We start from the raw sequence: 110,025 nt of genomic DNA, 5'->3' as shown, positions 1-110,025 counted from the left end.
GGAAAAGCAGATCTGTGGTCAGGGGAAAAAAAATGAAAAAAGATTATAGTAAATAGCAAGAAAACAAAAATCAAGAACCCACAAAAACAAAAACAGGAAAACCCTTTGCTTCTAAAAATAATAACAACAAATATAAAAAGTGATTCAGGGAAATGCTCCAAGCATTATTAATGCTTTCCTACGTGTAATCTTGAAATCAGCCTGAAAAGCTTTTCAAGCAAGACTGTAGATTTGTCACAGGCAAAAATAAATAAATAAAGTAAGCAGGTCAGTATTTCATTCCTTCCAAAACCTGACAGAGCCTTTCTCCTCCTGCTTTACTTAGGTAGTTCATATCTCATGGGTGTTTTCCATGCACACCTCAGATACAGACAGGAGGAGGCAGATGCTTTGAACTTGTCTTGGTGGTGATGCTGGCTTTAACAGAGCGCTCACGGAGAAGTGAGTCAATCGTCCATAGGCTGACACAGCCAAAAACCGATTTGTCCACTTTCCAAAAGGTGCCTTCAGCAAAGAGCTGAAAGCCGGTGTAGATGTTCTCTTTGCAGCAGAAGCACGAGTGCTGCATAGGAAAATTGGCAGGGTCATTCACAGGATCAGGAAGCAAGAGCGCACAACTTTTTGATGGTATGGTTAGGACAGATATTGGGAGAACAGCAAGCCGAAGTCATGGTCTCTGCACTGAAAACTGAGTGGATGTGTCATAACTAGAGTTTGTGGTGTCTGCATCTCAAATTGCTGTGTTGTAATAGCTGATACTGAGTCTATTCAGTTCTTTCAAAGAATAGGTGCCTACCAGAAGTCCTGAAGCACAACTTGTGCTTGGTTTTTCTAAAGAATATGTTCTAGGGGTAAATTAAACAACTTCTTTCACTCTTCCCATGAAGAAAATGAAGCTGTGCAGAAAAAAAGTGCTCTTTGTTATCACTCTTTTATTAATTATTATTATTTTGTTTTTCTTTTCCCTGAAGGCTTCGTTATCTCTTTCCAGAGAAGGAAAGATGTTTGATACTCTTGGACTCATTTGCATGATTTGGTGGTGTATGACACTATTTCATCCCTTGCATGCTGACCTCCAGTGTATGGAGCGTAAGTATGATTTTGCAGACATAGTCTGAGAAACAGGGTTTACTTCCTCATTTATTAGAGATATTTATAATTAAGCTGGCAATAGTCATCTTAGGCTTGACAGATACTATCCTCTCTACTCAATAATAACAGCATGTCCTTACTGAAACCTGTTCTTTAACCCTTTCAGCAGAGACACAAGAATCACCTATCACAAGCATGACATGGAATTGGGGAAGAATGGAGCTGTCCTGGGAGAGCAGCAAGAATTTCCCTCATTATATTTGTACGATGACCAGCGGTGACGAACGTAGAAGGATGCCGGTACACTTGCTATTCGTTGAGACAAAAAAATTGCACCTTTTACTTTACCTCTTATAGACTACATTTACCTTTAAAAAATGGATCAGTTGGAGGTAAAATCTGATAAGTGACTGTTTGCAGTCTACGGCTTGACCTGTCAAGAGCTATGGAAAGCCACCACTGACACCAGGGCATATTCATTGGGAGAAAAGCACCTTGTGCACACTACAGAACCAAAGTTCTGTCACCAAAGTGGATAGGAGATGATAGCCTGAACTGCAGCTACTATGAAGTATGAGAAGGAATGTAGATGCTGAAAAAAGGGGTTGAGAGACTAAGTGAGGTGCCTAGATAATTTAGAGAGAAAAATATTCTTCAGATGAAAAGTGAGTTCCCCGAATACTATATTGATGTTCAACATCTAAAGGTCTTCACCTGTTTCTCAGTAAACTGGATCTTGCCTCTAGGACATGTTGTTATAAGCTCACATTCTCCCAGCAGAAAAGGTGATTGGGTGGAGGGGGAGGAGGAGAGAGGGAGGGCTTATTTAGCACAGAAAAGGAGATGCTTAATTGGAAATATGTACTACAATAACACCACAATATTATTGAAGACTATAAGCTTAATGCCATAGACACCTTTCTTAACCCCTGGCGAGACTAGCTGAGGACTTTTATTTAACCATGATCCTCTGGTTAAATTCTATTTTGGTTTCCCAGTTTAGTCACCATCTTCTCGTATGGGGTAATATTAGCCTTCTCTAATAGTCACACACTAGTATAGAAAGCTTTTTGTGTACTTACGCGTTCAATGACAGCTTCATTCTCCATTACCCTCAAGTGTTAAAAGAGGAAGTTAGCTCCTGAGACTGAAATATGCACAGATATATATACACACTAGATTTTAGCCATAGGACTTGTTGCTGACTATCACTTTCAGAGCCAGTGCCATCTAACACAGCAGAGGAAAAACAGACAAATAAGGTATCAACTTGTTGCTTTTCAGGTGGAGAACAGAAAATGCAGGTTTTCAATAGAAGATAGTCTACCTTTGCACAGAGGGATAAACTTTACCATTGGAGTACCAGACATGAACATCTTAAAACATTGCCAATTTATCCCTGAAGGTAATGCTTATGATCTGGGTAAGGTTTTCTCCTTTTGCATTCTTTTAAAGGTAAACAGTGCCATAGAAAACAATTCCTTACATAGTAATTAACTAATCTTTAGTATTAAAAAAAATGTTTGTTTCTTTGTTTCTTTTCAAATCTGTTAAAATTATTTGCTCTCTAATGACTGTTCTGCACTTCTGCAAGCGAGTTATTACTAAAAATGTATCGGTAACTGCATTATTATTTTTCTTGCTAGGGCTTCAAAATGCCACCATATTACAGTGTTTTTAGGACTGGATTCAAGTGACTGTTCTGGCTGTTATGAGTTTGAATCGTCGTGCCTGCATCTTTATTAAATGTTTTTCTGCTGGACTGTGTTGGGTTTGTCAGAAGCCAAACCACAGTGCTAGCAAAAGGCACAGTCTAGAGATCAGTGAAACCCATAAAATGGGAGGAGGAGAGGAAAGGAAATGCTGGTGATAAGCAGATGGGGGCAAACTGAACATAGTAATCTAATCTGGCCCTGGCTCACACACACGGTAGGGTTCCCGCAGCTGGCATGCACCCATTGTGCTAAGGCAACTGTTCACAAGTGGAAATATTCTGCATCTGTCCCATCTGTGAGTTAATCAAAGTGCGATTTAGGCAGATCCAAGATTCACAAATCCAAACCTGGAGTCTTTATGGCCCATTTTCCCCTTCCTTCTGAACTTGGTTTTCTCCATTAAAATCGTGCAGTCACCAGTGCTTCTGCAGCTGTGTGTAGCTGGGATACTTCAGATCTGACAGAGAGGATGCAATTAGCAGCCTGCTCATATCTGAGCGGAGAAGGCACTGCCCTGTTCATCTTTTCCTGGGGACTCCACAGAGGAAACTTTCTCATGGTGCCGGTCAGAGTGAAGACAGGACTCTGCCTTTTAAAACCTCTTGCTCTTGGTGCTCTTCCTCACATCCACATGTGCAGGTTCCCCAAGGGAATCCCCACTGCTTCCTGAGGCGCCCTCAACATGGGGCACTGGAAGGGGTCGGAAGCAGAAGTGGAGGAAGGCCCCACCCTTTTGCTGAAGTTGGGGCACACCGCAGAAGCAAGCAGACAATTGGCTGAAGGAGAAGGGAGAAGGAGGCCGAGCATGCCTGCACAGTGCAGCCATGAGGGAGCCTCCAAAGAAACGAGATCCCCGCTTGAAAGTGCTCCACGAAAGGGACAAAGTTGCTCTCTCCAACGTCAAGGTGGAAAGCTCTAGTGAGTGGGCAGTTTGATCAGGAGGCACCTCAGGAGAGGGTTCCCGAGTGTTGGTCACAGAATGAGAAATACTTCTCTCTGTAGCACCAAGGATGGTGTTAAAAGCCAATGTGCTTTGCTTTACCAATGTGAATGCTCTCCTCTCCCAAGTCTCACAGTTCAGAGGTAGGCAAAATACAGTGAGAGTCCAGTTTTCTCTCAACTGTCACTGCTAACCTAAGCAATAATTGACTGGAGATGCAGGTGTAACTAGCACATCCAAGCATGTGCCAAGACAGAACAGAACAGAACAGTTCAGATGGAAGTGACCTTGAAAGATGATCAAGTCCAACTGCCTGACCACTTTGAAGCTAACCAAAAGTTAAAGCACATTACTGAGGACATTGTCCAAATGCCTCTTGAACACTGACAGGCACGGGGCGGCAACCACCTCTCTAGGAAACCTGTTCCAGGGTTTGACCACCCTCATGGTAAAGAGGTTTCCCTAATCCCAGCCTGACCCCCCAGCACAGCTCTGTGCCGTTCCCGTGTGCCCAGGGAGCAGAGACCGGCACCTCCCTCTGCGCTTCCTCTCCTCAGGACGCTGCAGAGAGCGCTGAGGTCGCCTCTCGGCCTCCTTTCTCCAGGCTGGGCAGCCAGGTGTCCTCAGCCTCTCCCCACGAGACGTGCCTTCCAACCCTTCTACTAGCTTTGCTGCCCTCCTCTGGATGTTTTCATAGAATCATTAGGGTTGGAAAAGACCTCCAAGACCATCTGGTCCAACCATCCCCCTATCACCAATGTCACCCACTAAACCATGTCCCTAAGCACCACATCCAACCTTTCCTTAAACACCCCCAGGGACGGTGACTCCATCACCTTCCCGGGCAACGTATTTCAATGCCTGACTGCTCTTTCTGAGAAGAAATGTCTCCTGATTTCCAACCTGAACCTCCCCTTGCACAACTTGAGGCCATTCCCTCCAGCCCTATCGCTAGTTATCTGCGAGAAGAGGCCAACCCCCAGCTATCCACACCTTCCTTTCAGGTAGTTGTAGAGAGCAATTAGGTCTCTTGAAACATATAATATAAATACTTGAATTTATAATATATATGTTAATATATATATTATAAAATATATAATATAAATACTTGGAATATAATAACATCTCAAGTTCCTTAACAGCCTTTATATATTGTGGAGCCGAGAGCTGCACGCACTACTCAAGGTGAGGCCGCACCACCACTAAATCCAGTAGGAGAACCACCACTTTTGACCAGCTGGCTATGCTGTGTTTAATGCACCCCAAAATGTGGTTTGCCATCTGGCTGCCAGGGCACACTGCTGGTTTGTGCTGAGCCTGCTGTCACCAGCACCCCCAGGGCCCTTTCTGCTGAGCTGCTCCTCAGCCATTCGGCTCCCAGTCTGTGCCTGTGTCTGGCATTACTCCATCCCTGGTGCAGCACCAAACATTTACCTTTGTTGAACTACATGCTGTTGCTGGTCACCCAATGCTCCAACCTATCTACATCCTTCTGCAAGGCCTCTCATCCCTCCAGAGAGATAACACTTCCCAGTTTAGCATCACCAGCAAACTTGCTGAGGATGCATTCCACTCCTGCATCCAGATCATGGATATAAATGTTGAACAAAACCAGCCCTAGAACTGAGGGAACACCACTAATGGCTGTCGACCAGCCAGATGTAGCCCCATTCACTGCAACCCTTTGAGCTCTGACATTGGGTCAGTTCATCACCCAGTGCAGCATGAACCTGTTCAACTCACAGCTGGACAATTTATCCAGAAGGATGCCGAGAAGGATGGTAGCAAAGGTCTTACTAAAATCTAGAAAGATTACATCCACTGCTATGTGGATACATCCCTCTGTCTTGGAGCAGTCATACAGTTCTTGCTCCTAACAGAGATTGCTGTGTTTGCAGGCATGAAGGGGTCAGCCATTGAAAACTTCTCCTGTGTGATTTATAATGTTTCTCTCATGAACTGCACTTGGCAGCCAGGCAGGAATGCTCCAGAAGATACCCAATATTTTCTCTACTGGAAGAATTCAAGGTAAGTAAGCCTGCTTGAGTCTTGGGAAGTCTGAATTCTCACTCAACACATCACTCTGCCCACCTTTTTCTCAAATACCTTGTCATATACAGTGATGAGAACAAGACAGAATGTGAGCTTTACATTAAAGGTGAAAATGGCATGCACATAGGATGCAGATTCCAAAATGTGATGATTAAAGACGAAACTGCTTATTTCCTGGTGAATGGGTCTAGCAAAGATTCCCAGATCCAGTTCTATGATGACTACATAAAACTGTATACAATTGGTAAGTACACAGACAACTTTATTTTATTATATTACTGCTGTATTAAAAAAAAAAAAAAGAAAGAAAAAAAGGGGGGGGGATTTCTCTCTGTAGAGAAAAAAAAGAAGAAGAAAACAAAAGTGCACAACTACTACAGGTTTCTACACAGTGGTACAAACTTGGTTCTTGAGAGCTGACAAGATATATTTCCAAAATTTACTAAACTGAACAGACATAGAGACTACAATAGCAGCTTTGAGAACAGTGCGAACAAATCCATGGGATCCAAGTGATGAAATGCAATGGTTAACAACTTTCAAAGTCAGCTTTCTGGTGGGCTCATTTCACCATCCCAATAATGCACACTTCTCTGAGAGCTGCAAGAGCAATATGTCCTAAAGCCAGAGGGAGGATTCAAATGGCATGTTAAGACTGTATTAGTTAAATGTGACTACCTACATGCAAGCTAGGTGGTCAAGCTCCAATAAAGATTGGCGACAAGATTCAGTTCTCTAAAACCTGCTTCTGGTTCCACACAAGACACCTTCAGACATCCACAAGGCTTGCAGTTGTGCTCAGGACTTGTGAGAGACCAGGGTCTTTCTGGGTGTTCTGTGTGGTCTGAAATCCACAGCACAGGACAGTTCAAGCAACTGACTCCTGCCTGCAGTCAGTGCAGGCTGGAAAGCCAGAGCTGTTCAGCTGAGCACGCCTGCTCCACAGGGGGCCTTGCAGGCACTGTGGGCACTACTGATGAGGTCTCTGCTGACTGTAGCAGTTAGACACCCAGGTCACCCTTGGACAGCTGTATTGTAGGCACTCAGATTCAGATGACTCGATCTTCTACCTGAATACCACCACCTGGATAAAAATGACCATCTTTTTTCCTATAGAGACTTGCATTGTCAATGTGAAATTTAGATGTAGAAGAAAATTGTGCACTGCAGACTGTATGATTGAATTACGCAAAATCCTTCATACACTTTTTTGCATGAACTTCAGTTACTTCAATGTCCAACAGCTGCAGGACTAGATTCTCTAGTTTTGCTCTGTATTTTACTTCTGTTTACCAGGTAACATTTGTTACCATCAGTAGCGCACAGCTGTATATAAGCTGCATCAGTTTTACGTGCATTTTACTATGAAAGAGTTGTAGTTGATTACAGACCATGTCTACATTAATTGTTTCATTTCATTCCACTCCAGAAAGATTCACTGCTCCATTAAATGTCAGTGTCAACTGTACTAGCGATCTAGAAGATTGCATAATTACATGGCAAAAACCCCTTACAAGTTATTGGAAACCTGAACATTGCTTTGAGTATGAAATTAACATACGAAAAAAGGTAAAAACAGTTTCTTGGTTTGAAGTTGGCACCATACCTAGCTACATGTATTTACATAGCATGCAATATTCTCTTGCCTTTACTTATTAACTTCTGTCTCATAAGCTGTGTAGTGTCCTCCTGCTCTAACTTCCCACTGCTCGTGAACTTATTTCAAACTAAAGAGATCGACATAGCAGAAAAACAGAGGAGAGAAGGGAACCGTTATGAGGGTTCTCTGTCCAAAGACTAGGAGAGCACCTGAGATGCTGTCCTCCATGAGCTCATCTCACAGGAGATGACCGTACGATTGCAGCCCGGTGATCCAAAATGAGATTCCTTCCTTGGCACCAGCCTCCAGCCCAGGCCAGGGCCCCACATGCTCAACCTGCTTCACAGGGTACCTCAGCTTCAGCCACCCTGATGGCATTTTGCACATGCTGGAAAGCTCACAGCTGCCTCTCAGTTTCAACACATGGGGCTGTTTTTCCCTGTCTCCTCCACCATCTCCCCCATGATGTCACACTCTTTGACAGTTTTCTCTCAGACACCGTCCTTCTTCTGGTTAAGACAACCCAATCCTCATCTTTCTGCACAACCCATTTCTTTCTTTCTGAACCTACTTTTTGAAATCAGAAGCTACTGAAAAAATATATTCCTCCAAAACAAAAAAAAAAAAAAAGAGATACTAGCGACTCAGGGGAAAGTTAATACAGGCCCAGGGCAGACATCTGCAAAGGATGCATTTACTTTTCAGTAAGTTATCCTCTGCTCTCTGTGCAGTCAGATGTGGTATTTTTCACCTCCTAAGGTATGTGACAAATTGTGTCCTTAAAATGCTTCTTTCTTTCCATTGGTTATAAGAGGAACGTAAGACGGCTAACTCTGATGTAAATATGTACATACCAAAAGCGAGCTGGGAATTATCTTACTGTATAGGCAGAGCACTACCAATTTACCATGGTAACCACAAGAAAAACGCAGGGCAATACAGAGCATGCCAATTTACCACAGGTGAAGTATGTCTGGTATCCATCAAGTACAACAGACAAGAGGCTGAGGCATCCGATCCTCCTCCACAGATCTCAGAAAAATTTCACAAGATCAAAAAGAAATAAGACTAAAACAATATTCTCAACATTTATTTTAAAGAAACGTATGTTAGCTCTTCTTTTATCTGTAGCAGTAGGAATGGGTGGGATTCACTTTTCCATAATGCCAACTCTCCTTCTGACGTTACATGTTATAAACATTTCCAGGAGCTCACCTTTTCAATGCTTTCTGGGATCCTTACTAAAACCACTGCTGGTGATATCGTTTCCTAATTTTTATGCTTATGCTTTTTTGTTTCTGTCTTAAATATTTCAAAATTTTCAGCCTCTTTTGTCATAGAAAATATTTGATTCTCGTTAAGTAAATTTTGACGGTATGGAATGCGTGAGTATTTGTCTAATAGAAAATACATTCATGAGTATTTGTCTAACAGAATTTGATTGGAAGGAGAAGAAATTTGCTGTTCACATCAATTTTGTGCCCTGTGTTATCAAGAAGACAGCTGAAAAGACAGCTTCCAGATCTGCTATGTTTAGAGGTTGTATATAAAGATTGCCAAAGATTTTAAACTCGATTACTTCATGGTCACTATGGCCAACAAGTCCACCAATTGCCACTTCACCCACAAGACCTCTGTTCACAAGCATCAGATCTAGGAGGGCACCCTTCCTAATCAGCTACCTTATAGTACCTGTACCAAATTCATGTTTTCTTCCTTTTCTAAAATGAAAAGGAGGAAGCCAAAACTCTGAATGAAATGCCATATTCTGAGACGTTACTGGAGCAGAATCTCCATTTGGACTTTTCAGTTTAAAATTACTTATGATCTTTATAAGTGAGAAACAGAGAACAAAAGAGGGAAAAACATGATTACTTGACAAGAAAATCATAAAAATGAAGATTTGTCTTTGTTTTGCAGGATGAGCTTGAAAAAGATAAAAAAGATCCTCCTGTAACAGTAAGTATTCTTACCCTATACGTATTTGCACTTCTGCCCTCTTTAGCATGTAAATTACTATTATACAGAACATTAGTTATTTCTGGAACTATAGGTTTTGCATCAACATAAGAACTCAGGAAGATACTTTCCTGTGGTATCTTCATATGCAAGTTTCTTAATATCTCTCTTAACAACTTTAAACTTCAAAACAGAAACACTCAGTGCTAGGATGAACTAATGTATAAGAGTTTAAAATTTGGAGAAAAGAACACTTAACAACCATGTACCTACAAAATCATACAAATTAGTTGTTTTTTTTTTTTTTTTTTTTTTTTTTTTACAAAACCCATATCAGGAAATTAAACCCCAAATTTTATTAATATTTGCTTCTGGATTGAAATACACCATCTAAATGCTTTGATTTTAGGTAGTCAAATATACATACGAATTCAAAAATTATAATGTGAAAAAACAATACGTTCTGAAAATCAGAGCACGTGGAAGAAGCGTATGTAGTGTAAACACAAGCTGGGGGGAATGGAGTGAACCAATAGAGTTTGGTAAGCCCATGGAATATTTTTCTTCATACTTTTTTTTTTTTTTGGTATTACAATGTTTGCAAACCTTTCTCTCTCGAACTCATATATATGACTAAATCTTGATTCTTACCCAGTGATGTGGAAGGAACACGGTAGAAACTATTAACATAGAGGAGGTGCTCAAATACTGTGAAATGGAGGCTGATACCAGCCTGTGACCAGTTGTGATTGTGAAGACAGCTATTAGTCAGATGCCAGGGTTATAGGAACTGGCTGAGATAGACCCAAACAGTCATCTGTCTCGAGCTCTGAGACTCCCTTTAAGTTCTTGAAGTTTTTATCACAATCATCCTCTTCCTTCTGAACCCTTTTCATAATTTCCTAAACATTATTTTTTTAGTTCCACCACTACCTCTGCTCTTCATCCTGCGACTTTCTCCTTCTCTGGATTTTTTTTGTAATTGATCTCTACAGTTTATATGTTCAACTTGTTTTAAAATGTTTTAAGTAAGATGCCAAGTTGAAATCCTTTGGATTATTCAAGAAGTTAAGGTGAAATTGGAGTTAATTACTGACAGTCACAAAAGTAGATTTTGCGCATACTAGGATATTTCTCCCTTCGATTTTTCAGGTCAAGAAAAAGATTACTTCATTGTTGTGCTTTTACTTCTGATAGTACTTGGAACAATCTTAGTGACACTGCTCCTTTTTTTTCTTTGCAAAAGGTAAATCAATTTTATTAACGTAGGTATTTCTGTGAAACGCATTCTTCCTACCTCTATAAACTTGGAGAATCTGATTATCGATATCATGGAGTGTTATTACCAGTATTGCTTGGGATGGCACTGTGGCACACAAAATCACAAGTGAAAAAGGGGGAAAGACTGATAAAGTTAGTGACTGATGTGAGCAGACCCTGGAAAAAAAAAAAAAAGGTCTTTTTTTAAGCATTTAACATCAACATTACTTTAAAATCATTGACTTCACATAGTGCAAGACAACAAGGAAACAGTATAAATGAATGTGTCCTTTGATAAAATTTCTCACATAGTGGTGGAAGAAAGTTACTTACACCAGGTGAGTTACTGAAAATCAGTTTAATAAATTATTTAGTGTAGCTTTAGTCACAAAGTAAGCTTAAGTTACCCAAGCGATCGGTGTAAGAAGTTACCCACCAGTCTACACTCAAAATATTTTCCTTCTTCTCACTTAGTGATTTGTAGAGCAATAAATAACATCCTTAAGGTACAACACAATGCTTGTGTTATATTACCAGTATTTTCATTTATTCTCAATCCCTTTTTGTATCCAAAGGTATTGCAGTTTCAAAAGAATATTTCCTCCTATTCCACAACCAAGAGACAAATTTAACATATCACATAATGAAAATATCCAGGTATGCTTTCTCATTTATTTAGTCAAATTTGCATTTATTTATTTTTTTGCTTATTTATTGCCTACAATGTTTCAACAGGCAACACCTTTTTCAATAAAGCTTTGAGAAGTGAGAAGTTTTCTTTCAAGCCTTTACAAAGGCTCCTCAAAGCTATGGTTATTGAAACTCCTGTTTGGGTAACTGTATACCAGCACATTGCCCTAAAGATGACAGGTATCATCTTTGACTTTAATATAAGGTAGATAGCAATGCAACTTGGATGAGTTTCCTCATCCATAAGTTACAAAAGCCTGGTATCTCATTTCCTATCTGGCTACAGAACAGCAGTTCACAGTCTACCAAATTATAAATTGGTATTTGCTAGTAAAGTAGCAAGCAGTCCTTAAATCTTGCAGACCCTCCATCTGGACGTTTATGCTAAACTTGAGGGACCTCAAAATCCCTGTACTTGTATTACTGGAATAACACAACACCCAGACCCCAGGTTATCTTTGTGGATGTGGTTTCATAAACTGTGGCATGGGCACCTCCATGCAGGCAGCAGCTGATCAGTAGTAATTGCCAAAGTTCAAGTTCACAGCTGCCAACCCTGTGAAAGTATTTTTTCCAGTCTCTTACCTGCTAAACACCTTCTAGACTCTTCTTTGCCTATTTTAGTCTTAAAAATTAGTTTCATCTCTTCTTCCCAAATACAATCAATGGTAAAGATGCTTGAATGATGTAAACCTTCAAAAAGGATAAAGCAAAAATGTGTTCTCAGGAGAACTTCCCCATTGAATACCAGGACTATTCCTGGCATTTAGGTCTAATACATTTATGAACTCTTTTTAAACTTCCGGTGGTCCTTTGCTTCAGCTTTCTGATGCCTGTATTTCCTCACTTTGTCCCTGCTTCCTGTAATGACCTTTTCATATCTTCTCATTGTTTGTCCTGCTTCTTGACACAGCTTTCCCCTAGATCATTGAAAAAAACTCATGGTTTATAACCCTAGACTCTGCACCGAGTTTGCACTTGCTTCCTTCACATTTATGTTTAAAGAGTGCTTGCTTTCCCATTTGATTTGGGTAAGATTCTACTCAGTTCAGACAATTTATGTTCCTGGGATCCTTCATTTTATTTTAGTAATCTTCCTTCACTTTGTCCTTCTATGTTTATCCCCTGCAACTACAAGCATTTCTTACGCATCAGAATAGCAAAACCAGTATGCCTTTGAAAGCAGGTGTGTCTAATATTTCTGAATGTTCTCTGCTCAACAACAGTATATCTGTAGCTTATTGCAAGTTAAAGGCTAATGAATGTCTCTCTCTTAGACAGAGAACATGTTTCCATCCAGTCTAAGCTGAACTAAGGAAGTAACTATGGTTGAAGAGATGACCTAACTTTCTAAAAAGAAAACAGACTTGGATTCTTCAACACAAAATCATGCATCATGACAATCTACAAGCATTTAAGGTGTTCTTCACAGTACAGACTAGAAATGAACACCTTGAAATTTTCCCCCATTAAAAACAAAAAAAAAACAACAAAAGAATGGAATAGGAAGCTTTCTAAAATACAGGCCTTAGATTTAGATTCCTGCTTTTTTGTATGTATGTGTAAAATTCCAGATCTTTTTCTGTTAAATGTATTTTTCAAAATAAACACATTTTACCAAATAAGTGCTTCAATAAGGCAGAAAACAAATGCTTTTTTTAAAAGTCATTTATTGTTTGCCTCTTATGTTCCCACACTGCATAATCACATTGAAAATTGCTGCTGCATGACTAAGGGAAGCGATATACTAGAAAAATGAACACCGAGTAGTACATGCTGAAATGCACAGCATAGCTAATTGCAGTTCCACTTACAGAACAACCCACATTTACATTGATTTATTTTCCTATTTCCTCTGGTTAAAAACAAATTCTGTAGTGGGGGGATGAGATTTGTCATCCCCCTGTTCAAGAACTGCTCAAGTAATTGTCATGCTTGGTTCTTCCTCACAAAGCTAGGCCACCATGCACTCACAGCAAGGTTATGCAAGGTGCTTTATCTCTACCTTTCAAGCCACTGATGTAGAAAGTAAACCTACGCAACCTATTTATACAGACAACCTTTTCCCCTGCCCCCCCCCCCCCCAATCAATATAATTACAACTGAAACAGCAGCTTGATTGGCAAGGTCAACATCAAATGACCTGCTCACATCACGAGAGCTACCATTACTGAACAAGATTAAAAAAACACCTGCAGTAGGTACATGAAGTTTGCCATTAGCCTGTGTACAAAGTAGCTACGTAATGTACTTACATTCATATAAAGATGTTGAAAACAGTGCTTGTGCCAAGGAACATCATGTTGGAGCCAAATAATCAGACAAAGCCATGTAGTAAATTTAAATACCTCATCTTGAGTAGCAACCTCAGAAGGCACAAAAAAACCACCTCAGCTCAGTCAGCCTTCAATGACTCATACAATGACACCGTTTCTTTCAGATACAGGGCTAGTTCTTAAGAACATGACTGGAAGATGAACACCTTGTCTTCCTTTACTGGTCTCCCCACATCCTTGTAGATTACGGAGTACAAAAGCAAGATTATATACACACACATGAAGATCACAGATTTAATTCCCCATACTGCCATTTGACATAATGTACTACCTGTTTTTAGCCTTCAGACAATCCTTGAAAGTAGACATTATTCAGTTATTATTGAAGGCTGACCTACCTTTACCTCTATTTTAAAGCTACACAGGATCATGCATGTTCCCTGTCACATACTCTAACAACCGCACCTCTAAAACTGAGCTTCATTTCGGATTAAATCCATCTTCCCCAGAGGTACTGACCACTGCTAGGGATCAGGCCAAGCACACTCTTCAGTGGCATGATCAGCATTTCCAAATAGCAGCAACAATACGATAGGTCACTCAAACATTAAAGGCATTTCACTGGGTTCCTGGGTTTTTGCATGAATGTCATGTGTTGCTTTCTATATTAACTTAAAGAACATACGTATTCCATTTTAAGTTGTTTCACCAAGGGCAAGAGCATCACTTTTTGACTGCCCTTGGAACTTTGGGTTCTTGTAGTGCTACAACAAAAAAAACCCCTCATTTTATATCACATGAAAAGCTGCAAATCAATTTTTAAGAATCATGCAAAAAGCCACTTGCAGCAGCCCATCATACACAATCAGGCACAAAGAATGGGAGTGGTTTCTACTAGTACAACCTATGCTTTTCCTCGAAGTTCTCACATTCAATCATTGTAATAAAATCAAGCTTATTCTGTTATAGTGCAGTGTAAGTGTATCAGATGAACCATTATCCGAAACAAGTTTCCAAAGAAAAGAGGCTTTCCCAAAGCTTTGATGTAATAATTTCAACACAGACAGAGTAAGTATGTTTATTGTTTTACAGCAGAATGCCCCAATTTAAGAACAAAATTGCTAGATGTTCAGCTGTGCAAAATGGTACATAGTGCTTCAGTACAAGTGGAAAAGAATGATTTGTTAGCAAGTACTTTCAAAGACAATTTTATGGTCCTAAAAAAGATAGGACTTGAAACTGGGGACTGATCCATGGGCATACAATGCTTTTCTACCTAACTTGGACCCAGCCACTTTCGACCCTGAACCAGTGACGCTGATTTCTCATTGCTGAAACAAGTCACCACACTGAACTGCCAGATTCAGTGTCTTCACACAGGTTACCGTGAAATGGATCAGTTCTGTATGTCAGTTTCTAGCCCCATCTACAAATATCATCTGGCTCTGATAAATAAGACTCACAGGAATTTCTTGAAGGTCAATGGTCCATAATGGTAGTTATTCTACATGATCTGCTCAACTTGATTTCAAATTCTAGTTAGGCTGCTTAAATGACTTTCTTGAATTCATCATACAGCACAAGCACGAAAGCTCCCCCCATGCCTCGGAGAACATTAGACCATGCACCCTTGAAGAACGCCTTTCCTCCCTCATCCCTTGCAATCTTCCGCCAGCAGTCAATCGTTCCAGAGTACATGATATCAGCTGTAGAAAAAGAGCAAAGTGATTTTTAGCTCCTGTAATTGTATCTCAGGTGTCTCCAGCAACTGCCATTTCACTTCTCCAGCTACTTTATGTCTCATACCTTGCTTTATGACTACCACAGTGCTAGTTCAGGCAACAGAAAATCTTGCTACCTGCCTGCCTAGTTATTAAAAGTTATGTCACAAAACAATCTTAAGTGTTCTTACGGCATCTATACTGTCAACTAATTGCTTTCACTTAGCTTGTCACTGTAAACAGCCAGCCCATTTACGCAATTCATATTCCACAAAGAAAAGTCCTCAGCATAATTCCTCACAAACACCACAAGTTGTGGGCCTTACTGAACTGCCTCATACCGCTTAAACATAATAAAACTTAACAGAGATTTATGGAACAATGAACTAGAAGTGCTGAGGGATGACCGTTAGCAACTCCATCTTGTTAGCGCTGCGTAAAGAACTACACAGAGTAACAGCCTACCTCCTTTGCGTCCCGACTGCATCATCATCCTACGCCGCACTGTATCAAAAGGGTAGGAAACCACACCAGCCACAGCTGTCACTGTCTGTGCAATCATCCAGCTGATAACAATGTGAGTATTTCTGGGATCTGGCAGCATGCCTGCAATAAAGAAACTAATTAGCTTTTTATCCTCCACATCCTCCTCCAATTCACTGCACAACAGCTACTTCACTAGAAAAGCTTTTATAAAACACTGTAAAGCTATGATTTAAGTTGCAACAAGACACTTGATACACTTGAAGCATACTTTGGCCATATAGAAAAAAATCAAGGAAACCCACAGTATTTTATTCTCAATAATCAAAATATGGAATTGGACTTGATGATCCTTATGGGTCCCTTCCAGCTCGGGATATTCTATGATTCTATGAAATTTAGGCACCAAGATCCTTTCTGACTGGCACAGTAAGTGTTTTAATCATTCCCTAAATGCTTACAGAAATAAGTGTCACTAGAATAACTCATTGTCCCTATAAATTTTAATGAACTATACATGCCAATGATTTCCAAACCCAGAAGTCAAGCTTAAACAAATGCTTTCTGAAAGCACTGCTCAAACCAATTCTACTAAGCACACCCGAATTGGTCTAATGTAACTACAGCAACTCAGTGAGCAAAACTGAACTTAAAATATTTGCATATGGTTACCAACAAACATTACTGCCATAAGGAAAACCTGATGGTTTTTAATTGTCAGAAAAACAACAGGAAAATTCAAAAGCAGCCTGCACTATCAATACATGATGAAGATTTGCTTTGAACAGTGTCACTGGCACATCACACTAATGCTGACCAAGACACCCCGTTCTGCCCCCACACTTACGTAAGCTATAGATACAACAAACAAAGACATGCAAGAACAGACGTAAACAGGCAATACAATTCTGCAAATAGGTCATCAACTCCCTCCTGAAATTTTACCTTTTGCTGTATCGTAGATTCCAAAGTAGGCAGCTCTATAGATGATGATGCCCTGGACAGAGACATTGAACCCTTGGTACAAGCCACGCAGACCGTCAGACTTGGTGATTTTGACTAGACAGTCCCCTAGACCAGAGAATTCTCTGTCTGCACCAGCTTTTCCAACATCGGCGGCCAAACGGGTTCTTGCAAAATCCAAGGGGTAGACAAAGCAGAGGGAAGTGGCTCCAGCTGCACCACCAGAGGCCAGGTTACCAGCAAAATACCTCCAGAACTGAGTGTGCTTGTCTACTCCTCCCAGGAACACCTGCTTATACTTATCCTTGAAGGCGAAGTTGAGAGCTTGAGTTGGGAAGTATCTGATGACATTCGCCAAATTTCCTCGCCAGAAGGACAGCACTCCTTGCTCCTTTGGAATACGCACTACGCAATCGATGATGCCCTTGTACTGCTTATCGGCAGCAATTTGTTTACTTGCGTGTTGCACCTGCAAATACAAGTACGTGTTTTTGACTCTATGCCTTGGCAGGCCTGCACTGCACCTTGGTTTAAGCCTGTTTGGAGCGTAACAGGAAGAGCTGCTAGCCCAGAACGCCTGACAGCAGTTGGATATAGAAACCGAGTCTCTGGTTACCACAGTAAGCCTGCCCTGATAACAAGCTTCCAAAAAACCTTAAGATTCCGGGTCGGCATGAATATTAAGACTGAAAACCGACGTCAGCGCGCGACGGCCGAGTCCCCCCGCAGAGGGGCTGCCCGAAGGGGTGTCAGCGCTGCTGGGGGGCGGCTAACGGCCGCCGGGGGCCCGTTAACGGCCGCGAAGGTCACGCGAGTCACCTTGCGGCGCCGGGCCGCCCCGCCCAGGTCACGCCAGGCCCCGCCCCGCCGCCGGCACCGGCCAATGGGCGGCCGGGGCGCGCCGTCACGTGAGGGCCGCCAAGATGGCGGCGCGCGGCCGCCCTCCGCTACGCGCCCCGGCGCCCTCGGCGCGAGGAAGTGACAGCGCGCGCCGCCCCCTCCCCCGGCCCCGCCCCGCCCCCGCGTAGCGGAACCGGCTTCCCCGCCGCCGCCGCGCGCGACCACCGCCCACGTGACCACCCCTCTTCCCCCCCAGGGGCCGGCAGCCCCCTTTGTTTCGCGCGGGCAACGGCCGCCTCCTGCCCCCTCCCTTCCACCCCCCCCCGCTGCCAACCGCCTGAGGCCCGCGGAGGGAAGGAAGGAAGGAGGGAGGGAGGGAGGGAGGGAGGGAAGGTCACAGGGCCCGGCCGCGCCGCCGACCTGCAGCAGGAGCTTGACCCGCTCGATGGGCGCCACCGCCGTCTTGCTGATGGCCGCGGCCACGCCGCCCGCCAGGAAGTCCTTGAGGAAGGAGATGGCCTGCTCCGCCATGGCCGCGCCTGGCACGGGGGGAAGGGGGGAGAACCGACGCCGCCGCCGCTCGCGCCGAAAGGGCGGCGCCGCCGCCGCGCATGAGCTAAATGCCGGGCCCCGCCGGCCACGCCCCGCGCCTCGCGCCCCATTGGGCGAGCCGCGATCGGGGGCGGGGCCTCGCCGCGGGAGGGGCGGGGCCTCGCCGGCTGAGGGCGGCCGTCGCGGCCGTTGCTCCCCCCTCACGCCCCCCCCGCGGCGCCAGTAGCGCAGCGCCGCGTCGGCCCGGCGGGGCCCAGGGGCTGCGCCTAGCCGGGGGGCGTTAGTTCCCTTGCGCTTTGTGTAACCGCTCTCGCTTTTAGCGGACGCTTCCTACAAACGTAAATAAAGCCGGCCGTGTTCTTACACAGATGACTTGGCTGGCGAACCGCAAAGCTGCAGCGCCTGAGGTGTCCGAAACCGCTGGTGGCGGGTGTGTGCGCGCCCTGCGGGAGCTGAGAACCGGAGCTTCTCTCTCAGGCAGCGCTGAGGGAGCTCAGGGTGTGCCAGGCGCGCTTCCACCTCGCAGACTCTGTCTCTGCTCTGGGAGGAACGATGCTGCGTGCTGCACGTCACTGCACCGCGTATTGCACATCGAAAGATACGAGGGAAATTGTATAACGGGCTGAAGTTGCGCCAGGGGAGGTTTAGGTTGGATGTTAGGAAGAACTTCTTTACTGAAAGGGTTGTTAGGCATTGGAATGGGCTGCCCAGGGAGGTGGTTGAGTCACCATCCCTGGAGGTCTTTAAAAGACGTTTAGATGTTGAATTTAGTGATATGGTTTAGTGGAGGACTTGTTAGTGTTAGGTCAGAGGTTGGACTCGGTGATCCTGGAGATCTCTTCCAACCTAGATGGTTCTGTGATTCTCTGATTCTGTGATAATTGTATGCTATTTTATATCCTGAGCCATGATATGGAGATAGCGAAGGGACTCTTCTGCCAACACGGTGTTAACAGGACCATAGGTTGGATACATGCAATGAAAAGCTGTGGTGCGTGTTCTCAGGGAGACACGTGCAGCTTAAACCGTTCTATTTTTCTCATTAAAAAAAAAAAAAAGCTTGTAATTGAATATTAATCCTCTCAGCACAATGCCCTGCGTGCATGCAATTATCTAGGCTGGGACTTACTTCCCCATAAAACTTTATACTGGCTAGAAAAGAATTTCACTCTTTGGAACTCTGGTGCTGTCAGTTTGCAAAATGAAAGTGAAATGTATGAAACTTTTGTGATAAGAAATTGTTTAGTCAATAGTTGTCCCGTCCTGTTCACCTTGGAGATCAGATGCATCTGACTGGGGGAAATCTCATTTTCTCTTTCACATCATTCTTTTCCTCCTGTTTCTGTGCTGTTTTTTTTTCCCTTTTTTCTGTTCTTTAACTAATCTCGTATTCTGCTCTCATAAGAGCTCATAAGGTAAGCAGGGCTAAAAAGGAAGAGGATGTTCTTAAACCAAATGAGGTGCCCCCACATCTCATCTCCAATTATAGCTGAGATGAAAAAAAAATAAAATAAAAAATGAAACTTGTGCTTTTATGCAGCTGTCTATTCCAGAAACCTCACAGAACGCGGAGGAGCCTGTCTTGATGCTCTTGACAAGCTTCTGCTCTAGTTCTTCCATTTCCAGTCTTGACTACGCCATCGCAATAGTGCTGTTTCCTGACTTTAACAGTTAACACTTCCATGCTACACAGGTGAATGCTTTAATGCATTTTTATAAGATAGCAGTGTTTAACAAGTTTAGGAAGGGGAAAAGAGGGTAAGCCAGTGGTGATAAATTCAGTTACACTGAAGCAATTGTGAATTTTATCATTGATTTTCACACATACACACACACAATGTCTATTATGGAATACTTGGTGTCATGGCCCTTCCAGCCCGTCTTTGTAAATGGACGTAGATAGGAGAAGAACAATGTGCTTCCTTAGGAGCAACCTGTTTCCACAGCCCTCAGTTTCCTGAGGCTTACAAATGACATCCTGAGCCCTGTGGCTGGAGACCACAGCAATGTGATGATCTTCATTCACGTAATTACTAAGGAGAAGACAAGCCCCAGGGCTGAACTGGAGCACTGCTGTGAAGGAGGAAGGACAAGAACAGGAATCCTGGGAAGCAGTTACAGATAGGTAACGGGGGCAAAAGCGTTCACGGGAGGCAGAGGAGTGGCACCTCCTGCATCTCAGGCTCCACCCTGTCTGTATAGTGGCAGTCAGCCCACCCCCCCTTGGAAGCCTGCTGTGCCCACACACTTTCTTACCAGGTAAAGAGCATACACACAGCTGTGGGACGATGAAGAAAAGAGGTGAGCAAAAAATAAGGAGGAACTACTATAAATTGCATTTGAAACGTTTAATCAAACCATGGACTGTGAAACAGGAGAGAATGTGACTAGCAGAGAGTATGCTGAAAAAAGATGCAAAGAAAACAAAAGCGTATAAAAATAATAGTAGGAAAGGTAGAATGCACAGCTACAGGCAAGTAGTAAATGGGATAATAGTTCTTTATTTACAGTGGAGACTATAAAAATAAAAACGGTATTAAAGTGGATGGTTTTGAAGTTATACCTGCATTAACCTCCTGAAGCGGGGACAAAGCAATCAATGTGCGCTAGTCTAAAAGTTGGACTATTTGAATTGCACCCAGTACAGAGAAACTGACTTCTCAGCAACGTCAATACTACTGTAAGGCTGCTGATACCCTTGGGTTGGAGCCTGTTTCTGACCGTACTACAAGTGTTGTGCAACTACAGTAGGTATCAGTGCCATCAAATGTTGCCAGCACATTCTTTATTTTTGAACTTTACTCGAGTTTAAAATAAATGCAATCACTTCTCCCTTTTTAAAAGTAACTTCAAAAAGTTACATCTTTTTTTATATTGATGGGAAACAGAATATACTTGCATAATTAAAGACATCAAACATGATCTAGATTTTACTAGTAAATCTTTCTTTTTCTATGTCTTAATGCAGAAGACTACATCTAGCAGATTTCCTGTCAATTTGATTTTCACATTCGTGAATCCGTGTTGTTCCAGTAAACCTCGGTATTCAGAGCCACTTCTCTCCTTTCCCTCCGTCTGCACAAGCATGTTCAAAGACTGAAGCAAAGCTGTGCTCCTGTTCTTCTTCTCATCATCCAGTACCATTTCAGCCAGCAAAATCCCACAGCCTAATTTAAAAACAAATGCATGCAACAATGCTACTCCGTTATCGAAGAAGAGAATTTCTGCTACCATATGTAACGGTCCAAAAAATACAGGACACAGGTGATTCTATTTTTCATTTATTCATTTGCTGTATTTTAAATGACTAACCCAATATTAAATGATAATCTACTATTATAAAAAACACAGGAAAATCCAACACACGTCACAGATGTTTGCAGGGCAAGAGGGGGCTACTGTAGACTTGGTATGACTGCTACGGAAAACAGTAAGGTAAGTATAGTAGTTACAATTATTTGGAATACAATGCTGCTTCACGTTCATACTGAAACAGTGGTGGATGGCAAGTATTACAGAAGCAGCCAACATTGCACGTTATTTCTGTACAAACTGAGGTTCTCCTGGTGGGAGCAACCAAGGGTGGAGAGCAAAACTTGAATTACTCTGTGCTCACACAGCCTCTTCTTCCCTCTATCTGCAGACCCATGAAAGGGAAGACATGAGCAAGGGGATTACTGACAAAACAATGCTCGTTTTACTTACTGTCTTTTGGACCAGCATCTTATATGGCAGTTTCTCTTGGCACAGTAGAGATAGGAGGCCACCAACTTGGATCAAAATGCCAGCATTTTGCAGTGATTTTAGTACTAAGTGCTGCACGACATTAATAACTGTGTTCTGATGATGAAGACAATCCCTTTTGCCATTCCAGTCAGTACACTTCTGACATTTATCAATCAAAAAAATAAATGAAGCATAACACTGCAGCTTGGTAGAGAAAAGATTAGGACTTGACGATAAAATTGCTGGATGAGATCTGTGTTACTATCAGGTGTCATTGAAGTCGTTCTGAAAGCTCATTGAGTTCTCTACATCATCACCATATTATTAGTTACCTTAAGGCAAGTTCAAGCCACTTACGCTGCGGTGAACAAGTGCTTCACAAAGAGAAACAATTAGCCAAGCACGTCTGAGGTGAACTGAACCTACATTCTCTCTCCCATGGGATTCTTGTCTGAATTCAGGCATCGAAAGATTAGATGCATTTCAGTTAGCTTTCTTACAGACTATCCACCATTAAATGTATAATCAATTTCCATACAAAACCCAGGAAATTTCCTCTCATAGGTAGTTAAGATGATGCATCTACTGAAAATACCAGTTCTCTAGCAATAGGAACTTGAGCTGACTAGATGACTTGAATGCCTAATGTTCAGGTATCTCAGGCTAGAAAGATGAACCCCATTTGTCAAGAATCTGTAGTTTGTGTTCCCTCTCACCCTTCTTGTGTGATTCTCCTTTGCCTTTAACAGAGAGCTGAGTACTACAGTCTCAGATTACACAGCAAATGCTAGGTAGAGTGATGCAGGACTGTCATTTTTAAGTCACTGTGGTACAACTTTGGAAGACAGTGTCCAAATTTTGTACACCCTGAGAGGGGGACACAAACAGAATAGCCATTATCTATCTCATTCATCTATTATTTTTTCAACCCGTGATTCTCCACCTCAAAAAAAAAATCCTGTGCATCAGATTTCCTCCAAACTGTTTGTTAAAGAAGAACGTGGGCAAGACAGCATCTTCAAGAAGGCACCACTGAATGTTGTTTGCCAAGGAAGCAACAGAAAACCTGCAAGCTTTATTGGTAGCAATTTATTTGGATTTTAAAACTTAGCTCCTTCATTCTTTATGACTTCATTAGTTAACGGACCCAAGTTTTCTTACACCAACTGCTCAGGAAATCATTTCAGTGCAACGCCATTAACTCCACCCCTTTCACCAGTCAGCAAACAATACCAGCCTTCTCCGGAAGAACAGAGTTTGAACATTAATGAGAGAAGATGAGTTTATGATTTCTCAGGTGACTGAAATATGCCAGCTGATTACAGAACATCTTAGGTCAAAAAGGACCACAGATCTCCAGCGCTGCTCAAAGCGGGGCAGCTCAACAGTCAGATCAGCTTGTTCAGGGCATTGTCCTCAGATCTTGAAACCTCCAAGGACAGAGATCCACAGACTCTCTGGGCAACCTGCTCCAACACTTAATTATCCTTAGAACAATTCTCTTTTCCCCTCCCCTTGATCTCCTGTCAGAGTCTCCCCAGTTATGCCCATGCTCTCTCATTCCACAACTGCGCACCACAATGAAGAGCCTGGCTGTCTTTTTGGTATCTGTCTCTTTGGCAGCGAAAAGCCAGATTTCCCCTCAAACCACCTATTCTAGACTGAGGTAGGTTTCCTTCAAGGCTCTCCTCACAAGCCACATAATGCAGCCCCAAGCCATCTTTGTGACTTCCACTGGACTTGCTCACATTTGTTAAGGTCTCACAGCCACCTCCTCTTAAATTCTTTCAGGAGTATTCCTTTGCTCTGCCCAGTCTCCTGACTATGGTAAAAGTTGAGGGGTGTGGATGATACGAGCCACTTGGGAAGGTAAAAATTCAGCTTGCATCTTTTCTTCTCACTGCAAGACCAGTTTCTAAAATAGAACAGTATTTTGTTTGGAGACATCCAGGAATATAGACTACATTCAGACTGTTCAGCAAAGCAGATTTGTCTACAGTTTGTATTAGCCTCCTTTTTAAGGCAAAGGTAGCTAGCAAAGTGATCCTGAACCCACTAGCAACACAGCACTGTATTAATTTAATGTTTACTAATTTAATATTTATAAGTAATGTTTATTTACAAAATATTTTATTATAAATAGCTTTCATTCATACCTCAGAATACTTTACAAAAAGGAAATCTGATGAAGAGCCCAGCAGAGCTGCGGTAGTACTTTACCGCAGACACCATGCCCAAGGGAATAGGGCTCACTGCATATAAAGTGCTGCACTTTAATCGCAGAGCACACTGAGGCTGTGTGGTAACCAAGCATGTGCTATTTAAGTTTTATAGTCAGCAAGTACACAGTACTTACAGGCACAGGTTTAAGTCTGTGACAGAGGTGTGCCAACTTTAGGATTACAGTGTTCTGACTCAAACAGCTTCTAGCAGCCTAAAGAACAGCATTATGAATGTTATGAATAACTATGAAGTGAGAAACACCTCCTTGCTGGAATGAGTCTTAGGATACAAACCCGTTAAGCATAACGGCAAACTTCATTAGAATACAGAAAAGAAAACTGTTTTAAATTTATTCAGTAGGCCAACATCTTATCTCTAAACGTCTATGCAGATTAGATCAGCCGAATTCCATGCATAAAAAGCTTCTGCTAAGACTTAAACCCCTCTCTGGGAGCAGTCTGCATTTCCCTGATTTTGTACAGCTGAAATTCTCTGTACTACACGTTTCTCATGATTAACTAAATCACTGTAGCACTTTTCCTTTACTCAGTGCTCGAAGAGCAAAGTAACTTCTGATTAATCAATAAGACCAGGTAGATATAACTCTTGACCTTGCTCATAAACTTTTATTTACAGAGGTCGGTGACTCAACATAGGCACTGCCTCATCAGAATTATTGCTGTAGAAACACGTGGCAGGACATATGGCAAGAAACTCACAACTGATAGAGGAGAAAGCTAGTTATGGAAAGCAACTTTAATCTCCAGGAACGCTTCTACTACAAAGTACACTTTAAGTCTAAAAAATGCCAATGAAGTACCAGGAAAAAAAGATTAAGAGTGGTGACATAAGTGATGAGTTACTTGAGGAGAGGGGATAGAGAATATAATTCTCCCATTGAAGACTGGAACATGAAGAAGCTGCTACAATTTCTATTCATAGTTTTCATAAGAGAATTTATGTATAAAGCCTAGGATTAGTGTCAAATGAGACAGAAGTCATACGCAGCCGTAGAACTGTATTCAGAAGAAACAAAGCTGTTAAGAACCAATAGGAACAGCTCTCAACTGCAGCCTGTGGGGTAGATAATTATGGCTGGAGGTTAGAGGCTGCTGAGGCTCGTGACACTACTGCTCTTGTAGGAACATGTTTGGAGCTTTGTTCTATTTTCCTTTTTGCCCAAGGCAAAAAAAACATGCCTAAAAATGTTATCCTTGAATTGCTTTTCAGTAAAGCCCCACAGAAGTGAAAAAAGAGGACTAGCATCCTGATATTGATAGAGTATCTGATAGAGTACCGTTATTATTTTTACATTTCTGATAAAAATGAGTAGTGACCACTGAATATACTGCAGAGGGAGAATTCTGTAGCTTTAAGGCCCAAGAAAACAGGTATTAATGAGGCTCATGAAAGCTTGTAATTTTTAACTTGCTGCTATATAGCTACGTCAACTCTAAGTTTAACATAGTCTGCAGACTAGCCAAATTGAAAGTTGTGTATGAAAAAACTTTTGTACAATCTGCCCCAAATACTTTTTAAAGCATAGAACTCATTCCAGCACAAGCAACAGTCCAACTTTTTATTCAAAGCCTGTAACAACTATGCTTCACATAAAGGGTCAAAATGATCTTAAACTGATATCATCAACCAGCATAAGTGTTATAAAAAATCATCCCATGTTATTTCTGTACACACTAAGGTGACAGATTCTTCTTGAAGCACAGGACAGCATCTAGTAAGGTTCCTGTGATCTTAAACCGTGTATTTGTGAATCCATATTTCTCCAGTAGCTGTTTATATTCTGAGCCACTTCTCTGCTTTCCTTCAGTCATACTGAGGGACTGTAGTACAGCTCTAGGAGGGTGCGTCTTCTGCTCATCGAGCACAATTTCTGCCACTAGCAAGGCACTTCCTGCATTGCCAAAACAACCAGAAGTGCTTCAGTAAAGTATTTCTAGCTTCACATTTTTAGTGTTTTGCTCAGAGACAGTTATAGATAGGTCCCCCCTCAGACCACCGTTTTCACAGACTTCAGTGCCAATCATAAATTTATTTTCAGTAATCTCTTCCTGGAGAAAAACTTCCTCCTAGTTAGGAGGAAGGGGGAGCTTTGAGCACTGCCCCCACTTCAGTGAAGTTCAGACCACTTCCTGAGTATGTTTTTTTTTAAACTCAGTCTTGTTACCATTTGAACCAAGCAACTCCTTTAAGCATTTGTCACCCCCCAGTCTTTGTATAAGAAGATAAGACAGTCATCCACAGTTTTCTTTTGTAGTTTATAAACAGGATTATGTTTGCAACCTAGATCTCATTTGGAATGTTCTCCTATGAAACAAACTTCATAGCTACAGTTAATCCCCTTAGATTAAGGAATCAGTTGAATACAGCAGTCAGGTTTTTCCTCTGGCTTTTGTCTTCCCTTTTGATCTTTTATATTGTCAATGTAGGAGAAGGCACAAGATACTTGTGCTTCGTATTTCTCAAGGTATATATTTCTCAAGATATTTCTCAAGAAATCTGTACCTAAAGTATTACTGAACTCCACTGCTGTAGGCACTACTGACTAACAAAACAAACTGCCTCTCCTCGATTAACTTGAAGCCACTTTAGTCGGCCTGCTTGTATGTTTGGATAGAAACACATACTTTGGTATTTGATGATACAGGTCTTTGCAAGAAAGGTTGGGCACGGCAGAGAGATGATATGAAGCAGTTGCAAGCAAAATCTGCAACTACAGTAAGGGCTTACTTTATATAGTTTTATTAGAAGCTTTGTTTCTTTCTTTTTTTATAAAGAAGGCAAATATGCAAACTTAATGCAAAATATAAGCATTCAAGCATAGGCTGCTATGATTAGACAAAAACGTGCATTTTTTAATATGAACTTACTATCACTGTGTATTAACATGGACCTGTAGATGCATGAGATTAAAAACATACCTGGTTTGCAAACAGCTGATATTTTACTTAGCAGTATATGAATCTTTTCATCTGGCCAGTCATGAAGAACACGTGAAAGGATGTAAAGATCTGCTTCTGGAAGGTTATCCTTGAAGAAGTCACCTGTTGAAAAGGAGAGTTAGTACATTCCTGCAGAAGGAAATGAAAACATCAAGATGGAACTAGGAGTTTCTTCAGTAGGGGTAAGGTAAGAAACATGAACAAACATGGGTAGCAATACACTGATTTGTAGTTCAGGATAGTTTAAGAGTAAATCAGATCACAGGTAAGAATTCTGTAACATGTAAAGATAGAGAGAAAGCCAAAAGCAAGGAAGGACAGATTGAAGTCTTTTGTAACCACCATGTTGATCCTGCCTAAAAAAGAAAAGCCTGAGACAGGGACATACAGCAAGCCTCTACTCCCAGGAGTAACAAAATCATTTTAATTCATACTTCCTTATTTAGCCCCACTCTCCAGCGATAGCCAGTTTGTTGACTCCAGTGAGAAGTACAATGCCCCTATTTAGCATGTGTGCGCCTGCCCTGCCTTGTACTAAAACAGATCTGGGACTGGAGCAGGGCAGAACACCATTCTCACCAGGAAAAGAGCCTGCTCTATGCTTCGGGATAACAGAAATAAGGAAAAGTCATGCTACATTTACCTGATACAAACGTCACTGGAGCTGTGCATTGTTCTGAAGGCTGAAAGTAAGAGATGTTTGCAATGACTTCTGGAAGGTCAAACACTGTGACCTTCATATTTGGGTATATTTGTATTAATTCATGAGCCAAAGCTCCAGTACAACCTGTTGAAAGTTTTAAAAAGTCAAAAATCATATCTTTTCTCCCAACATTTGCATACGTTTTTAAGGACAAGGATCTACGTAACATTAAGAAATAGACATTAATTCAGAATTGGAGGTAGCTAGTAAGCTCTAAAATTAACACTGTCAATAACACTTCTCAGTGAACAATGCCTTAAAGCTTGGGTAATGCATTATTCCTTACTCTGTCGTAGGATTGACAATACGACCTTTGATACCACTACCTGTTTGTGCCTTTTTTTTTTTTTAAACACCACCACTAATGGACTTGTAATTTGTGGATGAAGTACACTAGAACTATTTACGAGATATAAAGCACTGATGTGTGAAGTTTGACAAGTACTCTCCAGCATAGGAAAGGTGGTAAGATCTTGAAGTCTCTGCACAAGTGGCAGAGGTTTTACCAGCATTCTGTTAATTCCTCTGACATGTCCACCTCACCTGGCACTAAGTTTTTTCCTACATTGGACCTTTTTGCTGTATAGTAACATCCCCTTTTTGCCACTCCAAGAACAGCATAAAAGGACACTAACAAGGAGAGTTTCTTCAGCTCTATCATCAGTATTTAACACTTTGGTGGTCATCTTAGATATTAATTGGAGAAAAAAAATAAAAACACTAAAACCACAATTCAATCCATTCTAAGATAATCCGAAGTTTTTGTACTAGCAGTACAGTGTTTCAAGCCTGACACACAAAAACTGAAAGGGAGTTTTCAAAATCAAAATCAGCTAAGCCACAAACCTCATTTTCTTTGTCGAGCTGTGTGTCAGCATGTAACTAATGACAAATGTTCACTTATTTTATGTTACTCCAGTATCATTTAAGGAACTTTGCTTTCAGTTAACTGCACTCAGTCCTTTAATTCTGACACAATTACAACACCAGAAAAATAAAAGTAATAGACCATTTTACTGCATTCAAGTGGAAAAATGTGTGTGTTTTAAGCAACAAAATATGGAACTGAAATCAAGCTTTTTTTCCCCTGTAATTTGCACGCAAGCTCAATTACAGACCGTACCTCCTAAATCACACGTAGACTTAAACTGTGAAAGATCAAATGCTGTAGCCAGATCTCGTGCTGTCAGGTGGGCAATGCTGTGCATGGCAGCCATAAAACGCTGCTTCACCTCCTGGCTGTGATAATAGTCCTAAGAAGGAAAAACAAACAAAAACAGTCATTGGCATTTATTTTCATTACTTAGGAATGTTGAGATTATGTTCAGCCAAGGTAGCAGGTGCCCTTATGCATGATTAACATGAGAATTCTGAAATTAAAAGATCAGCTAAAGCACCATTGACTAGTTGCTCATCCAAATCCCTTACTGGTGACAAGCTGCTTCATTGTAGCAGCAAGCAGATTTCTGCATCCTCTCCAGAATTGTTACACATCTTTTGTAGGATGTCTCAAAGGACATACTCTTAGCCAGTTTGTACCCAGTTTTGGTGATGTCTCACGTGCTGTTAAATTCAACACTTTTGTCCACTGAAGCTGAGGTAGCATAGCAAGAAGAGGTAATCTGAACTGTTTTTAAAGCAACACTATGCCTTTAATATACATTCACTAACAGCTTTTCTCCACAGCAAGATGTCTCCAGACATTAAAACTTCTGAAAAAAATTGATTTTTTCCCTGCCAGTCTCCTAAAAATGTTTGTTCTTCCTGATATACTCAAATTTCTTTCATTTAAATCTTTTATTCTCCCATAATGGGAAAATGATTAGATGAGCAGGCCATAGCTTAAGACAAAAACATTCAAGCTCATAACATTTATTTATTAAGAATTACTTGACAAAAAAGTACTCAGTACCAGAAACTTGTTCCTCAAGCTTCGAAATGATGCTTAAAGCATGAATTTGTCTCACCTTCCTACAGGCCTCATTGGTTTCGTCTCACTTTACAGCTACCATGATGTGGAAGGATCTCCAGGCTGTGATATGTACAGTGCCATAGGCAGCCCACCTGCTCCGCTTGGACACACTATCCTGTACACAAATGGAATCCCAGACCTGAATTGGTAGGGACTCCTGCCACTAACATCAGAGAAAACTCAAGGTGATAATCCAGATTAACACAGGATGAGATCCAGTTCACTTATGTTAAAGCACCTAATTCACACATAGACTGAAGCACCTATTGCAGCAGTTGTCCTCAAATATCTAAAATCCCTTTAAAATAGTCCGTAAAGTATTCCTAAAGGAGCTTCTGTCCATCAGTAACTTAGACACTAACATTAGACTAACAGGACCTTAAGTCTTCCGAGGCCCTTATTTCTTCCATCAACTATACATGAGGGATGTAGACATTTTCTTCAGAAGACTGGCTTCATCAGCATCTGGAACTTGAGTACAAATCAAGAACTTCAGGATGCTGTCTGAACTACTGCTTTCAGAGGTAAATCCTGACATACTCTCCTCCTCACTCTACCACTCCTCTCCTTAAACAGGCACATTTATGCACTCAGCCTGCTTCAACAGGTGGATAACTGACAAGTTAGGCTAGTTAAAACCCTAAGTGATTTCCCAGTCTGAACAGATCCACATAGGCTAGCATTAGGAAATGAATTTAGAGATGGAAACAAAGGCAAGGATTACAATTTTTAATGGCAATATATACTAACTTGAAGCATATACAAAACTACAAACCTAAATAAATTAGACTGGATCCCTCCTCTACTGCATCAACACAAGTAGTTTGAAAATAGCTTTGAATATGCAGCCAGCACAGATTGCACTGGATGCACATCAGTAACAAGCAGTCAGCACTCAGTATGGAAGGAGCGTATGCATAAGGTACTACCTGGTATTTGTTATTAAAAGGCCACGCAGCAGTCAGTAAGACAGGCTCCAGGGTTGCTCTAAATATATTAGCTGGATGGGCAAAACTTCAGTCAATTTTTGTCAGCACTCAGAATTTCCCAGTACATTCTGTGATTGCTCCAGCACTTTAGAGCCTAAAGCCTGTGCTGTTAAAGCTGCAGGGAACATAAGTCTGACTAGTGAGTTCCACTGTATTTCTAGCATTTCTAAGATTCACCAACTTTCTTAAACAACCCAGTCTCAATTTTCCTCTAGATCAGTTATTCCTTGGCTTTTCACAGCTAGTTTTGACACACTAAGAGTTTACGTTACCTTAAATAAATCCTCTGCTTTCCTTCCAAAGGCTTGATGGTTCTGCCTGCTTCCCTCTCTAACAGCAGACTCCAGGTTTGTAAAGAGAGGCCAGAGATGATCGTTAGAGTGGATAATGTAGCCATGAAGTGAGTATTCACCATCTGATGTCAGGTAAATATTTGCTGAATCTGTATTACTGTAGCCTTAATGGAGGAAAACAACTGTAACCAGTTTTGTTTCAGCACTTCACAACTGTCTGCTAGTGTCTGAAGCCATTTTACCCTGTACAGCTGTTAAAGATGTAGGAAAACCTGATCTTGGCATCACAGGGGTTTTGTTTTTTGTGCAAAGATTTCTACGGAACAGTTCTAAAGGTCTCCTCATTCTCAAAGAAAGAATGAACTAGGGACTTCCTTGTTAAAAAGAATGTAGGTGCTGAAGGATACAGATAAGCATATATATATATATATATATAATCACACACACATATATATATATAATATCAGGTATATAATTGAGATTATTATATATATATATATAATAAAAGTATTTCAATTATATACCTGATGTTCAGGGGGAAACCACCAGAAGTTCCTCTTTCCTGACTGTATTTTTGTTCTGCCTTTAGGGCTTTCTTCTTGGTCTTGTCCACTAACAGAGTTGAAAGCTTCTTATTTTCTTTTCTCGGCCCTTGATCGTACCATGTAGATGATTCATATGGAAACTTATAAATACAGAGTGCAGGCTGAAAAAGTTAATCCTATTACTGACTCTCACATACATACACCTTCAAGCACTCTACTGGTTAGGGACACTAAAATTTAAGAAGCTGTACATGAAGAAGGGCAGATTTCAGAGCTCTCAAAATTCCTGATTCTCTGCTCAGGTTTGTGACTCTTCATGGCTGCAGCAAGAAAGTGAGATTAAGGGTTCATTATTTTAGATGATACATCTGAGCTTTTACGCTGCTCCCTGGGACTGCCCATGAAATCTATTAGAATTCAGAAATAATTGTTTTTGCTCTCTGAATACAGTCCTCAAAGGACATCTGGTGATTTCATTAAATAATGCCTGTTCCCAAACAATTCTAGCAATTCTAGCTGCTAATGATGAATGGAAAGAAGCAACAATCCAACCCCCCCACCTCAAATCCAAGTTACCTACAATATCAGGTCAGTTCTTGTAACCTTGGAAACATCTCTTCTAGTGCTTTACATCTTTCAGCGCTACATGCAGTTGGGGGGGCACACAGGAGTGGAGGGAAGAGAGAGAACCCTTCTCCCTTGACTAGAAGTTAAGCAGCATTGTTTGATCGTTTTGATCTTTTTCCCCTTACACCCCCAGTCTCCTCACTCACCCCTTTTTATTTAAAAGGGAAGGTAGGTGAATGGGCAGAGTCACCTTGTGATGTCTTCTCCAGCAATCCAAGAGCCACACAGGCATCAAGGAGTCTTTCTGTTCCACACACTGAGGTTCCAACCTCATTTGCAACATCCACAGCCTTCAGAGGACCTTTATTTTTCAAATAATCAAACATCTTCAGCTTAGAGGCTACAAACAGCGCCTATACGTAGGAAAAAAAGCGTTGTCATGCTGCATTTAAGAGACTGCAATCAAGAAACAAAGGAACTACATCTTTTGCCACAGACATTCTAGAAGTATTATTCTACATTATTGGTGTTATTTAAATGGAGCGTAGGGTAACAAAACTCCCAAAAACTGTTATGACAGGTTTCCTTCCCTCTCAGAGAAGTTTCAATGCCTTAGCCAAGTAACAGTATTTAGGATAGATACATGTCAGAGAGAAAGGAACTATTCTGGAATGCAACCTAAGTCAGACGTGCTTAACCATCTGAACTGATGCCCATAAGGAATTTGAAAATTTCATTAGGGCAGTGTAGCTGCTTCAGTTACAAGACTGTTCTTTGCTTAATAAAAAGTAAGTAGAAAAAGGAGTAAAACTCCAAAGCACAACCATACCACATACACACCTTAAGATGTATATATACGGAAATGGGGAAGACAGAACAGTTACTGCATGACAGTAAAGGAAAAACCCATGGTCAATGAAGCTGTTTAGGCTGAAAAGCTTAACCTAGCTTTTACAAATATGCTAACCAGACCAGAAAGGAACGTTAATGATATGTGACTATGTACACCTCTCCATTTGAAATTTATGTGCAATTCTGCACCTAAAACCAAGGAACATATATGGAGCACAAGAATGGAAGCACAGGCAGCAATCACTGAATCTATTTCTTTGCAACTGTAGGCAACTATGATGCACTTAAGTTCAAGGCAGTCAAGAAAAACGGATTGACATTCTATTTAATAAAAAACAAGTGGAGAAACAGGAGATTAACTTTGAGAAAGTCTGCTACTGTGTAATTATGTATTTTATCTTCCTATTTTTATGTTTTTCTCTGTTCTAATTAGAATGTAGAATTGGGATTTACTAGAATCCAGGCTTTCACTATACTGAGTCAATTACATCTACGCTGCAAGCATTTGCCTTCCAAGATCTGCCTAATCTTTGGACTAATATGACCTGGAAATTACAAGAGGAATGAGAATGTGGAAAGAGTCAAAAACTTAGTTGATACAAATCATTCTTCTATCATTCTGTAATGCTTAGTTCAAAAAATCCTTAAAGGTCTGAGTAAAGATTGAACTATGCAAATTCAGAATGTTACGTTTGAGAACATGCTTTAAACCTGATCCCCTCCTGTTCTGCAGCAGCAGGTGTTCACAGTAAAATAAGTGGCAACATCATCTTCCTCTGTAGGAAATTTCAGTCTGCTTTACAAAAGCCTTAAAACAACACTCAAGGATGAAAACAAAATAGATCTTGAGCTTTTATGAAGCTGAATGCTTTCGTGCTCTTATCAGTATTCTACAAGGGGAAAGAGAGAAGGTAGAATTTGTCAAGTTGTAGAAACAGTCCACCACAACTGGTAGTTCATTTTACAAAGATCCAAGCCACAGGAAACCAAAGTCCCACTAGCTCAACATGAAATTCAGCACTGCGTACTATGATTTTACACTGGATTAGGGGGAAAGGAGAGCTCCTGCTTCTGTTTACAGTTGCCACCAACTTTTACTGCACAAAACTGAATTAAGCATCATCACAGTGACTAGTGTACATAATATGCAACAACAAAATGGTTATGATTCTTATTTTGCACTTAACTTGAAAAAAACACTAAGCATCATCTCACATTCAAGTACATCAAAACATGCCCCCTTTGCATGCCTGCAAGCAACATGCCTACAGATCTGTAGTGACTGCACTGTAGTTTTCCTTCAGATTTGGAGCACAGCTTCCTGCTCTTTCAACAGAACCACTGTTGACTGTTCTGAGTGTTTCCTTCCACAGGCCAGCCCCCTAAAGAGTTTATTTTTTAATGTATCTTAGGTTCAGGTTTGTCATTTCACTGCCACTTGAGCATTTTTTTTTCCAACCTCTTCTTGAAACATGAACAGCTTGATTGAGATCAGTGATCTACTTAGAATGACTGATTTCTCCTTCGCTTTACTGGAGCTGAGTAGAAAACTTGGTAGCACTTAAAATGTCCAGCTACTCATTTCCCTCCACACTTGGCTGCTACACAGAGCACCTAACCTTCAATTTGTAGCCTATGTCTTTATCAGACATTGCATGGAGATTTTACCTTCAACATGAAACAGGGTACAAAAAGTTACTTCCGTAATAGGAATAAAAAATGCTGTCTTTCAAAAAATTCTAATACTAACCATTAAAAGCTAAAAAGGAAAGACTGTAACGAGCATTGCATATATTTTAAATGAATTTGGTAAGTTAACCACATAAGATGTCTTCTTTGTAGTATATCTAAAGGTAACTTACTACTTGATTCTGGTCTTACAATCAGTACGAAAAATAATGAAAACATCGAAATATTCAGTGGTAAATTCTTACTTAAAGCCTTTTGAAGTTTCCCTATAACATTCCACTTCAATATTGGAGTATAATTTGCATAAATGCATTTCTGAATTTACTGTTATTTTGTAATTGGGAGGCAATTACAACATGCACCAGAGCCTGAATCACTGTTATCGCTAATGAAAGATGAGTTATGATTTCCGTAAGTTGCATTTAATTAGCATGACAAAAGACACATATAGGAGGCAAAGGGATACTGTTGTCAGACACTCTGGAAGCAGTTTCACCATTCATACCCAAGGCCAATCATACAAGAACAGAAGTAAAAAAAAAAGTTCTGCAGATTTTTTTCATTTCAAATCAAGAGATAAAGATTTTTATCACATGGGTAGTTGAAGTTTCATAGAACAGATAAGAGTCAATACCAGAAAGCATTATTTATGTTGTACCAGAATTTTCAGCTTAGATCCTCTGGTACTCCACTGGTCCTTTTAAACTAATTATTATTCTTATCCCAACTCAAGTATTTCACATTACCTGCTATATAAGCTATATATATATTACCCGCTATATGCAAGTCCAACAAAACAATCGTATCCATTAGCAAAGTAGTTTTATTTTTTCCTTACCTTTGAAGCTTTAAAACCATCCATCAGGTCTAGAATTTTAGATGGAAGTTTTGCTGCACTTTCTGACACTCCATTCTGATTTCCCAAAGGTACCGTAAAGCCAGTTCTGACACTAGAGGTGTTCTCACAGTTGTAAACAGGTCTTGAGGGACACATCCCACTGCTGTCCAACTTATTAGCACCTTTATGCTCTGTGAAATTTGATGATTCACTTTCTCCATCACTTAGGTTCTCAAAAGTGTCCACAGAAGGGATAGAGTCATGCTTTATATGCTGTACAGTATGTTTGGGGGGTGGATAGTACAACTCTGCTAGCTTTTTGCAGAAATGATTTAGAGGAAATCCCACCACGTTCAAGAAGTCTCCGTGGACATATTCAACTAACATCCCACCAAGGGCCTGGATTCCATATCCACCAGCCTTGTCCCTGGGGGAGAGAAAACAACAACTGAGACCTATGAAGTTAAGGTTAAGACCATGGTTAACAGTAAAGGTAGCACAGAACACAATCACTAATACAGCAGAGTCTGGAATAGACTAGTGTAGTCAAGTTAGAGGTGGATTAAAGCTACCAGTTAGGCTCAACACTGAAAGTTATCAATCCTTATATTTACATTGTGATTTACATTTTTTTCTAAGGGTGGATGGCCTAAGGTCCTCAAGCTTCAGACAGTCCAAGTGCCATAGCCACAGAAGATGGAAGTACATCCTCTGACTGCAGTCAAACTGCGTTGCCATCGCTCACCCAGCGCTCTCCATGTCCTGCCTACCAAGGAAAAGGTAACAGCAAGTGTTACTGAGACCAACGCTGTCACCCAGCTGCGTACCAACCCTAGCCCTACTCCACAAGTGGCTGAAGGGCCTTTAGGTATACGTTAGCTCCAAAAAGGAGCTCACACTGAAGAGGACATCCTGGAACTCTAACAATTGTAGTACACGTCTTGTGGCTCTCAGTCACAGGAATATCTAAAATGAAGATCAGGAGGATAGATTGCTCTTCATCAAAAAAGTCCTAATCAGATATAAAATCCACTGCTATTTCACTCAGCCTAATTTCTGTGCAGTTCTGAAATGCAGAGTTGTATGCAAGGTGCTCTTAAACGTCACGATAATACTAGTAATTTGGCACAGGTATGTGTTCCACAGAAAGTAACCTTGGGAATCTAATTTGTCTTCATGTGTAATTATGCAAATTCCACTGTGCAGAATGGAAATGCATACAACCAGATAAGCTATAACAGACCCAACATTTTTACTGTTCACATCTAAGGAACAAGGTAGAAGTACATTCACTATACAATAACACCAGAGTCTGAAAGCCTAAGTAAGCAACCTTTGAAACCAAAGGTCAGTCAGTCTCAGATCTATTAACTCTGGATAGTAGGCAATTACAAACTGCTTTTGAAAGAAGGCTACTACACAAAAGATAATTTACTTTTCATCCTAGATTTCATGAGAACAAGTTCTCTAAATTTAGAGCTTACTTCTGGAGAGCCTTTCAGGTAGTCTCCTAAATAAAAGCAAAGGAGTCAGTATCCCAGCAAATGGGATTCTGAATTATTATAAACAAGGGAATAGGATTTAATCTTGCATTTTAAGCACCACTGTATAGTTTTTCCCTTGTTCAAAGTATTCTTTGTTTTATAACATACTGAAGACTTACATCATCTAAGCTAGGAATACTCTCATCACTAAATATATTGCTTTTATTTTTAAAATGAAGTAGTACTCCAATAGAATGAAGTCATTTGGGTATATGCTGACAAGTAGGCAAAAAAAAACTGAGCATCAAAAGCAGTGGTATCATGCTCTTAGAAAGGATATTAACACCATTTGTCACCTTATTTATTTTTAAACAGAACTTTACATTCTGACACCACATCCAGGTGATTCTCTACTACAGCTCCTAGCCCAAAGATGTAAGGCTATGCAGTTAGTAACAGCTCCATTGATTTTTAAGCTAGTGTCTTCCATACCAAAAATTCTGAAAAAACATCAGTATATACACAGCTCTTATAAATAGCTCTGGCTAATGTGACTGGCTTCTGTAACATGATAAAGTTAGTGCTATGCTAGTAAGAGAGACTTCATTTAGAATAATGTGTATTTGTATTAAAAAATAACTCACTTTAAAGACCTCTTGACAAGCTATAAGATCATGGCTGTAGCCAAAACATTTTTCAGCAACTGACCTTTCTAGGGAAAACCGTGACTTCAACAAGTATGTGTGCAACATCCAGCAATCAAAAAAATTATAAAAAAATAAAAACAATAAAAAACAAATACCATACAACATATGAAACAAGTGGAGGAGAAAGCGTTATGAAAAGTGAATCAGAGGTAACAAAAGTGCAACATTAAAACACATTTCCTTTGTTATCTGTAGAATTTTAACTTTACTTATGCCACAAAATAATATGTCCACATATACTACATCTGAGTTGTCCAAATAAAGCAAGCAATCAAATAAACCACTGCTGCACTGACAAGTACTACTGGTGCTACAGATGAAGAGAGATGTTTGGTTGGGTTGTGGGTTGATTTCCAAAGGCAAGAATGCATGTATGACGGTTACATGTGTCTTGGCCTGTATATTCACATTATTTGAAATACAGGCAAATTTCAAGCACATTGGACACTGAGCTAGTGACTGAACAATAATAGACAGAAAAGAAAAAGTTCATCTTCAGTGAAGGCAACATTTAAAATAGGTCAGAAGCTGTACACTAATTTCTTGTATTTTTATCACGTACGAGACAGTTGAGACTATGAGACTAATATTCAATATTAGTTATCTACACACATCCACAAATCATACAAGTCCCACCTGTAGTTCCTTTAAATATGTAGTAGTTTTGTAGAGCAAACAAGAATTATTGACACCAGTGAAAAGCAGAAAAGCAGAATTCATTCTCTTATCTCTTGAGAAAAGCAAAGTCAACATACTGACAGCAAGGAACAAGTCAAAGATGTGTTTCCATTTGCAAGGAGCTTGCAAAGAAGCAGGGGTGGGCAGGTGCAAGAAAAAGATCTGTTAATGGATTCTGGTGAATGTTCAACAGCTTTCACAGAGAAAGGAGTCAACCGTAGCAATGTTATTGAGTAAAACCAAGATTATAAGTTAATTCTAGCATAAGAATACAGCTTCCCTTATTTCTGTAACACCATGCCTGCAAGATTTTAAGATTTTTTTTCAGCTCACAGAAGCTGAAAACATTTAGCTATGTGCTTGCTAACTTGTGCTGGGAGACCATAATTATTTGCAAAGTCTGGAAGATACATTTGCTTCTACATTCTACAGCTTTGGGGGAAATAACTCTTGGAGAAATCACACAAGGGAAGAGACTTGGACATATATATTCTATTTTTTATTACTTTATAGTTAAGTCTGAAACCGTAGAGCTCCAGACTCTGAACACCTCTTCCCCAAGTGCCGGAGCCCTTTACTTTCATTTCACCATTCAAGCAGAGCTATCAAAAACTGCCCAGGATATTAACAACTTTTTCCACATGGGAAAGATTGCAAAATAAACAGCTTGCTCAAAGAGGCTGACAGAAATCAAGCCCGCTCATTACACAAGCGCAAAATAAATTAGGATCACTACAGTCCAGCCCTCTTCTGACAGAACGAAGAGTAAGATAAGCCCTTCCAATATGCAAAAGAAATAAAAAAATAAAAAGCCTTGTTTGGAAAGAAGAACAGGAGTGAAACAAAGTGAAAAGCTATCTTTCTGCAGACAACATGCTAGAGTATTTTGGTTTTTGTGTGTTGTTTTTTTTTTTAATAACCTCACGGTCTGCCTTGAGATAGTGCTTTTTCCCTCCTCCCTTGTTCATAGTTTAAGGCAGATATATACATTTAGAATTAGCCCATGTCACCTGTGACTGAATTTAAAATATCACGTCACTTTTGTTCTTGATAGTAAAAGGACAACTCAATCCAATCCTCAACAGCAAAAATTAGCTAAATTTTTGATTTTTCATGCAGTCTTATATGATTTTATGAAATTAAGTCCTCATTATAAGATAATGAAATGGTTTACTTCAATTGTAATAGTAAAAAAAACAATACTAAAGGAACTTAATCATGTAACTTGTATGGGTGGCTAAGGAGGAGCAACAAAAACAAAACACATACAAAAGACTTCTTACTGTTTTACAATATTTACAAAGGCACTACATTAGCTGTTCCCTTACAAGCCCAGAGCAAATGCTTCCTGTCCTCTTGATCATATGAATTAAGACCAAGTGACTTCTGCTCTGGAGAAAATGAAAGATACTCAACCGCTGGTCCTTCAAACTTATGCCATCGCACACTGTTAACAAAATAAACTGAATTACCCAGTGCTGTTCATGAGCCATTCTGATGTATCACAGCACTGCTAAAGCTCACCTTCCAGAGGAAATAATGAGAACATTCAGAATACTTTGACCTTACATTCTTCCTAAAAATCCAGTCATTTGGCCTTTAAATCAACTGCATACTAAGGATAGCCTTCCAAAAATCTAACTAGGAATTTGTTATAAACCATATTCTTGCCAAAATGATTTTTCTCTGTATAATCCAAATTAATTCCAGGCTCTTTAATAAGTTGGGCACCTTACATGTTCGAGGAGCACGCCTCATTTACACACATGCACTTAAATCCAAAGTCTACACTGGTTCCTCCTTCCTTAGCAGGACATGACTATATTTACGCCACAAATGAGTGCATAGAAACACTCCCATTGATACTCTTACACAGTCAGAGTTGAAGCTTCAGAGCCAAAAGTCCACCTAAGATCACAAGATACACAGTCCACAGTGCTAACCATGACCTGATTTGCCTTCACTAAGCTGCAGCTAATGAAAGGGAAAAGCAAGTTCAGTAACATCACGATCATTCCCTTGTTGTCTCTAAATAACTACTTCTCTTTTAATCAGTCCAGTCAACTTCACCTTAAAAGCAGTTAGGTACTCTATTCTCACTCCCATTTCTTCTGTGGAATCAACATTGTCTGTAATTGGCCATTACATTGCAAAGGTATAGAAAAGCCATAAGCCAAAAGATATGTGTTCTTATGCCTTAATTTTAAGCTGGCCACAAGAATAAGGTGAAAATTAAGTTGGTGTTTCTTGCTATGAGAGCCTAGATCAATCGTATGCCTCTGTTTCCTTTTTTTGATAGGCTAAATAAGCCAAGTTCTAGCTTCTTTCAATAAAGTTCTTCAATACCTTGATTATACAACAGGCATTCCATTCACCTATTTTATAATGAGAACTATCCATTTTCTCAGGTATCCAAGCTTCCTGAATGCTTCAGTTAACAGAGAGGTACCTGAATATTGTATGAGTGCTTGATAAAACCCAGAATGTTTCAGTCTTCACTTTTCAAATTTATTAGTGTGCTATAAAGGTAGTTCAGTTTACCTGGAGGAATTACAGTTCTAGACAAGGACAGAATATCCACACTGCATCACCTATGCTATATCATGTGAAGCAGCAAAACTCTACAGAACACTAGGCAAAATGCTTTATGCCAGAGGCTAGCAACATACCCTCAGACCTACTCTCAAGTACATTTTGATAGCTAGCTTCAGGGTCTTACTTACATAGGCTCCCCGCTATGAATGTACTCCCACAACAGCTCTTCAGAAAGGTCTGAAAATTTTACTTTAGTTTCTTCATAGAAATCAGTGATTTCTGTCTCTAGCTGATTACCTAAGAAAGGAAAAAGTTTCATTAGAAACAGAAATTTTTAACATGAAAATAGTAGCTTCGAGAACAACATAGGTTCCATTTCACCTCATATTAATTTGAGAGTTTTGCTAGAAAAAAATATTACAGCTATAAAATGGTTAATAATGCTCTTTAGGGACAGTGAATTTATCTGTTTACCTCTCCCTGCACATACTCATCATTTTTAGTAAAAGCTGAAAGCTGTAAAATCTAACATTTTCTATCTTTGTAGTCCTATCTTCAAGCTAACAGGCTGCTCTCTGTGCACAACACACAAGTTAATGCTTTTGCAGAACTATCTATAAACTGCTAGCACATACATCCAGCAACAAGAATGAAGTCTGCAAACACCCTTCTAATTTTGTAACTGTTGTCAAACAACTCATAACACATCATAGATAAAATTACAGCTGTTATACATGCCTGGATGTGCTGCTGCATCTGTACTGCACTCAGGCATTCAGCAGTGCTGTCTGCAACCATCAATACAATTTTCATATCATCTCTCAAGAGGAATATTTCAGCTCTCTATATCTGGAAGTGGTTGTAACAGTGTCAAAGGTGCTATAAAATATTGCACACCTGCATGTGGGCCCCAACATTGTGTTGCACAGGTACATTGTAAGCCTGGTAAAACTGCAGAGTAAGGCTGCTCCAAAATATGTTCAAAAGAAAGCAGCCTTACAAAAATGACTATTATTAATTCACTCTTTTCCTATAATAGGAAAGTCGTATCTCCCACTACTGCTGTGCAAATCATTAGTCTGTATTCCGGTAGCGTGGACATTTTTGGGGAGGAAAGAGGAAGATCTGCAGTACAGACCACAAGAAGAATATTATCCAACTGCTGATGGTTTAAGAATTGAAAAACAATCACACAGAAGAAATTTTAAGAAGTGTTAGTAGTCTCTCTTCCTATGGATGTCGTTCCATATTAATACGTGAAACTATCAGCTCAAGATGAAAATTTCATCTAACATCTATGGGGCACTTATCAACAGCATTATAATTAAAGCTAAAAATGTACTCTAGAAAACTCTTCCATTGAATCGCTTGAGGAATACGCTGACTTAAGGTATTTTTATTCATTTGAATATACCATGGCTTAAATTTGTAAGCTTCATATGAGACAAGCTGTCATTAGCATCACTGCTGCAAGTGTGTGCAATTGTATTTTCTTCTTAAAGAATGAAAGGCATTATTATTCTTCCTACATTACTTACAGATACGACTTGACAACATTTTATTTCTTTTCCAGCAGCTACTCCTTCTACTGTAGAAATATTAATAAGGGTATTGGAAACACTGACCTTATTTCTGTTACAAGAGCTAAGAACAACCATTCTAATAAAAAAATAAAGTTGCAAAGAATTTGTCAACAGGAAGACAAATGAAGTTTTGGACGAGATCTTGACCCTGACAAAATATTCGCTAATGAAGTCTTGACATAATTATTGGAGGAAATCCCTTAACCACACACTCCTCAGATTTTAATATTAGGGTGCTCAAAAAATGTTTACTGAAGAAATTATCCAATAAATAATATAGATTTATTGCTCTTTACAGTTCAATCAAGACTGAGGCACTAAGCTAATATTTTACTCAACTCCTAAAAATAGACTTTTGTTTCCTTTATTTTCTGAAAATGGAAGTATATCAAAGTTAGTGTGAATCAGATTCTGTTCAGTCCCACAGTCTGTAGTACCTTATTTGAACTTCATATAGGGTATTCACACAAGTTTACACTGGTCTTTTAGTTAGCCCCATACCTTTCAGAGATGGTATTTTTATAGTCTTATTGTATTTTGTCTTCTTCCCTCCAGTGTGAACACTGAATGCAATAAGAAGGATGGCTGTTGTGAGGAGTTTTTTATTTACATATCAGTATAGTAATTTTCATCTTGAGCAGGAAGCCAATTCAGACTATATATGAAAAACTTCCACCCTGTTTCTTCACCTGTACAAGTCCTTATGTAAATAATTGCTCATGAAAATACTGAGTTTTAATAAAATGACCCAGGTACCTTTACTGCTGCAGTGTATAATAGCCACTCCTGTGAAAACACTGTGTTCTTTCCCACTCAGCCTGTCAGGGAAAACAACATTAAGAAAGTTTAATGAAACCCATCACATGTAAAAATATTCTACATAATTATGTTACCACAGCCTGCGCAACAGACCATCATGTAAATATATCCCTTGATGGCTCTGACACGTATCCTAAACAAATTCATTTTATTTATTTCAATATAAGTGAAAAGGCATTAACAAAACAAGCCAAACAAAAAAGTTGAAGACATTCAGTTATGTTGTTCCCAAAGGTGACAAAGCTTGGGCTAAACAAGCTTTTTTGTATGGATTTCATCCAGACACCTGGCCCCCAGGGATCCCACAGCAAGCTAGAGTAACAAAAGCAGAGTGTACAGGAAGACAGCTCATGCTCACTCTTACCCAGCCCAACTCTCAGCTGAGCTGACAGCTGGCATGGAAATCCTGAGCCAGTATGATCTCTCATAGTGGCTCCAGAGTGCCACACTGTGGCTGATTAATTGTGAGGGCTTTAAGTTTTTTTTAAATGTAAAAGCAACGGGTACAATGAATGCTAGGAAAACTTACATTTTTGAAGAGACTAATTAAGGAATAGTCTCATGGCCAAGCTATAATTTGATGTGACCAGGAGCATCTCGCTCTTAATAAACCCCACAGGATTTAACATAATTAATTTTAAAATGAAACCATGAGTGAAAAATTTTAGCCTGACACCTTGGATACATGTGTTTTTATCTTTCCTATTTTTTCCAGTTATATAGAACACAATTAACAGGAGTTAAATTAATTTTAAGTGCATTTCCTGTACACGATTAAGAGAATGAACAGCTGTACTTTCAAAAAAACAGACATTTGTGTGCAACAGTAGACTAAGCTCTTAAGAAAAAAGTACTATTTTTGAACTAACCAAGCTTGGCATGATTTTAGCAAAAAACGAGTGGTGAGAAACCTCTTGCCAGACAGACTCCTTTGGGAATCTCCTACTAATAACATATGCTGCTGTCAGATACTGGAAAGAGAGGAAAAACTACTGCCATTAAGTTAGTAACATGCTACAAAGTATAAAAATCAGCTTAACTCATCAGTGCAAAAAAAAAAATAAATCTAAAATAGACTTAGAGAGCTAAACTCCAAAAAAAACCACGAAGCCCCTTATATTCTCCCTAGCAGACTCCTGAGTTACAATGTAAACACCTGGATCAAGTGGAAGACATTTTGTGTTTCCCCCCCCCCATACAAGACAGGAGTGACTGACTAGTGGATTCGTCACATCTCAGTCTTTTCTGAAAGGTGATTAGTTTTATTCAGTTGGTATTTCTTAAAGGAAGAAAAAAATCCTACAAGATACCATTCACCTAAAACAGAAAAGTATCCTTCAGGAAAAAAAAAAAAACACAGAAGCCTAAAAATTGCCAGCCCATCCATTGAAAACAATGATGGAAGAGATTTTTTCCTCAGTTAAACTGAAAATCCAAAAAGCCAGCATCTGGGTTGGATGAAAACTGCAAAACGTGCCATGAATGGGAGTTACTTTTCAACACATTCTTATAATTAGTTTCATTATGTGACCCTGCTTGAGCAGAGGTGTTAGGTAGGATGACCTTTCAGAGGTCTCTTCCAACCTCAACCATTCTCTAATAAATTCTCTATTGACAGTATTAGCTCTGAACATAAAAAATAATCAATATCCACATTCTCATTGGAAAGTAAGTAGCAAATTATTTATCTAAAAACATTTAAACTAAAGGACATTGGACATTTCCTTTGAAAGGAAACAAGGTAGCACAATTTAAAACAATGAACACACATCACTATGTACTCTTCTCATACATGCAATTCTTTTTCATTAAACTTCAAGCCTCAAAACACTTCTGTCCTCTTTCCCAACATGGTATCTCTCCCTATCTTCCCTTCCTGTACCAACTGAAGTATACAGAAAGTCTTGTGATAAGTGACTCTGGAAACTAACTCAAGTGAAAACAGAACGGTTACATCTCTTATCTGCTCCCTGCGGTGAAGCAACAGGAATAACCAGTTGTGGGTAAGATAAAAGCACATCTAACTTTTAGTGGCAGAACTGACATGATATTTAAAAATGCTTGAAAGATTTGTAGCCAGAGTTCTTGATATGCACCTAGGAACCCATAAAGCTCCTGTAAAAACAATTTAATAGACATATTTGGAATCTTATTTGAAAGCACGAACCTTGACAACATCCTATATGCATCTTGCTTATCCACTGGTTTCTCTAGGATCTGCTCATCCACGGTCTAAAACAGAAAGAGAGATACCGAGCTGTCTTCTTACTTTTCTTGAAACTGAGGCCAGAAAAGAAAAGATTTAAACAATGATTTCAGACAAGCCTTCAAAATAAGCCTACCGAGCAGAGCAAGAAGCACAGATACTTTGGTAGAACTGTTAACTTACTGTCGAGCACCGCTACCCTCCAGCGGAAAAAGCTCTCCAAAAGGTAATTCAACTTCCCCTGACCTTCACTGTTCACTGTCTCAGCAGAGGTGACAGGCTTAAAGTCGCGCCCCCCGTGAGGCACAACATTAAACAGTTCACGTGATCTGGATTTCTTGACAGTAAGTCACCTGGGAACAGAATTTCTATTGCACAGGAATCCATATTACAGAGGATCAAAGGCAACCGTTAAGCAATACTAGTGTCTCTGGAAAAACAGTACCAATGTTCCTAGCACCCAAGATACCAAAAATTGCTTTGTTTAGGAAAAAATGAAAAACATCTACAAAACCCTCAAAACACATCATCTTTCTGGTGTAACTTTTCAGTGAAAATCATTTTCCAACTTCAAACCTAAAGATTTTCTACACTTGACAAAAATTAAAACAATGATAAAGCATATAAGACCTCTTACCACAATAGTGTCTGCTCCTATCACAACATCAGGTGTTCTCAGGTGCTTCTGCAAAGGCATAAAGAAAGAATATTTCTCAAAACAGGAAGAAAGAACAAAACCCCTTAAAAACCTGAGGTTAGAAAACTTAAGTTGACCAGTTTACAGGTTGGACTACACAGACCTGAAAACATGACATTTTCTCCTTTTGCATTTTCTACAAAACAGTAATCATTTATATCACCATGAAAGTGAAGGAAAAAAAGGAGGCCTGAGCGGACTGTTAGCAGGTTACAACTTCGCCAAAACACATTACTGATGAACAAACGCATCCAGGAAAGATCTAACTGCATTCTCAAAGCTCAACTTGATCTTCAAGGTGGCAGTTAGAATTCCTTTAAAGGAAGCAGCCCGTGTACTGGAGCCAGAGTTGAATCCCTTTAGAATCATTTTTCTAAGCCAAGTATTGCTGACTATTTTTTTGTCCTTTAGCTACGCTTTGCTTCTCTCTCTCAAAAGGAAACATATACAGCCCGTTTTGGGGAACTAAGTAGGGGTATATAAAGATTCCTTCTAGCCCTTTCTTGGCTTTAAACTGTAACTTGTCTTACAGATGACTTTTGATTCACTTGCATGTTAATGAGGTACACAGCTATGATTTAACACATGTGGACAAGAAACTTGTCTGTAACTCTGACCATTATATTAAAAAGTTTGTAGGGTAGCAATTCTGCAGATACGCTGTTGATGTGCATTAACTAGAACTAATTCCAGCTATCATTAAAAAAAATTTCTTTGTAATGAAGCATTTTGAAATCCACTGAAATAGCATTATCACCAGCATATTTTGCAATGAAAGCCCAATGTAAGTTAGTTCGTAGGTTTGCATTGAAAATACAGTCCTAAAGTATTCTCTGAACACCATTCTCTGAAAAGAAGTAGGCAGAAACCTGGATAACGATTTACATTGAAGATCATGCAATATTTGCTTTGAAGAATGGTGACATCTGGCAACATTGTTGGTTTAAAGCATCTGACACTCCCTTTCTGACATCAGTATAGGTTCAACAAATGTACTCCTCTCTTTTAGGGCTTGTATTAAGATATTACAGTACATTTTGTAGGATCTCATCAGCTAGACTGCTGAAAAGGTTCTGGTAAAGAGCAGCCTTATGTGCTCACACCGCTTACAGACAAGGGCAGAAATCAGATATGCTACTTTTAAAAGTTGGATCACCAGTTTTGGCAATACTTAAGATTCAAAACTGTTGCCTTAACTACAAAACCTGAAATCAAGTCAGCTTCCCACTCTTAAAATGAACGTCAGTCTCCTTCTCCAGAATGCTTTATAGCTGAATGCCTTGTTTTTCTGCTTACTTCCAGCATCTTTACACTCATCAATTCTGAACCATTCCCTTGTCACAACTGTTCAACTGAACTACTTTTCAATGAAAGCTACAGCAAAGCACTGGATTCAGTCAACTAACACCTGTGATAAGCAACTTTCAGGATAAGATGTAGTCACAAACCTGACTGCTGAAAGGAACTATCAATTATGTATCCCAAGCCAAAGCAGGTACGCTTCTGGCAAAATATACAAGCTATGTCTGCTTGTCAAAAGCCTGAACTGCAGGCATTGGACCTTCTTTTGAGTAGGTGAGTAAATTTCAGGGATGTCATCTCTCGCAAATGACAGAAAATACCCATTTCCTTTAAGTGGGGAAAAAGCACTCACAGGCCACCTCAGTAGTACATGCAAATTAAGTCACTGTAACACACACCATTTAAAGATGAAAATCTCACTGCAGAAATAGCTGGTAACTTACTACGTGCATTCTGTTTGCTACTTCCAGAGCCTTCTGTTTTGCAGTTTCTATGGCATATTCATAAGGGGCTGCAAAAGACGACTTTTCAAGTGTCTCTTTAAACCAAGATGGAACTACCTCAAACCGCAGACCCTGTAACAAAGAAAGGAAAGCAATACAGTCAGTCTCATGTTGTTAAAAAAAAATAATAAATTGCTTCTATTATAGGGTTTTGCCTTTTCATACGATTTGTAAGTAGTCCAGAATAAAAAGCCTCACCAGAAATAACTTCTGAACTGGTATGTTTATATTCTTTTTCCCTATTCCACCATTGGCGTTTTCACTGAATCTATCCATGGCACTTGTGCAACAGTTGTGCATCCTTACAGGATCTTTACCACCTGCAGTTTATGTGTTATTATACACGTGATAAGTAGAAACCAAGTGCCACTTATCTGTGGTTTTGTCAAAATAACAACAACTCTCCCTGCTTCCTGCCTCCAGATTGCACATGTACACCTCCTACACCCAGCAGAGACACTATGCTTCTAATAGCTGGGCACACGTTTGAGCCCCCGTGCTTCTCTACATCTTTGTATTTTGCAAAAACATACTTTCTTCACATTTATGTTCTACCTTCTCCTACAAAAATGACTCTATGCAATCTATTGGACGCATTACAATGCACGCACTGAAGTGCCATTCAAAAGCCTCCTGCAGCCAGACTGGTGAAGGCGGTGTGTGCCCCCATGGGCCAAATGCTCTGAAAGAGGGGATACAGCTTCTTCATCGCTGTGTGCGCAAACAAAAAGTGACCCTGACCTTATTCCCCTCGCTGCACACACCTAGCACTAACCCCATGAGGTAAGGGAAACGGTAGGCCATTTCTTAATTATTTCGGCCCACAGTAAGGCCTCCCAAACTTTTCTGTGACATGCCAGAAGCAGTTACGCAGGCATTTATGAGTCAGAGCCAGCCTTCCACTTGCTGGATCACCTCCCTTTCAGCAGAATGCCTTAATCCACACGCGTATCAATCTGCATATAAACCAACCGACACACATGCGCTTGCTTATAGAGAAACCCTAAGAAGAAAACCGTGATCGCAAAGAGAAACAACAACACTAAAGTTTATTTTCTCAGGCATCCACGTGTAAACTGACCTCCCCCCCCCCCCCCCCCCCCCCCCCCAGCCCCTCGGGCACCGCCGGGCCTCCTCCCGGGAGGGGAATGGCAGGAAGGGGACGGGCAGCGCAGGTATGGCCGGCGCGGCACTCACCACGTTGGTGAGGATCTCCTGGCGGCGCGGCGAGGCGCTGGCCAGCACCACCCTCTTGCTGACCAGCTTCCCCAGCACCGGGTTCAACGCCATGGCCGCGGCCAGCACCGCACGTCCGCCTCCCCCCCGGCCTCGGCACGGCACGGCTCGGCTTAGGGGCAGGCGGCGGGGCGGCCTTATAATGGCGGCGGGGCGGAGCCGCGGCCAGGGAGGCCCGGAGCGGGCGGCGCGGGTTTGTCGGCGGTGGGTCGGAGCCGTTGGGAGGCAGGCGGCAGCGCAGCAGGGCGAGGCAGCGACCGCGTCTAGCGGCCTCTGCCCCCCCCCCGCCGGTAGTTCTCGAGGGAGGTGTTTGGCAAAGAGGTGTTGTCGGTTTTGGTCTGGTTTGGTTTGGTTTGCAGAAAAGTGAGATGTTATCGTCACCGGATTTGATGCGTATCTCAGCGGATAGGATGTCTCCTCCTTAGCCTTTTGTGTGAAGAAAAAAAAAAAAAGAAGGCTTAATATGAAAGCTCAGATATATTCCCCAAAACTTGCAAATGGTATGGCGCTACGTATTTTCAGCTGGATAGAAAAAGAGTGAACTATGTATTCTAGCATTAAAAAGTCATAGCAGTCTAGTCATAGCAATAGTAGTTTGCGGTCTCTTGACATCCATCTCATGCCATACGTACACACGTGGCCAGCCACGTAGAGCAGCACCAGCAGGCAGCCTCAGCACCCACACAAACACCAGCGGCCTCCGCCTCTTCTCCCCTCTGGCTGGTCAGGATGAAGGTCTGTTAGTGGGAAATATGTGTACGTATACACATACCTACCTACTTACGTATATGCAGTGCGAGCCCCTGCAGGATCTGACCTTAGACCCCCAGTCTATGCATTAACTCGCTCCCCAAATCCCCAGGTCTCTCAAGCTGCTGGCACCTGAGCCTCCAAGCTGCAGTCCCACTCCAGTTGCAGCTGCAGATAAGCAGGCGCACACACACATCTTCCCCCACCCTGGCACATACACAAACGGGTCTCCCAGTTGACCTCCAGGCCCCATGGACCCTCTGGCAGTTGGCCTGGAGCTCCTGGTTCCTCCAGCAGCCACCTCCCCGAGTTGTGCCACACTCACAGAGGCACACTCCTGGCTCTCAAGATACTTACCCTACTCACTGGCTAGGCCAGCGTGAGGTTTGGTGGCTATAACTCACCACCTCACATGCCTTGACTCCTTCCAAGTGCCTCTGTCCCGTGACCCTCTTTGAGACCAGACTCATTTATGGGCAGCAGTGACTTGAGATCAGGACTGAAATTTGTCTTCAGAGACATTTTTGTTCAAATAATCATAAATATTAAGAACCTAGGGAAATTACGCTAAAATGAAAAAGGAAATAAAATGCTTAGATTAAATACAACTGTGAATATAGATTGCTGTCCTTATTATGCAAGAGGATTTAAGTAAATGTTAACATCCTCATCAAATCCATAACGCTGAAATAGTTCTGGGATAGCTGGAGAAGTGACTAAAAAGAAAAGGCAAGTGTGAAACAGGGAGAGGAGCAGTCTCTGCTTGTCACAGAGCTTGTCAGATCTAATTCTTTGCTCTTTTCTCAGGCCGGTGAAACGTGACATTTATCCTTGCAAACAAGAAGATACCACAGAAATAGAATCCTGAGTATCCTTCATATGATACCATTATAATTTTTGATTGAATAAAGGGACAAGAATCTCATCGAGTCACAGAAATGCATGTCTCCTGGTACACACAGGTCCAAGATTTGGAATTAGTCCTCTGGAAAAAAATACTGTGGCACTACCTCTAATGGCTGAGTTTAACGTAACCCTAAAGCTTAATTTATGTACCTCTTCATTATGACTGCAATATGAACCAAAGAAAGGGAAATTGCACTTGTATGGATTTTGCAAGGATTTGGAACATAATTCTTATCTGAAGTCGTCTTTTTATACACTGAATTGCTATGTGTCTAAGCAAGTTTGATAAACTTAATTCATACACTCCAGAGGATTAAGATGATAATGCAAAGTTTTCCATAACAATCCAATAACAGTCCTGATTTTCTTCTATTTCTCTTCATTTTATTCAGTCTTCTAGTGTACTTTCACCACTATAAATGTGAAGTAATGATGGTGTGCCTTCCATCCGATGCATGTATTTATATAAAGAACAACCTTGACAGAAAGAATGCCTTCTGTTCCTTCCAGCTTGTTTTGATAGATAATAATGAAATACAAATCTGCTGTCTCTATTAATTTATAGAGGTTATAAGGATATATGCAACATACATCATTCCTCCTGCTTGTGGAGCCCAATTAACTCAAGTGTAAGACAAGCATGACTTACCTCCCTTGACTGAATTCTGCTTACATACTGCTCCTCTGATTTGCACAAAGAACTTTATGAAAGTTAAACAAATAAATAAATAAATAAATAAGGGAAAATGGATAATTTCTACAGTCTTTCCCTTGAAAGTTCAGACAATGTCCAAAAATGGAGATTGGTACAAAGAACTTTTTTAATATGAAAACAATGAGAATGTGGCTTTTTTAATTATTAGTTTGAAGACTAGTAATTAGTAAGTCTGTTATTCTGACAAACATGACAAAGAGCTGAATTAGTTTATTTAAAAGATAAAAACACGAAGCTGCTAAAATGCATGTTTTCATTTACCTGTATGTGGTTTATACTGGTCTAAATGTGGTGAAGTTCAAAGTACCCTTTGTGAGCAAGCTGAAAATCATCAAGTAAGCTATCACATTTTAGAGAGATTTGACAAGTAATTATTTTTAATTAGTCTACAGCAACTTTGCAAGAGTTGGGCAAAGCAAGTGTGAGGCTGCAGTGAGCCAACCGAGGTGAAGATCAATGACAACAGCAGTTATCAGAAAAGTTTCTGTCTTGGCTGACCATGCTAGTCAAAGATTAGCTTGTCCAAGGTTGGTTATGAAACTGTTGACTTTTTCAAATACCGGGTGTATTTTGAGCAACAGCAAAGTAACAGTTAGAGCTCTGAACTGTAGAGACCTTTCTTTAATATTTTTGTTCTGGACTTCTCTGCTTTTCTGCATACGTATTTATACTACAGCCATAAGAGTAATAACTCAAAGCATGTAGAGAACACTGTACTAATCAAATTCTCATACCTACATTTATGTATATCGCAATAAGTGTATGTATGGATCTATTGTTTGGCCCAGTCATCTGTACCAGCACAAGATCAAATTGCTTGGGGAGCAATGCATTTCCATTGCAAAGAATGTAGAGAATCCTAGGGATGTTGCAATGAAGCAAATGAACATTTCATCTTTCACAAGGCAACTTGGCTTTTCTAGGACAACCTCATTAATTCTGAGAGTGCAGTCTTAATTTTTCAGAAGCCTCTTTCTGGCATTGAAATCCTTGCTGTAGTCCAACATATCTACACAGTTCACAAAGTAGTAACTCTTGTTTCTGCTACTGTAGGGATTTAAAGATGTATTCTGTTTCACCAGTTAATCATCAGCTCCAGGGATTCTCCTCTGTTTAAAAATAACAATCAAATCATTCAACATTACCTGCATAATGTTTTATTATAATATTTTTGCATACAACTGTATTTAGCTAGCTATTTCATCTGAACTATGCTATGGTAGTGAGTTTCCCATTTCATATAATACAGTATCTGTTATGATTAGTCTACATCTTCAACTAGATTTTTGGATTCTGAAGGGGTATTCTAGATTTTTAATGAATTCAGATTTTTGCAAGATAGGTAAAACACGCTGACTTTCAAATTATTTTGTCCTTGCTTCCTGTAGAGTACGGCGGAAATTCTATTGGAAAAGCCTAAGATTTTAAAGAGTCATTGTTCCAGACTGAGGGAGTATTTTCAGAGTGGGAAGCCTAGATTTCTTTCACTTTGCCATCTCTGTGTTCTCATAGAGCATTTTTAAGAACTTATATCAATTCAGTTTTCTTCAGCTCAGGCCTAAATACTTCTTTGTTCTCTTCTATCAAACTTTGAAGTTCAGCAAAATCTTGGTGTGCCTACATGATCACATAATTCCCTTTTTATCTGAAGTAATGTGGTATTATAAGCATATAATGAGCTTTTGAGGAAACCACGGAAAGTCAGATTAAACATTATTTTGTTACATACATAGGTTTTATATTATGTAATGTCTCTAAATGTTTTAACACATAGTTCATTTCATGACATTCATCCCACATAGTTATCAAATGGCATTAAGCCTTGCCTATGAAGAAACTTCCCAGTTGCTGGAGGAGTGTAGTGTATCTCATACCAAAGGAACAGCAACCATCTCTGAGGCAGCTCCGTGCCCATTTCATGAGACAAGGAGAAGCACCTACACCAATCATAGCCCTGGGGCATGCTGGCCACTCACAAGGCACTTTTTTAACACAGAAATTGTCACCCAAGCCTTGGCAAAGCATATTTGACCAGCATACTTAAATAGTGCAAGGAAACTCTTTACAAGAACTAGAAAAGGGATGTCAGTGATTAAGACTAACTGGTTGCATTTGGCCTCCGCCACAGAGAAGGTATTGTACTGGGGAAAAACCTAGAGCCTTGAAGAAATCCCACTGGGAACACAACAGCATCCCAGTGAGAGGAGCACAGAATGACAGGCTTTGTCCCTTTGCTGTCCACAAGGATTAGCTGCCAGCCAGCTCCGTGGCAGCAACACCAGGCTGAAATAAGAAAGGAATGCTTCCTTCCAGCTTGTGCTCCTTCAGGGAAGAAACAGTGTGCTGCAAACACGTCCCAGTTTACATGATACAGAAGCAGCAACACAGTTGTGCATGCTTCCAGTGCTGTCTTTCACAGCTGTTGCCACAGCCCAGCATCTGTCACTGAGAAACTTCTCTGATCTGCAGCTTGCTTTCTCTTTCCTGTTATCCCAAGGCCACCAACCAACCTCAGAGGAGAAGACATGGTAGTGCCTAATAACCCTGTAATCACTGGGACAGGGGGTACAGTGTTTGCTGACAGCATCCCCAGTTTTTTGTGTGCTTGTGGGGCAGAGGTTTATTTCAAATCCCTGAGTCTCTTTTAAAGTTGCATGGCTTGTTGGTGGTAGTTCCACATCTAATGGCTCGGGTAGTTCCACATCTAATATCAGCATTTCTCCAATCTCATTCCTGTTAATGTTTGTATAAGCTCTAGAGAAAAATAAATAGCATATCAGACTATAAAGAACACTTTTTCTAGATAGTTTATTCTAAAAAAAAAAAAAAGACAATAAAATATTTTCAGAAAATGTGTGTACATAATGCATATATTATATGCACAGCATGTGCACACTACATATGTTTGTGTGTCTGTATTAAACACATGTACACATATATTTGTCTAAATATGAAAAACAGATGTTTCTCTTCTCCTTGTACAGTATAATGGCTACTGGAACGACAACGGTGCAAAGGTAGTTAAATGAAGCTAAGATGCAGAAAAGAGGTTTATTAGCTCAGCTGGAATACCACCTCTTCCAGAAAATGATTTCCCAACTGAGACTCCAAGGTCAAGCACGTTTTGTGGAGCTCTTAATATGTTCACTATACAAATCTCCACAAGAGGGCAGTACGTCCCACGTTTTTTCCTAAGGTTTTGCTAGCATACTGTAATTTTCAAATAGCTGTAGAGACCTGTAACTGGTAAGGACAGAAACCAAGCACCACAAACACTCGAAGTCCTAGTCTGAAGTACAAGGACTGCTTAATATTAACTGTGTATGCTTGTGTGTGTGTGTGTGTGCATATAGGGGTAATCTGACACAAAGTTAATGTCAATAGGTCTAGTGATATCTGGAAAGTTAATGCATAAACGAGATTGGAACTGTAAAGGGGCATCATAAAGATATTAATAGGTGCTAAGATATGTTTGTAACAGGGCTTCAGTCCCCTTCAACAGATTTGCATGACTGTAAGAACAGGAGTAATTCCACTCTGGGAGTCAAATACCTTTATTGAATATGAAAAATTAAAGTGTATTATAACAAAATCTAGATTAAATATTGTTAGGTTGAAGGGTTTATTTTTGTCTTTTATCTTCTTTATCTATTCAGATTTATCGATTAAAGAAAGGTTGTCTGCTGCACTGTATCTTATTTTTTACTCCTTTAAAGGCTTGATTTTAGCAGCAGTATATAGAAACAGTTGCCTTGTTACAAAAGTCCAGGTATATTGACATTTTAGGTAAAAGTGTACAGTGATTTGCATTATTCATTAAAGAACACTAATACTAAGTGGTAAGAAACTGATGCATTCTGCATATACTATGGAAAGCAGCGTGAAATAGGGAAAGGAAAAATGTCAACCCGTGGGCAATAAGTAGGAGCTGAGAAAATCGGTGTTGCACTGCGGAAACTTTTTGAAGAAGAAAAGGCCAGTGCACCTCCCTAGAGAGTTTCGAATTGAGAAGGTTGTATAGAGTCTCTGTAGAGGTAAACCGTGGGAAGAGGTTTCCAGTAACTTAACTGATATATTTGCATTTATTTTGTGAAGCCATCCAGGTTTGACAAGGTGAGGGAGACCTGCATTCTATTTAAGCATTTGCTGAGGTCCCCAGGAGTATTATTTCCCAGCACATGGCTTTCTATCAGATGAACAAGCTCCCATTAGAAGCATGAAATTGGCAGAATTAGAAGAAAACTGTCAAGAAGCAGAAGGTAACAGGCCTGGAATACCAACGTTGCTTTTGTGGTGGGGTTCAATGGTAATATGGAAGTCTACTAACATCTGGATGTCTGAATGCAGTCAACAGCCACTGCAGCTATCACAGAGACTTAGGAATCAGAGCAGGCAGTCGACCTGAATGCTGCCAAGCACTAAGACACCTACAGTAACACTTAATATCTAGTTTCGATCAGATGAGTTTCACTTTTTGTGCCTGGCAAGCCCACATTTCCAGAGACCTGCGTTTTTCCATGAGACGTTTACTCTGTGCCTAGGCAGTGGTTTATTTATCTGTTAATCACATTCCTTTCCTTGTAGCAAGAATCTGGAGCGCTGCTGACGATTCAAGCTTTCACACTGAAAGGGCTCCATGTTTCTAAAATGAAATTGGCTGTTTATGAAGAAAACTATTTACAGACATTCTCTAACTGTGGATGGTTTCCTGCAGACACCAACTTTCTGCATCTTTTTCCAAACTCTCACTTACTGTATTTCTTCCCCCAGCTTCCACAGAGGTTACTTCTTCAGCCCCATCCTATCTCCAGCTTGAATCTGTTAATACCTCCCTGAAGTCTGTTGCTCTTACTTCTTTGACAAAGTCTTTAAGACATACAGCAGTGAAGTCAGACCTTGGAGTTTCCTTCAATTGGAAGTACTCCATAAAACACTTCCCTATTTTTTCTGGTAGCTCACCTGTGTTCCAGCAGCAGCAGTTAAGGATATGAAGATACCGGGAAAAGCTTAGCCCTAGTAACTCCCAGCAGGACAACATGCACACTTTACTTTCTGTATCCACATAATGCTGGTATGCCAGAGCCAGGTCATGTAGACATTGATGCAAGAACTGGGGAAACAGAACCATGATAGTTACAGTCCTGAAAATTTCTGCAGAAGAAAAAAAGCTTCCTGAAAAAGAAAAAGACTGTCTGCAGGACATCATCGTGAGTCAAGATAGTCAAGCAGGTGGCTGAGGTATTTATGCTGAAATCATGAATGGTATTCTGGCTGACAGCTCTGAACTTCTTTAAGAGGCCTGAGAGTCTCTTCATTTGATAACATATCTCCAGTTGTTTAGACTTAAAGATTAAAAATTAAAAGTAATAAGACTTGCAAGCAAATCATGAAAGACTGAGAGTTAAATAGGAGTCCAGACTTCAGACAGGTTTTTTCTCAAATGAAGAAAGAAAGCTTTTAAAAAAATATTTCAGCAGAGCACTATCCTCTACTTTATTATGTTCTGCATAATTATACTTTCTAGGTTTGACAAGAGAACACATATGCAAATATTTAACCCAGAATGATTGTAGTCCAGAAGAATATATCAAGATGAATAGCATGACTGAAATTTTGTTCTCACTGACTCCTTTTAATCCTATGAACTGCAGCATAATTGAGGAAAAGCGGTACACAATTTATTCCAATAATGAGTTCCTCATTTTTTTTTTTCAGGATGGATTTAATTACTAGAGTACAGTAACCAAAGCTTATATCCTGATCATTCTTGTGAGAGTCATCATATATTAGAATTTTCATTCTGGGCCCTTAAAAATCTACAATATTAATGACATCTAAAAATTTTTAACCTCTTCTTGCTGCTACCCAGCAAGCATGATAGTGTTTTGTTTATTTTTTTCCCAACTCCTAACAACTTGCAATGTTTTACTTGCTTTCTTTCCACTGTCACTGAGCTAATGCTTCAAATTATGTACTATGATGTATAGTGGTCACTACCAAGCACATCATTTTGTATGCAAAGCTGTGACTGGATTTGCCCATGTTCATCACTTCATGCTTACCAACACTGAGTTTCTCCCTCAAATGTTCATGCTATCATACATACCTTTAGGCATGTAGCATATACCTTAAACATCACCTTATAGAAGCCCTACTCTGGTGGGCAGTGATGTAGACCTCATCTTATTTCAAATACTTTGAACTGAGAAAACAGACAAAAAATTACCAAGTGAATTCAAGACAACCTCCGGCCCTCTTTCATTGGTCATCATAGACACACCCACACAGATCCTGAACGCCAAATGAAGCACAGTCGGTCTAGGGAAGGTTTCTATCAGGGTGTCATGTCCTGAGCGTCCTCACAGCCCTGAACATCTCTAGAGGCCTGACCCACTCTGCCCTGGGACCAGGACCCCACATCAGCCTGGGACCACCAGCCCCTGCCCTAGCGAGGCCAGAGCAGGGCTGGGCCCCAGCTCCCCGCAGCCAGGCCTGGCCATGGCCCTTGGCCAGCGGGGTCCACCCAGCAGGCCCATGTCCCAGCCTGTCCCTGTCCCCAGGGAAGTGCTTGGGGCTGGGGCTTGGGGTTGGGGCTGCCCCAGTGCCCCCTGCTGCCTGCTGCCAGTTGGGTGGTGCAATGGGACTTGGCCTGCTGGCCCCCTAGAGAAAAGCACTGAAATTAAAATATATATAGAGAGAGACGAAATAGCAATGGGAAATTGATTCATTTTATTTTATAACTTGATCTCCCTGCCCTGTTCTAAGTTGAGAAGTAGCTCACACATGACAGGTGCAAACAAATCTTAAATCCTTTCCTTTTCATGGTTTCTTTCTTTATGTACAAAAGTCAAAGGACATTCATAGGTTAAATTGTTACACAAATAAAATATACATATATATATATATAGAACAACCACCGCCACCACCATCAACAACAAAAACAGAACAGAAGCCTGTACATTCGTGTCTTCTTCTCAGTAAAATTACTACCACAGAGGCAATCAAGTAAGCATGTCATACAGAACCCACATTTCCCAAACTGAAGGCAGTATAGACAAGAACTTTTTGATAACCTCTCAAATGGCAACCTCCATTTATGTGTATGTTTGTATATATGTTTATATATATATAAATGCATTTAAGCTCACATCCACTGAACAAGGTAGCAGTCTTGCGACCTCATGGCGTCCCATGAGGACATGTTTCAAGTGTTGAAGAACAGTTAATTGGGCTACTTTTAAAAAGAATTTATTCTCCTCTCTTAAAACACCCCTCTAAAACTTCACAGTATACACCATCAGACTCAAAAGATATGTGGAAGAAGCAATCAAAGATTGTATTTCTTTCTCAAGAAACAATCCCGGTAACACGAATTGGAATTTTGCCTCATCTGAGCTAATTTGAGACTAGCTTATACAATGGTGCAAAGAATGGGACATCCCTTCTATTCCTTTTTAGGCACCATTGAAAAAGGAATTACGTGCTATGGAGAGCTGTGTGAGGCTGGAGAGAAAATTGTCAGTTGGTTGTGAGCATCTTTTCTCTGTTGCAAAAGGAGCAATTCAGTATTTTTCAAAATATAGTTGCTGATGTCCAAAGTGCAAAGTCTTTGCTTTTTCAGCTCTGTTTGATGTCAGTTACAGTTGAGGCATGTTTCAGCACATTTCAGGATGCACTGAGTGCTTGAAGATTAGGTTCAAAATAGAACAGAGTGAAAATCTGCATTAAAGCTAGGGGAAGTAACAAAGAAGAATACTTGCAGAAGGAAAAAAAAAAAAAGGTGAGAGAAGGGGATTTTAGTATAACCTCCAAAACAGTTTCTGACACCATAAAATGCGAAAAACAGTTTTGGTAGTGAGAAAGCTGGAGTTCTGTGAAAGGGGATGGAAGGGGGATTTGAACAGCCAGGCAAAGCAATGCACTGCTAAATTAATACACAGGTTTGCAAAACATAAATAAACTAACTGAATTTCCACCTGATGGATATGGGACAACTCAGGAAAATGCCAGCCTGTGATTTTTTTCAGACAGTGTAGGTAAACAGAGGCACGTATCCAAACAACTGAAATGTATGTAATGCTTTATGTAATGTACTGTGGTATATTTTGTATGTCTTTTTATTAATATTATTTCTTTCTTTGGAGGGGTAGAACAGGCAACTGTGTAGGGCATGTTCAAAGAAAATGGCACTGAATGAGCTGGATTTGGACACTGAAGTCCCAAGCAAGCAAGCAGTATTGTTTTGTTTGTTTGTTTGTTATGGTTGGTTGGTTGGTTGTTTTTTGCTTTAAACACATAAAGTTATCCTTCTTCCTTTTACCTCCTCCTCTATCCTGGATCTTGTCTATCAAGGAAGCGGGAATCTCGTATCTCATACCTTCACCTCAACACTCGTGTTCTTCCTACCCAAGCTAACAGCTCACATTTCCTGCCAGAAGCTTATATCCTGGTGCAAGCAGATATTTTGGAGGATGTTCCAGAGCTGACATGGGAGCTCAGAGCCCCTGACTTGTACAGGCTCCTCTCTTTCAGAATCTGTGAGGTGATTTGTAGTTCTAAGCCCATCTCACTGCACCTGGCACACAGCCTAATGCAGCCTAATGCAGCCTAGCTTCCATGAGGCTTCATGGGAAAGTTTTGATGGACTGCTTGTGGCTAAAGCTGACCTGATGGGCAGAAAATCTGCAGATCACTTAAATCTAATGCTATGAAATGCACAGAACATCTCACATGGCTTTTGAAAGGTAGCACTAGGTCCACTCACTTTTATCCTGCGCGAATAACTGATGATACTTTAGCAGAGGGTAGGATGTACAAATATCTCACAATTGAATTTGTGGGTATCCAGCCTCTACAGAAATGAAATTCATGATACTTAGTGGTAGAAAAATGGCTTTAAATGATGTCATACAAGGAAAAAAAAAAAAAAAGGAGCCAAATAGATAATAGGAGCCATGGGTGATGTCTTTTACTTAGCTACTTAGCTGCAGGAGCTCAGAAATCAGTACAGCTGGCAGCCACTGCTCAAGGGAGACGAAATGTGGTGTCTGAACCAACCATCCACAATGTCAAAGAAAGCCTCCAGCTCACTAATGTAGCACCATCCAGCTTGCAATGTAGCAAAAGGAAACAAATAGCTTCATCTTGCTTGTGAAGGGAAGCTTGTCTGGCTCTGTCAGGTGGATTTTGTTTTGTTTTTTTTTTTAACTCTCCTGAGATCCAAACATAGATAAAAAGCTGAAAATACAACGGGAAAAACTTTGTCTTTCTCTGTCCCCAGGATGTATTCTGTCGCAGTTGTCTTTCCAAGCACCGGGGCAGTTGCTGAGATGTGAGAAGAAAAACATCACATCACACAATATATACAAACAAGCCAGAGAAGGATATTTCCGAGAGAAATCCCAAGCACATGACTGCACTATCAACCTGATTATAGTTACAGCCTCTTTCCAGGATACTTGGTACATCTCCCACTATCAAACCTTGCTTTCATTTTTTTCTGCTTTCTGTTTGCCTGTTTGAAAGAAGTACGTTTCTGATATCTGGCCATAAGGGTGGGTTTTCACACAGCTTCTGCTTGCACAGAATCACTGTGGTCAAATTCTCATATATCCTGCAGAAGGTCTGATTAATAATCCACACCAGTACCATAAGGAAGATATGCATATCCTCACACTACGTAAAGCTAAATTGTCTGCTGAGGGGGTGGTGCTTCCACATACAGTCTATAGTCATTTGGTTAAAACAACTTGTTGATACCAATCTAACACCAGAAGCATTATTACTGTAGTAGGTCAATGTGGGAAACCTGTTTTCTTAAACCAATTTCTGCCCACTATCCTGAGAAATTAATACCTCCAGGAAATGAAAATATAAGCCATGCAGCAGCTGAAGTTGTCTCAAACACTGTTAGTTCTAGGTAAAACTAGCTTAGAACTAGAAAGAAATGCTAGATTTTCTTTCATAGCATGAGATATTTTTCTGTATAAAACTGAAATAAATAATATCACTCAGTCTAACCTTTTCAAAGGTTAGTGTGGTTTGATTCAGATAAACGGGTGAGTGTTGCGGTGAATTCACAGTGGCTATGCATTATGCATTGATGGTAAAATGACAAGCTATGTTTACTCATTTATAGAAATGCAACCGAACAGTAAAGCAATACATTAAAAAAAAACAAAAAACACCCCCCCCCAAAAAAAAAAACACAGCACATTGCTTAGAAAAATAACTCCCCTTCCCAAAATCCCATTTCAATGTATGCTATAACTCATATACAGTAATATTTCACATTCACTGAGGATCTCAAGCATTGGGTAACACTGAGATGATACAACTTGAAAGTAATTCTTGTTCTAAACTTATCCCTTGGACTAATTCCAGGCCATCCCTTAATTATCTACACTGGGTTTGCTTCAGGGGCTTTTTGAATAAACTCAGTTCCTTTTGTGCTTCCACTTCTTATCAGAAAATAGTCACTTACTCAAGTAGCATGCACAATATGCATATGGTTTGACTTCTGTCACTAGAGCATGTTACTTTGAGGGTAGACATTCAAAAAGAAATATTTTCTGTCTCTACTCATGGAACTCACAGGTGCCTTTCTGCTGGGGAAGTCTAAGGCTAGAAAACACTTTCCTGCCTTTGCAAATAGACTGTTACTCCCTCTAACCCATCCATAGGTCCACTTGACATCGACCTGGCTGACATGGTCCTGCCAGAAAATAAGCTTTCCCTTCTGGTTTCCAAGCTGTCACTGAGCAGTACTTTAGGGCGAAACACTTGCATCAATTTCTGGTAAAATTCTTTAGAGGCAAAGTAGTAAATGAAGGGATCTATGCAGTTGTTGAGGCAACTGAGGCACAAGGTGAGCTTGTAGGCAGGGTACAAACTCCTCTTGTAAAACAGGCGGACGATCATATGCGCAAATAGGATAAAGTTATTGGGGGCGAAGCAAGTGACAAACACCGAAAGGACTATAATCGCCAGGTATATGGATCTAGTCTTCTGCCTGTTACCGTATCTGTTTGATGTCTGAATAAGCTTCCGAATGATGCCGATGTAGCATCCAACTGTTACAATGAAAGGGATCAGGAAGAGCACAACAAATAGCGTGAGGAGAAAGGCCACCCAGGCTGCAAAGTTGGGCAGCATATCCCACTTGAGAACATCAAAACAGGTTATAATCCCCAGTTCTTTCACTTCATAGGTCAGATCTGTGCTTTCCAGTGGATAAAAAGCTAGTAGCAAGAAAAGCCACATTACCATACAGGCACCGAAGGCATATCTTTTTCTTCTCCACTTGACCAACTTCATGGGATATACCACACCCATGTACCGCTCAATGCTGATACAGGTCATGGTCAGTATGGAAGAATACATGTTGGAGTAGAACATCACAGTCACAAGGCTGCAAAGAATCTTGCCAAAGATCCAATGATTGCTCTGGATGTGATAAGATATTTGGAAGGGAAAGCAGAAGGCCAGCATGAGATCTGTGATGCTCAGGTTGATCATGAAGATAACAGAAGGCGTTTTGGGTTTGATATGCAAGCAGAGCACCCAAAGGGAGAACAAGTTGCCAGGGATACTGATGATAGCCACCAGTGTATACACCACTGGGAGGGTGACGGAGATAGCTCTATTCTGGAGCATTGCAAGTGTTTCATTGTCCAGGTGGGATCCGTTTTCAACCATTATTCACAAGGTGGTTGTTGATCTATAAGCCAGCTGGATCATATCATGAACTCTTGGCTTCCAAACCTAGAGGGCAAAAGTCAAGAGAAAGAAAAGCAATGTGTTAAATTACAAACATGCTTCTTGTGCAACCTGATCTAGTGGGAGGTGTCCACCTGCCCACGGCAGAGGGTTGGAACTGGATGGTCTTTAAGGTCCCTTCCAACCGAAACCACTCTATAGTTCTATCATTCTATATTAATTTAATAAGAAAAAGGCCTGTGTAGTTTGACATTATTTCTGAATGAATTGAATCAATTAAAATGTTCTCCTGACAAATGCCTCCTCCCTCCAAATCATTGTAGTGTTTTACCTGTCTCATTTCTTTCTAGCTTTGAACAGCTACTTTTTCCCTACTGAGAGGCTTTCTGATATATTTTTTGCAGACTACACGTTATCATACCTTATTGTTTTGTTATTGTAGCACACAGAAGATCACATCACAAATTGAAATGAAATGAATGTCTGCATGAGAACACTATGCCGTAAGTTTCCCAAGAGCTAAACCCATCCTATATACTCGAGATGCCAAGACCTTGCTCTCTTGTAATATAGAATATTTTCTGATTTCTTTTTGTCCAACTAAACAGAGATCCATTCCAAGTAAATGCTGTTTTTTGTTTTGTTTTGTTTTGTTTTTTACAGTTTGAAACTGCTTATTCGAGTCACCTATAATTCTGCAAAATGAGTTTCAGTTTTGCCGTCTGCAAAACAAAACCGTGCTTTCACTGTCTGGCCTATATAGACCTTTCTTGGCAGACACAGCCTCTTATGGTTTAGCTTATTTATTTTACACAGTGTAGCAGCATTTAGCAGATGCAAACAGGAACTCATGCCTCAAAGCACTACATGCATGCAGGAATGCAATTTAACAAAAGTAGAGGGTCAAAAAAAGTGAAGAAGTGGCAATGAATGATGTGAAAGGCAGATAATTGATGATTAGTAAATTCTATGAAGAGTGGAACTGTGGACTTGAAAAGGATTCTAGGCCAAGCCAGCTGGTAACTGTGGGCACATCTATGCTGATTAATAAAGAGGACCAGAGAGTGAGTACAAGCACACAGTATTACTCATGGACTCTGATCATCTCCACTGTTTTATCTCTCCAAGAAACACTTGCCACAAGAGAGGCTAGTTTCTAAAAACATAGACACAAGTCATTCGGTGTCATTTAACCTCACATCCAGTTAAATAAGACCTTTAATTTAACTGTAGTCATAGCCAGGGAGCAGCGTAGCAGATCTGCCCCTCAGAGAGGTGATCAGCCTTCAGTCCTTATATCTCTGGCTGGCTACTACCATTCTGACAAAAGCTTAGGTTTCTGACAGAAGCTCTTATCAAATGACTTTCACAAAATAACTGTTGATGATTCTTGAGACCTGGCAAAGATGAAGTCTCTATTGATGGCTGCAGTGCAGGAAAGAAATATTCAACCCTAAAAATAAACTGAGTGCAGATCCAAAAAGAAAAAAAAAAAGGCCAAAAAAAAGCAGCTATAGCAGTAAGAAGCTTGGTGTAGACTTATTTCTGTTATTTCTTGATTTCATCAGTAAGATATAGTACTTCAAATGTCAGCTGAAAATATTCAGAAATAGAGTCAGCATCAAGCAGGTAATGTTTACTAATGTTGCCAGTCTTTCAGGGGGTTTCTAGCTGAACTATTGGAAACACAGAAAAAGGCACAAGAAAGTAGGAATAGCAAAGATGTCAGAGACGTGTTCTGAATATATCATGCACATGGCACAGAACAAACATGTTCTGAGTAATAAGCACATCACATGATCACAACTGCAAAAAACCCTTTGAGCCAAATCCATTCCAGATGAAATTCTGTCCTTGTTGGTGGAACGATATCAAGAATGAAACTAACTCTTCAGTTTTCAGGGGAACTTGGAAAGGCACTTAACTGACACTAAGCTCTTGAAAAAAGGTAATGCTATCTATTTCAGCTCTTCTATCTGTGACATACCATAGTAAACATCTATTCATGAACCCATTATTGCCTCAGAAATCTGTTTCAAGTGACACCCATTTGTGCCTAGTAACCCTGCATTTCCCAGAACAAAGGTTTTATGTATACCAAAGTAACTACAGAGCCTTAATAATAGGCCTTTGCAAGTGAAAGACATTTGCTCTCAGGGACTGAGAGATCTCACCTCTAGATTGCTATTCCTACAGCTACTCTGTACTTGGGAGGTGGGAGTATGGGTGAAAACCTCCATTAAATCTATCGCACTAGGCATAAAGCTGTTCAATATCTCTTACACTGAGTTTTGTGTTAGGGCTAATCACAAAGGTATCTTCTGAAATCAACTTCTGAATTTGCTTTTTCAGATAGCACATGCTGATAAGAAATATGCAAAACAGTGTCAGGATTTGTGGCCTGCCTAAAGGTAGATTTTACATGTTTATGGAGCAGAACTGTCAGTAAAACACAAGTGCCTCCCACATTTAGGCACCTCTTGAGCAGGGTGCCTGGACTTTAAAGTTCTGGGCTTTGTGTTTAGATGCCTACAAGAGCTCTCCAAAGAGGGTGGGTCCCCTTGGCATGGTTTTTGGTAAGGAAGATGTCCTTCACAAGGAGCAAAAGAAGATGTCCATCACAAGGAGTGAATAGTTCCCTAGCGTCTTCTGCAGGGGAGGAGGGAGCATGCAGAGCACACAAGACTTGCAAATTCACAACGTGTTTCACATCATAGGAAGATGTGGAGTATAGATAATCATCACTCCCTCTTTGCCTTTCCTTTTGCCAAATCTTTCTGGGGCTCTATTGTTGAATTCCTTGCTTGTGAAAGCCTGGGCCAGCAGAAATCCCTGCACTGTCACACTTACTTTTGATACTTTGCCTTTTAAATGGCCAGATTAAGCTGCTGGACTCACAACATAGCATTTCAAAGTTCTTCAGCTCTCCCATTACTGTTTTTATTTGGGTTTAGTTAGCACTGTATTTATGTTTCTATCTCGTTCAGGGTACTTTTAAGTCCTTCCTCCACCGCAACCACAGCATCTGTCTATCACTTGTGGTTTTAGTTGAAAATGTCATAAATAAAGTGAGAAAGTATTTTTTTATAAGCATTAGAATTAGATTTGCCATACATTTGTGAGTTGCTTTCTTGCAATTTCAGGCCTACAACACAATTCAAATCTGTGGATCTTGCATGATACACTGCAAAAGAAACTTTCCTGTAGAATAATTTTAAAATATCAACCCTCAGCTATGTTTACATAAACTGTAAAAATACATTTCTTTCTATATAAATATCCGTGTAATAAAGACATTGTTTTGCTTTTATTTTAGCAACAGCCAGATCTGTACTATGACAAATGAACATATAGGTAGACTGAAAGAAAGACTCAGTAAGGATTCTTTAAGTGAGAAAGTCCAGTCTTATTGCCAGTTACATTGGTCCTAGAGATTTTGACATAGAGAGAGAAATGTTAAGCTCTTCTGCCTGCCTCATTTCTAGAACATTTAGTGAGCAGATGTATTTCAGTTCAATATTAGGTACTAAGAGCACCTGCATCTTCTGGAGCAACCCTCACTAAATCCAGGGAGGATTTTTTCGCTCTTCTTCATACCCTGTCACTCATGTCACTCTACACAGAAAGCTCACTTGGAACTTCAGTAACGTCAGTTTCTTTCTGAGCTATAACCATAAGCTAAGGTGACAGCTGCTTAGTGCCTCTTTTGACAGGGATGGTGATTCCTTTCCCTTTAGTGGACAAAACATGGCGATTAAAACAGTAGAAGGTATACTGAAATAGAAAGATTAAAAAAGCAGAAGAGAAGATGACTGACTTATTTCTTTGTCATGGAAGAGTAAAAACAGAAATGTGTCAACCTTTTTTTTTAGGAGACTACTAAATAAAACTGATATATTTCCTTTCTCACATCTATTCTTTTCCTGTTATCAATGTCAAGTGCACCTGTGAACAAGACTGAAAAGCCTGTGAGTTGACTGAAAAACAGAAATACCATTTTATAAAAAGTTTGTGATTTGAGACGGAAAAATAAATTTCAAAACATTCATTGCAACAGAAAGCCTTCCAAAGCCTATTCTGTTTCATTATTTTGGTTCTCTGTCTGTTAAAGCTCTGTTGTCTAGAATAAATAAGTCTAATTTCCTGAATCCTTTGATATCTTTGCACTTTTAGAAAGACACTATTCCAGTTGAAGAATGTAGGACAGCGTACTTCAGACTACAGGAAAACAAACATACAAACATGAAATGCTGAACTCAATTGCAAATGTATTCAGAATGAAATAAAATGAAAGCAGAGATTTTATTCTAAGCACTTAAGAAAGTCATATTAGCTGTTTTTAATCAAAGCAAATGTGACTAAAGAATGTATTTTATTTTTATCAAGATAGTGCATTTTTGGCAAAAAAATTGAAATTTTTTACTTGCTCTTCTTATGACTTATAAAACTGAAATGAGAGCTAAAGTGTTAGGACAGTTTATTTCTCACTAAATTTAGCTAAAACTGCTGAAAACTTTGGAATTCCCTGTGTGCAATATTCCTTCTGGGGATTCAGCCTCTCATGGACCATCTGAATTGCTGGTCAGATGACAGAATATTAGACCAGTGTAGAAAACAAACAATTTCCTTTATACACTGCGTATGAAGAGAAGAACAAGCAAGGAAGGCAAAGGGATAGCATTCTGAGTTGTGAGAAAAATGACAAACGCTTTGATATTTAGATAGAGAAAAGGGTTTCAATATGAGGAACAAGAAGAAGTTCCTTTTTTAACACATTTTAGATCTTGCTCCCCAAGCGTTACTGATGTGATTCAGAGAAACACTTATTTCTGTAAATGTTCACGTTCCCCCAGCCGAGGAATGTCAATAAGTGCATCGCTGACTGCGCACTCCCTACGCCGAGGGTGGGCTTTGCTGAAAGAGGCCAAAGGTTTTGTTTGGATGTTCTTTCTCACCCTTTCAATAAACTTTTGTGGAAATTTTAACTTTTAGTGTTACATCTCTACAAGCCAAGGGTTTCCTTCACCCATTCAAGATGTGAACATAAGTGTTCTAAGAAACTTCTTTGAATTGGGCCTTCCCTTCCCTGTTCTTTTTGCTGAGTTCTTTTTTTTTTTCTTTTTTTTTTTCTTTGTTTCGGTTGTTTTGTTCAGAGCATCATTCTCGCAATCGCTAAATGTTGCTGAGTCTGTAGCTATGTTATCACAATGGCATTATTTCACATTAATCTTTCACTTATCTTCTTTTAAAAATGAATACTTTCAGGAAATGAGCACCTTTATGCACTTGTGTGTGCAAGTACTGATCTGTATTTCTGAGCAAACAAAGCTGAAAACATCTAACTAGCTGCAATATTCCTGACCTTCTATGTCATTTAGTTTAAGACAAACAAATCTTCATATTTTTCACTGAAGATTATTCAGATAAAGTACATAAGAAAACCATATCTATGCCTTCACTGAAAATGATGACTTATTTTTACACCGAAAGAGTGACTTCAGAATCTCTATATTGATATTTAAAAAAAAAAAAAACACACACACACAAAAAAAACCTCTTGCAGAGACAAACTTCAGTCTTTATTTAAGTACATTTGGTCAAAGCAAGCCCTATGGTGGTTATAGTTCTGACCTCAAATAGTTAGGGCAAGGTAAAACATGAGTGTCTTCTCTCCACAAGTATTTCACATTGAGAGGTGAAAATCCCTCTATTTTTAAAGTGAAAAAATGTAGAAAAGTTACCAGGTTTAGTGTACTGGAGAAATATGTGCCTGTAGAGCTTTTTAACTGTATCAATCTAGATGAAAGCAGCTTTATTCAAAACTGAAGAAAAGTAGTCCTATAATTTCTGCCTATTAGAGAGTGCTAGCATATAATATGTATGTTCATCTTTCCCATAGACACAGACTTTGTAAGCTTATTTTTATTTAAGGCTGATATTTTAATATAATTATCTTATATTAGCAAAGTTATAACAGCCCTTTATAAGGATTCAATACAACAGTTCAGGAATTAATTCCTACAGGACTCACACTCCTCTGTGGTCACACTCCATGTGCGTGCTCTTATTACCCAACAGCACAAGGCAACTCGCTTCTTGATGAAATAGCGCTACCTTGCACTTATCATGGAGCAAAAGCATGCATGCAAGCAGTTACTGAAAAATTGCTGATGCCTGTCAGGGAACTTGACGTCATTAGTCTCCACTTTTTGTCAGGTGGCTACCCGGGGTACGTGGCGATGGACAACCAGCTTGCAAAAAAACCACACTCTGATGGGTGTCCGGTAGCATGGAGTTATCCTGTGCCATAGGGCCCTCCTGCAGGTAGCTTGCCCCTAAAATATTGTTAAGTAATACTGAGTTACAACAAAATGGTGATATTTTTATAAACTTTGACCACAAAAACTGCCAAATAAAGTCTAAATTTAAATAGTACATGAACTGATTTCCTTTATAACTTTGCATCTTTTAAATATTGCCTATGTCCAGGATTTACAGACAATAGATTCCAGTCTGCAGTTACTTCACATAGTCCTTTTGAAAGTCAGAGGAAAAAGCAGTCGACCTTTTCCCTTCTGACCTCAAACGCCAGGAAAAGAATCAAAGCTTAATGGCAGAGGCCATTTGTGATAAACAATATGACAGGTTCCCAGAGGATCCTTCAGTCTTCTGAAAACTCTATGGTCTTATATTGAATCTGTGTGGTATGATTGGCATTTTACAGTAAATAAATAAATATTCTACTTATATATATTATATATTATATATATATTCTGCTCGAAATATGTACTTTCTATCTTTTCATCTCTCTCTTCTGTGAAACTCTTATTGAATGTTTCCTCTCCTGTTCAGTCCACAAAGGAATTGAGGTAGAGCTGTATGCATGTTTTTGAAGATTATCTTTACAGATTAAAACACACACACACACACTGAAAAAAAAAAAAAAGAAAAAAAAAAGAACAACCCTCATACGTTGCTTTCTCTTGCAGTTGCGTTAAGGATATGAGAGCCTGTAGCTGTTGATTGATTTAACATACACTGGAGTACAAAACCAGGCCACTCAACCATGTTTTGCAGGTGTAGCTGAAAGGATAACTTGGCATGGTATCTGGGACATGTTTTTTTAGAACAAAGGGTTAATATAAGGTATTGTGTCAGAACTTGGAGATGATCTTGTTAGTGATGAGTCAAAACTCTTTGGCTAAGCATCCACACTATCTCCAGACAGGCCTCCTTCCACTAGTTGGGCTCAGTATGTACAAAACATGATATTGCCTCCTAGATAAATACAGAGGCACGTCCCAGAAAGCCACATCAGGATCCCTAACGACTGGTAACTCTAAATGCAGGCTGAACCATTGTTCCTCTTGCTAAGATCTTTATGAACATCCCAACTCTCTTCCCAGAGAGAAGCATTAAGTAGCAGGATTTGAGTGTAGCTGGCATCTTGCTTCCCTGGTCCTTGCTACAGCTGTGGAGAAGCATCTGTAGAAATCTCAGGGTCTATTTTAGGGTGAGTTGGAAAGTCTAAATGCCACTGACTATACTGGGTGGATCTCCAGTGACTGTAGCAGGCTCATATGTAGTCAATTTCCTTGTAAAGGCAGAAGGTTGAATTTGAATCCAACTCATTTTGAACGTCCCGTTGATTCAGATCCTGGTTTCCTGGAGGCCTTTAATTGCCTGGATTTTGTCAAAGTCTATATTGGTCCCCTAGAACATAATTGTCCCCTTTTACACTTGGATCACTCAGGGGCCACTTTAAAGCGACCTGGCCAGCTTCCACGTGAAAATGAAGTGGTACAGAATAGGACCTAATGCATGATTTTACCCTCCATCTTCCACCTGTGTTTCAAAAGCTACAGCCGGCTTTATGTAAGCATGTCTGTGTTTTTGTGTAGCAAAGATGACACAGCTGGGACTCAGGAGAAAAATTATTTTGTCTCCTGCTGGTCTCACTGCTGTAATTGCTCAGCACAGGTTGTTTAGCCTTTATTGACAGCTCACCTGCAAGACTGACTGCTTTGCTTTCTCCCCAGATGTTTCCTTCTGCAATGTACTGATGGTGAACTCCTGACAGACTGGGCATTCTCCTGGCTCACACTTCAGCTAGAAGTGGTTAACACATCAGGACCAGTAGAAACAGTCTTGGCTGAAAAATGCATGACACGAGGGCCTCTGTAGAAGTTAAACTAACATGCATTTGTCTGTTTTCTCTCAAGTGTGATTCTCTGCTCCTGAGTGGGCAAGAAGAGCTAGATCTACAGAAAGAATAAGCGTCACTTTCTATCAACCCATGACCTACCAAAAGGCTTTGATACAAAAACTAGGTTGTTGGAAGCTCTTTTGTTGGAACTGCTCTTAATTGTGTCTGCTAATTCCTCCGGACCCCTTGTCAATACCACTGAAAATAGGTGCTCACACGTATTCCAGCAGGAGAGGTGTGTCTGGGCTGCCGAAGGGCCAGGAAGCAGTGATGTGAAAGTGTGGAGGAACCTGGAGATTTCCTAATTCCCTAGCACTTTGGGCAATGCTTTTTTGCCTTGCCTGAAGGGAGCAGTGGTTGGGGCTCACCTCCAAAAGAGTTCCTGCACTGTCACAACTCTTTCCTTTGCACAGTTTCTCTTACTGCTCATTGTCACAGCTCAGAGTGTGAGCCCTGAATCATCTCTGTACTACTCGGCTATATCACTGTATTTCTTCTGAGTGATGTTCAGTCACCCATGGCCTTACAAATGGTTGCAATTCTCTGCTGCAGAATGATTCTTTGCTTTTTTCAGCTTTGCCCTCAGCAGTCAGTAGCATTAAAGCTATTATCATGAGCCACCCTGGATGATTCTGCTTCTCAGTTATGGTCATATTATGTGAGGAGCGATTTAGGGCACTTGCATGACTACTACGGAGCCCAGAACAGGATTCACTTATCTTGTGAACAGTCCTGAAAGCCTTGTATCCATGTAACTCCCATCATCACAGTCTGAGGCAGCTTTGTGTGCACAGCACCTCAGGGCTCTTTGCTCAGCAGGGAGAAGCCAGCTCACCCTGCTCATGCAAACTCAGTGCGTTCATTCACACGCTGAAAGAACTGAAAGCTGGCTTCTCTGCAAAAGCTCTTGGCTTATATCAAACATTGATAACTGCAGCTGTGCTGCTTGTGATTGGCACAGGACAAAGAACAAATTCGTGTGTCCCTGAATAGCACTAAGCAGATATACCCAAAAGGCACTGTGCACAGGTTACAGGAATCCCAGACTCAGCTAACTACAGGAGCCTACAGACTGCATGACCTACTTTTAAAAGCAGCGTTATATGTGCACACAAAGGAAAAAGACACAGCCAAGAGCAGGTGTTTTTTTGTTGTTTTTTTTTTCCTGACTTCACACTTTTTTCCTGACTTCTTAATTTGATACCAGTTAGAGGTAGGACTGGTAACGTACAAGAATTGAAGATCATAAAATGGGGGAAAAAAAATAATAGAAAGATTTCTAACAAAAGCTCCTCTTCTTGCTCATTTTCTTTGTAACTACGTATGCTTTCACACTAACACACAGAGGTACGACAGGAATAGCACCCTGAAACCACATCTGCTATTGTTTTATTCTTCTGAAAGTCCTCGAATGCAGGTGAGACAGTAGGTGGAAGTTCAGGTCTTTTCAGCTGAACTAAGCTGCAAGTGTCCTTCTGCTCAGTCTTTGTTCTCCTCAAAATGCCACTGCATTTCGGTAACTTAAATGCATAAATAAAGTAAAATTTAATGCATAAAATGCATAAATGCATAAATAAAGTAAAAATTGGATTCTTCCAAGGATTCTTCTTGTCTAACACAGCCTTCCTGCACTGAGAAGTATATAAGTAGCCTAATTTTAATCAAGATATATGCCGGCATGTAATTATACATAAGTTTTATGTGAAATAATCACAGGCAGGGGTCGGAGTCAAACATTACACTCTGTAGATAATTTGGGGTGTGGGGGGGTGACCAGCCTGTACTCTTATCAGCAGACAATACATTGCAAGAGCTTGCTATTGGCTTTACTTGAGTTCCCTTTTACCGCTAGCAATATGCCCTGAGATATCTGGACCATAGTTGCCATACGAATCATTGCCCGAGTTTTGCAATGTTGAGAAAAAATAATGAGGATGAAGATATTCTGCTTTGAAGGTTGTTATTTATTGACCAGTGTACTAAAAATTATTGTCTTAACAGTAGTTTTTATAACCCTGGCATTTAGCTCTGATTGATAGAGTTAATTCTGGGTATTCAATTTGTAAACAGACAGTCTGTATCTCAAAATCTCTTCTGCTACATTCAACTGTAATCTGCTCTTTAAGGGCATGGTCAAGAAAACACTTTCTTGCAGTGTAAGTGAAGGTGTGAATCCTTATCATATCAGCTACTCTATGTATTTGACTGCAGCCGTAGAGGCACAGGAGCTTGCCTACCCTTCTGCAGTGAAGCGCTGTGGAACAGCTCCAGGTTACCATGTGAGAAGACGTATTCTTTATGATAGCATAGTCCATGCTATACCACAGCCAATGCACTTGGTAGTATGCCCTGGTTATGCCCTGCTTTGTCTCTGCCATGACTTGTCTGCTTGCCCACACACTTAAGGTAAATAAATCCAGCAGAGAGATCTTTTATATGCTGACCACAAGCAAGTAGCACACGTCAGTGTGAGGTGAGACCAGCCTTGGTGTAATTCTGATACAGGAAGGGCCTCAGGACAGGGTACACCAGCAAAGTAAAGGAGAGGTGGGAAGCTGTTATGACGACAAGTATTCTTATTTGTCCATTTTATAAAATATATATTATGTATGTAATATTATTATGATAACATGGTTATATACTGATCTAATATTATATATTAATCATTTATATGAGATAGATAGGAGATAAATATCTATTTCTACTGGTACCACAAATTGAAATATTTATTAATCCCATAATCAACACCCCAAGTGCAAGAATTTTAGCCTGTGTTACTGATTCATCATATAAATAGATACACACTATTATATATCATATATGATATATTGTACAGTAATAGGTAATAATGTATGCTATTATTTTCTCATTTCATTGTATATCTACAGTTGATAACAGTCTTTTGTTTTTAGAATTATTTTCAGAACTACAGTTGAAATTTCAGCTATTTGGATACTAAGCTCTGAAATGATAAATCTTGAAATGAAATGAAAGCAATCATACAGTGAAAACTGTGTGCCAGAGGTGAAGACACTGGAATTCATGGGATATCTAACGATAAAACTCCAAGGTAGTTTCGAAGACTAGTACAATTATGATCTGCTTAGACACTAATAACAGTAGAGCAGTAGGAGATGGTGCTTTGGAGGCAAAATGTGGGTTGTTAGGACCCCTAGAGACCTCTAAGTGACATGCTTTGAAATATCATCACATTCCTGGAGTGTCAATGTATGACTGGAAACTGATGCATAGGAAACTGATATGAATGTACAAAGAATAAAGGAAAACTTTGACACAGATGGGTCCTATACAGGAAAACATCGTTCAACCTAAACCAAAACAGGCAAGGCTTCTGTTGCTAAAAGTTAAGGTTACAGTTTTTAAACTGAAGACTAAAGAAAGCCAACTGGCACAGAAAAGCATATGGTTCAGGATGACACATACTCTGGGGTGGGAATGTTATTAAATCCTCTGTATTCTTAGAAGAAAGGACAGGAAAAGATATTAATAAAACCCAGGAAGGAACCAGACAAACAGCTTCTACAGCGTTTGAAGCAGATCACGTAAAACAGCCAGAACAAACCCCAAATACTTCTGTCTATACAGGTATGTGAAGAGTGTGAAAATGCTGAGGGCGATTGCTCCATCTTACAGCTGGCAACCTGACCTCATTCGGCCATCTGAGAAGTCTGATGAATGAAGGTAGCCACTGGAAATTGTGTGGCCAGGACACACGCTGACACAGCACTGCCAGAGTAGGTCGTGCCTCTGAAGGATTGGTGCAATTGTATTGCAGGAAGCTGTGTGTCACATCCAACGAACAATTCAGCTGCATCAACAAATGATGCGGAGTTTAACAGAGTGAAATACCTAAATAGGAAGGCTATAACTTCTTGGACTGTACCATCAATCACATAACGAGGATGGTTAAATGTGGCAGCAATGTGCTTAGGAGAGAAAGAAGGCTGCGAGCTCAAAAACCATGGAAATAGCAAAACCCTTCAGTTGCCCCTGAATAGACTGGACAAGTGCACAGAGGCATGACCCCCGTGTGCAGGCACCAGCAGCGGGGAGCTCCTTCCCAGAGGAGGTCAGCAGCTGGTGATTCAGGCTTCTCTCTGTCCTCCTGAGCCCCCTTAGTGGCAGGAGCCCTGACCTGGGGTCTCCTGCATCCCCATCAGGATGCCCCCGTGTGCCTGGGGCCATCCCCTGGCATGGAGATCACCTGGCCAGGACTGGCCTGTGCCACGTTACCAGGCCTTCTCCTCAGGGAAATAGCACACGACCTGCCTGATCGCAACAGCCCAGGGCCCGAACCAGCTGCTGCTGCTCTGTGCTTGGGAATCCGTGGGGAGAAGTTACCCAGCACAACCGAAACCTGCACCAGCTGGAGCTGTCATGCATTAGCAGTGCAGAGCCACGTTCCAGTGACCAAAGACTTTTCCTTTTGATTTAATATAAAAATACAGCTTGCTGTCCCCAGAGAAATGCAGAATGCATGGAAATATCTGACAAGAAATGAGACTTGGTAGAATAAAACTGCAAGCTTTAAACCTGGACTCTCGTGAGGGCTTCCCTATCGAAAGGTTTTCGTTCCCTTTTTCACTCTGTTGTAGAGGCATGGGTCTCAAAAGAGAATTGCCACTGGCAGCTCCTTCACTGCCTGGCCCCTGGTGCTTTGGCAGTGGCTGCAGCCTGTTCACAGCCCTCTTCTCAGCAGCCTCCTTCTTTCCTGAAACCCCGAGGATGCCCTCTACATCATGGGAGCAGAGACAGGACCATGCTCTCAAAACACAGCCCACCCTCCTTCTGCTGCAAATGCATTCGGGAAGACCAGCACCAACAACTTCCTCACTTCTCTTTCTGGGAGAATTGGAAGTCATTTAATTTTTTTCTATGGCTTCGTTCCCAGCTCTGTTTCAGGACCGTGGCTCGTGCTTGCTCATGGGAAGCTCATGGGACATGGAACCGTCCCTGGGTTTTCCCCACAGAGCTGCCCAGCCCTGCTGAAATTACCCAGGGCCGTGGCAGGGTTTCTACACAAGTCTCCGTGTGGCAGCAGGCATGCAACAGGGAGGCCTGGTGGGGCTTGCGAGATGGAGTCATCCGTGCCTGTGACAGTCACCCAGCATCGCTGCACGCGGGGCTTTCACTGTGGTTTGGCAGGCAAGTGGTGGAAAAAGGCAGTGTTCTGAAAGTCATTCAGGGAGCTGAAGGAAACGGCTCCAGGTCCCTTTTATTTTAAATATCTCAGCAAGAGTCTCTTATAAAAGTATAAAGGCGATATAAATTTCAGGAAAGCAGCTTTAGTATTTTTTTTTCTTGTGTGCATTTTTGTCTCTTGCTCTGCCTCACTGTCATAAACACATGTACACAGGGAGGAAGAAACAGAAAGCAGAGTTTTAAGCTTTAAAATATATAAATTTTCTTGTTAAGTAAAGTTTGAAAATTAGATATTCATAAAAGAGCCTACAAAGGGAAAACAAATTCTTATGGCCCCTTCTAGTACCATCCATCCGGCCACGCAGGTGAGCAAAGACAGTGCTCGAACATCTCAGACAGCAAAGATAAGAGCACAGTGATAAAAGATTTTTCATCACATGTTGTGGGGAAAGTTTTGTACAAGCTAGGACGTGCTGCTCAGTGCAGGTTCCTCTTTCAGTTCTCTGAAACTCTTTTTTAAAAATTACAAAAAAAAAAAAATATATAATAATTCAAAAGAAGCTTCCTCGGTTCAAAACCTCCCAGCACTCCCACACCATCTCTGTAGACGTTGCCTCTGAGACATACTATAAGGTGCACATGAAAGTTATTTGCTTATAGACTGATAGCTTTTAGAGCATTCTGTTACATTCCGTTATAGAATACCCTATGCAAAAACATGGTTTGCTGTTTAGTTTTGTTTGCCAGTCTTTTTAACATAGAAGAAAACTTTTTTTTTTTTTTTTTTAGTACTAGTAGAAAGAGGAGAAATCTAGCAATTCATCAGTTAAAACCTATCCTTTCTTTTTAAAGGTTATACAATCACAACAGGAAATATTTTGAAATGGTCACAGTAATCACAAGACAGACAACTTTTTTGGCTGAACATGTGTTTATACTAGTGCCCTATTTTTAGGTCACGTCACATGCCAACTCCATGCCAACAACTCTTTGTATTTTAATTGTAAATGAAATAATAATTTCTGCAGTCTTCAAGAATAATAGGACCATACTTCATTCTTGCCTTGTTCTTACTTGCTATGCTCAAATTCATAATCTGACAGAAGCAGAGTCAAAATAGCTATTTTTGATTTAATTAAAGGTGGGGTGTTTCTTTGTCTTGTACTTATAGACTTTTTCTTTCTTTCTTTCTTTAAGAACCTGCAGCAATTTTATTCATTCAAACAATAGTTGGAAAAGATGCTAAAGTTGGCCTAAGAGCACTTCCACGGTTAAGTGCTAGGATGCAATGGGCCGAAGCCAACACCCATGCTGAGCTTCCTCATTATCACTCATGCAGAAAGCCATGTCAATACGGAGATGAAAATGTTGTAGACTTCATTTTGGGAAAATGTCTCTTTGGAATAGCAAGAGATAGAGAATTAAGAACTGGAACTCTGCTGAGATTTCATAGACGGACTGTAAATAGGTCTTTGAGAATGCTAATCAAACTGTTTTGAATTCCAGTGTTATCTCTTTCACTTGCTTGATACCTTTTTTCAAACAAGGCATCAAGCTCTCTTACACTATAATGTTTGAAAACCTTTCAGTGACTTCTTAAAACAAAGCTGTAAGCTTGATTAATCAAAACTTATGATGGAAATGTCTTGAATCATAGTGAGTTTTTGAGACATTTTTTGAATGCCCCGCTCAAGAAATATTCAAGAGACTGCATTTGTCAAAACTGTGTTCAGATTTATTTATTTTTTTCAAAATAAGCATTTCCTTGTACCTTAAATTGTGATACACAAATAAGGAGACACCCCAAATCAATGATCAAAATAGAAAATCCTTGCTGTGTAAGTAGCGATTTTCTTTCACCCAAATTATAATAATACCAGAATATTCTAAAGGGAAAAATATCTGCAAGGTGCAAGGTGCAACTCGATTTTCTGGTTCTCGTAGTAATTAGTACCTACTGTAACAAAAGCCAGAGTCTGACTTTGTACAAAGGATTTCTAATGCCTTTTTTTTTTTTTTTTTTTTTTTGGTACAAGACAAGCTCAAGAAAGCTGCAGAACCCCGAATTTCAGCTGAAAACCAGTTAAAAGACTTTCTTTAGAAACTGGGTGTAAAAAGAGATTGTGGTTAGTTTTGCTCGATCATAAAGAAAGACAGACACAGGAAAGCAACAAGTATCAAGAGGCACTAATACAGAATGCAAATCCACAGAGAGAGCCTAGCACACCCACCATCTGCACCTCCTATACCCAAGGTTGTAGAAGCACGAGTAGACAGAGACACCTGCCTGCCCAGGAGTCTCCAAGTCCCCAGCTGAGATGTCCCATACCTTGTCGATTCACAATCAGGCATTTTAGAATGAGATCCAGAAAACCAGGACACCGCGCAGTAAGCAAGCTAGACAACAGGAAACATCTTGGTCCCTGAGAAAGCTGCAGCTTTCAACACTTTGCTGAGGGTTTCAAGGAGACCTCCAGCTACAGCCATGTATTGCAACTGAAATTTCCCCTGGACTGAGATGCTTGCATTGGTTTTATTGCAAAAAAAAAAATCCCTTGAAGGATGGAAAACAGAAACAACAGTACTGCCCATAATCCTCAAATATCACTCAATAGGGATGTGGGAGATATGAATTTATTTCTCTCTTCAGATAAATGAAGTTTGAATCTACACCTCCCACGAAACAGTAAGATCTTCTATTAGTCACTTCATATAAAACATAGAATTGGATTGAAATAGGAACTATGCGTAGGACACCTTCTCCCTTTAGGTACCGAACAAAATACTACAGTTTTTCTTTCTCACCCATTCAGGCTATACCCCAGTTGCAGCGTGCAAACTGGTACAAATTCAATCCTAGAAGTAAGCCTGGAAGTTAGGTATGATGCCTTTACTCCCAATTACCAGGCTGAGCATTTGTGTTTCTTTCCCTTCTGACAGGCAGGCGTGAAGTAGGGCTGTTTCTTGTTGCACAAGCATGCCTGATTTATTCAGTGGTTTAGAGCAGGCTGATGAGACTGCTCACAGGGCTACAGGTACACATGTTTATAGATCTGCTTGCTCTACTTCTCTTGCTGAGATCCTTTATGTATCCTTCCCTGCAAGCCAGCATGGGAGGAGGACCATATAAAGATCCTGTATTTACACTTTACAACATTTGCCTGCTGCAATAACTAACTTTGCCATGGATAAGAGGGGCACTTACTCAGGGGAGGTACCTAGAAAGCTGTTCCCCGCCACCCTATGGGCATAAAAATGAAAGCTGTGCTCATGGAGGTACAATGTGAGGCCTCATTTCTGAGGCCAACCTAATGCTTTTTTTTTTTTTTTTTTTTTTTTTTTTTACAGAACTAGGCTCACAGGATATAAATGGAGTAGTTTACAAACACCTCGTTCTCAACTATTTCTCGTGACATCCTGTCACGGCTGGTGTGACTAATTCATATCAGTGGGTATACAGATGCATCACAGTAAAGGGCAGGGTAGCAGATGATCAGGTAATTTTTAGTGTTGTGTGATGGTAGCAGGCAAGCAATCTTGATAATTTTGATGCAATAAGCAAGGTAGGCTTGACAAAATAAAACACTATTAGAAGGATGAATGAGAAGAACATAAGGCTCTTGGCAGATAAAGCCTGACAAAATTCCACTCCTCCCAAACTGTTGTCATCTTTTCAACTCCTTCATGCTTTCCTGATGAGAAGCTAGATGAAAAATTGCATGATTTTCATACTCCCAGATGGCTGGGGAGATCTATAGATCCACTTATTCATAGAAAAAAAAAAAAAAAGAAAAAGAAAAAAAGAAAAAAAAAGAAAGGCAAGAGTATCTAACAGCTTGTATATTAAAGAGTTAAGAGGAAGGGAGGAGAAATAAGGAAGTAGTGGTTGAAACAATCTGCTCTTAAGCATACAAAAACTGTGAAAGAACTTGATAACATTTTAAACAGAGTATATAAACAACACAGAAGAGCACCAAAGTAGGTCTTCTTTTATTTATTTATTTATTTATTTTTCTAGGAGTGGGGGCATTAAGAAGGAGTGGAAAGTCTAATGGCAACATTGGAAATGGAAACTGCAGTTAGCCAAAGAACAAGCACAAGTTTCTCACCCAGCCAGGTTGAAAACTAAAGGCACCATTTGTAATTTTGAGAAGAGGCTGGTTTCCAAAGCCTTCCATTGTAGGGTAGTGCCACTTTTTTGTACTCAGATATTTAATTTGAGATGGGTTAGATGAAAAGTATATGGAAGAAAATAAATATAGTAAAGTATTTCACCTTGAGACTTACTACAAAAGGCAGCTGAACTATCAACATGAAAGAGAGAAATGCAAACTTCTTTCAAAGAACATTTTCATAATATATTATTTTGATCTAACAATGCTACGCTGACTTCTTTAAAATTATGCTATATTTGGCTTTCTCTCCACTGGGGAAATACTCTTGTCATTTCTCATCATTGACAGCAGGGATACAGCAGCGGTGTAGTTTTTGTAGTACTGACCTAGAAAAAACTTTTCTGATACCAAAGTCACTGTGTCTTGAAGAAGAGCATTCAGAAAAGTGTCATTGTCTGTATATATGGCATTGCCAAAATCTACAGCAACATGCTGCTCCTGTGTGAGGGTTTGTAGGAAAGGACTGAGAGTTTAGAACTAATTTATTTCAGAAGCAAAATAAATGGGAATAAAACTAAAGATTTGGAAATATTTAATCCCAATCTTCAAAGATATTTAATAGTTTAACTGCCACAACCTTAACTTTCTGCTTCTGCACAATCCTATTTAACACTTGTACATGAAACAATAAGCCAGTGCCTAACAGTCTGTAAACAATCAGAAGTGATTTTTATTTAACAGCATCACTGATAGTTGTCTATCTTCACCGCCTTTGATAGCTACAAATCAAGAGAATTCAGCTTCGATCTCAAAGGAAATAAGCACCCACAAGATAATCTCTACAGCAAATTTCTCTTGGGGAGGAGAACATTTAGACACTAATGTTGACACAAAGAGCACAAACTGAAAGTATTTCAGGGGAGGCTCTGATGCTCATGTTCTTCTCAGAAGAAAGTAAAAGGTCACATCAGCACTGGGCTGCTGATCTGGGAGGTGAGGTCCAGGGCTTTGTGGACCATCGTGGACCAAAAGGGAGAAGGCACACCAAGGCACTAGGCCATGCAATACCTCATACGAGCCAATGAATAAATGCAGTTCACAGGAACAGCGTAGGCTGCTCATGCCTGAAAGTGAAAGACTCTGTTTTTTTCAGTACACCTTCTTACCTGATGAATAAGGTTTGTGGATAGGCACGTGGCCTCATTTTTAGGGGAAGGATGTGATGTGGGAGAATCCAAAAGGGTAGATTCCCTTCTTCAGTGTGTTAGATGTGGGTCCCGGGTGACTGTCAGCCAGCCCAGGCATCAAACAATTTTACTCGTTAACATTATCAATAACTTAGAAGCAAGAAAATAAATGGCAAGCAAACAGCTACTGGGGCCAGCTGCTGTTCACTTCTGTTTGAAAAGAGGCTTTGGGCTATGTTCACAAGTCTGTATTTTCTGAATCACCTTCAATAAATGTAAGCATGTTGGTTAATTCCAGGCAAAGTTGATGAAGGGTGTAGGTCCCAAGATTAACTAAGTTTCTGTGCATTGCATTAAAATATCTTGCCAATTGGATGAAAGTCTGGGATTCAGACATTTACACTTCCACAAAAAGTGTTCTTTTGACTGGTTTCTGCAACTGTATAGGCTTCCTGTGTGTCATAGCTGTAATAGCTCAGGAGGAGAAGGTTGTAGACAGCTATCTAGTAATCCACCATAAATCACAGAATTGTATGAAGAAAATAAACTATCATTTTCTTCTGCTCACAGAACCACCACAGGACTTGTTGGACACAGCACTCGCCCCTTTGGGGCATTTGTCTCTGGGACTCACATGCTAACTGCTCAAAAATCTTCTCAACATCCTTTTTGCAGCCTGGGATCAAGAAATAGAAGCATAGTTCGGAATAAATGGCAGAGTATTTAATATGATCACAAAAAATGGCCTGGAAATCCTTTGCTAGATCCCACTTGACTCAACACGTGACAGATGCAATGTATGAATGGGCCAAGACCCCTTGAATTTCTGTCCAGTTCTTTGTGAACAAAACCCTTAATTATGATTTTTTTTTCTTTCTTTTCCTTTTTTTTTTTTTTTTTTTTTTAGGTACACTGCAAATGTATAAGCTGATGATAGACAGAAGGTAAGCCCTTTTTTCTTTGCTCAGGCAGGGGAGGGCAGAGGAGTGTGTACAGTTCCTGCAGACTAGCAGGTTAATCTGAACTGTGAAATTGGTGGCAATGGCAAGAAGCTGCAGCACTACCTTTTTGACTTCAAACCCAAGGAAGTCAAATCCCCAGGTGTTCCCATGTTCTTTAGAACACAGTAAAAATGTTTCTGCCGGCCTGTTTTTCCTCCTACACTCATGATTGTACTAGTCCCAGAGCCAAGTTAGAGCAACCAGAAGCACAGGCACAACCAAAGGAGCCAATATTTCTGCAGTCCATTTTTTTCTCTTCTCTCCTCCAGCTTTCTGACACAGCAATAATCTTTCCACCTGATGACATTTCCCCTACAACAAAGGGATACCCAAGCGCTGCTGTGAGACACTCCAAAGTGTTTTCGTTTTGCAGTACTGCAGCAGAAAATAATGGGATGTGCCGAAGATCCACCCCCCTCAGTACTCAGCGTATACATTCTCAAGGTCTGGGTAGATCAACCATCTACACTATTGATATCCAGATCAGTTATGATCTCTGACTCTCTGATCTCTTCCTTTTCTCATGCAGGGGTACATGTAGTCATGCAAGAGAGCCCACAGACATTGGTGGGAATAGATAAGTGAGTCAAACATATCAGCCCGCTATATGTCCCACCCACTGTAAGCAAAGAGAAGGTTCAAGACCAGCTGATGAAATGAAACAAGTACAAGTCTATGGGGCCCAATGCCATGCATCCCAGTGTCCTGAAGGAATTTTCTGATGAAGTTGCCAAGCCTCTCTCCATGATATTTGAAAAGTCCTGGCAGTCAGGCGAAGTCCCTGGTGACTGGAAAAAGGGAAACATCATTCCCATTTTTAAAAAGGGTAGAAAGGAGGACATGGGGAACTACAGACCAGTGAGCCTCACTTCTGTGCCTGGCAAGATCATGGAGAATATCCTCCTGGAAGCAATGTCAATGCACATGCAAGACAAAGAGATGATCTGAGACAGCCAGAATGGCTTCACCAAGGGCAAATCGTGCCCAACCAGTCTGGTGGCCTTCTATAATGGAGTGACTGCAACACTTGACATGGGAAGACTGACCAATGTCATCTACCTGGACTTCTGCAAGGCCTTTGACACAGTCCCACATGACATCTTGGTCTCCAAATTGGATAGATATGGATTTGATGGGTGGACCATTCAATGGATAAGGAATTGGATTGAAGGTCACACCCAGAGAGTGGTGGTCAATGGCCCTGTGTCCAAGTGGAGGCTGGTGACAAGTGGTGTCCCTCAAGGGATCTGTCCTGGGACCTGTACTGTTTAATATCTTTACCAGTGACACAGACAGTGGGATCAAGTGCACCCTCAGCAAGTTTGCAGATGACACCAAGCTGAGTGGTGCAGTTGATACAACAGAAGGAAGTGATGCCATCCAAAGGGACATGGACAAGCTTAAGATTTGGGCCCATGTGAACCTCATGAGGTTCAACAAGTCAAAGTGCAAGGTGCTGCACCTGGGTCGGGGCAATCCCAGGCATGAGCACAGAATGGGAGAAGAACTCATTCAGAGCTGCCCTGCAGGGAAGGACTTGGGGGTTCCGGTGAATGAAAAGCTTGACAGGATCCGGCAGTGCACACTTGCAGCCCAGAAGGCCAACTGCATCCTGGGCTGCACTAAAAGGAATGGCCAGCATGTCGAGGGAGGTGATTGTGCCCCTCTGCTCTGCCCTTGTGAGGCCCCACCTGGAGTCCTGCATCCAGGTCTGGGGCCCCCAGCACAAGAAGGATATGGACCTGTTAGAACACGTCCAGAAGGGGGCCACAAAGATGATCAGAGGGCTGGAGCACCTCTCCTATGAAGAAAGGCTGAGAGAGCTGGGGATGTTCAGCCTACAGAAGAGAAGGCTCCGGGGTGACCTCACTGCAGCCTTTCAGTACTTAAAGGGGACTTATAAAAAAGATGGAGAGCGACTCTTTGCTCAATCAGATAATGACAAGACAAGGGGGAATGTTTTTTAACTAAAAGAGGGGAGATTTATATTACAGGTTAGAAGGAAATTCTTCACTCAGAGGGTGGTGAGGCACTGGCACAGGTTGCCCAGAGAAGCTGTGGATGCCCCATCCCTGGAGGTGTTCAAGACCAGGTTAGATGGGGCCCTGGGCCACCTGATCTAGTCAGTGGCATCCCTGCCCATGGCAGGGGGGTTGGAACTATATTGTGTTTGAGGTCCCTTCCAACCCAAGCCAGTCTATGATTCTGTGTTTCTATAACATGTAAAACTGCACATTGTCCTGTTGGCTTATCTGAGACGTATTGTTGATGGAAAACATTTGATTAAAAAAGCTGAAAAAAAACTTTCAAACATAAAAATTATTTAAAATCTCTAACTTTTAACATAGACTGAACCTGAAATGTCTCAGTGATGAGTTTGTGAGGCTATTTTATCCACCGAGACCATATTTTAAGGTAATGTATTGATACAGCAGAGTTGCTGAGATCATTAAAAACAGACACTTAACAGGAAACTTCATTCTTCCTCCTCTTAGAGGCGTTAACAGTATCTTTATAACCTGCAGGAGAAACTTGTGACTGAGAAGGCAGATCTTATGAAAGAGAAGGTTCCAGAAATGTTGTTTGATAAGTATGTAAAGATTTATGTCATGATTTAGGTTCCTAAAGAGACATTGTATGCAATGTGTAAAGCAGAGTTTAGTTCAAACAAAGGGCTTGATCTTGCTCCTATTCAATGCCATCTCATACTCTTATATTAGCAACCAACTTGTGCTAGCTGCACTCATGAAAAAGCTGCAAACTTTTTGACTAACAATGTATTTCTAATGACCATAACAGCACTGATCATCACACTGATTATTTAAGTACTGAATAATTGAGGTTGTCATCTTTGCAGTGACCTGAGATTGAGGACATGGGAAGGTGTCCCTTATGAAAATGTCTTTTCTTTCCCTTCCTTGTCAAAATACTCATAATGATCATACAGCTTAGGCAGGTTATTGCTCTAACAGCAGATAAACTGCTGAAGAACCCAGGAGTCAGAATTTCATTGGCAGGTTCCCCTGGTTGCTTTGTAGTTTAGTGATCCTGTTAGTTAAATGCTGGAAGTCGATAACCTGAAGAGAGCTAATCAGCCCAGCTGCCAAGAAACTTTACAAGTCAGGTGCATGGAAAACGGGCAAGTTTAAGCCTGCCCATTTCCATCATATCTGTGTTGGAACTGGTGCCCTCCCAGCAATTCTCCAAAGGCAAAATACCCCACCAGAAAGCTTTAGACTTTGTTCTCCTCATTGTTAGAAGAATGACACTATACCCTATGGACAGTGCGTTGTTCAACCCCTTGTTGAATGCCAAGCAAATAATTTATTTCTCAGCATTTCTGTGGCATGCAATGTTGAAGCAAAGTGCTCCCAGAAGACCTGCAAATTTCTTCTTTTAAGCCTTTCTCTAATTGGAAAATTATTTAACCGTATTGCAAACAGGAAAGTAGGCAATGGAGAGCCTGAGGCACCCTAGGTTGCCTAAGATCTGAGTACCTGAGTTCTCAGAGCACCTGACGTTACATAAAACTGTATTGTTTCAAAGCCACGTTTCTGTTGACTACATCTAGATCTATAAGTGCTCAATACTTCTGCAAGAAAGACCCAGGTGTCTTTTAATACATGTTTAAAAATGAGGAACTCGGAACTGGTGGCCCTTTCTGAAAGTTTAACCCTTTAAAGCCAGATTTGAAAAAAGATTTCGTGATCTATGAGATGAGAATCACAAAGATTAAGGCACCAATGAAGAGTTAGGTGTCCCAAATGAGATCTGAAATAGTCAGCAAAACGATGAGGAATAGTATGAACTTAGCACTCATCTAGGGGAGACTGTGGATGGCTCTTGGAAATGTGAAAACTTGGAAAAAAATCTTAGTGAGTTTCCCAGAACGCTCTCTCTTCTTCAGGATGACTACTGGGACACCTAAAGCCTTTGGTCAGCTTGTGAAGTCTCCTTTTATAAATGTTCCCTGTTTCCTTTTCTTTCTGAGGACTAAATATGATTTGCTATAATCTTTTAAGATGATTGATAGAAGAAAAACACTTCCCTTCCCTTTCTAAATGACAGACTAGTGGTTACAGTCAGGAAATAGGGCCTCCCAAGTCTGACCATGGAAATTATTATCTGATCAAGAGATTTTTTTAACCACAAAACGGCTGGGTACTACCCATATATCGTATCAAAGATAGGCAATAAAGAAATTATTGACATGGTAGCTTAGGAAAAAATGCACAACATGCACAACAGCAAAAGATTCCCTAGCCTAGCCTAGCCTAAACACAGGGGCAGTCATCCATAAGTAAGCGGACATAGCCTGATCTTTACACTTTAGATTGGCCTTTGGGGTTATCCAATGACTACTGAAAGTGAAATAGTGTCTTTGAAGACAAGACTAGAGGATAGATATTTTGCCTTCTAGATGAGCTGTATTTCAGGTGTCTGCTCCTCTTTTGTCCAATGGCCATTGCTTCATCTTCCATCAAAGCTGCAGCTTCAACAAGTCGGGTGCAAATCAGACCTGTGTAGTAGTTAGCATACTTTCAAGGAAGGAAGTGGTTAAGACTTTGAATACTTTCCAAAGAGAGCACTAAATGTGCGTGATCTTTCTCCTAGGGGAGTGCTCTAGAAGAGGAGTTACACGTGCTTGAAAAGAAAGTACTCGTATTTTTAAGGAAATCCAATCTTACTGATGTACTTTAAGCATGCTCCTTACTGGCATGAGGCCAACTCTCTCAGTCCTGTCAAAACCCAATTGCTCCATAATTGCAAATAGATATCTGCTTTATACTCGTCTTTAAGTACCTTGAGTACTGCTACTTTATGTTAGAAGCAGTTCTTAGGGGATTATAGTCAGTGGCTGTCTGAGAATTGTCCCCAGCTGGGGCTGAAGCTCTGAAGTTCCACCTCAGATCCATTTCAGTCGTTTTTCTGCACCTATTTGTTATGGAGATGCTCTTTTCTCAGCATCACACAAGACTCTCAGGCAGAATCCGGTCTCCCAAGACAACTCAAGCACCAAAATCATAAAACTACTCTGTCTTTTCCTGCAGTTCTCCCTCTCAGTCAGCGTGTGTCCTCCAGCATCAAGCATATCAGGGTTTTCTCAGGCAATAGTCTCCCTCTGAATGAGCAGATGGCTGATTTTTTTGTGTGTCAAAGAACTCTGTAGTATCTACACTTAGATGACCAAGGGCTGTGCCATCTTCCACATGCAGGGAAGGGAGCTGTTACGGCACTAAGGCTAAGTCAATATTAGTAAATTAAACACTGTCAGAGCCTGGGTTCAGGCCATGAAATTCACTTCCTTCTGCGGTTACAGTTCTGGCACAGCTTTGATTCACACCAACTAATACTCTCTCAAGCAACTTGTGCAACTTAGGAGTTATCATAGACCAAAGACCATTCCTGAAAAGGAGTTTGGGTGTAGCCATCCTGTTTCAGGGAACAGTTGTTATTACAGATGTGTCAGATCAGCTGAGGACCAGAGTAGGACTGGTCCCAGCACATGGATGTAGAGCAGAATTACTAACGGCACCAGGTAAAAACGCCTTTTCTGGCTAGACCACTAGAGGGTGTAGGCAAACGTACTTTGCCTTGAAGTTTTATTTTTAGGTTACAGAGGCATGGATATTTCAGGTTTTTCTCTAGAGTCTTTGAGGAAATGAGCTGGCAGGATCACGTTTTGCTGTCCTCTACAACCCACTTACATCATTTGTAACACGCAACCCAAAGTCTATCTTTCCCTCCATTAGCTGCCGTCCAGACATGTCTCTGTTCTCATCTACCTAGACTGGACTGCCAGTTCTCTTCCTGTGGTGTTTTTTCTTTTTTGTTTCTTTTTTTGTTTATTTTTGTTTCTTTTTGTTTCCTTTTTTTTTTTTTTTTTTCCCCTCAGCATTTCTGTTCCTGCCTGTCCACAGTTTCCTATCTTGCCCTCCCCCCGCACTCCAGGAGGATTTCCCTTTGTTTCCACACCGACTGACTGTCACAAGGAGAAATAATAAAAGCACGAAAGGCTTCTCCAGGCCTTCAGCTGCTGAACCACTGTAGCACAGAAATGGAGTCTGCTCAGTGTGTCCATGATCCTGGGATAACAGAACTTCTGTTGAGCACAATTTAGACAATCTCAACAACTAACTATATATTTTCAAACTTGTAGTTAAACAAACAAACAAACAAACAAACCTACCACCACCACCACTACTAACAACAACAACAAAAAACGACAGTCTTTACAAGAGGATTCCTTTCTCTGTGCTTACTAACCTAACAGCAGAGACTTGTGTTCCTGAATATTCCCTTATTGCCTCAGAAATTGCCTCACATATCTAAACTCTGCATGTAACATCCTGCCAAAGAAAATGCAACACGTTTCATCTCAAATGTTGATCAGACTTACAGGCAGCTCCCTAAGGAATTTGTCTAGCCATGGTCACCGCTGAAGTTTCCGTGCTGTAGCAGATCAGATTTCCTCTCTGAGTAAGAGCTGCAGAAAGGACCAAAGAAAAATCTTTTAAGAGTCAGCTGCTTCTAAAAAATATATATTTAAAAAGAGCACAACTAAAGATGCCGAACAGTGGCAAGTACTGATAATGCTGCCTTTCTTAGTTGTAAAACACGGTTCGCTAGCTGTGAAACATACCTGTGCTAGATTGCTAATGATGTACAATATCCACATCTGAAGAAGAAGAGAAGATAAAAGAGCACATATTTTTGGTGACTTTATATTTTCTTTTCTTATTGAATCAGGAGCAGCATGAATAAGACGCATGTAGTAAGTTACCCTAGCTGCTTCATCACATATCCACATATGCACTGTACCGGTGCAGAGTATCTCTCATTATTTCAAGACCTAATGAGGAATTGGGAGACCAAGGGCCTGAGTGTAAAATTATTTTCAATTTAACAGCTGTTGAACAAAAATTCCTCATACAGTAGTGTAAAAACATGACAAAAACCTACTGCTTTTGATGAACAAGCTCATAGATGCATTGCCCCAGCTTGGAGAACACTTGGTTCTTCCTCAGTCTGCGAGCAAAAATGCAGAATCTCTCTTTTAGGATATCAATAATGGCTAACATCCATTAAATATATATACATATAGTTACATGAAGAGTATACAGGATCTCTCTCTCGCTCTCTTTCTCTTTCTGAGAGCTTTAGTTTTTAGCTTTAGTTAAATACTCAGCATACATATGAGTACCAACAGAAACTTTCAGTAAGGACTGAAGGTTTCCTACGAAAATTGTGTGAGAAGAGACCAGATCAAACTGACAACACCAGATTCCAAGGATGAAGAAAATTAACCCTGTGGGATATTTCTCTTTGGTTAACAACAAAATATAGACAAGAAAAAAAAATTATACTTCCCATTTTAAACCTATTTAAAAATCACAACCCTAATGGTCGGGTGAGAAGTTCCTCTCAGGTCTCCTGTGTACAAATAGTAAGCCCAAGAGGCACACCAAGTTGACTTTCCAGTTCCAATCAGAATACGAGATGCTGGCAGTAAGAGAAAAAAAGACCAAAGCAAAGTCCCAATAATATTTACTTATAACATGAGTACATTTTATCCAGAAATTTTTCAGGCACAAATCAAGGGCCTCTTATTTCTACAAAATCATTTTTCAGAGAAGGACTCCATTTTAAAGCTCATCATGTACACTGTGAAAAACATAAGAATGGCGTCAGAAAAATATGTCAGATGTCAAAAAGGTCCTTCTGCCCATTTTGAGGCTTTGCAAACATTTGTTGTCAATGGTGAAGCATTCTGGACTTCTGCTTCAAAACAGCTTTCAAGGTGGAAACTATGCAAATATGAAGTGGAATTATTAGGCTGCAGTAGGCATGCAAAACACCACTACATCACTTAAATGCACTGAGAAACAGTCCTGGTGTCTCTGCGCTTTCAGGCAGGACAGAGGGAGCCCACCACACAGTAACATCGTAGGGCTGGGCTGTGGGATGCTGGTTTCTACCCTCTAGCCACTCAGCCAGAAGGCAGCAGCTACCAGGAGAGACCACGCTTACCATACAATGAATGGGTTTTCTAGGTTTTGTTTCTTTTCCATCCTGCTATGCTGCTACATACGAGGTATGCCTCCTTCCGACAGAGAGCGGGAGGAGTACAGCCTTTTCCCACACCAAACAAAGATGCTGAAGCTGGAGAGAATGCTGAGAGCAAACATTTTAAACCACCTAAGCCAACATCCTATTTTCTACACTTACAGTCATCAGAGAGAGACAATTTGTCTGCCCAGGCAGATACATCAGGGATGAAACCAAATCCACCCTGAAAGACAGAAGGTGAATAAAACATTTTCAATAAATGCGCCTGAAGGGATGTTGAAAACTGCAGGCAGAAGCAGTGGGTAAACTGCTGTTGGTGATAGGGAAGTCCTGGGTTCAGTTTGCTCTCCCCCCACAAAGCTGGTGTGTACTTTCACTTGAGCTATGCCTGGGCAATAAGTGGGAAATGCAACTGCAGGATGGGTAGGCATACCTCGGCCAGCTTTCATCTAGCAAGCCGCAGTATTAATAGCAACACGCTTCAGCATAGATGACAAGTATTTACCAGCTAAGGTCAAACACAAATCTAAGGAACAGCAAAATGCTTAGCATCAATACTCAAACTGATCAGGCTAAGGTTGATGCAGATGTTTCTCCCCATGTTGTAGTCTCTTCCCCAGCAGCATGCTGACATGCTCCCTGGCTGTGTTCACCATGGAAGAGCTAGGGTTCAGATCACCTGCACTAGGGAGCTGGGAAACCCTGGGCACAAGCCTGGTGTCAGCTGGCTTTGGGTTCATCTGGGTTCAGTGACAAATCTCTGCTCCATAGGGTATTTGAAGGGTGAATTTCATTACTGAAGGCCAAGTGCTACCATCTCACAAGTAGGGTGCCAGTGATTTAGGAATGAAGTCCAAAAGTTGATGGGACTTATATTTCCAAATAAAACAAATGCCTTGAAAACCTTAAATAGATTCTCCCAACCACTATGCATAAAATCAAGAAAGCGTTTATACCAAACATGAGGCACGGTTGCGGAGCTAATCTCCAAACATTAAAACTGATTACAAGCAAAAATAATTAAAGAAATAAAAAAAAAAATGCCAGAAAAATGAATCTCCAGTATATGACTTCACCCAGGGATCCTCATCACTTTCTGCAGGGTGACCTGGTGACAGCCCGTTATTACAATAACTGCCATGCGGAAGGCTATTTTATGTTTGTGTCTGAACTATTAAAAAAAAACGTTCACACAAATACTCTCTCTCCCTGTCTATTAAGAGACAACAAATGCAGTATGCAAGAGTGCACTCTGCTGCGAGACTTCCTTCTGGTGCCGCTCTGTCTGAGCTCAGTTTTTATGCATCAAAAGACCCTGATGAAATTATATCTTTTTATGATATGCTTCCACCCTCACTTCTGTGCGTACATTCAGTTGCTGCAAACCTCAGGAACAGTCTCAGGATGACTATAATATGTGACTCTGCAATAGCTAAAGATAAGTATCAGGTCCAGTTTTATGAATAAAACTGGTCCAAAATTATCTGGTTTTGTTTTTCTTACAGCATGTAGCAGCTCACTCTTCCTCTTTTTAAAAAAGACCTTTGAGGACACGCTACGATTATCACTGCCCTCCGTACTAAAGCAAACTGTACACCTGAGAATCCTTATTTTGATCATGGTTTGCAAACTGAACTCCTTAAACTGGCGGTAAGAGTCTTCTTTGTCTTCTACTGCAGTATTTGCTGTGATTATTCTGACCTCTGACTAGTAGTAACATACCTTCTTCGTTATATCTGCTCTGTTATTAACCCATACAGTTCTAACTTTATTTGTAATGCCCACAGTCATCTGGGACAAAGACATACATGCAGTTCTTGGATTCAATGAACTTTGTTCTCCCTTCAGATACAAATAATAGGAGGGTGAACAAATCAGTCCTGGCTGAGACTGACTCCACTAAAAAGCAATTTTGAAAAAAAACAATCAAGAAGTGAAAAGCTGCAGTCCTTACCTGATCTGGGATGTACAGTGCACCTTGAAAGCCTCTTAAATGACAGAGAAGAATTAGAAATAGTTGAAAGTTTGCATTCATCCAACCACAGGGCTCAGGAAATGACCTTGTATTTTGCAATGATTAACTCCTTCCTCACTAATGTCTTCACTTTTTCAAGTACAATAAAAAAAATAAAAAAAATCTTATCCTTCCACTGCAGTTTGGTAACTAATGCCATACTTTACACACAATTTCTGTTTCACACTGAGAACATGCAGGTGGCCAGAGAAGATGACTCTGATCTCCTCCATGGAAGAGAGAATTTGCAGCGTCTTCTGCATAACTGTGACAAAGTACATTTTACTGTTGTGTGAAGCTTATGTGGCGAAACATAGAAATGACTAAGTAATGGCTTGAGCAGCTAGTTCTCAGTTTTAGAAGATGCTTAGAGCAATATTCTCAACATGACTTGGGATGTGTCTCCCAGCAGAGCAAGAAAAAAAATGTTATTTAGAGAGCAGCAGCTATTATAGTCTGGACAGGCATTTGGTGCATATGTGGTCTGAAATACTTCTTGGCACATAGGTTCTTTGGGTGAAAGCTGGGAATGCTGGAACATCAGGAGTTAGGTCCCGTGCACATAAAAACCTTCTGCCCCTAAAAGGCTGTTTCTTTGCTGGATGTACCCGTTCAACTGAGGCATTTCTGAGCCTGAGCATCACATAAAGCCATTGGCCTGGAAGTTGTGAAGGTCAGTCCCACCAGGTGCACAGCTGCCTTTGGGGAACTGGCACTTCCATGCTGAATCCGTGCTGGCACTCGGGCTCTCTGCACACAGGCGTAGGGGAGATCAGCACCCCAGAATGAATTCCTCCCACCCAAAAGCAGCAGTTCAAGGAAGAAAACATTTCCAACAGTCTAGGTGGCAACGCTGAACACAGACCTGGGTTTTGTACCATTCTCCTTTTCGTATGATTTAGTAAACAAGTCCTGGACATGCACACATGTATGTGCCTTCCACAGCTCTGAAGTCTTCTCACCTAGGCACATGTGTGTTTTATTTTAAAAAACCTTATGGGGGAGGGAAACATCACTCCTGCACTTGGGATGTTGGTAGAGGAAAAGAATAGAAATGTCCCCAGCATGCCCTTTTGTACGACATTTTCAGAGCTACAGAGCCCAGCTGGAATGGCCTGGGTTTTGGCTTGTCTTTGACACAGACTAAATCCGTGTTTTGTGCAGCCCACAAAACAATGTCTGAACCTGCAAACTGCATCTTTTCATGGAGTAGGAGGTGTAGGGGAGGGACAAGTCTCTCTCCCTCTCCTGAACAGGATGCTCACACCTTTTTGGGGGCACCAGGAGGGGAGGGGAAACAAGGAGGGAAGACAGGTTGCTGAGGATGAGGCTCAGGTTTGGGTGCTGCTCCGAGGGCAAAGAGTGTCCTGTCTAAAATGTGTCAAAAGTCCACAGGAACTACAGAAGTGGGTCTAGTCCGAGCTTCTCAGCAAGGCTGAACACACAAAACAAGATTCAAAGTGTCAGCAAGACTGTGCTCTGGGAATTTTCCATGGGAGATGCGTTGTATGAACTACATCTATCAATGACTTCAGTAACAAGGATCAGTGCTCAGCATTGTCCAGCTCTTCGTGGATGGTGGTTTCCATGAAATGTGTTTCTTCTTAGATTATTAATACTTGCAAGATACTGTCACTCAGATCTTGGATTCCTCTTTGCAGAGTAGTTGAGCTTCAGCAAAAAGGCTGGGAAAGGTATACATCCCAGCTGTGCGCTTAGGGAATTATCCCCAAACATGGGAGCAGGGACCCAGAAAATGTTCAGACTTCAGTATCTTCCACTCTTCCCACCAGTACTGTGGGTGACTGTGGCTGAGAACACTCCCCAGCGCTGCTCACAGCTCCTGTGCCTGGTGCTGAGAGCAGTGCTGCACTCGTGTTGGACAGGGTTTAGGTTCCCCCAAGCAGGCAAACACCGTGGGCGCTTCCTCCCTCCCACAGAAAGCAGCAGAGGCTGGTACCTCAGCCTGCAGCCTGAAAGCCTCTGAGCTTGTGGAGAGACCTGTTTTTGGGCTGTCTGAGGCAGGGCTAGGGTTGTCTCTCCTGGCCCTGAGCGCTTGCACTCTGGATTTCTGCACCAGAGCTACTCGTTCAAGACACCTTGAATATAGGCAATAAACAGACATTTGGAAGGCCCTTTCTCTGAGAGTTTTAACAGCCAGAAAGAGTTCCTTTTGCTATATATATACATTTGCATAATTTTTAATAAATTCAGCATTTTATAAAACCAACAAATAAAATCCTTCAGATTATGTCCAGTAATAATGACTCAAGGTGGATGCTCCTGCAAGGCTCTTGATCTCTTGATCTTGATCTGCCCTAGATGTTAATCCTTTCACACTCAGAACTAATGGGGATACTCATTGTTTTCGTTGTAAGTGAGTGTTTAGGTTCTTTTTTGGGAAAAATAAATAAATAAATAAATAAGGACAAAACCTTCAGGTGATTCCTCAAGCTAGGGCTACTTATTATACTGCTTCACATGCAGAAGCATCTGGGAGTTTTATATAAAACACAGTTAGAGGACAGAGACTCAAGTTCTTCTTGCCTTGACTCCTCTCACTTTCACATACAAAAACTGAATCAACTGTCAGTCTGTGTCAGCTGCCGGACTCGCTTCTCACCATGGGCCTACAGGTAAACAGGAAGGAGTTTCAGTCTCATAACCTCAAAGCATACAAAAATATTGAATCAGGCATCCTAAAAGCTAATGAAATTTGTTCTTTTTCCTAGGTTGTTATTTTTTAACAAGTCTTCTTTCAGCTCAAACATGGCAGTTTAGAAATAGAGCTCCATTTCCACTTTTTGATCCTTTAGTCTACAGATATTTCAGATTTTATAACTTTAATTCACTACCTGTTTTAAAGAACCTTCACCCCCTAAAGGAACTTTCCGAAAATAATAAATAAATAAATCAGCATTTACTTTTGATAAAAAGTACAAAATGTAGTTGTACTGTAGTATTATATGATATAATGGGTAATATAATTGTTGTTTCAGGATAATCCATATGATAGGACCCATTTGCCCACTTTCAGATTTCCTGAGAAAGCAATTAAGTGCTAAGAAAGCATTACCCTGAAAACCGATCACGTCTTTCAGAATGATTATGAGTGATGCTATGGATTTTTATAGGTTGGTTGGTTTCCTTTGAGTGAAGTTGTGGCCCTTTGCAAGCCCATAGTCAGTTTCTTACTGAGCTCAGTAGGGTCAAGAGTTCATCTTGTGAGTCTTCCCTGGAGCCATCTCAAGCAGTTTATGAATATTTGTGTTCCTTCCTCTGTTGGTATGAATCTGCACTTTGACTACATTCTCCTGGGAGAATGGGTTGTGATTTTGCTACTGTAAGTCATCTAGGAGTACGCTGGTAATTAAAGTTTTTTTTTTTTTTCTTTTAAGTGATGTTAGAAAGCTCCTAATTATAGAGCCACTGCAAAGATCTTCCTCTAGCGTGAATCCATGCCAGTCTTGAGGGTGACCTGAATGTGCCCCTGGCTCCTGGTGCCCATATGAAGTGGAGTGAGGAGTTACACAAGGCACTGAGGGCTCTCTGGCCTCAAGACATACCGACAACTTGCACAAAAGCAGAAAAAAAATAAATGGTCTTGGGGAGCTGCACTAAGGCTAAATGTGGTTATTTATTCCCAGAGGAGCAAATGTGCAGTTACAGGGTAATTCTGTACCCGCTTTGGGTCCCTCTGACAGACCCAGCCTGGCAGTCAGCATGAACAGAGGAAGGCCTGACCATTGGAGCATGTGGCATGATGCTAGCTGTGATGCAATAAAAATAGGAGAGGCAAGCTGTCATTGCACTCTTCCTAAAGGGTTCCTCATCTTGGTTCTAGGTGCGTTAGGAGGCAAAGAGAGGTTGTGCAGGTGGTATGTGTGCGTGGAGGTCTGTGCAATGTGGGAGTGTGAACAGAGTGGTGGTAGATGGGCAACCATGAGGAAGAAGTCCTGTGTGCTGGGAGTGAGGAGGTAGGAAGGTGAATCTGTACAGCAAGGAGGAGCAGAGAGGGAAGGGAAGTGAAGGGAGGTGGTGGGAGCGAGGGAAGCTGACAGAACAAGTCCCACAACTGTGGGAAGGGGACAAGCAGAACAGATGTCCCTTCTGTATCATAGCAGAAGGGAAAGAAAGCAGAAGATTATTCTGTGAGACTTCTGCTTCTTTGTCGTCCAGCGCTAGGAGGTCTGGGCAAGTCTCCAAGACATAAACATTTTTGTGCATTCTAGGCAGGCAAGATTGCCAGGGCACGAAATGTCCCACAGCAAGGTAAGCTCTTCACAGGGATGGAAGAAAAGCAGGTGACCAGTCAAGAGAAGGAGGAGAGGCCCTCCCCACAGCCATCCTGGTATGTCCACACTCCTTAACACCCACCCACCAGAGCTTGGAACCAAGTTGTGATGCCAGCACTGACAAGAACAGAATACATTATTTCAGCCCTCATCGTCCAGGTGCCAAATCTCATTTTTGCCCATGCCATTGAGCTGGCTGTACTATGATGCCCTTACACATCCAGCGAAACTCCAGACCTCAGCTATCCATTTCAGTGCTATCATGCCACAATCTATGGAGCTCCCCAGAAAGAAGACACTCATCCTAACTCTCCAGGAAATAAGCAAACAATCTTGGCCGATTTCTTCTAAACCTAGATTCAGCATCCCAATGTGCTATGTACGTGATCAGGTGTATGATGGGAGATAAAACCCGCCTAACACTTTTGCCTTGCACAAGGAGATATGACCTGTTTCCTTGTCCAACTGCAAGGCTTTCATAGTGTCAAACTGTTTCAACTGTTGGTTATTCATTCTCCAAAATGCACGTTCATGCAATTCTGCCCAATAGAAAATGAAGGGAAAAAACTCAAAGCCAAAGTGAATCATTTCAGTGCTTTCAATCTGACATTTGTGTTTCAGCATAGGAAATTTCTGTCATAGGAAATGAGTACTGCCTAATTCAGTAACAATAGTAGTAGTATATGGTATAGATCTTTGCTTTGCTTGAAAAGGGTGTTGCATTTCTTGTGGGAGGTTTTCAGCTACTGGACTGCAATGTAGTTTGAAGCCAGGATCTCTCCAACTACATCTGTTCCATCTCATCCAGAAATATATCTTGCTTTTTACATTGAGGTGAATGTCCTGGCTACACCCCAGAACTGAACTGTCTCAAGACTTTGAGACATTCAGTCTCTTCTTCTCCAAGCACACTCAAACTTGTCCCTTGGTTTCTATGCAAAACTGGAGGCATTCTCCAAATGAGACTCCTGCTTATATTTTTCTTTTAAGTTTTCCTGTGCTGTGTGGAAGGAGAGTGGGAAGAGGTGAGTGAGACCTTATTGCAGGAAGAAATGTGAGAAAGGCTGGAAGAGAGAGAGGGAGAGTGATGATAGATGGCAGAGGGGAGTGAATAGTCTATGGTGTGCGAGGAGGAGGGCAAAGCAGGAGAGTAGGGGAAAGGAGAAAGATCTCTTTGGCAGGAATAGGCAGGGGCCATAGCTTGCAAATCAGGAATGAGAGAAAAACAGGGCTAAGGACCCAGGCTTGTCAGAAGTACTGTGGCATGCATCAAAGCACAAGTTCAGATGCAGAATTCATCATCTTTCCTGGTCTGTGTTGTACAAAATATTAAACTATTCTCCATGCAGAATGGATCTGCAGCCTGGTGACTGGTGACTGTTCCTGGGAGGGAAGCGATGTTTGGGTTGAGTAGCAAAAGGTGCTTCAGTTTCTTGCAGTTGAAACTAAATCTCCCCTTGTGAAGCACCAGACCTCTGCTTCCAGTCCTGTGGCTGCCACCTCACAGGGTCCCTGTAGCACTGACTACTTAGAAAAAAAAATCTTTAACATAAAGATGTGTTTGGACTGAAGATAAAGTTTTCATTGGCTCAAAATAAAATGTGCACCTCTTGATTCACTGAAAAATCTTGAAATGTTTATCCCTGACCCTAGTATAATGAGGATTTTAAGGTTTTGACTACCCTTTCAATAAATCAATATTTTTTGCAGTCTTAAGATGTAAGCTTCTCCCTGCTCTGCTAATGGCCTCACAGCATGCATCTGATGCATCTGATGCATGCTGAATCCATGGCCCTGATATGCAGAAACCTCACAATGTCACGACCACCTACAACAGAGACAGCACACGAAATCTTGCACAAGGTTTCCTCTGACATCACGGAGACTATGTTTTTGGCCCATGTTTTCTGCTCCTTGTTCCCCTTCCCTTGTCATGAAAAACTCTCTGACTTGTTTAGAAGAGCATCTGGTAAAACCAAATCACAGTGCAGAGCTGGAAACACCAGAGTCACTGCTGTGAGAATGTAACGTGAAGTCTGGGAGAAATTTATCCTTGTGAAAGGTTTTTCTTGCTCCAGCATGACCAGCACAGTTGCCTCTATTGCAGACTGCAGAGAAGTGTATCAGTACATAAGCTGTCTGTGAATAAAACCACCTGCACAGCACAAACTGGCTAAGCTGGCTGTGAATAAAACCACCTGCACAGCACAAACTGGCTACAGCCTTAGCCTGAGTTGACTCAGCTTCAAGAAAACTAATAACTGCATTTGAAATCGTTTAGAAAATTACATGTTGCTGACTAATTGCTGGCCTGACTAACCCCTACTAGGCAGATTTCAGTTTGATAATCCTGACGCTCAGTAAAACTTTAAAAGTGACTTCCTCTTGCTATTATTGCTATTTCAGGGTATCATCCCCATATGTGTCTCCCTTACTTTTTCCTGGCAGTGTAAAAGAGCCACTGAACACACTAAACAGAAACAACAACAACAAAAAGACAGAAAAAAAGAAAAGGAATCAGAATTTCTTCCTTTGTATTTAATGTTTGGAGGTGTTTTCCCACCAGTCACATAAAATCCAATTCTGTTTGTCATTTTTCTTTGTTAAAGACATATTTAAATTGCAGATTAAGGACTGGACTCAGGACTGAACACCTCAAGTGTTATTTCTGGGGAAGGAGGGCTGGAAGGCAGCAAGATCCAAACCTCAGTCCACTATTTTGCAGCGGCAGCTCTCTCCCAGGCAGAGGCAAGCGGAGTCATCAGGAGCTCAGCTGATTAGGGTTGGAGGAAAACGTACTCACTTGTTGCCATTCTCCATGCATGGGTTTGAGCTGGGCCCCCTAGATTAGGTAGATGGGATGCTCTCTGGTTACACAACCACTTACTCATTTCTCTGAAGCCCTCCCAAAGAGTGAGTCAGATCAAGAGACAAGTATCTGTGGTTCTGCAGAAGGCAGTGGTCTGGTGGTCCCTCTACACTCTTGCAGTTGAGGCAACTGAGTGGTGTTCTAGAACCGGACTTTGTCTTGGTCCTTTGCCCCACAGTTCCCAGGAACTGCCAATAGGACCACTTCAGCCAATGTTTTCCCAGATGGGTATGTTACAGGGACTCAGTTTCAGGGTGTGTGGTGGGAGAAACATGGGAACTGATCAACTGAGGTCAATAGTAGAAAAGCTTTAGTCAAAATCTATGTTACTAGACACATAAAGGTTCCAGAAAATCTGTGGTGGTCATTAAGGGAGCTCCGTTGCCCTAGCCGCAAGCAAGGCTTGTTTCCTGCCACACCTCAACCAACCCAGACAATTGACTGACTGGTGGGTAGGCTGGCAGGAAACCAATGCTTCCTGCCCGCCTGCTTCCCAATTAACCAAGCTGCTGGATATATGAAGGAAGAGCAAAGGGGAAGGTCTTTCCTCAAGCTGCTCACCTTCTCAATTCCTTGTGGCCGCAAACTCTACCTCTTGGACAAAACAGGCAAGAAAATGGCCAGCTCCTGAAAAGGTTGATACATGTACCTTATGGAAGCAACATATTTGACTTATTGCTCTCTACTACTACCTGAAAGGAAGTTGTGGTGAGCTGGGAGTCACCCTCTTCTTGCAGATAATTAGTGATAGGACTAGAGAGAATGGCCTCAAGTGCCTCAAGTTGCACCAGAGGAGGTTTCGGTTGGAAATTAGGTGACATTTCTTCTCAGAAAGAGCAGTCAGACATTGGAATGGGTTGCCCAGGGTGGTGGTGGTGTCACTGTCCCTGGGGGTGTTTAAAGAAAGGTTGGATGTGGTGCTTAGGGACGTGGTTTAGTGGGTGATAGTTTAGTGGTAGGGGGATGGTTTAGTGGTAGGGGGATGGTTGGACCAGATGATCTTGGAGGTCTTTTCCAACCCTAGTGATGGTATGATTCTATGACTCTGTGACCGTGGTTAAAACTAATAGGGTTTTAATGCCTTTTTTTTTTTTTTACAATTACATGTTTCAGTTGTGTTTTGCACCTGTTTGGGAGGGTTTTTTTTGTTTGGTTTTTGGTTTTGTCCTTGTGGTGTAGGATGTAACAAATTGGAATCTGTCAAGTAGATGTTTTGGAGTACCCACCATCTCCAGATCACCGTTTGCTGAAACATGAGGTTGTAGCTATCTTTTACAGAGAGGTAGGATTCCTCTAGTTTTCCATTTCTTTCTGACTGCATTTTGTATCACATGGTTGCCGGGAAAATACATTCCCCTGTGTCTGGATGAGTAGATGCTTTCAAGTCTTGGCTGCTGTGAAAACACACCCAAAGATGTGCTTACTTCAACCCTCAACACTAGGTGTGACTGGTGTGCAAGAAGAAAGCCTGCCTACAGAGTAAGAAGAGAAATCAAAACCTGAGTTATCAGGTCCAGAGCCAATGATCCCACATGCCGAGGCAGGCGGGAGTCACCTAAGCATTTAAGAAGATTCAGGATTAGGCCCAGAGCTAAGCCTTGGAGGTGAGAGACCCCCTTCTTTCAGTGTAAAAAGTCTGTATTTCAGATGTTATGTAAGATACCCTGCTTGTCTCTTACTTCTCACTGATTACAAACGGGTAACAGGAAGGAAGCACTCCACCCAGTTTCTTAATTTATCATGCACCGTTGCTTAAAGGTGTCATCACTGTCTCAACAGAAAACTGTTGTTTTCTTTCTTTTTAAGAAAAATAAAAGGGGGGAAATATAGCAGATGATTTTACTGCTTGTTAATTATTAATTCTATGGCAGTTACAGCCAGAAAAGCTTTTGATACTTCCAGCCGCACATTTGCTAAGAAATCCTTTCACCAAGATACAGAAAGATTTAGCGTTCTTTCTCACAGAAAGGAAGTTGAATGGGAGATCAAATGAGATTTGGTGCTGTGCGTTTCCAAAGGGCTCGGTATCGCAGCCCAAATCAGAAATCTGGATCCTAGTTCTACAACACAAGCATCGGTCAGCACTCTTAGTCTTGTGATTATTCCTGCAAGACCACCGGATGAAAAAAGTGAGGGTGAAATGCTGTTCCTGGTTCTGTGAAGGCTGGGATAATTTTGTTGCAGCTCCGGGAGGTATTCTATAATTAATTCCCCTTACACGTGGCTATGATTTTATTCCTTAAGTCCACATTGGCTTGCAGGGATGAGCTTGCAAAACCCTCCTGCGCAGAGCAGCGAAGGTTCTTGGGGGGGACTCGAGGAACAGCCCCGCTCATGCATGGGCTCTCCCTGAGCAGTCTGATGGACAGGAGTGCTGTTGGGACGGGGTGGCATCCCGCAGCAGGTCACCCGCTGGGCAGCGGAGGTGGCAGAGACCATGGAGCAGGGCTCAGACTGGGGCAGGGTGCGAGCGGGGTGGTGTGGGCCTCCTCCACCCTCCGCAGGCCGGAGCTGCTGTTGGACACCCGTGCAGCATGTCCGGGCTTGCAGCAAGCACCGCGGGGAGGGGAAAGAGGCGAGGAAGGAAGCAGGACAGCTCGGGAGGCCTTTATGCGAGTGGCAGGCAGCTGGGGGAGGAGAGCCGCGCCGGGTGCTCGCTGGGCCAGGTGTCCTCTCAGCTGCGTGTTTCCAGAGGAGCGGCGGCCCCACATGAAAGCCCGCTGGCTCAGGTGCTCCAGCCATGGCAAGCCTTGGGCTTCCACGGGGGCAGCCTGGGCTCCCATGGGTGCTGCCACTGCCTGCAGGGCTGCTTTCACAGCCAGCTTTCCTCATCAGCGGGGACAGAGCAAGGCCGAGCCATGAGCAGCCAGGCCGGCATCTGGAGGTGCACAGCACCAGGCTAGTTTTTGGCTGTGCCAAGCTTTGCCGTGTTTTTCAGACATCAGGGGCCACGTTACGTGATGGGCTGTGCCCATAAACGGCTGACAAAAGCCACGACACTATTAGACAATGTACATGTAACGTGCTAACACTAAATGTACCAACAATGCAAATACTAATCACAAAGAGGAAACCAAGCATACGCAGACAGTTTAAAGCTAATCTGTGGGCCTTCTTGCCATTCAGTTTTTTTAACTGCGGACTCTGTCAACTCATCTGTACTTATCCTTGACCCAGGCAACAATGCACATTGATCTCAGTCCAGATATTCCTTTGCTGCATGACCGAATGCTTATTGTATTGTCTTCTGTCATTTCCTTTAATGGTGCAAACAGGAAAGAAGCTTTAGAAGAATTTCTTTAAGCCCAAGCAGTGTGGTACAGAGCAGAATGCAGGGCCCCTGCACTGATGTACATCTTGCTTTTCTAAGTCAGAGCCATTCCTATGATATAACATTCTGATTCCCCATCAGGTCAGCTTTTTTTGCTGTCCACACTGAGCTGTTTTTAGTGACAAAAATTGTCTCCTGAAGAAGTTGCAATCATGTTCTGGCAAAGCGCAGCATACACTTTTCTGTGTTTTTTGCAATCTGAGCTCTAAAATAGCAGTCTTTTCAGGTCCCAAATAAAACTGCAATGTGTATCTATTCCAGATTAAGTGTATTTTCAGTTCTACAATTCTCTCAGGAAGTTCCTGGCATATCTTCATTTCCATTGCATGTCTCAGGAATGCATCTGCAGATCTTCATTTGTGCCTTTTGTTGAAACTCTTTGCAACACAACAATAAAAATGGGATCAAAGCCACAATGGAGACTGTTTGATGCCAACAAAAGCCTATATAACCCCAAACAAACTCTTCAGTTTGGCCCTATAGGCTAACTGGATTACTGTTATCACTATATCATGCATATAGCACACCATAAAAATCTTACAGAAAACCAGTTTGAAAGCACGAGAGCTCTGCTTGGTTTCGCCAAACGAGGGGGGAAGTAAGAAGTTTTCAGTCAGAAGTTTTTGAATAGTTGTGATGCCACTGATAGTTGGGGGGAGAAAGCACAAAAAGGCCTGTGAGCCACTGCAGCATCTCTAGGGCAAGCAGCATATCTCGAGGAAGACACAGTTTGGGGTAACGCCTCTAAGCCAGTTGCTGCTCGCCATTTGTGCACTGAAAAGTGAGGTGCATTTCCATAAGTGGAAGCCAAAATTTGAAGACGTGCCTCAGCAGAGCCGTGCTAAACATCTCATTGGCTTGCAGAATTTGGTGGCGAGCCCCAGCTGTCACCAGTGCTGGAGGCTGCTGCCTGAGGCCTAAAATGGAGCATGGCTGGTTTCCGCAGAAGACAGCAGCCACAGGGTGACAAAGAGTGCTGCTAAAGAACTGGTTACGTTGTGGAGGCAGCAGACAAGATGAAAAGGTAGGGTTGTGCTGTTCAGGTGAAGGGAGAGTTTCACAGCGGAGTCCAAGGCAGGGGGCTGCTATGAAGGCCCACTGGTAGATGGGGCTGGTGGGGAGGTGCAGTGCCCAGCATGTGCTCCCTGTCCTGCGACGTAATGCTGCTGCCACGGATGGGGTTGGTGACCTCTCCTGAAATTGCTCCTTTAAGTAAGAAGGTCTTTTTTAAGAAAGAAGGCTGAATGGGTAAAGAATAAACCTGTTTTATTAAATAAATAAATAAATAAATAAATAAATAAAAATAACAAGAAAAAAACTGTATGCTTTTAAGCAGCAAGTTATCTGACATATTACCTGAATAATTTTAAGCTTAATTTTAATTTTACCATAATTAATGTTTATAACATTAACAGATAACATGAAGCATAACTTTACCTGAATAATTTTAAGCTTAATTATATAATTTTAAGCAGCATGTTACCTGAAACCTTTTCATTTCATCCATAAATCTTTTTGTTTGTTCATTTGTTTTTGTTATTTTCTGCAGTGTTCCCAGCTGTAATAGCAATATGTACATAATGCATAAGGTACATAAGGTGCTCTCTTAGGTACTTAGAATACCTGTTCCATTAAATAAATTTTTACATTAATATATGTTTTTATCCCCACTCAATTATTCCTCTCTCTTCTCCCAATTCCATCGTCTCAGTCAGGTTCTTGCCAGCAGGATTCTGGTCGCAAAGTTTAAATTGCTTAAATTTAGTGGGATTTAAAATTATGCTTTTCTGGATAAGGCATGTTTTCCTAAAGGGGGTAAAAACCTGCTTACTTACTCAGGAAGGGGGTCTCTGTACTCTTTATCAGAGCACCTCTGGCCGGCACTGCAGCGTGCCTTTCTCCTCTCTATCACACCTGCAACCAAAGAGCACATGGCTTTGCAACCTGCAAAAGTGGTGGAGGGGGAATAGGGCAGCCCCAGCACCAGCCAGCTCTGGGGTCCCGCTGGGGAAGCACTTGGTCGCTACTAGAATATTTTTGCAGTGCCTCTCTTGCTTTGTGCTGGAGCTGTCATTCTCAAGACCGAAGGTGGACAACCTGCTAATGACCATCTCTGCTCTTTAGACTACCCAGGCTAACATTCAGCTCCTGTTTTTGCAGGACGGCTCTGCCCTGCTGCCTCCTGTTGCCAGCCCGAAGGTGGGGGTGACTTGCCTGCTGCTCACCACCCCACTGCAGCAAGAGGAGGGGAAGGGTGGGAGGAACTGAGGGTAAGAAGCACACCTTCCCTGAGCAAAAGTGGTGAATGTCCTGCCCTTCCTCCCCATGAGTAATGTGGAATTTCCCTTTTTTCTCCTGTCCCCCCAAAAGGACCCACCCCACACCCCAGGAGATCTGTTTTTACATCCGCCACACCTCCTGCTATTACAAAGTTAGCGAGGTGTGAAGTGTGCCTCCAGCCAGATGAGCGGACTTGTGCGGGCAGAGGTAACAGTGCCTCCTGGTGACTTCTGCAATAACGTGAAGCTCCTGCAGCGAAAAGTGCAGATGTTCTCAAGCACTTGAGGGCCACTGAAACTCTCCCACAGGCTGTGTGCTGTTACCCACAAATATTACAGGCCTGAGAACAGCAGCCAAATGCCAGCCTGAACCTATTCACCCTACACTGAGGTCAATGGAGCAGGTCACTGAGCAGGCTCCCAGCTCTTTCACTGGCAGCAGGTGTGGGAGCAATCACTGCAGTAAAATACACCCGGGTGTGTGAATATGAATCTGAAGACCTTTGGGGGGATGCCCCAGTATATTTGTGTGGCACCGATGAAGATGCTGAGAACACAGATAACTATCCCAGTTGAGATGGCCACACTGCTGGACCTCTCTGAGCTGCTACTTCTCCTACATGACTTAGGTTCCTTTAAAAAAAAAAAAAAAACAGCGGCAGAGAAACAACAAGCCTATCTGGCTGACAGTGAGTAAAATTCAGTCCAAAAGCATCTGCAGCAGCATTTTCCTTGGTCTTTACTGAGCAATTAAGCGCTGAAGAAATGCCTAAGAATCAGCTAGCAGACAAATGAAAAAAGAGCAGATTAAACCAAAACAAAACACACATTCATTTTTGAGAGTTCTTTGTTTCCTATTCAGTCCAACCCTATGGCTTTGTGAAAATAAAATACCTCCGCTATAACCTGAAGGAAACTTTTCTCTGTGCTTGATTTCTTTTCCCCCACCTGATGTTGAAGTATTTTTAATCTTAAGGCCTTGGTGGGAAATTTAAGGACCTTGAGCTGCAGTGGCAGCTAGGTGGCAGGTGTGTTTCCAAGTGTCTGAGCACCCGTAAGACTTCACAAGATCAAAATATTTTGTGCTTCCCCAGCTCCCACAGCACGAACTGATTTCTACCAGTCTTCCTACCCTGCATATTGCTCCTGGTCCACCTCAGATATGGGGGTTATTATTCACCTTCCATGTTGACTCCCACACAGATAGATGAGGGGCAACCTCACCGTTTATTAAAGTGCAATGACTTGTTTGTAATTTCTGGTTTGAGAAACATAGCCGCAAATGTGAGACACTGAGTCTTTAATGAGTCTGTGGCTGGAAATGATAAGAGATGCTTCCTGTAGGTTTCAGCCTCACGTATTGTTTTTTGTAACAATGGGAAAAAATGAAATATGTTTTCTAAATCAGCAATTTTATGACACAGTTAGTTTGCGTTCCCTAGCAAGGAACCATTAGGGAATACCAAAACTTATAAATGAGAAAGAATTTGAGAAAACAGGATAAACATTACCACTAGTACGTTAGTAATTTCAGCTCATTGGGCTACAATTAATGCATTTAAATTAATTCTATTGAAGGCTGATTTTCTTCATCACACACATAGAAACCTTGATTGACGGCACCTTCCTCCCTCGTATGAAGGCATGCACTTTTGTGAGCCTGAAACCCCAAAACCTTACTTCCACGTGCAGCAGGATTCTCCTTCCCTGCAAACACCACCGCCTACCCCACTTTCGAGATCAGCTGTGCTGTCCTTTCTGAACAGCTACAGCTGGCATCAAGAACATCCTCCTGCTCCTGCCAAAACAAGACAATTCCTGTCCCAGAGAAGGGAAGGGAAGCAGCGGGAGGGATTGCCGACCCGGCCTCTATTCCAAGAGCTATGAGAGCTTCTCTGTTGTTGTAACTTGTGCCAGGTCAGCTTCAGGAAAATCAAATTTGCTGATTTCAAAATCTTTCTCCTTAACCCCCATTCCCCCAGCTTCTTCCCCATTTCCAGGCTCTGGCTAGGTGCAGTGGAGAATTCTGTCCTGTGAAATGTCTTTTCAAAACACTGCAGTGCGTGCGCCTCCCCGTGTAACCGATGCAGAACGGAGGCATGCTGTTAGGTTTAGCTGAGGCTGTGACTCAGGAAGCACGAGAGATCCTTAAGGACCCATCTGGCCTTCACTTTGACTGCCAGAGACAACAGAAAGGAGGGAGCTTTGACCGCACGTAGGGACCTGGGCACTTCTTGGCCAAAGCCCGATCAGAGGCCAGCACTGAACTACAGCTGCACGGGAGCATTGCCACCCAAAGCTCTTCCCTCAGCCTCCTCCTCCCTGCAGCAGTTACTTGGCTTGACTGAGGCTTGGCTACTTCTACAAATTGGTCAGATCAGCAATGAAAAATTTCTCTTAGTCACAGCTATGGCTCATGGCTACCTTCACCCTTGTATTTTTGGCTAAAATAGAATTTCCTTTTCATCTTCATCTTCATCTACACATGTAGATGAAGGCCAGAAAAGTCTGAGTTTAAAGCTCAAGTGATAATCAACTGGTGCTACAACAGCTTTGTGGATAAGAATCACGTTAGCTTTGTAAAAGTTGTCCAACATTGGAGGCTAGATTTGTGTCACTGAAGAGAGGCATGGCCAGGAACACAGCCCATCCCATCTCTTATATAGCTGTACTGGAATAAAATGGAATCTTTTTCTAGAAGTGCCCAGTTAACAAGACTAGTCTGGACATCTACATTTTAGATGGTTCAGTTTACGTGAGCTGAATCCTATCTTCTGCGACTTACTGTAGAAAGATGTGTTTAACTTACTGGTATTTTAATCAGTAAAACTCATTACTGCCTTTCTTAAGCATATATTCTGCATGCAGCTTCCCAAAACTGTCCTTGGTGTACTTGTGATATGAAACTAAATTATTTCAGAACAAAGCTGAGATGAAACCTGATAACAGAAGAGTAAAAAGACGTGCCTTCCCCTACCTCCCCCCCCTTTTTTTTCATTTCTCCTAAAGAGAGATAACTATTTCATTTCTGTGGGTGTACAGGTTAGAACGGCTGAAAACATGAGTACACGTTAGTACTACTTGCAGCAGCTGATTCTCTAGCAGATAAGTGTGGGATATTCTTAGCTATATACGTGAATCTTTTGAATTAAATGTGGCAGAAATACAGCATCAATAGAGTAACACAGAGCCAAAAAGAAACATTTTATTTTTATCCCTGAATTAGTTGAATTTACTACTGTCAGTCCCAAGCATTTAGAAATCCTAACTGGGACAAATACTAAGAGATTGTTTGAAAAATAAGTTTATTTCTTAAGTACTTTCTGTACTTTGTCATTCACTAGGACCCAACTTTTTTTCTGCAACTATGAGGATGAGAAACTTTTTCTTAAGAGAAAAAAAAAAAAAAAGGAACTAGAATGTTGAAATTGTAATTAAAAGGAACTAATTATTCCAATTTAAAAAAAGGATCCTAGGTGACCTGGAGTTGAACTAAACCAATTCTGTTTATCCAAAAAATATACCTAGGGAAAAGACTCATCCAGCATTGTCAGCTATTTAACATTTGATGAAGTGCAGGAACCCCAGACAGCTGCATGAATATGGGAGGGGCCGTGCTGCTGGTGCAAGATGCAGGTGAATCCTTTTCTGAAGGATGTTGCATCTGCAACATGGAGATGTAAGTCGCTAGCTGAATGTTTCCAGATCAACAGGAAAAGACAAATGGAAGATGAACATTTATTAAACATGAAATTACATTTTAAGAAGTAGTTTGGACTATCAAATTTATGGAAGCTGGGAGATAATACCACTAAAATCACTGTCCCTCTGCACAAGCCCTGTGAGAAGGTCTGTTTGACTACCTAACCATATCCTCCCTTTCCTTTGTGTATCTCTCTCACTCAGAGAAAGGCTGTTGCTACACTAGCTTGGCTGTACTTGCCTGTATGGATGTAAAAGACTACTAATATGGATCATCCATGCAAAACAAACAAACAAACAGGTTTTGTTTATATTGCTCATTGGAGCACGAGTTGGGTTTATGCTCTCTCAGCCCCACAAACCCATTCCTTTTTTATCTTCTTAGAATCATAAAACTTCGTAGAATCATTATCTTCATAGAATCACAGGATGGTTTGGGTTGGAACAGACCTTA

The 110,025-nt window shown here is 41.1% G+C and overlaps 4 protein-coding genes across 16 annotated transcripts in view; 1 reads left to right on the top strand and 3 right to left on the bottom strand.

Annotated features, from left to right (window-relative positions):
• Window positions 1–13,412, top strand: part of LOC308191915 (granulocyte-macrophage colony-stimulating factor receptor subunit alpha-like) — a 26,160-nt gene extending 12,748 nt beyond the window's left edge. For 5 of the 8 annotated variants that reach the window (XM_080584860.1, XM_080584861.1, XM_080584858.1 and 2 more), the window contains 10 exons: window positions 972–1,089; window positions 1,259–1,392; window positions 2,377–2,497; window positions 5,646–5,775; window positions 5,868–6,043; window positions 7,229–7,368; window positions 9,320–9,358; window positions 9,768–9,900; window positions 10,511–10,604; window positions 11,194–13,412. In XM_080584860.1, coding sequence (XP_080440986.1) covers window positions 1,002–1,089; window positions 1,259–1,392; window positions 2,377–2,497; window positions 5,646–5,775; window positions 5,868–6,043; window positions 7,229–7,368; window positions 9,320–9,358; window positions 9,768–9,900; window positions 10,511–10,604; window positions 11,194–11,380 — 1,242 coding nt within the window. In that variant the 5' untranslated portion in view covers window positions 972–1,001 and the 3' untranslated portion in view covers window positions 11,381–13,412. The remainder of the gene's footprint in view (window positions 1–971; window positions 1,090–1,258; window positions 1,393–2,376; window positions 2,498–5,645; window positions 5,776–5,867; window positions 6,044–7,228; window positions 7,369–9,319; window positions 9,359–9,767; window positions 9,901–10,510; window positions 10,605–11,193) is intronic. The other 3 variants (XM_080584859.1, XM_080584864.1, XM_080584865.1) reach the window with 2 other exon arrangements.
• A 1,236-nt stretch (window positions 13,413–14,648) lies between these two features.
• On the bottom strand, window positions 14,649–18,231 carry SLC25A6 (solute carrier family 25 member 6). Its single transcript, XM_080584958.1, has 4 exons — window positions 18,012–18,231; window positions 16,734–17,220; window positions 15,771–15,911; window positions 14,649–15,290 (listed from the first exon to the last, which is right to left on the bottom strand). Exons 1-4 carry the CDS (start codon window positions 18,120–18,122, stop codon window positions 15,133–15,135), a joined length of 897 nt encoding a protein of 298 aa, XP_080441084.1. The 5' UTR covers window positions 18,123–18,231; the 3' UTR covers window positions 14,649–15,132.
• Window positions 18,232–20,628: 2,397 nt separating this feature from the next.
• ASMTL (acetylserotonin O-methyltransferase like) lies at window positions 20,629–49,489 on the bottom strand. 2 transcript variants are annotated; one of them, XM_080584818.1, is made up of 13 exons: window positions 49,212–49,489; window positions 47,955–48,086; window positions 46,150–46,197; window positions 45,474–45,538; window positions 43,244–43,305; window positions 41,093–41,201; window positions 35,501–35,927; window positions 32,372–32,534; window positions 30,989–31,173; window positions 28,879–29,008; window positions 27,696–27,839; window positions 27,032–27,154; window positions 20,629–21,310 (listed from the first exon to the last, which is right to left on the bottom strand). In XM_080584818.1, the coding sequence occupies exons 1-13, from the start codon at window positions 49,302–49,304 to the stop codon at window positions 21,096–21,098; spliced, it is 1,896 nt and encodes a 631-aa protein (XP_080440944.1). In that variant the 5' UTR covers window positions 49,305–49,489; the 3' UTR covers window positions 20,629–21,095. The 2 variants fall into 2 exon arrangements, with proteins under 2 accessions (XP_080440944.1, XP_080440943.1); XM_080584817.1 differs by lacking the exon at window positions 20,629–21,310 and adding an exon at window positions 25,658–26,004 and having other exon boundaries at window positions 49,212–49,481.
• Window positions 49,490–58,333: 8,844 nt separating this feature from the next.
• P2RY8 (P2Y receptor family member 8) lies at window positions 58,334–93,545 on the bottom strand. 5 transcript variants are annotated; one of them, XM_080584918.1, is made up of 4 exons: window positions 93,036–93,366; window positions 91,241–91,304; window positions 89,412–89,498; window positions 58,334–63,384 (listed from the first exon to the last, which is right to left on the bottom strand). In XM_080584918.1, the coding sequence occupies exon 4, from the start codon at window positions 63,316–63,318 to the stop codon at window positions 62,245–62,247; it is 1,074 nt and encodes a 357-aa protein (XP_080441044.1). In that variant the 5' UTR covers window positions 63,319–63,384; window positions 89,412–89,498; window positions 91,241–91,304; window positions 93,036–93,366; the 3' UTR covers window positions 58,334–62,244. The 5 variants fall into 5 exon arrangements, 4 of the variants coding, with proteins under 4 accessions (XP_080441044.1, XP_080441047.1, XP_080441045.1 ...); XR_013948406.1 differs by lacking the exon at window positions 58,334–63,384 and adding an exon at window positions 77,892–87,530 and having other exon boundaries at window positions 93,036–93,545; XM_080584921.1 differs by lacking the exon at window positions 89,412–89,498 and having other exon boundaries at window positions 93,036–93,369.
• Between the last annotated feature and the right edge of the window lie 16,480 nt (window positions 93,546–110,025).

The sequence above is a fragment of the Anser brachyrhynchus genome, assembly GCF_964034855.1.
Source record: "Anser brachyrhynchus genome assembly, chromosome: 1".
Taxonomy (NCBI): domain Eukaryota; kingdom Metazoa; phylum Chordata; class Aves; order Anseriformes; family Anatidae; genus Anser; species Anser brachyrhynchus.
The sequence above is the reverse complement of the archived record's forward strand: the minus strand, read 5'-3'. Positions and strand labels throughout refer to the sequence as shown.

Coding starts and splice junctions, on each gene's coding strand:
- SLC25A6 (XM_080584958.1), bottom strand. CDS start 18,122: ATGGCGGAGCAGGCCATCTCCTTCCTCAAGGACTTCCTGGCGGGCGGC. Junction 17,221..18,011: donor GGGTCAAGCTCCTGCTGCAG/GTCGGCGGCGCG, acceptor TTGTATTTGCAG/GTGCAACACGCAAGTAAACA. Junction 15,291..15,770: donor GCAGTCGGGACGCAAAGGAG/GTAGGCTGTTAC, acceptor CTTTTTCTACAG/CTGATATCATGTACTCTGGA.
- P2RY8 (XM_080584921.1), bottom strand. CDS start 63,318: ATGGTTGAAAACGGATCCCACCTGGACAATGAAACACTTGCAATGCTC.
- ASMTL (XM_080584817.1), bottom strand. CDS start 49,304: ATGGCGTTGAACCCGGTGCTGGGGAAGCTGGTCAGCAAGAGGGTGGTG. Junction 43,306..45,473: donor GCATATAGGATGTTGTCAAG/GTTCGTGCTTTC, acceptor TTTCCCTGACAG/GCTGAGTGGGAAAGAACACA. Junction 32,535..35,500: donor ATGGTTTTAAAGCTTCAAAG/GTAAGGAAAAAA, acceptor TCCTACGTATAG/GCGCTGTTTGTAGCCTCTAA.